This window comes from Anomaloglossus baeobatrachus, chromosome 2 (assembly GCF_048569485.1).
Source record: "Anomaloglossus baeobatrachus isolate aAnoBae1 chromosome 2, aAnoBae1.hap1, whole genome shotgun sequence".
Taxonomy (NCBI): Eukaryota; Metazoa; Chordata; class Amphibia; order Anura; family Aromobatidae; genus Anomaloglossus; species Anomaloglossus baeobatrachus.
Genome location: NC_134354.1, coordinates 133,987,902 through 134,109,797, shown reverse-complemented (window position 1 = coordinate 134,109,797; position 121,896 = coordinate 133,987,902). Strand labels below are relative to the sequence as shown.

The following is a 121,896-nucleotide window of genomic DNA, read 5'->3' as shown; positions in this document are numbered from 1 at the left end:
AAATGCTTCAAGGGGTCTTCCCCATGCTGTTGCCATGTCATTTGAGCACTCTTCTGAGACTTTTGTGACATTTTTAGGGTTTCTCCATGCTGCCGGGGGGTCATTTTACAAAAATACTCGGGTCTCCCATAGGATAACATTGGGCTCGTTGCTCGGGCCGAGTACACGAGTATCTTGGGAGGCTCGGCCCGAGCTTCGAGCACCCGAGCTTTTTAGTACTCGCTCATCACTATTAATAATGGAATCTGTTATTTACAGTCAGTCGCAGTTTTTCTTACACACGGTGGTTTTCCTAGGACAAGGAATGTCCGAGTCCATCAGCCAAACAATAATCAAAGAGAAGCAAAATGTTATCCAGCATCTTCAGATGGAAAAGATTACTAACGTTAATCCACCGATGCCCCCATCTATCCCCCATATAGGGAAATCCCCTATAGAGTCAGTGTGTGGAGGTGTGAAGCATTACCCTCCATACACGCTTCTATTTGGAGACTGGTGAATATTTGTCTTCTCTTTCCACCTTCACACATTACATCATTATCTGTAATGATCGGCCCCAGTGTCTGCACTGGATGTGGCCAGTCATTCTGTGGGGACAGAGGCCTAGAAAAGCCGCACTATGGTTTCCAAACTAGTCTTACATGTTGGATAAACCCTTCACTAGCCCTGTGTATTCTGACAACACTGCTCTATGGGCAGATCAGGCTTTTTGTTTTTTTTACATACACAGTATTTATATTGAGGCCCCTCCTGTACTATCATCACATATAGAGGCCCCCCTGAAGAGTAATTACATATATCCTAAGATAATAACACTGACACTGGGGGTGCAGGATAATGACACTGACACTGGGGGTACAGGATAATGACACTGACACTGGGGGTACAGGATAATGACACTGACACTGGGGGTACAGGATAATGACACTGACACTGGGGGTACAGGATAATGACACTGACACTGGGAGTACAGGATAATGACACTGGGGGTACAGGATAATGACACTGACACTGGGGGTACAGGATAATGACACTGACACTGGGGGTACAGGATAATGACACTGACACTGGGGTTACAGGATAATGACACGGACACTGGGGGTACAGGATAATGACACTGACACTGGAGGTACAGGATAATGACACTGACACTGGGAGTACAGGATAATGACACTGACACTGGGGGTACAGGATAATGACACTGACACTGGGGGTACAGGATAATGACACTGACACTGGGAGTACAGGATAATGACACTGACACTGGGGGTACAGGATAATGACACTGACACTGGGAGTACAGGATAATGACACTGGGGGTACAGGATAATGACACTGACACTGGGGGTACAGGATAATGACACTGACACTGGGGGTACAGGATAATGACACTGACACTGGGAGTACAGGATAATGACACTGACACTGGGGGTACAGGATAATGACACTGACACTGGGGGTACAGGATAATGACACTGACACTGGGGGTACAGGATAATGACACTGACACTGGGAGTACAGGATAATGACACTGACACTGGGGGTACAGGATAATGACACTGACACTGGGGGTACAGGATAATGACACTGACACTGGGGGTACAGGATAATGACACTGACACTGGGGGTACAGGATAATGACACTGACACTGGGAGTACAGGATAATGACACTGACACTGGGGGTACAGGATAATGACACTGACACTGGGGGTACAGGATAATGACACTGACACTGGGGGTACAGGATAATGACACTGACACTGGGAGTACAGGATAATGACACTGACACTGGGGGTACAGGATAATGACACTGACACTGGGAGTACAGGATAATGACACTGACACTGGGAGTACAGGATAATGACACTGACACTGGAGGTACAGGATAATGACACTGAGGTACAGAATAATGACACTGACACTGGGGTACAGAATAATGACACTGGGGGTGCAGGATAATGACACTGGGGGCACTGGGTACGGACACTGACACTGGGGGTACAGGATAATGACACTTGGGGTACAGGATAATGGCACTGACACTGAGGGGTACAGGATAATGACACTGGGGGTAAAGGATAATGACAGTGAAACTGGGGGTACAGGATAATGACACTGGGGTTACAGGATAATGACACTGACACTGGGGTACAGGATAATGACACTGGGGGTACAGGATAATGACACTGACACTGGGGGTACAGGATAATGACACTGACACTGAGGTATAGAAAAATGACACTGACACTGGGGTACAGAATAATGACACTGACACTGGGGTACAGAATAATGACACTGGGGGTGCTGGATAATGACAGTGTCAGGTTTCTGGCTGTGTACAAATGGAACAAAATGTCCATGATTTTACTGCAACCACAGATCTACCAAAGATTTATCTCTGTGTGTAAAGTGGCCTTAAGGTTTGAATATGCCCTGAGACACAAACCTCCAAAGGTTCACTCATCTCTACTTGTAACCAGAATACCCAAGTCCTTCTCCTGTTCTGTAGTCCCGAGTTTACTTCCATTTAATGTATACGCAGTTATAGGATTACTCCGTCCTAGGTGCATTACTTTACATTTATCAACATTAAATCTCATTTGCCAAGTATCTGCCCATTTTGACATCTTATCCAGATCTTTTTGTAATATTATACTATCAAGGTCAGTTTTTAATATCCTACATAGTTTGGTGTCGTCAGCAAAGACTGACACTTTACTATCAATCCCATCCACAAGGTCATTAATAAAGAGATTAAAAAGAATCGGTCCTAGCACAGATCCCTGCGGCACCCCACTGCTGACCATGGCCCATTTAGAGAATGTACCATTTATGACTACTCTTTGTTTCCTATCTTTTAGCCTATTCCTTAGGCCTCTTTCACACGCCCGTGAAAAACCACGCACGTGTTTCACGGACGTGTCAAAGATGCTTATTGCCCTTGGTGAGCTATGTGTATGGCACGCGTGTGTTCTCCGTGATAACACACGGAAAACAGGAACTTTCTACTCACCTGTCCCTGGTGTCGCTGTCCATGGTGCTGATCTTTGGTCCTGCGACTCCGTGCTGCTGTTGCTTCCGGCCGCAGTGAAGTGAATATTAAATGAGCATGATGAGCGGCGGTCGGCAGCAAGTGACAGCAGCGGCAGAGTCTGCAGGGCTGGAGAAGGTGAGTAAAGATTTGTTTTTTTTCTCTCTCAGACACGTCTTTTCTCCGGTGCGTGTCACATGGAACACATCCGTGTGGTCCGTTTGCATTACGTGTGACACGTTTGCGTTCCGTGTGAAACCCGTGATGCCGGAGAAAAACACGGAGAAACGTAAGTACGGAACGGACACACGTTCCGTTCAAAAATAATTACGTGTGTCCTAACCCATATTAAAACATATATCAACGTGTGTTCGTGTCTCCGGTACGTGAGAAAACTGCCAAACACGTACCGGAGGCACGTACGTGTGAAAGAGGCCTTACCCAGTTGCATATTGTGTCCCCTAGTCCTTGCTTCTGGAGCTTTAGTATAAGGCTATTATGTGGTACAGCATCAAATGCCTTTACAAAGTCCAGATAAATCCCATCAGCTGCATTACCAATATCCAGGTTTGCACTTACCCCCTCATAGAACCCCAACAGATTGGTTAGACACGATTTATCTTTCATGAATCCATGCTGTCTGTCAGTTATTATATTATTTTCCGCAACATATTTTTGCATGTCATCCCTTAAAATGCCCTCAAAAACTTTGCATACTACTGATGTCAGGCTTACTGGACGGTAGTTATTAAACACAAAAGAATACATTGGTCCATGATGTGTGCATCAATTAATATCCTTGACCAAAGTCACCATATCATACATTACTTTCCACAAATTGACTCTGTTCATAACCATATTTTATCATTCATTAGGGCTGAATAAACCAAAAGAAATTCATTATGAATATGTAGAAATGTTATTGTGTGCAACACGGACAGGATCACACAGATAATGATAATTAAAATCACATTGCACAGAAAACAGGGCAGTTGTTAAGGGCACTTTACACACTGCGATTTCGCTAGCGAGCGAACCCGCCCCCGTCGGTTTTGTGACACGGGCAAATCGCTGCCTGTGGCGCACAACCTCGCTTAACCTCGTCACACGCACTTACCTGCCCTGCGACGTCGCTCTGGCCCGCGAACCGCCTCCTTTCTAAGGGGGCGGTTCGTGCGGCGTCAGAGCGACATCACACGGCAGCCGTCCAATAGAAGCGGAGGGGAGGAGATGAGCGGGACATAACATCCTGCCCACCTCCTTCCTTCCGCATTGCCGGTGGAGGCAGGTAAGGAGATGTTTGTCGCTCCTGCGGTGTCACACACAGCGATGTGTGCTGCCGCAGGAACGACGAACAACATCGCTAATAAGAAGAGAACGATTTTTGGTTTCAGGACGACCTCTCCGCGGCAAACGATTTTGTCCGCTTTTGCGATCATTTAAGGTCGCTCGTGTCACACACTGCGATATCGTTAATGACGCCGGATATACGTCACAAACAACGTGACCCCGACGATAATTCACTAACGATATCGCAGTGTGTAAGTACCCTTTAGTGAGCCAGGGCCTAGTATGGTATTGTTGCTGTTGACAACATATGGGAGCTATACATTATACAGTTGTCGATAATTCAAAATGTAAACCAAAAATGGTATAAATAGACCAAATTGTGAACAAGAACAATGACTGAAAACCACTGTATGATAGTATAAAGGCAGCAAAACCCACATAGATACAGTAGCATATGGTTATATACTAAATATTAGCAAATACTGGACATTACATAGTAATAAAAATGCTACATCAGATCCGTGACAGGATCTTTTTTACATCTCATAGATCTCGAAGGGTATTATGATCAGTGATAAACAAGTGGGATGTGTCTGCAAGGTTCTTATGTGGCATATTGGTAGTCGCCAGCAAAATAAGTACAGTCATATGAAAAAGTTTGGGCACCCCTATTAATGTTAACCTTTTTTCTTTATAACAATTTGGGTTTTTGCAACAGCTATTTCAGTTTCATATATCTAATAACTGATGGACTCAGTAATATTTCTGGATTGAAATGAGGTTTATTGTACTAACAGAAAATGTGCAATCCGCATTTAAACAAAATTTGACCGGTGCAAAAGTATGGGCACCTCAACATAAAAGTGACATTAATATTTTGTAGATCCTCCTTTTGCAAAAATAACAGCCTCTAGTCGCTTCCTGTAGCTTTTAATGAGTTCCTGGATCCTGGATTAAGGTATATTTGACCATTCTTGTTTACAAAACAATTCCAGTTCAGTTAAGTGTGATGGTCGCCGAGCAAGGACAGCACGCTTCAAATCATCCCACAGATTTTCAATGATATTCAGGTCTGGGGACTGGGATGGCCATTCCAGAACATTGTAATTGTTCCTCTGCATGAATGCCTGAGTAGATTTGGAGCGGTGTTTTGGATCATTGTCTTGCTGAAATGCCCATCCCCTGCGTAACTTCAACTTCGTCACTGATTCTTGCACATTATGTTCAAGAATCTGCTGATACTGAGTTGAATCCATGAGACCCTCAACTATAACAAGATTCCCGGTGCCGGCATTGGCCACACAGCCCCAAAGCATGATGGAACCTCTACCAAATTTGACTGTGGGTAGCAATGCTTTTCTTGGAATTCCGTGTTTTTTTGCCTCCATGCAGAACGCCTTTTTGTATGACCAAACAACTCAATCTTTGTTTCATCAGTTCACAGGACCTTCTTCCCAAATGTAACTGGCTTGTCCAAATGTGCTTTTGCATACCTCAGGCAACTCTGTTTGTGGCGTGCTTGCAGAAACATCTTCTTTCGCATCACTCTCCCATACAGCTTCTCCTTGTGCAACGTGCGCTGTATTATTGACCGAAGCACATTGACACCATCTGCAGCAAGATGATGCTGCAGGTCTTTGGAGCTGGTCTGTGGATTGTTCTTGACTGTTCTCACCATTCTTCTTCTCTGCCTTTCTGATATTTTTCTTGGCCTGCCACTTCTGGGCTTAACAAGAACTGTACCTGTGTTCTTCCATTTCCTTACTATCTTCCTCACAGTGGAAATTGACAGTTTAAATCTCTGAGACAACTTTTTGTACCTTCCCCTGAACAACTATGTTGCATAATCTTTGTTTACAGATCATTTGAGAGTTGTTTTGAGGAGCCCATGATGCCACTCTTCATAGGAGATTCAAATAGGAGAACAACTTGCAAGTGGCCACCTTAACCCTTTCACGACCGGCCGATTTTTCGCTTTCCGTTTTTTTTTTCCGCCATTCTTTTTCTGAGAGACGTAACTTTTTTATTTTTCAGTCAATATAGTCATGTGAGGGCTCATTTTTTGCGGAACGAGCTGTACTTTTAAATGAAACCATCAGTTTTACCATATTATGTACTAGAAAATGGCAAAAAAATTCCAAATGCTGAAAAATTGCAAAAAAAGTGCGATAGCACTATGGTTTTTGAGATATTTTATTCACTGTGTTCACTATATGGTAAAACTGATGTGTGGGTGTGATGCCTCAGGTCAGTGCGAGTTCGTAGACACCAAACATGTATAGGTTTACTTTTATATAAGGGGTTAAAAAAAAATCGGAAGTTTGTCCGAAAAAAGTGGCGCACGTTTTACGCCATATTCCGTGACCCGTAGCGTTCTCATTTTTCGGGATCTTAGGCTCAATGACGGCTTATTTTTTCCGTCTCGAGCTGACGTTTTTAACGGTACCATTTTTGCGCAGATGCTACGTTTTGATCGCCTCTTATTGCATTTTGCGCAAAAGTTGTGGCGACAAAAAAACGTTGTTTTGGCGTTTGGAATTTTTTTGCCGCTACGCCGTTTACTGATCAGATTAATTGATTTTATATTTTGATAGATCGGGCGTTTCTGAACGCGGCGATACCAAATGTGTGTATATTTTTTATTTTTTTAACCCTTTAATTTTTAATGGGGCGAATGGGGGGTGATTTGAACTTTTAGGTTTTTTTGTTTTTTTTTAATTTTTTAAAACTTATTTTTTTACTTTTTTTTTTTATTTTACTAGTCCCCCTAGGGGGCTATTGCGATCAGCATTCCGATCGCTCTGCAGTATCTGCTGATCACAGCTGGAAGGCTGTAAACAGCAGATACGCTGTCTTTCTCTTTTGCTGTGCTCCGGGCACAGCGAAAGTGAAACCAATTCATGTGTAGTACAGGAGTCATCACATGACCCTGTACTACCATGGCAACTATCGGGAGTCACGTGATCGCGTCACGTGACTTCCGGTTTCGGCGGTAAGTAAAACTTTACCGCGATTGCGCTTATAATGGCGCTGTCATGTATTGACAGCGCCATTATAAGGGGTTAATCGGCACGAGCAGATAACGATTCTGCTCGTGCCTAGCAGGCACACATCTCAGCTGTGAAAATCAGCTGAGATGTGTGCCGATCGCGGCATGCTGCCGCCGGAGGACCGCGGGCAGTAAGATTATGTCATTTAGGACGTAATTTTACGGCCCGCGGTCGTTAAGGGGTTAAATACCTTTTCTCATGATTGGATACACCTGGCTATGCAGTTCAAAGCTCAATGAGGTTACAAAACCAATTTAGTGCTTTAGTAAGTCAGTAAAAAGTAGTTAGGAGTGTTCAAATCAAGAAATTGATAAGGGCGCCCATACTTTTGCACTGGTCAAATTTTGTTTAAATGCGGATTGCACATTTTCTGTTAGTACAATAAACCTCATTTCAATCCAGAAATATTACTCAGTCCATCAGTTATTAGATATATGAAACGGAAATAGCTGTTGCAAAAACCCAAATTGTTATAAAGAAAAAAGGTTAACATTAATAGGGGTGCCCAAACTTTTTCATATGACTGTATATTTTCACTAGGTATTAACCTAGTGCTGGGGGCACTGTATTCAATATTGGTGATGCAGTACATAACTTTCTGATGTAGCATTCTTATTACTATGTAATGTCCAGTATTTGCTAATATTTAGTATATAACCATATGCTACTGTATCTATGTGGGTTTTGCTACCTTTATACTATCATACAGTGGTTTTCAGTCATTGTTCTTGTTCACAATTTGATCTATTTCTACCATTTTTGGTTTAGATTTTGAATTATCGACAAATGTATTGTGTATAGCTCCCATATGTTGTCAACAGTAACAATACCATACTAGGCCCTGGTTCACTAACACTGCCCTGTTTTCTGTGCAATGTGATTTTAATTATCATTGTCCGTGTGATCCTGTCCGTGTTGCGCACAATAACATTTCTATATATTCATAATGAATTTCTTTGGTTTATTCAGCTCTTATGAATGATAAAATATGGATAAGAACAGGGTCAATTACTGGACGGTAGTTGCCTGGATCCACCCTCTTACCTTTCTTAGATATCGGTAGCACATCAGCAATCCTCCAATCCTGAGGCACCAACCCTGTTACAAGCGAGTCTAAGTAGATGAGATACAGCGATCTGTCGATTACGGAGCTCAATTCCCTCAATATCCGTGGATGAATGCCATCTAAGTATAGCAATAAAGTTTTGTCAAAACCAAAGACCAGGAAGTATCAAAAACAAAGCAGCTTTATTTAAAACATGACATAATGACAAGAGACAAAAACCGCAGCATAACAAAAAGGGATAAAAATGCATAAAACAGGGTCAGAAATTGTGCAAGATCAAAAGCTCATGGTGTGAACGTAGCCAAATATAAACTGCAATAGTGGACCCCAAACAATTCCTCCAATGTGAAACAGACTGGTAGTCTCCCCCTCCCCCACAGATGCTCCAATCTCGGTGTTCTGGGTGCAGCTTGCAGCACCGCTGCAGCCAATCACTGAGCTCCATGGCTCTGCCAGTGTTGGTGGTACATGCGGGTATTTCAGCTGTGGAGGTGACTTATGGCATTCACATTTTTTATAAGTGGAAAACCCCTTTTTACTCCTCACTTCAGGGGTTGAGCTGTGGCTGCCGGTTGCTCCTGCTCTTCGGGTATCGCATCTATGGCAGCGCCATTGTCACTTTATCACTTGGCGCTGTGGAATATGTTGTTGCTATAGAAATGCAGATAATACGTCACTGGCAAAGGACTAGGTGGAAGCCGTGGCGAGCCAGGCTACTGTGATAGCCACAGGCGAGGTGTAGGGTGGCACGTCGGCCATAGAGATGGGCACAAGGCGGCACCAGGCCAGTAGACTGGAGGCGCGCTGCTCTAATGGCGGATCCTGAGCAGATGGCCACATTCCCCATGGGGCAGTGCTAAAACTCCCTTTAATTTCCTGTTTACCCTTTAAGAAACAGCTGATCACAACATGTAACTCTCTGACAGCAGGGGACAACCCAAGGACTTGCATAGAACGCTTAGGACTGGCTGGGTCCATGCTGCCCGAGTCCCAGAGCTCTGCATTCTGTAGATTGCAGATGTGTCCACCATTGTGTAAGGTGAGCAGGGCCGGTGACCAGCATCAGCCGATCAGGCCAGGTATGAGGTGAGCAGCATCAGCCGATCAGGCCAGGTATGAGGTGAGCAGCATCAGCCGATCAGGCCAGGTATGAGGTGACCAGCATCAGCCGATCAGGCCAGGTATGAGGTGAGCAGGCACAGGAGGGGATCCACCATCAGTCACACCGCCCCTTTCATCTTCTCGTCTCGCCTTATCTCACACCAGCCAATCAGGAAATCGCCATAGTACTCGTCCAGCCAATCAGGTTACATAGCCCGCCCCTTTCCTCTCAGACTGCAATCTATTACGTATACGACACACAGCGTTCACACAGGAACCAATCGGCGCGCTCCACCTAATGTTTTAGTAATAAGCCTCGTGTGTACAAGCAGCTAAGGGGCGTGGCTACATTTAGTTGTGTCCTACTTAATATTAATAAGCGCCTGTTAGTGGGCGTGACTCTCGGTAAAGAACCACTGTTCGGAGGCGGAGGCATGAATAGAATATTAATGAGGGGGTGTGGCTGCGCGCAGGGTCTTCACTCTCCGGTGGGCTCTCTGTGCTGTTATTCTGTCGCCGCTGTCTGTAGGCTGCCATGTCTTCCATCCTGCAGCCGTTCACCGTCACTGAGGGGCCCTGCGAGCTATCGCGGACAGCGGGGAGTGGACGCAGGAGGGGGGTCCCCGGGACTCTGGCTGCGGCTGCTCCAGGAGGAGGGCGAGGGAAAATCACACACCCTGGGAAAGCCATCCTGGCTGGTGAGTACCCTGCAGACGCGCGGTGCCCAGGTGTCTGCGCGATCCCACCCCGATCTCCTCATCGTGTTCCTCACATTGCACTGCCCCAGCTCTCCCAGGCTCCTGACAGGCAATACAGCTGGGAATGGAGCTGAGCCCCCCAGTCTGACCTGCTGCCGCATCCCTTATGTAGGGTCGTGTGATGGGCATCCTGTCACCCGCCTGCTCAGGAAGCCATAGAAAAGGATTGAGTCTGCAGGAATTTAGCGGAAAGTCTGCATTGTGTGCACAGTGCCATACAGATCCCAGCAATACTGTGTGCTCCATGTCTGCATTGTGTGCACAGTGCCATACAGACCCCAGCAATACTGCGCGCTCCATGTCTGCATTGTGTGCACAGTGCCATACAGATCCCAGCAATACTGCACGCTCCATGTCTGCATTGTGTGCACAGTGCCATACAGATCCCAGCAATACTGCACGCTCCATGTCTGCATTGTGTGCACAGTGCCATACAGATCCCAGCAATACTGCGCGCTCCATGTCTGCATTGTGTGCACAGTGCCATACAGATCCCAGCAATACTGCGTGCTCCATGTCTGCATTGTGTGCACAGTGCCATACAGACCCCAGCAATACTGCACGCTCCATGTCTGCATTGTGTGCACAGTGCCATACAGATCCCAGCAATACTGCATGCGCCATGTCTGCATTGTGTGCACAGTGCCATACAGATCCCAGCAATACTGCACGCTCCATGTCTGCATTGTGTGCACAGTGCCATACAGATCCCAGCAATACTGCACGCTCCATGTCTGCATTGTGTGCACAGTGCCATACAGATCCCAGCAATACTGCACGCTCCATGTCTGCATTGTGTGCACAGTGCCATACAGATCCCAGCAATACTGCGTGCTCCATGTCTGCATTGTGTGCACAGTGCCATACAGATCCCAGCAATACTGCGTGCTCCATGTCTGTATTGTGTGCACAGTGCCATACAGATCCCAGCAATACTGCACGCTCCATGTCTGCATTGTGTGCACAGTGCCATACAGATCCCAGCAATACTGCACGCTCCATGTCTGCATTGTGTGCACAGTGCCATACAGATCCCAGCAATACTGCACGCTCCATGTCTGCATTGTGTGCACAGTGCCATACAGATCCCAGCAATACTGATCGATCCTCATTCATTGCTGTAACCTAAAGGGGACCCTCGAAATCTAGGACTTCTCATGTGTCCTCTTGAGGCTGAGGAGTTGGCGGTTTCCTGTCCACCATGCGAGTTCCCTGGGCCATGATGTCCGTGGCACAAAGACTAAAACGTTCGTGTGGCCCTAGGATGGGGGCTGATATTTATGTTCTGGTGAAGGTAATAGGAATTGTTGCCCCTGAAATGTTGGGGTCCCACCCCCTCCTGCTCCAGTGTTCTGTATTGGGGGATACAGTCTGATTCCGCCTGCGCTGAGGCTTGGATCTGGGCTTGTATCATGCGGGTCACCCCTTATTTCTCACTAGTAGGGCTACGAAGAGCAGTACCACGAGCCAGGTGCTAAACTGCCCCCCCTGTATGGGAGGGGGACGTTATTGATGATTTTGTTTATAGTATTCAGTGTTTCCAGCATATATGGGAATCCTAAAGCCCCCATTCCTTCTAGCCATGGTCAAGATTAAATAGATCAACATGGATACATGCACGACCGCTTCATTCATTGTCTATTGGACTGATGGGGGTAGCCAAGTACTGGTGATGGTGTATCTTTATACACCTTTGTGTCTATGGGTGCATTCAGACAGCTTAATTGTGGCCAGTAAGTGACCACTGATCGGCTACATGTCAGCTATACTTCGGTCATATAACAGTTTGTTGACGATCACACTTATGTGCACACAGAACGATCATTAATCCGATCGTTCTGTGTATGTAAAACATCATTCTTCTCGGCAGCACATGTATTGTTTATGCGGAAAAGATGTGCTGCTGAGTGCGATGCTTTTTAAACAAACTTAAAATTTATTTCACAAATGATCATTTTTAGTGATCGTTGGGTGTTAGGTAATGAGCGTCTAAAACCGGTTTAAAAGGGCCCCTAGGTTTAAGGGATATTCCCATCTTTATAGATGGCTGTGGTGAGATAGTGCTTGTAAAAACAACCATTTTTGCAGTTTACTGCTTATTAAAACTTTCAACTGTTCTTGAGATAGTAACACTTTTGTTTACAGCTTGTTTCCTAGGAAACCGACCACTGCTGTCTAGCCTGTGCACTGAAGCATGCTGGGATTAGGAGATCTTGCTCCGACAATTCTGGCCATCTAAAAAAAAAGGGCTCATATAATCAATAGAAAAGCACTGTCCATGTTCTGCTGTCCACCAGTAGTGGTCAGTCTCCAAGGCAACGTACTGTAAACAAAAGGCAAAAAAAATGTTAATATCTCAAGAACAGATGAACATTCTAATATGCAGTAAATTGAAAAATTGCTTGTATTTAGAAGCACAATCTGGCAATACCCATTTATGAAGAAGGGGAGAAACCTGTAAAGGGGTTGTCCATTCAACAGACAAGCTATGTTCAATTAGTGTGACAGTAAATTAATACCCCAACCTCTGGAGCAGGCTCGTTCTAGTGATGTTTGCGTTGTCTCTCCCGGGGCGCACGTGACATTGTCACATGATCCTTGCGGCCATTTACTGCTTTCTTCACTCTCCTCTCCTTCAGTCATATCCGACATCCAGAGGGAGTGAAAGAGCAGCCGCAGCTCTCGCTTCCTCCAGATGTCAATTATGTATTAGGGGGCAGTGAAAACAGCTCTGATTGGCTGTAGGGATCACATGACATACTTGATTGGTTGCAGCAGTCAGGTGACTGATGGCGGCATGTCGGCCACAACTGCACGACCAACAGGAACTCCTAGATTAGCTGTGCTGAATCTGTGTGAATTCAGGTGATGAGACTTTTTCCCTCTTTATAAAATGTCCCATCTTAGTAGGAAGTGAGCCCCATAGGGAGGTTTATGGGGAATAGTGCAGAGAAAAGGTCACCTCTTGCCCATAACAAACATTGTGATTTCAGTTCTGATTTTTGAGGTTCTTTATACAACAAAAGTGATAAGTCTGATGTCTGCGTTTTCAGAGATTGTCGCTTAAATTAGTTTGATTTGTTGTTTTTTATGTCCTGTCAGCCAATCTCTTTAAATGGCCATTCCTCCTCTCCTTTCATTGTGTATAATACACTTATCACTTTCAGCCCACAGTGTACAATGCAGGAGATTGCGAGAGATCATTCTATATATTAGAGGTGGTCTAAAGGTGGCTTTACACACTGCAGCATCGCAAACGACATCGCTGTAACGTCACCGGTTTTGTGACGTAATAGCGACCTCCCCAGCGACATTGCAGTGTGTGAAACACATCAGTGACTTGGCCCCTGCTGTGAAGTTGTGATCGCTACAAATCGTTCAGGACCATTCTTTGGTCCTTTGTTTCCCGCTGTGCAGCAAAGTTTTAGTGTGTAAAGGGGACTTTATAGCGACTTTGTTAGCGACTTCCCTTTCAAAAAGCTGCTTTACAACGTCCCCAATGACCAGCTAGGTCGTTCTGCAGGTCCGGATCGCTGTTGCGTCGTTGGCCAGGTTTGCCTGTTTGACAGCTCACCAGAGACTTTGTAGCGATCCCGGCCAGGTTGGGATCGCTGGTGGGATCGCTAGAAAGTTTCAGTGTGTAAAGGGGCCTTAAGACCCCCATGGTCCTCTCCAAGAGCCCGAACGGAAAGACTGAAATTCAGTTTATTAAAAAACTATGTAATCTTAGGGGTGCTTCACACACAGCGAGCTCGCTGCCGAGATCGCTGCTGAGTCACGCTTTTTGTGACGCAGCAGTGACCTCATAAACGATCTCGCTGTGTGTGACACTGAGCAGCGATCTGGCCCCTGCTGCGAGATCGCTGCTCGTTACACACAGCCCTGGTTCGTTTTCTTCAAAGCCGCTCTCCTGCTGTGACACACAGATCGCTGTGTGTGACAGCAAGAGAGCGACAAATGAAGCGAGCAGGGAGCAGGAGCCGGCGTCTGGCAGCTGAGGTAAGCTGTATCCAAGATAAACATCGGGTAACCAAGGTGGTTACCCGATATTTACCTTAGTTACCAGCCTCTGCAGCTCTCACGCTGCCTGTGCTGCCGGCTCCGGCTCTCTGCACATGTAGCTGCTGTACACATCGGGTTAATTAACCCGATGTGTACAGCAGCTAGGAGAGCAAGGAGCCAGCGCTAAGCAGTGTGCGCGGCTCCCTGCTCTCTGCACATGTAGCTGCATTACACATCGGGTTAATTAACCCGATGTGTACTGTAGCTAGGAGAGCAAGGAGCCAGCGCTCAGTGTGCGCGGCTCCCTGCTCACACTGGTAACTAATGTAAACATCGGGTAACCATACCCGATGTTTACCTTAGTTACCAGTCTCCGCAGCTTCCAGACGGCGGCTCCGTGCAAGCGCAGCGTCGCTTGCACGTCGCTGCTGGCTGGGGGCTGTTCACTGGTCGCTGGTGAGATCTGCCTGTTTGACAGCTCACCAGTGACCATGTAGCGATGCAGCAGCGATCCTGACCAGGTCAGATCGCTGGTCGGATTGCTGCTGCATCGCTAAGTGTGAAGGTACCCTTACAAACAAAAACTCCAAACCTCCAATGTGCTGTCCACTCAGTGTTTCCTTTCAGCCTAATTTGCTGTCCACTGCCTGTTGTCAAGAACAATCTGTCTCCAGAGACTCAGACGGATTTTCAGGAAGGGTGTGTGCCTCTGATAATGCCCTCATGTTTGTCAATCTGGCTGCAGGCATAACTGAGTGGCTGGCTTTTAGTATACGCCATGCAAGTTATTAGGCAGTAGCTGTAGCATTGACTGGTGCGAAGTGCAGGTAAAGGACGTTCAAGCAGAATGTTGCTAGAGGTATCCCCTACCTATCTAGGAAGAATGGATGACAAGTTAAAGGGTTATTCCCATCTCAAAGATCCTATCCTATTATGTAATAGGTGTAATAATTATAGCAAATACCTCCAATTACAAATGTAATATAGTTCTCCTGATACACTATGTCGCTTACCTCATGTTCAGGGAATTGCAGGAACTTAGGTATTCATGGTTACAATCACGCATATAGTTCAAGTTAGTCAGTTAGTTGCTAGTGGTCATAACCATGGATACCGAAGGTCCTGCAATTCCCTGAACATGAGCTAAGTGACATTGTGAATCAGGCAAACTATACTACATTTCTAATTGGAGGTATTAGCTATTATTATTAATAATAATAATATTATTATTATTATTATTATTATTATTATTATTATTATTATTATTATTATTACACCTACTACATATTGGGATAGGATCTTGGAGATGGGAATACCCCTTTAAGGCTCCAATATACATTAGGCCCCTTTCACACGTCAGTGATTCTGGTACGTTTGCTTTTTTTTTTTTTAAACTTACCAGAATCACTGACATACGCAGACCCATTATAATCAATGGGTCTGCTCACACGTCAGTGATTTTTCACTGAACGTGTCTCCGTGCAGCGTACACCCGTGGCCGTGATTCTGTACGGAGACAAGTCAGTTTTTTTTCTGGCATCACTGATGACCCACGGAACACACTATGATGTGATCCGTGTGTGATAAGTTAAACACATACCGGAAAATCACGGACATATTAAATATTAAATATTTTCAGCTTACCTTGCCTGCGATTCGCTCTGGAGCCTCTGCTCTCTTTGGCAGCTCCTGCCTGGCTCATGAATATTCATGAGAGCAGGAACAGCCGACCAGGAAGTAGGTGCTGAGAGCGGTGGACGGACGCTGCAGAGCTGGAGACTTCAGCACCATGGACAGCAGGAACGAAGGCAGGTGAGTAATGTCCACATGCAATCACGGATTGCACATGGACAACCCACGTGTGCCGTGAATCACGGAACACGGAGGGACATGTGCGTGTTTTTACACGTCAGTGAAGAACGTTAGTGAAGAACGTCAGTGTTTTTCACTGACGTGTGAAACGGGCCTAGTACTAACATTGGCTGAACCTGTCGATTTTTGGCTGGTTAGGCCAGCAGTATTGTGTATTGTGGCCCCAACAGAAGATGTTTGGGGACAGAAGGCTCCAGCATGTCTGATTTTAGACTGTCTGCTAAGAGATAAGCTGGAGATGTCTATCAGCATCTCTATGGATGTATGAGTCTGGACAGACAGCGGGGACCTTACACAGCATGAAAATCGGGACAGCTCCAGCTCATATTATACTGATATATGCACCAAGGCCGTTTTAACTTATGGGGTGACACTATGCTCTTCTTCAGGCTTTGTATGAAAGGAAGGTACACTTAAGGCGGGTTTCAGATGTATTTAATCAGGTGCCAGTCACACGCATGGTTATGGTCATACGTGTGTGTCACGTGTGACATCCGTGCTTGCATATGTGTGACAGGTACCGGAGAAAACACAGGTCTGTGAAATAAAAAGATTTTCCATATTTACCGGTTTTCTCCGGCTCTGCTGTCTCCCGCTCCTGACCGCCGCTTATTATATTCATCAGTTATTTACCGCACTCAGGACCTGGAAGGAGGAGCATCGCCGAGGACAGCACAACGGGGAGAGGTGAGTATTCTGCAAGCACAGTGACATCCAGGAGGTCATTGGGGTTCCCAATGAACTCTGATCACCTCCTGATGACACTCGCGCTACAGCTTCACTGGTTCATCAGAGCTAATTGGGAGCTGTGAGTCCCCGATGCTGTCCCCGCGATGCTCCGTCTTCCAGGTGGTTCTCACTACACATACACACATTATATTTTATATATGTATATAATATATATATATACATATATATAATTAATTATACACACGTATACAATGAGAGAATATGCACACATATGTATATGCACAAAGGGATATATACACACACACTCTGCTGTATACTCACCCATCATGCGGTCCCCGGCACTGAAGTCCCTGCGATGCTCCTGCTTCCAGCACCACAGCACAGTATATTCAGTGAGTATAATGAGTGGGGTCAGGAGCGGGAGGCAGCAGAGCCGAAGACCGCATTGCTGGATACAGGTAAATATAGAAAATATTTTTATTAAAAAGACCCGTGTTTTCTCCGGTATGTGTCACACGGATCACATCAGTGTGCGATCCGTGTGAAACCTGTGCTGCCAGAGAAAAAACAGACATGCCTACGTGTGTGCATGCTGGGTCATGAGAAGTCACATGGTCTGTGTGTGAGTAACAGAAAATAATAACATGGGTACGTTTGGCATCAGTGTTAAAAACTTATGTCACACGTTCCTGAAACATGGACGTCTGAAACCAGTCTAAAATAAAATGCTTTGCTGATTATTTAGGGCATTGTCCCTCGTTGTTGACAGTGGGCCAATGTCTTTAAGTGGACAGTACTTTCATTTATCACCTCTCCACAGCTGGGTCAGAACTTATGATCTCTGCTGTGAAAGCCTCCATACTCATTGGAAAGCAGTCAGGCAAGCGATTATTTGGTGTTCACCTCGCCTGTCCCCCCCCCCCCCCCTCCCCATACTCTGGAGTGCTCACTTAGCCGAGTGCCCATGTGTTCTCTGAAGGGACCCGAACAAAAGGATCTTCAATTGAAAATCTGCAGGTCGGGTCCATGTTCGTCAGGGGAGAGTCGGGAGGTCCCCATACACATAAGACCCTCATACCAACAGACCGCTATTGGCAGGTTTGGCCAGCTTTAGATTAATGTGTATGAGGCTTGAAACACACATCCGTGAAACACGTGCGTGTTTGGTCCGTTTCCGTGTATACTGGAGACACGGCCAAACGTGCACCAATGTTACTATATCTCTGCGGTTACAATTGCGTTTTTGGTTATGTCCGTGAGTCCGTCTCCGTGATGCGTTTTTTGGTCCGTGTCTCACGCCAGCATGTCCGTTTTATTCACGCAACACGCAGCACGGACCCAATGAAAGTCAATGGGTCTGTGCGCACGTCCGAGTGACACGGACGCATCTCTGTTTGTTCCCTGTATGTTTTGTGATTTTTCATGTGATGTCAGTCTTTTTTCTTTTTATGTTTCGTTCTCTCCCTCAGTCCGTCGGTCGGTCTCTATGTCTGTCTGTCCCTCTAGCTGTCTGTCGGTCAGTTCCCCCCTCTCTCATACTTACCATTCCCCGATCTCCGGCGCGGCGCTGCACGGCTGTTATTAAAACTCCGGCGGCTTTTCCTCTTTTGAAAAAGCCGGCCGCCCATTAATCAATCTCGTATTCCCTGCTTTACCCGCCCACCGGCGGCTGTGATTGGTTGCAGTGAGACACGCCCACCACGCTGAGTGACAGGTGTCACACTGCACCCAATCACAGCAGCCGGTGGGCGTGTCTATACTGTGCAGTAAAATAAATAAATAAATAATTAAAAAAACCGGCGTGCGGTCCCCCCCCATTTTAATACCAGCCAGATAAAGCCATACGGCTGAAGGCTGGTATTCTCAGGATGGGGAGCTCCACGTTATGGGGGGCCCCCCACCCTAACAATATCAGTCAGCAGCCGCCCAGAATTGCCGCATACATTATATGCGACAGTTCTGGGACTGTACCCGGCTCTTCCCGATTTACCCTGGTGCGTTGGCAAATCGGGGTAATAAGGAGTTATTGGCAGCCCATAGCTGCCAATAAGTCCTAGATTAATCATGTCAGGCGTCTAGGAGACACCTTCCATGATTAATCTGTAAGTTACAGTAAAAAAACACACACACCTGAAAAAATCCTTTATTAGAAATAAAAAACACAAACAAATTCCCTCATTACCAATTTATTAACCCCGACAAACCCTCCATGTCCGGCGTACTCCACGGACCTCCAGCGTCGCGTCCAGCTCTGCTGCATGGAGGTGACAGGAGCAGCAGAATACACCGCCGCTCCGGTCACTTCCACGCAGCTAATGAGATGAGTAGCGCGATCAGCTGCTGTCAGTCAGGTAACTCGCGGCCACCGCTGGATCCAGCGGTGGCCGCGGGTAACCTCAGTGACAGCAGCTGATCGCGCTACTCATCTCATTAGCTGCGTGGAGGTGACCGGAGCGGCGGTGTATTCTGCTGCTCCTGTCACCTCCATGCAGCAGAGCTGGACGCGACGCTGGAGGTCCGTGGAGTACGCCGGACATGGAGGGTTTGTCGGGGTTAATAAATTGGTAATGAGGGAATTTGTTTGTGTTTTTTATTTCTAATAAAGGATTTTTTCAGGTGTGTGTGTTTTTTTACTGTAACTTACAGATTAATCATGGAAGGTGTCTCCTAGACGCCTGACATGATTAATCTAGGACTTATTGGCAGCTATGGGCTGCCAATAACTCCTTATTACCCCGATTTGCCAACGCACCAGGGTAAATCGGGAAGAGCCGGGTACAGCCCCAGAACTGTCGCATATAATGTATGCGGCAATTCTGGGCGGCTGCTGACTGATATTGTTAGGGTGGGGGGCCCCCCATAACGTGGAGCTCCCCATCCTGAGAATACCAGCCTTCAGCCGTATGGCTTTATCTGGCTGGTATTAAAATGGGGGGGGACCGCACGCCGTTTTTTTTTAATTATTTATTTATTTATTTATTTATTTTACTGCACAGTATAGACACGCCCACCGGCTGCTGTGATTGGGTGCAGTATGACACCTGTCACTCAGCGTGGTGGGCGTGTCTCACTGCAACCAATCATAGGCGCCGGTGGGCGGGTAAAGCAGGGAATACGAGATTGATTAATGGGCGGCCGGCTTTTTCAAATTAGAAAAAGCCGCCGGAACAGTGTGAACGCCGTGCAGCGCCGGTGATCGGGGAACGGTGAGTATGAGAGGGGGGGACACTTCAGTCACTCGGGGGATTAGTGGTCACCGGTGAATCCTTCACAGGTGACCGCTAATCAGTACACGGCACAAAGACAGAGCCGCGGCATGACAATGAAGTCGGGTGAAGTTCACCCGAGTTCATTCTCATCCCGCTACTCTGTCTTCCGACATGTAGTAACGACATTTTGCATCACACACGTACATTTCACACGGACAACACATACACATGTCAGTTATTTCACTCACGCACACACGGACATTCCACACGCACATACGGCTAGCATACGGGATACACACGCAGACCACACATACCATAAAAACGGACCTAAAAAACGGAAAACGGACCCGAAAAACGGCCCGTTTTACACGGACGTGGTTTTCACGGATGTGTGGCGGAGGCCTAAGAAGGAGGGTCTTTGAAGAATCATCTAATGTAAAAATAGGACATCCCATAATATATTTACCTCACCTCTAGTTTGTCCACTATTACAATCAATAAGGAGTTGTGAGGGTTATTGTATGTGTCCTAGAAGTCATTTGCACTTCTCCTCCCACAGATGAGACCTGTGTGGACCAATCTCATCCCTCAGCAGGGACCTTCCCCGCTGCTCTCCGCTAACATACCCTTTCTCTAGTTGGTCCTTGTCCAAAATGGAGGGGATTAGTAGGAACTTGACACCGGCTTTCTCTGCCAGGTTTCTCAAAGTCTTGTTTGTTTCTGGAGCCTGCGGAAGGTCTTCCAGTGACAAATACCTGAGATCCGGTTGCCAGATTATTTTTGTTTTGATTCTGGACCTCGTATCTGAAAATCAAGGACAGACGTTTTTAGAAGCTAATTTCTAAAAGGGGAAAAAAAAATGAGTGATAAAAAAATAAATAAATAATTGTCTATAGACGTAGAAAACTAATGTGAACAATGGCAGCAGGAATCAGACTGATGATGGCAGCCAGGTATAGTTTTCTCTGGAAAAATTACAAAGAAAATCCACTTTAAAGCTTTGATTGATAAGTCTCTCCCGTATACATAGGAAGAAACCGATCAATCATCTGGGAACTAGGCGGACAGCGCAGATTGTTAAAGTATGTTTTCTCTGAAATGCTGGCACAAAATGGAGCTAAATATCCCTGGCTGCCATTGTGCCTGCAGCCTGGGCAGCAAGAATCAGGTGTGAGGGTCCCATTAGATGAGGGGGGGGGGGAGGGGTGTTGTCTGGGCATCTAATATTGATGATTTATCCTTTTGAATACATCTTTAATATCAGATCAATGGGGACCTGGAACCGGATGCCCCCGTGATCGGATGATGTTTGCTTTGGTGGCGGCTGGGTGACAACACTGAATATACCAGGACAGGACATCTGAGAACTGCAGATCAGCTCCTATTTTGCACATTGACCGGAGCTGTGCTGTACATCTCTATTCAATCAGTGCTTTCAGCCACCTGGAATTTAAAAACAGTTGATCACTGGGGTTTCGGGTGTCTGACCCATTTCTGAGTTTCGTTATCAGTACTCCATCCCCGGAAAACTCATTTAAACCATAAAATGAAAATCTCGGACCAATGTTAGTCAATGATGCACAGCAGATATGTCAGTTTTTCGTCCACTCTGATCGGACTGTGGGGAATAAAATGACAGCATGTCTCACGTGCACTCATACAAGTCTATGGGTGCATGTGAAACCTCAGACTGCAGTCGGATGTCATCTGAGTGCAGTCTAATATACACACAGGCAATGGAGAACATTGAGACATTAATCCTGTGCTTCAATTCTAGCATGTGAGAGAATCTGACCACAGTGAATGAGACTCTGCTCACGCTTGGAGCAGAGTTTGGGCCCAGTGCCCTTGGCATATATTATCCAGTTCCTTCCATCGGATGCTCTATGCTCGTGTGACCCCCGTCCTTACTTGCACAATCTCCTCCAGCTTCTTGCATATGCATCTGTTTACAGAAGTTTTAGAGTGTCCCTAATTAAAGAAAAGGTACCAACTTTTCCACATTTTTTAACTTACCATACAGGGCAGTTATAGGGATCTGCACATCTTTGTCATGGAGTCATGTTTCTTACTGATGCAGCTGGAGTGGTCCAGGCAGCAGTGTATTGGCTGATTTGGCTTCTTTCTCGGACGTCTGCTGGTGGAGCTACCAGTTCAGAGCGCAGTTGGTGTTCCCTAAAATCTCCTCTTCATCATGCCCTTCCTGTAGCCATGTTTCCCCCTCCCACACCCTCACTCAACTTGACATTGGCCTTGTCATGTATGAGACAATATATAGTTGTCCTTTCTTTGCTCAGTAGGAGGGAAAGTAATTAATGTGCGGCCAGATGTCCATTTACATCAAACCAAGATGGATAGGACCTGCATCCATTGGATACTTGACATTTTTTTGGATATACCATAAGTATCTAAGAAAGGAGTACTTTGAGTCCTAATATAATGGTGGTGATTTAATGAGACCAAGTTACAATGAATGTCACGTTAAGGCTTAAAGGGTTACAACAGTTGACGGACAAGAACACAAGATGGTTCTTCTTAAACAACCACTTATTCATTGTGAGGTCAAATAATCCAGGGGTGGTTAGGTAATAACCATGTTACATAAAAATCTGTTGGGTGCCAGAGAAAACAAATTTTAATTCGCCATGATCTGAAGTGTCTGCTGTGCGGATTCTTCATGAGCAGTGTCCTGAGCGCTCTACACTAGACAGAACTCATTCCCTCGGACAGATTTAGTGGGCACCTGTATGGACACCAGAGCAGAGGGCAGAGTTTGAAAGTGTCCAGTTCAGAGAGCCCAGGACACTTCACATCGAGGACACGCCCACTGGACTCCTATAATCACTGCATGATATTCAGTCTATTATTAAAATGCATTAACCATCATCTGTCCAGCTCAATCTGCCAATTTACAGGGATCAAAATTGCAGACAGACTTCCTTCTAAAGGGATCCAACCATCTGAATTTTAATCTAATATATAAAGCTCAGTGTATGTATGTATGTATGTGTGTATGTCTGTCTGTCTGTCCGCTAAAGGAATTTGCACCGTCGCATTTACAATCACAGACTCCCCATGTGACTCAGGGAACGTCATAGACTATGTTTGGGCGGGAAAATTTCACCCCGTGCTTTCCAGTTACTCTACAAAAATCCTGCAGCCATTAAACGGAATGGAGCTGGGAGCTGCAGGCTATAAATAGCAACTGTCAGTGGTTGCTATAGGAAAAAAATAAACTGGTAGTATAAGAAGCTTATGTGTGAGGTAAAAAGATGTTGGTGGTGAGACTGATAGAGACAGAGACACAGACAGAGACAGCGCGGGAAAGAGACAGCCTGGGCAAAGAGACGAGAGAGACAGACAGATACAGAGATTGAGACAGACTGATGCAAATACAGACAGAGAGATAGAAAGACAGACAAGGAAAGAGACAGACAGCGACACACAGACAGAGACTGGGAGAGAGACAGTTATTATCCCGGGCAACGCCCGGGTACTACAGCTAGTATATGATAAAAGCCAATGCTATACTGGTGCTAGGATTCTGAATGTAACCATACCTGTTGTTCTGAATTTCAATGTTTAAAGTTCCAGCAATGCACTGCTATTTGATTGACAGGTGGGGCAGGAATATGTGGGTCGTGTCTTGCTCTATATTTCCGCCCCTAGCTACCTGCCTGGCCTCCTCCCCCTGTTGCCGTCACACATGGTAATTCCGGCGCCTGCACACTATCATTTGGAAGTACTGTATTGCATTAAAGTCTTCACTAAGATGCCATCGGAGTCAGCACTTGTGCATAGCTCTATCTTTGTGAACAGTATCATCTTTCAGCGGATTGCTGTATGCGCTATGCGATGGCGGCGCATGCGTCCTCACATCCTCTTCTCTCGTGACCGCGGAAGCATGCACGGTCACAACAGAACTCCAGGCCACCCCCAAAATCTGTTCACCGGTCTCCTGTGATGCATGTGTCTTGTGTTCTTTTTGGTGCGGTCTGTGTCCAGATAATGTTGTGGGCGGTCTGCAGTTCTGTTGTGACCGCATGCGCTCCTGCAGTCACAACAAGAGCAGAGGATGCGAGGGCGCATGTGCCACCCTCGCATAGCGCATTTGGCAGTCTGCTGCAAGAAGACAGTGTTCACAAAGATGGCGCCGGAGAGAGTACGTATTCCCTTTCTGTTGCACCTGTCAATCAAATAGCAGTGCATTGCTGGAACTTTACTTGCATATATTTCTGAAATAAAACCTCAAAATTCAGAATAAAAGCTATGCTTATATTCACCACCCTAGTGACTGTATAGCACCGGTTTACTAATACATATATGTGTATATATGTATATATATATGTGTGTGTGTGTGTGTGTGTGTGTGTGTGTGTGTGTGTGTGTGTGTATGTATGTGTGTATGTATGTATATATATATATATATATATATATATATATATATATATATATATATATATATATATTTACATACATACATACATACATACATACATACATACATACATACATACATACATACATACTATAAAAAAAATCCCGTCGGTTGCTTCCCTTTAAATAAAAGGAGAGCGATAGAGAGAAGTTGGTCACAGGTGTCTCAGTAGCCGGAGTTTAATAAGATGCCAAGTAATGAAGGATGGAAAAGTTGCACGCCAATCCGTCATACCACAACGTGTCCAGCTGAACGGTTTTATTGACGTCAGGTGAATTAAAATTATTATTATTTTTTTTTTTTTTTTGCTATGTATCTGACAGTTGTCGTATTTCATGGCTAACAAGTACGCGGCGTGATCCATCCATAATTCATTCCCCAGCCCTGGCGTACAGCCATGACAAGTGTTATTTTACTTCCTGCTGTAAATAACGGATGCCATGTCTATACAGAGTCTGTCATTTTACTGCGATATGTAAAGTGATTGCTCTTTTTCTAGTCTGGGACAAGATTTCATTCATTAGAGGTAGGACACTTAGACAATATAGATTATGTTGCAGTCTCTTTGCTTCTGTGTCACAAGCGATTGATTGCCGAGCTTTTAAGCTGCTCCTTTGATGTAATATACGAGCATGAAATTACATTTAGTTCATTATGTATACCATTAGGAGATTGGATATGGATCATTCAACTTATTATCCACTATTTTTAGAAAGATCTGACCTTTTCCATAATACGGGTCTCTCCTCTTCTCCTGTGCCGAGCTGTTTCAGCCATATACAGTATATTACAAAAGTGAGTACACCTCTTATATAATTTGTAACTATTTTATACACTTTGATACAATGTAAAATAGTCAGTGTACAGCTTGTATAATAGTGTAAGTTTGGTGTCCTCTAAGTAACACAACACAGCCATTAATGTCTAATTCGCTGGCAACAAAAGTGAGTACACCCCTAAGTGAAAATGGCCAAATTGTTCCCAATTAGACATTTTTCTTTCCCTGTGTCATGCCTCATTTAGTTTTACAAGGTCTCAGGTGTGAATGGGAAGCAGGTGTGTTAAATTGGCGTTATTGCTCATACTCTTTTACTGGTCACCCATAAGTGAAAATGGTCACATTTTGCCCAGAGTCAATATTTTGTGTGGCCACCATTACTTTCAAGCACTGCCTTAACTCTCTTGGGCATGGAGCTCAATAGAGCTTCACAGGAGCCTCTGGATCCTCTTCCATCCTCCATGATGACATCATGGAGCTGGTGGCGGTTGGAAACCTTGCTCTCCTCCACCTTCTTTTTGAGGCTGCCCCACAGATGCTCAATAGGGTTTAGGTCTGGAGACATGCGTGGCCAGTCCAGCACCTTTACCCTCAGTTTCTTTAGCAAAGCAGTGGTCATCTTGGAGGTGTTTGGGGTTATGTTGGAATATGAAGGGATTGGAATCATGCTCTGCTTCAGTACATGTTGGCATTCATGGTTCCCTCAATAAACCGTAGTTCCTCACAGCCGGGAGAACTCATACAGTTCCAAACCATGACACTCCAACCACCATGCTTGACTATAGGCAAGACACATTTGTCTTTGTTCTCCTCACTTGATTGCCGTCACACACGCTTGGCACCATCTCAACCAAATAAATTCATCTTGGTCTGCTTGTCTTCTGCAAACTGCTGGTTTTCTTGTACATCATCTTTAGAAGAGGCTTGCTTGTGGAATAACTGCAATCCAGACCAATTTGATGCAGTGTGTGGCGTATGGTCTGAGCACTGACAGGCTGACCCCCTCACCCTTTAACCTCTGCAGCAATGCTGGCAGAACTCATACATCTGTTTTTAAAAATACAACCACTGGATGTGAGGCTGAGCACGTGCACTCAACTTCTTTGGTTGACCATGGTGAGGCCTGTTCTGAGTGGAACCTGTCTTGTTAAACCACTGTATGGTCTTGGCTGCCGTGCTGCAGCTCAGTGTCAGGGTGTTGGCAATCTTATAACCTCGGCCATCTTTATATAGAGCAACAATTCTTTTTCTTTTTCAGATCCTCAGAGAATTATTTCCCATGAGGCGCCATGCAGTGACCAGTATGAGAGTATGTGAGCGATATCACCAAACGTAAAGGCCCCGTCACACTAAGAAACATCGCTAGCAACATCGCTGCTAACGAACAGCTTTTGTGACGTTGCTAGCGATGTTGCTGTGTGTGACATCCAGCAACAACCTGGCCCCTGCTGTGAGGTCGTTGGTTGTTGCTGAATGTCCTGGGCCATTTTTTAGTTGTTGCTGTCCCGCTGTGAAGCGCAGATCGCTGTGTGTGACAGCGAGACAGCAACAACTAAATGTGCAGGCAGCAGGAGCCGGCTTCTGCGGAGGCTGGTAACCAATGTAAACATCGGGTAACCAAGAAGCCCTGTCCTTGGTTCCCGGATATTTACCTTTGTTACCAGCCTCCGCCGCTCTCACTGTCAGTGCCGGCTCCTGCTCTGTGCACATGTAGCTGCAGGACACATCGGGTTAATTAACCCGATGTGTGCTGTAGCTAGGAGAGCAGGGAGCCAGCGCTAAGCATTGTGCGCTGCTCCCTGCTCTGTGCACATTTAGCTGCAGCACACATCGGGTAATTAACCCGATGTGTGCTGTAGCTAGGAGAGCAGGGAGCCAGCGCTCAGTGTGCGCTGCTCCTTGCTATCTGCACGTGTAGCTCCGTGCACTGGTAACCAAGGTAAATATCGGGTTGGTTACCCGATATTTACCTTAGTTACCAAGCGCAGCATCTTCCACGCGGCGCTGGAGGCTGGTCACTGGTTGCTGGTGAGCTCACCAGCAACTCGTGTAGCGACGCTCCAGCGATCCCTGCCAGGTCAGGTTGCTGGTGGGATCGCTGGAGCGTCGCAGTGTGACATCTCACCAGCAACCTCCTAGCAACTTACCAGCGATCCCTATCGTTGTTGGGATCGCTGGTAAGTTGCTTAGTGTGACTGGACCTTTATACACCTGCTCCATATTCACACCTAAGACCTTGTAATGCTAATGAGACACTGGGGAGGGAAAATGGCTGATTGTACCCAATTAGCCATTTTCACTTAAGGCTATGTGCCCACGCTGCGGAAAATGCGCGGAATTTGCCGCGGATTTTTCGCGGAAATTCCACGGATTTTTCAACAACCTGCAGCACAGCTATTCCCCAGCTAATTACTATGGCATTTGGGAACTGCTGTCCCCACGCTGCACTTTTTTCCACAGCGGAATTCATGTGGATTTCCCTGCAGAAAAATCAGCAGCACGGGAATTATTCCTGCGGACTTCTCCGCAGGGTCCCATATACTTACCTGCCTTGATAGAAGACAACGATGTCACTTTCTCCGTCCGGTGCACAGGAGCACGGTCAATCCAGGTACAGGAAGGAAGAGGTGGGCGGGACCTGCTTGAGCTCCGGTCATGTGACAGCCGGAGCTAGTGCAGGCCCGCCCACCTTCTCCAGCACAGTGCACCAGACGCTGACAGAGTGACCCGGCCGCTGGAAAGCGAGGTGCTGCATGATGGAGGTAAGTAATATGAACGCCCCGATCACTGCAGCACGTGTTCTGCATTGAGGATGCAGGGCCGACGCCATGGTACTGTATCCTCAATGCAGAATGCCCGCACCATATCCGCAGGATATTCCGCTGTACATCCGCAGCATGGAAACAGACAGAAGTTGTGCTGCGGATTTCTGGGAGCACCTGCGGAATGTCCTGCGGATATAACCGCAGGACACTGTCCCCGTGGGCACATAGCCTAAGGGTGCACTCCCTTTTGTTATCAGTAGTTTGGGGTTTTGACATTAATGGCTGTGTTGAGTTATTTAGAGGGCACACCAAATTCACACTGTTAAACAAGCTGTACACTGACTACTTTATGTTGTATCATATCTTTTTTTTTTTTTTTTTTGTTAAATTCTTTATTTTGAAGTCAAACTCTTAACAAGACAAAGTATCTCCTGCCCCACACGGAGCGGCAGATATCTATTACAGATATAACAATAATGGTGTTCAAACAGTCACCCCACATGAACAGACCCCAGCCCCACTACTACTCGAGTCTGGCCCATTTTACACCTTTTATAAGCCGACCCAACTTAATGAGAGTAAAGAGAAGAGCAGAGAAAGAAAGCAAGGCATGGAGAAGAGTAAAGGGGAAAAAGAGTAAGAGGGGGGGGGGGGCAGAGGAGTGGGGATAAGAGAGGAGGGAAGGGGGAAAGAGGAGAGAGAGGGAAAAGAGAGAGGAAAAAAAAAAAAGGGGAGGGGGGGTGGGGGTTTCTCCCAGAAGGTTACTACTCCTGTGGAGCAGAGAACAGGCCAGCGTACTCCGCCGACTAGGTGAACTCCAACCATGGAAACCAAGTCCTATAAAAGTCTTCCTGACTGTCATTAAGAGAGGATGTCAGGTCCTCCATATGCATCAGGTCGTTAATCCTTAAAACCCACTGTGCCAGCGTGGGGATGGTAGTAGACTTCCAGCCAAGCGGTACGCAAGACCTGGCGGCCATGACCAAAAATCTTAGCAATGATCGCCTGTATTTAGAGACCGGGAGTTCGGATAGCTGTAAAATAAACGGCTCCGGACCCAGTGTCTCAGTTGTGCCGGTCACCCGTCTGATTACCTCCCCTACCTCCGACCAAAACCGCTGCAGAGAAGGACAGGACCAGAAAATGTGCACAAAATCACCCTCCCCCGAGCCGCATCTCCAACAGGCAGGGTCAACTGAGGGAAACATTCTATGGAGTCTGGTCGGGACCCTGTACCACCTAGCCAGCAGTTTGTAATTAGCTTCCAACAGTCTGGAACTGATCGATGTTTTATGTGCCAGCAGAAGAATGTTGTTTCTTTGTGAGCCAGATAAAACAAATCCCAGGTCCCTCTTCCACTGCAGTAGGTAGGCCGAGGGGGGCAAATCTCCCGGATCTGATAGCATATTGTATGTCAGGGAGAGTGAATGTCGTAGGACACGCTCTCCCAGGCACAACTTTTCGAATCCCGTAGGGGGTCCAGCATACTGAGTGAAGCGGGGGAGGGAGTATATGAAGTGCCTCAACTGCATAGCCCTCCATCCCCCCAAGGGACTCGGCGGCAAGAGGTCCTGGATATCCGCTAGAGATGGCCAGTCCCCCTCTCTTCCCAGGTGACAAGCTCTAAATCTGCCCCCCTGAACCCAGTCCCTAAAGACGGGGTCCGAGAGACCAGGATGGAAATCCGGATCACCTAGTATGGGTGACATGGGGGAAGGCACTGGCAAGAGGAGACGTCTGACCTCACCTCTCGAACAGCATTCCAGAGTGGCGCCAATAGTGGGATGAGATCTCAAAGTAGTCGGGGAAAGGTTCAAAAGCCAGGGGGTGGCCGGGAGATGTATCTCCCAAAAGCTCTGTTCTAGGGCCACCCACGACTTTGTTCTAGAGTGGCGGCATCAGTCCAGCACCCTAACCATATGTGTGGCCAAGTAGTATTTTTTTAAGGTCTGGAATACCCAGGCCTCCCCTGCTCTTAGGTCTGCACAAGAGAGAACGAGAAAGTCTCGCAGGTTTGTTAGCCCAGATAAATTTGGTATGTAGTGAGGCCAATTCCTTGAAGAAAGAGCTAGGGATCCTAATCGGCAGGGACTGAAAGAGATATAAGAGTCGTGGTAAGATATTCATTTTCAATATTGCACATCTCCCAAACCAGGTGAAGAAGCCCTTCCCCCAGTTAGCGCAATATTTTCTAATGGACTGCAGAAGAGGGAGAAAATTCAGCTTGTATATTTGGCTGGTGTCCGCAGCCAGCTGAACGCCCAAATACTTCAAAGACTTACTAGCCCACCTAAACTCAAACGCTGATTGTAGCGATGTTACTTGATCCGGGGGGAGAGATACATTTAGGGCCTCCGATTTTGACATGTTGATTCTAAAGTTAGATGGAGAGGAATATGTTTTCAACTCACTTAGTAGATTAGGGAGGGAAACCCGAGGGTTGGTAATAAAGAAAAGTGAGTCGTCCGCATATGCCGCAATCTTGTAAGTGGAGCTGGAGACTTTAGGGCCCGATATGTTAATGTTTCCTCTAATTCGACTGAGCAGAGGTTCCAGAGTCAAAATAAAAATCAGGGGCGAGAGAGGACAGCCCTGTCTTGTTCCATTGCGAATGGGGAATCTCTCTGAGAGGAGACCGTTCACCCGGACTGCTGCCGAAGGGCTACTGTACAAGGAGCAAATCCAACTAAGCATCATTCTCCCCAACCCCACTGCCTGCAGGACCTCCTCCATGAATATCCAGTTAACTCTGTTGAACGCTTTTTCTGCGTCGGTTGACAGAAGCATCAAGGGCAGCCCTTCAGATTTTGCCTTATGGATTAAGTTCAGAGCCTTGGTCGTGTTGTCCCTTGCTTCCCTACCCGTCATAAACCCAGCCTGGTCCAGGTGAACGATCCCCCCCCCGACAGCGGAGAGAGTCTATCCGATAATATCCTAGTGAAGAGCTTCAAGTCTGTGTTGAGGAGGGAGATGGGTCGGTAGCTAGAACAAGAAGAAGGGGCTTTGCCCTCTTTAGTAATGACTACTATATTAGCGGCTAGGGCGTCCCTCGGCAGAGGGGTTGTTACGGAATGTGGGATGTGGTTGAATGCTGAGAGGAATGGGGAGGACAGAATGGTACCCAGCTTTTTGTAATAGAGCAGAGGGAAACCATCCGGGCCAGGGGCCTTACGAGTGGGAGATTTTTTAATTGCGGCCTGATGCTCCTCCTCAGAGATGGGGCTTTCAAGGTCGGCCGCAGCCTCAGGTTTGAGGTGCCTCAGGCCGGAGTCCAAGATGTACTTCTGGATACGGTTACGCAGTTCCGTCCTGGCCCTCTCAGACCGTCCCTCATCTATTGAATAGAGAGCGGAATAGAAGTCTTTAAAAGTGGAGGTAATTTCTTTCGGCAGAGTAGCCCACCTGTCTCCCGAAATGTGTACTTTAGAGACGTAGCCTCTCGCTCTCTGAGTCCTCAGGGCTCTAGCCAGGGCCCTGCCACTCTTGTTGCCAAATTCGTAGAAGTGCCGTCTACACTTAGCCAGCACTCCCTTAGCTTTATGGTATAACAGGGACCGGAGCTCCTCCCTCTTCCTGACCAAGTTGGCCCCCACGTCCCCTCCCAAGGACCCCTTATGTATTACCTCCAGCTCGCTTATATCTGCCAGAAGAGATGTGACCCTAGCTTCCCGTTCCCTCTTCAGACGAGCCCCGTGTTTGATGAACAGTCCCCTCACCACGCATTTGTGCGCCTCCCAGACAATGTTGGGGGACCCCCCCCCCATCCCGCTACAGTTGAAATATTCCTTTATTCCTTCAAGGGATAGAGTTATGGTGATCAGGGCGTGATCGGAGAAAGATATGCACTTGATTGAAGAAGCCACCAGAGAGTGTAGGTCCCCATGTTTAAGGAAAAAAAGGTTCAACCTGGGGTAGCAGTCATGCACTGCAGAGTAAAATGAGAAGTCTTTGTCTGATGGGTGCATCAATCGCCAAGTGTCTATCAGTTGATGGTCGTGTAATCCCCGTCTCAAGCGACGCAGTGCCATATGTGGCAAGCTGGACACCCCTTTTAGAGCTATCCCTCAGCGGCTCCAACACAACATTAAAGTCACCCCCGAGAACCAAAGTGCCCTCAGAAAATTCTTCTAACTGCTCAAGGTAACGCAACAATGTGGGACATTGACTGGAGTTTGGCAAGTAGACCGCCACAAAGGTGAAAGTCTGAGATGCAATGCGTCCCTTGAGCATCAGAAGCCTTCCCTGGTTATCCGACCGAGAGTCCAACAATTCCCATGGGAGCGTACTGGACATCAGGATGCTCGTGCCCCTAGATCTAGAATCAGGGGAGGGTGAGTGATGCACTACAGGGTACCTTCTGTCGGCCAGTCTGTACGGTTTAGCTTCACAGTAGTGTGTTTCTTGGAGGAAGGCGACCTGGATTTGGTTTTTCCATAGTAAGTTCAGACGAATAGACCGTTTCTCTGGACTGTGCAGTCCCTTAACATTCAGTGAGCCCACCCGTAGCTCGGCCTGCCTCTGCTTCGTCATACTCTGTCACGGAACCCTGAAGGGACGAACAACAAACATGGAGAAAAAGTGGGGGGAAGAAGGTGAGTGGAAAGGGAAGGTGGAGAGAGTGTTGCCAAGTAGGGGTGGAGCAAAGACCCTTTAGCAGGATGGGGAAAAAGAGGGAAAGAGGTGTAGAAGAGAGAGCAGAAAAGTGGAAAAGCAGCTGATCTGCCGCTCGCAGTACCAGGGACCAGCCCAGAAACTGCTTTGGGAGAGGTAGGGACAAGGACTGACACGAGGCCAGAGCGCTGACCCGCGCCCCACTTATTCATACTAAGTGACCCGGACCCCAAACAGGGGAGGGTCTGTCAATTAACCTCCCGCGAACCCCCCCCCCCCCAACCCAGGACGAGCATATAAGCCCATCCCCGCCCCCCAAACGACCCAACGCTGAATGAATAAAGTTTTTATGAACTTAAGTCAGTGCGCAGTGTCCAATTGGGCTAGCCTTACGGCCCGGACTCCTGCCTCAGGGACGAGGAGGCTTGAGAGCACCTCCAGGCAACCCTCGTCTTGACTCCTCTTCCGACCGCCTAGCCTCCTCTTTGGACGCACCTCCGTCCTATCAGCGCCCGATGTATGCCATGCCCCTCAAACATCACCACTTTGGGAAGAATGGATGCCCTCCTTCCTCCTTCGTTGCCCCGTTGGGGTCTGCGGTTCCCACTCCATCCAGTCCGGGATAGAGCAGTCTGATATTCCCAGAAAAGCATAAAGATTCGAAGGTTCCGAGTGCCTCATCAATGGGAACACTGAATCCCCCTTGCGGACAATCAAGTGAAAGGGATGGCCCCATCTATACGAGGCATTCGCTTCTTTGATTTTGAGAAGAGGATGAAGCAGTCGTCTCATGTATAGTGTGCGGCTAGAGACATCCGGGAATAGCTTCACCACAGCCCCATCCACCTCTACAGAGCCATGTGACCAGGCTCCCTGGAGGATCCTCTCTCTGTCCCCATAATAATGCAAACGACACAGTACGTCTCTGGGGAAGGGAGCAGATCTGGGGCCAGGCCTTGCGACCCTATGAATTCTGTCAAAGAGATAGGTGGCCTCGGGGGGGGGCGATCAGTGACTTGATTGAATATGGATAAAACTTTAGTGCGCAGGAGATCCTGAGGCCATTAAGACCAATTAAGGGTGAGTTCATCACGCATCTGGTAACAAAGTACCGGGCAATGGAAGGGAGTTGGCTTTTAATATTCTTGCTGTGGATTTTACTTATTTTGAAACAAGTCTTGAAATCCATGGCCACAAAATCCACCTATAACACATCCGAATATTGTTTTGGATCTTGGTGTGGAAATATAGGATGGATCAACGGTTTCATTTTTAGATTGTGTGTGAATGGATCATTCCCATAATTTATGACTTATTTGGAGGATGTGCTCCTATCCTAGAGATATAATACCAGTATCTGTCAGAAGAATATGGGGGTCCCATGACCCTTGAATATATTTTCCCAACCTCACCCTTGTATCTGTCGTCTTCATGCTCATTGTTTGACATTGTCACTCATACAAAGTGTGATTTTCTGTCTTGTCAGGCGGAATCGCAGGAGGGATTGAAATCTGCATCACCTTCCCTACAGAATATGTCAAGACTCAGCTTCAACTGGATGAGCGAGCCAATCCTCCTCGGTTTCGGGGCGTAGGTAAGGATTTATTAGCATGATTACAATGTAATCTCTGGGCTGTGAGTATATTTGTAGATGTGTTAAATGTCAGAAAATGAATGCCATAGGGTTAATGGGCTTAGATGTGTTCTTAAAGGGGTGGTTTACCCATTTTTTTTTTTTATTATTTTTTATATGAGTGTAACTTGCTATTTTAGGTGTTTTCTTCATTGGCTTCTATTTGCAGTTCTGACACTGAGCGGCGCTATCCTGCACGCTCAGTGCAGGTCACATGACCCCCTGGTGCTGTGGCCACTAGTATCCTCTGACGTCACGTCAAGTTCCGGGCTCTCAGACTTGACGTTACGTCGGGGGATGCTGGCGCCACTCTGACCTGACGGCGGTGACTATCACACGTCACAGACCAGCATTGAGGGGAGGATCCGGAGGGTGCCAATGTAGAGCGGTGAACACACACACACACACACACACACACACACACACACACACACACACACACACACTCTATGAACTATATGAGAACAAGCAGAAGATAGACGCTTTCTTCCCCTGGTTGTACAGAGCTGGGAGCTTATGCTGTCTATTATGTTTTCTCTCAGTGCTTCCACAGGGAAGAGGCAGAGAGGTGTCTTTGGGTGGAGAGCAAAGTGGGTGTGTAAGATCCAGTCCTAAGAATTATGGGAGTTGTAGGAACTGAACCCAGGAAGTCAGGAGAGAGATTAACCCCATCAGAGGTGGAGCCAGAAATGAGGATGTGCTGCTAGAGCATGATAAAAGGTAATATTGCTGAAATAACATAATAGATGTGTGGAGGGGCACATATTAGCAAGATTTATGAGAAAAAAAAAATCAGTTTTGGTAACTGGACAACTTCTTTAATGTTGAGATATATACAATTTACTAATATACGTTTGTTATCCGACCTTTACCGATGTCCCACTATTAGCTCCATCTTCATGTTGGGTTCTCTCTTGGTGCATTGTTAATGCTTTATGTGAAGGGGGCTGGATGACGGCGGATTACAATAGCTAAGCCAGCCCCCTTCTCGGTCATGGCTGGTTTACAGACCAAAAAAGGTGGTTATTCATTGAAAAGAGCAGTCACCCATCCCATCCCATCCCATCCTATACACCGCACTTGTCCCATTCTCCATTGTATCAAACTCAAAGTAGAGGTGCAGCTGATGGGACCAGAGCTGATGGCGGGATATTTGGGGAATTTGATATGGATGTAAACTGGTAAGTTGTATGTATATTTTATATACTTTGTTTCTTTTTAAGCTGGACAACGGCATCTAGGTTCAGATATACTGACCTCACACATAGTCTAATATATATTTTCATACATAGATGTAGCTCTTTATATATTTTTGAGATCCAAATTTTAACAAAGAAGTTATTACAGTATTAGTATATTACACAGGGTCTTTTTTTAGGCTGTAGTTTATATAAATCTATAAAATATGAATATTTCCCAAAGTCCATCTGTCCTGGATGCACAAACCTGCGATAATACATCATCGGAGCGGTGTTCTGGTATGGCCGCCTCGCTGATGGATGTGCAAGGGCAGCGCGGCCATGCATCATTGCACAAACAAGTAAACCCGTCCAGCTTTGCTGTCAGTCTGTCGCCTGGTTTCTTAGAACTGCTGATGTGTAACCTCCTGTCTCCTTGATGGAGCGCGGCAGGAGTCCTGCTGAGACAGGTGATCCGAAGAAGAAAGCAGCAAAAATCAACATTTCAAAGAAAATCCCCTCTTCTCTACAGAAGAACTGTTCAGATCAGGAAAACTTTCTATGTGTTTGGGGTGAGGGATATGTTAATGGTGTCTCATTCTGCCAACCAAGCCCTGCTTTACCCTGATGAAGGGCACGTCCCCCGAAACAGCTGCCTGTAGATGGGGCACTGACTTGCCTAATATACAGTAACCACCTCCAACAGCGGTATCATTGTTTTGGGAGGGGAGAGATTAATGGTGACAGATAAGGCTACTTTCACACATCAGGTTTTTTCCATCAGGCACAATCCGGAAAAAAACGGGTAAAACGGATCTGGTACCGCATCCGTTTTATCCCCATAGATTTGCATTGTTACCGGATTGTGCCTGATGGCTTTGCGTTGCATTCGTTTTTTTCCGGATGCGGCAAAATTAATTAAAGCGGCGGTCGGAGGCAACGTATCTTGTAACGTTTTTTTGTCCGGCAAAAAAAAAAAAGCATCGCGCCGGATCCGGGGCGATACAGCATGTTTTACAATGGAAGCCTATGGATGCCGAATCCGGCGTAATGCGGCAAAAACCGGATGCGGCTGCCAGATCTGTTTTTGTAAACTGAGCATGCTCCAATGTTTTGAAAAAACGGATCCAGCGAAAAAAAAACAAAAAATAAACGGACAAAACGGATGGAAAACGGATCAGTTTTTTTACGCTTCTGGCATAACGGATCCGTTAAACGGATATGGTGGATACGGTTTTTACATTTTTTTGCCGGATCAGGAATCAAAAGGATTGTGCCTGAATGCAAAAAACTGATGTGTGAAAGTAGCCTAACCCTGACCAAAACAGTGACCCATCAGCCAGGATTTTAGCCATCCCTTATCCAGCGGCCAAAAAGGCTTCTATGTTGGTGGGAGGCTGACCACTATATGGATTGGTGACTTCATCTCATGTCTATGGGCATTTTTTATTCATTATGAAAATTGCAGGAACAGAGCCAGGTATAAACCAAATTAATCTAGGCTAGAAATTACCAGCCGTACAGGACCAGAGATGATGGAGAGAACTAATCACATCAATATCTCATCATTGCACATGCTGCAACTAAAACCTTCTATAGATACTTCTGGGGCAAACATAGAAACCCAATGAAAATCATCAGTTTTAATAGATATGCATTATAATATAGGACAAAATTGCAAAACATTGATAGATAAATAAAATTAAAGGGAGTCTGTCACCAGATTTTTTTTTTTCTCCCCCCATCTGAGAGCAGCATAATGTAGAGACAGAGATTCCAGCGATGTGTCACTTACTGAGCTGTTTGCTGTCATTTTGATAAAATCACTGTTTTCTCTGCTGCAGATCTGGCAGTTAGGCCGGCTTCACACTTGCGATTTACTCGCACGAGTGCAATGCGAGAAATTCTCGCATTGCACTCGGACCAATGTTAATGAGGCGGCTCCCATCTGCCAAATCGGACTGAGAAAAAAAAATCACAGCATGCTGCGTTTTGGTGAGTTTCTCGCACGAGTCTCTTCAATGCAAGTCTATGGGTGCGTGAAAAAAAAAAGGATGTTACACGGACGGCACACACACCATCCTAGTGACATCCGATTTTCTCAATACATTTCATGCATGTAGTAGAGAACAATGTAAATGCTCCTGTACATAACAGTACATGAGTAGCAGCTGCTGAGGGTAGAAACTGATTGCACACTGATGAATAGTGAACTAAAATCGTCCGACTTTCTAGCATGAGAATTGGACCGATTTTACACTTGCAAGTGTGATTCCAGCCTTATACAGAGCTCATGAATATGCTGGACTACCTGAGAGCACGTCAAGTAGTCCTCTAATGATAGTGTAGTTTTGATAAAATCCCTTATTATCCCAGCCAAGTAAGTAACACATCACTGGAATTAGGATCTCTGTCTCTACATTATGCCGCTCTCAGATTAGGCGGCAAAAACCTGATGACTGATTCCCTTTAATACTAAAATGCACAAGAAAAAGAAGAAATGGAAGGGCCTGTTCCTATCGCTCATCATCCATCCTGTGCCCTACCTGACTGCAGAGGTTGGAACCCTAATTAACTATGTTGTTGCCCCCACTCCTTGTTTGTCCTTTAGTTGACCTATATCACCCAGTTGGAGCATAGAGAGAATAAAGTGCAATAAGGACCTAAAGCAAATAGTGATACCGTGTTTTTCCAAAAATAAGACACTGTCTTATATTTTTTTTTTGTCCCCCAAAAAAGCACTAGGGCTTATTTTTGGAGGAGGTCTTATTCTTGGAGAAACACGGTTGAAGGTAAGTTTACCCCCCCAATAAAGCAGACCCCCCCCCCCCCCCTTCTCATGAGACATACTCACCAGACCAGGACGCCTGCGTGGCTCCCAGGTCCTCCCTGTGATCTCCGGTCAGTGCTGCACGCCGTCCTACCCTGCTGCTAGCTGACACTCTCACACACAGCCGATCACAGGCACACACAGCAGATCAGACACACAGCAGATCAGACACACACACACACACACACACACACACACACACACACACACACACACACCAGATCGCAGATATACACAGCCGATCGCATATATACACAGCCGATCGCAGGCGCACATGTCACAGGCGGAGGAGGGGACGCTGCGCTCTCCCACCGCTCGGGTCCAGCTGCCGCTGCTGCTGCGGCTGCTGCTTGGTGGTGGCTCGAGCGGTGGGCCGGATCCAGGGGACTCGAGCGGCGCTCCTCGCCCGCGAGTGAAAAGGGGATTCGATTGTGGGGATTTATTGTCCGTGACGCCACCCACGGTTGTGGCGATAATGGTGACACCACCGCCGCTCTGGACGGGGATCCCGGGAGCGGTGACAGGGAGCAGCTTTGTTGTTAGTTCTCCCCTCCGTGGGTAGGGGGGTTGGTTGTCCCGGGGCCCGGTGATGGGGTAGAGATGGATGACAGGCGGGTTGCGGGGCCTGATGAGGTGCAGGGTCGCAGGGGCAGCGCTGTGCCGCACGGCACGGTGGTTCTCACTCAGCCAATGATGAGGACACAGTTCTCGGTAAAACAAACGTCTGGACGGACGGGTCCCACAGGCAGCTGCGGTGTTGTTTCTCCCGGCAGGTTGGTGATGACTGCCTTTCCCTGCACCCATGTACGGTAGATGGTTCCACTGGGTTCCCACCGGTAACCCGCTCCCCGGCTTGGACGTGGGCCGGAGGAGCCCCTTTTGCCCGCAGAAACGGCCCTGAGAAACGGTTGCCTCGGCGGCGGCGGTGTCTCCCTCTCTTGGTTGGACTGCTGCCTTCCGTCGGGACCCAGTCGCTGGGAAACCCAGGAGGCTCCCCTCACCAACGAATTCGGCAAATTCACGGCGACTCCCAGCCCTGCCGGGGTCCGCAAGCCCATGCCAGATGGTGCTGGCCTCTCTTTGTGTACCGGTCCGGTACCGCTGGGCCACCGCCCGTCCACGGTCCTTGCAGTAGACTCCAATCGGCCACTCCTGCAGACGGTCACCACCGTCTGCCAACCCTGCTGATCTGTACGGGTCACACACCCGGACCAACTTCAGGCTGCTCTTTTACTACTTTCCTCCTTCCACTTTCACTCTCCAAACTCCTATCTGCCCGGTTTTCCCGCTTCCAGGACTGTGAACTCCTCGGTGGGCGGGGCCAACTGCCTGGCCCACCCACTGGTGTGAACATCAGACCCTGGAGGAAGGCAACAAGGGTTTTGTGTTCTGACTTCGGTGTGCCTGCTGGGAGTGTGGGGTGTGTGGGTGTTGTGCTCTGTGGCCCCTGGCTTGTCCAGGGCGCCACACACATACACACATACACACATACACACATACACACACACACACACACACACACACACACAGCCGATCGCAGGCGCACACACACACACACACACAGCCGATCGCAGGCGCACACACACACACACACAGCCGATCGCAGGCGCGCACACACACACACAGCCGATCGCAGGCGCGCACACACACACACACAGCCGATCGCAGGCGCGCACACACACACACACAGCCGATCGCAGGCGCACACACACACACACAGCCGATCGCAGGCGCACACACACACAGCCGATCGCAGGCGCACACACACACACACACAGCCGATCGCAGGCGCACACACACACAGCTGATCGCAGGCGCACACACACACACAGCTGATCGCATACATCCGATCGCAGATATACACAGCAGATCACACACAGCAGATAGCAGGCACACACAGCCGATCGCAGGCACACACATCACATCACATCAGCAAGTAACGTGTCCGGCTGTAGGTCCTGTTCGTCGCGCTCCACCGCACTGCCTCTCAGGATTCTCCCGGCGAGAAGAGATCGGTGTCGCTGGATGAGGTGAGTGTGTATGCGATCCGATGTGTGTGCGATCCGATGTGTGTGTGATTTGATATTTGCGTGTGATCCGATGTTTGTGTGTGCGATCTGACTGTGGGTGTGAGAGAGCTGATGTGTGTGACCACTGCAGGTCCTGCCGCTCAGTGTCGCGTGAGTGTAATTGCCGGGTGCTGCTGTCTATAATGAAGTGTCCTGCAGTATCTGTATCTTTTTTTTATGTTCAATCTATTTTTATTGGAAATTAGCATAATTACAAAATAACAAAATAGTGTCATATATAACAAGTTATGTAAAGAAAGCAGCCTGCAGAGAGCAGCCTGCAGGAGTTACGTATACATAGCATATCAATTCTTAGGCATTTTCAAGACCATTGAAACATGTGTAATGAACAATAAACAACAAGTTCGTGAATTTGCAGTTCCTCAGTATGCCGATATAAGATCAGCAGAAAATACCATAGGCATAAAAAGTTTGAAAGTATAAGAAAGGAAAAAGATATGGAGGAGAAAGCAAGAGGAGAGTAGGGGAGAGTGGGGAAGGGATGGGGAGAAAGAGAGGAGATGGAAAGGGGGGGGAAGGGGGTGGGAGGGGGTTCCTCTGAGGTCTACCTTTTTAAAACAATTTATGGAAGTCAGGTGAATCCCTAAACATTATCCAATCGTTCCAGGTCCTGTAAAATTTATCTCTGGTGTCTGCACCCTCAGCAGCAAGCTCCTCCATCCTACAAATATTTGCCATCTCCGTGTACCACTCGGAAATAGGAGGGATTGTGGAAGTTTTCCAGTATCTAGGAATGGCGGAGCGTGCCGCCGCAAGGCAGAACCGCAGAATATCTCGCTTATGATATGTGATAGAGTGAGGTAAGACGGAGAGGAGTGTTATCTTGGGACAGTTCTCAACTGTTTTCCCAGTTATGAGATGGTAGTTCGTGAGCACTTTCTGCCAGAACTGCTGTATTCCTTCACATTCCCACCAGATGTGCGTCATCGTGCCAACCTCCCGTCCACATCTCCAACACATCGCCGATACTGTAGGGAATATTGAATGAAGCTTAGCTGGAAATTGGTACCATCTCGTTAAGATTTTAAAAATTTTTTTCCTGGGTGGCGCACGTAGCTGATAATTTGTGTGAAATAAAAAGCATTTTTCCCATTCAGCTGGTGAGATATGTTGTTTCGGCTCACTTTCCCAAGCCAACTGGTAGCCTCGTTTGCCTGAAGTCCCAATTTCATTGAGAATGTTGTACAGCTGAGAAACCGGGCGTTCAGGCTGTTCTTTTTTCGTAAACAGTTCTTCAATGGCGTTACATGTGTCTCGAACTCGGCCACTGGACCCCAGCGCGGATACAAAGGCCTGCAGCTGGAAAAATTCCAACCACTTCTTCCCCCCGCCCAGATGAAAAAATTGGAGGGTCGGTAACTTGCAATCGATCAGAATGCTCCCCAACCGGGTGTCCTCCTCTGCCCTCCAGCCGAGAAAGCTTCTTTGTTGATATCCTGGACGGAACGATGGAGTCGAGAATAAAGGTGTGAGAGGACCGATGTGTTGTGTAGGGGATCTCTTATTGGATATTGTATGCCAAACCCTAAGAGTATCTTTGGTGAAGTCTGAGTACGAACCCACTTCAGAGAGGTCAGTGATGGGCAGCCATGGAAGGTGTCTAAGTGGTATCTCCAGTCCCTCCTGCTCCACCTGTATCCACTGCTTGGAGACCTCGTTAAAATGCCAGTCCACTAAGCGGGACATGGCCGCAGCATGCATGTAGCCCCTAAAATTGGGAAGACCAGCTCCCCCAAGCGCCCTAGGGAGGGTCAGGGTGCGGAGATTAATTCTAGGCTTCAGCCTACCCCACACAAAACGAATGATGGCTGATTGAAGGCTACGAAAGAAGCTGGAGGGGGAGGAAATGGGGATAGTCTGAAAATAATATAAAAAAACGTGGCAGGATGTCCATTTTCACCACATTCATTCTACCCATCCATGATAGTTTTAGACCCCCATAAGATTTAAAGTTTTTGATTGTACTCTCCAGCAGTGGTAGGTAATTGAGCGTGTAGAGCTTCGAGATATCTGTCGGTATGTGGATGCCCAAGTATTTGATGGTGGAAGGTCGCCATTTAAATGGGAAGTTGTTCCTTGCTCTTGTAACGTCCTCCTGTGACAGCGAGATATTTAAGGCTTCAGATTTTGTGAGGTTAACTTTAAAGTTACTAAGGAGGCTAAATCTTTCGAATTCTTTCATTTTGGCTGGGCACGAAGTATGGGGTTGGGAGACATATACTAGCAGGTCATCTGCGTACAAAGCAATTTTATGGTGTTTATCGCCAACCTGAAGCCCCTTAATGTTTGTGTTTCCCCTAAGTGCGTTAGCTAAGTGTTCCATGACCACCACGTATAAGAGAGGGGACAAGGGGCAACCCTGTCTAGTCCCATTTCTCACCGCAATGGAAGAAGACAATGTCCCGTTAATTCTCACCCTGGCAGATGGATTATCATACAGAGCATTAATTTTCTGTAAGAACCGGGGTCCCAAACCCAATTGCTCCAGAGCTACCTTCAGAAAGCTCCAATGGACCCTATCGAAGGCCTTTTCTGCATCAATACTCAAAAGACCCAACGGGATTGATTTTTTTTTCTTGGCCCTAGCGATAAGGGATAGGGTTTTGATCGTATTATCTCTTGCCTCCCGACCCTTAATGAATCCTACTTGGTCCAAATTAATAACGGAGGGCAAGAGTGGGGCCAGCTTGTCGGCTAATAACTTGGAATAAAGTTTAAGGTCTATATTCAAGATAGATATGGGTCTATAGTTTGAAGCTAGAGATGGATCCTTTCCTGGTTTGGGGATCACGCTAATGTGGGCCTCCAAGGATTGTGGTGTTAGCCGTGACTCTCTGTTGATTTGAGTTGAACGTTTTGGTCATAATCGGTGCTAATTGGTCTTTGAGTATTTTATAAAAGGCCGGGGTAAATCCGTCTGGGCCTGGAGACTTTCCCGAGGGTGTGTTTTGAATTGCATTACAGATGTCAGATTCCAAGAAATCTCCCTCTAGTGCCTCTACAGTGAGGTTATCTAAGGGGGGTAGGGCCGTCTCCCGCACATATCTCTTAATTTTTTCTATCAGGTCCGCTGGCTGTAGTTCCGAGTACTGCCCTTTGATATTATAAAGGTCTTCGTAATAAGACCAGAAGGTTTCCAGTATTACTGTCGGGTCATGAGATTTTTTATTGCCTCTAGTGGTAATATAAGGAATATAAGAGGTGTTAGCCCGGGGGTGTAAGAGACGCGCTAGGGGGCGGCCACATTTATCGGAGGATGTATAATAATAACCTCGGAGTCTCTCTCTGTGTCGGGAATATTTCTGATCCAGTAGGTCTCTAAGCGTAACCCTCTTAAGGACCAGTTCGGCCAGGACTGTTGAAGTGCGTGTTAATTTATGCAAATTTTCTAGCTCGTGGATTTGTGTGAGCAACTCCTCTACCTCCTTTGTCTTTTCCCTTTTAATCCTGGAGCCATGTTTGATTAGTACTCCACGAAGGACACACTTCAATGCTTCCCATTGGGTAGGCAAAGAAGTCGGGTCAGAGCTGTGTATTTGTGTAAAGGAGTCAACTGAGGTTTTCAATTCTTCTAGGCAAAGAGTGTCCTTAAGTAGATTGTTGTTCAGTCGCCATGTCTACGAGCGTTGGGGAAAGGATGGGACTTGAAGGGATATGTAAATTGGGGCGTGATCGGACCAGAGAATTTCCCCAATGTCTGCATTTGGGTTCCAGGCCAGGGCCCCATGGCTCACCAAGAAGAGATCTATTATACTGTATGTATTGTGTGGTGGGGAATAATATGTATAGTCTCTACCTTGAGGGTTTAGAGTTCTCCACACGTCGATCAGCCGGAGGGCATGAAGGGTCCGATTCAAGGCACGAAATTCTCTGACACGAGTGGTGTTCCGTCCAGATGAGGAGTCCAAGGCCGAGTTCATTGTGAAGTTGAAATCACCTCCGATTATTGTTGTCCCTTCTGCAAAATCAGCGAGTACTGCTAAAAGGGTTCTGCAATGAGAGATCTGATTAGTGTTGGGAAGGTACCAGTTTGCCAGTGTGAACAGAGAGTTTGCTATTTTCAATTTAAGGAAAATATATCGACCCTGTTCGTCAATGTTTGAGTCTACTATAGTGTGTACCAGTTGTTTATGAAGTGCAATCGAGACCCCTTTTGATCTAGAGTCGGGGTTGGTGCTGTGAAACCACACAGGGAAAAATCTGTCTCTAAATGTGGGTACATGATATTTTTTAAAATGTGTCTCCTGTAACATAAGGACATGAACTTGTTTCTTATGCATGGAGTACAGGACCTGTGAACGCTTTTGAGGGGTGTTGAAGCCTCGTATGTTGATTGAACAACAGTTAAGTGTAGTCATGTTGCTCTGGGGACCTAAGAGGTCTAAAGAGGGGAGAGAAGTGTTGGCAAAGGTATGTGTAAGACGCTAGGAAATGGAAAGGGGGAGAAGTCGAGAGGGTTGGGTTCAGGTATGTAAGTAGGAAAGTAGGACTGGTAGTATGGGGAAGCAAGAAAAGAAGAGAAGAGGAGAGGATAAGAAGAAAAAAAAAAAAAAGGGATTAAGGGGGGGAAGAGAAGAGGAAAAGAAAGGAGAGGGAGTGAAGAGGAAGAGGAGAATGTGTGAAGATATATAAGTATATATCTAAGTATAGTACTCAACGGATGGGTCGGTATGGGTGAAAAGAAAAAATGTAGGGAATTTGAGAATGAGATATATTATAGATGTTTGACTGTAAGTCAAGAAGGGGGGGGTCACTAGTTTCTACTCCATCTGTATCTTTTTTAACTGCAGGGACACTTCATTATTGATCCGGGACAATGGCCTATTTTCGGGGGAGGGCTTATATTTAAGCCATTCTCTGAAAATGCTGAAAATCCCTGCTAGGGCTTATTTTTGGGGGAGGTCTTATTTTTTGGAAAAACACGGTAGTAAAGTGCAAAATGTACAACAGGAACTCCTAACAGATAGACAAGGTTACACTTCAGTATTAAGTTTATTTATGTAATAATGTTTTGCAATATCGTCCTATGTTTTAATGCAAATCTATTAAAAATGATGATTTAATAGGGTTTCTATGTTATTCCTTGTATATACCCTATACACTTATGGAATATTTTCATTAGATACTTCTGGCACGATATTTTCTTTGGTATAAGCACAATGTGTTATACAACCTCTGGCAAAAATTATGGAATCACCTGGCTCTGAGGATGTTCATTCAGTTTTTTACTTTTTGTTTAAAAAAAAAAAAAAAGTAGGTCACTTGACATGGCACAAAACTAAAGTCATTTTAAATGGCAACTTTCTGGCTTTAAGACACACTAAAACAAATCATGAAAGCATAATGTGTTAGCCAGTAACGGTTACTTTTCAAGACCAAACAGGGTGAAAAACTATGGAATCTCTCAATTATGAGGAAAAAATTATGGAATCACCCTGTAAATTTTCATTCCCAAAACTACCACCTGCATCAAATAAGATCTGCTTGTTAGTCTGCATCTAAACAGGAGTGATCACACCTTGGAGAGCTGTTGCACCAAGTGGACTGACATGAATCATGGTTCCAACACGAGAGATGTCAATTGAAACAAAGAGGATTATCAAACTCTTAAAAGAGGGTAAATCATCACGTAATGTTGCAAAAGATGTTGGTTGTTCAGTCACCTCTGTCTAAAATCTGGACCAAATACAAACCACATGGGAAGGTTGTAAAAGGCAAACATACTGGTAGACCAAGGAAGACCTCAAAGCGTCAAGACAGGAAATTTAAAGCAATAGGTCTCCAAAACAGGAAATGCACAACAAAACAAATGAGGAACGAATGGGAGGAAATTGGAGTCAATGTCTGTGACCGAACTGTAAGAAACCGCCTAAAGGAAATGGGATTTATATACAGAAAAGCTAAACAATAAAAAGATGACTGCCTGAAGAGAACATATAAATTTCCAGTTATTGATGATATGGGGCTGCATGTCAGGTAAAGGCACTGGGGAGATGGCTGTCATTACATCTTCAATAAATGCCAAAGTTTACATTGAAAATATTGGACCTTTTTTGTTATCCCGTCAATTGAAAAGATGTTTGGGGATGATGAAATCATATATCAAGATGATAATGCATCCTGCCTTGGAGCAAAAACTGTGAAAACATTTCTTGAAAGAAGACACATAAGGTCAATGACATGGCCTGCAAATAGTCCGGATCTCAATCCAATTGAAAATCTTTGGTGGAAGTTGAAGAAAATGGACCATGACAAGGCTCCAACCGGCTGATCTGGCAACAGCAATCAGAGAAAGTTGGAGCCAGAGTGATGAAGAGTACTGTTTGTCACTCAGAGTCCATGCCTCAGAGACTGCAAGCTGTTATAAAAGCCAGAGGTGGTGCAACAAAATACTAGTGCTGTATTGGAGGGTTCTTTTGTTTGTTTGTTTTTCATGATTCCATAATTTTTTTTTCTTCATATTTGAGTGATTCCATAATTTTATATTTTTTTTCCCCGTTTGGGCTTGAAAAGTAAAAATAAAAGCAGATCACAGACATGGCACAAAACTAAACAACTGAATGAACATCCTCAGAGCCAGATGAGTCCATAATTTTTGCCAGGGGCTGTATAAGGGTTGTCCTGGGCATCGCATTCATGCATTGTGTGTTGTTGTTTTTGTTTGTTTTCCATGCCTTTTTAGATATCACTGCCATAACTAGAGAGGTTCAGAAATATCTAATTCTGTCGGAAAGGTGACACATGGTCACTTTACCGTTAAGGGGGTTATGTTGCTGACAATGCTTTCCTATTCTGTTTGGGAATTCAGAGGTGAGTGAGGTCTTGTAGTCAGGATCTCTGGCTCTAGTAGAAACTGGTTGTATGGAGCATCTTTTCTTCTGCAGAACCTATCCTGTCCTACATTAGACAGACACTCCAATGATTGACATAGAAAATGTGTAATACCTCACTTCCCCTGTGGAGGCGCTGCTGTGAATCTGAACTCGTTCCAAAGATTATAATTGGCGGTCACAGCAGGGGGTCACTTTGCAATAACCTTAGTCAAGGAGCCCTTTTCACACGTATGAAGTATATGAGAGAAAAAGAAGCTGACATTTTCTACATAATCAATATGTATCCACTATAAACGTGAGAAAACCATTTCACATGTCTGACCTGGAAGATGTATACAGCGTCTGTGACCTCCTCTCTCTCCACAGGTCACTGCGTCACCCTCACTGTACAGGACCATGGCGTCAGAGGGTTATATCGTGGTCTCAGCTCATTGCTTTATGGATCCATTCCGAAGTCTGCAGTGAGGTAAGAGGAGGGAATGAGAGGGATACAACTTGCGTCCATATAGTCTGTTGGGTGGGTACCTGACCCACTATGACCGTACATACGCTAGAATTTAATAGATTTGCCTAGGTCGGGTTTTACCCAATCAGGTGTCTTTCTTTTCCATTATTGGAAGGTCATTTTATGGCCTCTGTCCTTATGTAAAAATGTGGCTAATTTCGATGAGATCGGCCAACCATCTTATGTGGATCAGGGACTCCTGTATCTCCTACGTTTCATGTTCAGAGGATGAAGGATCCGGCTTGTCAAAAATCAGCTTAGAATCCCATTTTTTTTTTTTTTTTTTAAACAAATCCAATTGTGGAACTTATTATTCCAAATCTATTTATTTAAAATGAATTTTGTTTTGTTACAATCCCTTTTTTAACCTAGTGTCAATGTGAGATAAATAAGTTTATAGCCAACAGCCATGTAAGGCATCCATGATTTTTCTTGTACATACAAACAGACTGTTTTGGATCCAAGTTTCATCAGTGTTTGGTCAGTTTTTACCATCAGGGTTTCATTGGTGATTTTCTCATATGGGAAAAAAACAAACAAAACTTTAGGGGCACAGCTAAAAGAAAACCCAGGTTATAATTTAGTGCTTTCTCTGTGATCGTTCCTTTCAGATTCGGCACATTTGAGTTCCTCAGTAACTTTGCAAGGAGTTCCACAGGGAAATTGGATGGAAAGTCAAGTTTGCTCTGTGGTTTAGGGGCTGGTGTGTCTGAGGCGGTTCTGATCGTATGTCCGATGGAAACTATTAAGGTACGTGGTTTTGCCATGTCCATCGTAACACTCTCCATTCTCCTGTGACTATTCTTTTAGTGGTTGGGTTATTCCTACTCAGTGGCGTAACTAGAGTTTGATGGGCCCGGTGCAAAGTTCGGACCTGGGCCCCCCTCCACGTACACCGACACTTAGGGTATGGGATAACGATGCTGACACTTGGCTCTTACCCTCAGCATACAGATTTCCCATAATCTGCAATCCCTCTATGAGCACCCAGATTTCCTATGTTCTGATATCCATCTTGTCCTCGGCACCCAGCTTCCCCATGCTCTGCTATACATCATTGCCTCAGCACCCAGCTTTCCCATATCTGAGCATGGGAAAGCTGGGTGCTGAGAGAAGATGTATAGCACAGCATGGGAGAGCTGGGTGCTGAGGGAAAGAGCCCTTTTTCCTCAGCACAAAACATTCTCATCCCATGCTTGTATCTTTTGTCCCCCTTGTATGTAGTTCTCCAAATACAATAATGGCCCCTGTATAGCCTTCCATATAGTATAAAAGGTCCCACATAACCCTACATATATTAGAATGCAGCTACATAGTCCTCCATGTATTATAATGCATTTCCCATAGTTCTCCATGTATTATAATTCACCCCATAGTCCTCCATGTATAAGTAGCCCTCATAGCCCTCCTATTATTATAATGAATTTACCAAAGTTCTCCATATATTAGAATGCACCCCATAGTTCTTCATATATTCTACTGCACCACATAGTCCTCCATGTTTTATAATGCACCCCCATAGTCCATGTATAAAGTAGCCTTCATAGTCCTCCATATATTATAATGTAACCCCCATAGTCATGTGTTATAATGCAGCCCCATAATACTTTCATATTGTGTTATGCAGCCCCATACTCCTCCATGTATAATGCATCCATATAGTCCATGTACAAGGTGTCCGTCATGTTGTATAATGCAGCCCCATAGACCTCCATGTATAATGCAGGCAGCCCCATAGACCTCCATGTATAATGCAGTCAGCCCCCCATGCTCCATGTATAATGCAAGCTTCCCCCCCATGCTCCATGTATAATTCAGCCAGCCTTCCATGTATAATGCAGGCATCCCCCCCATGCTCTATGTATATAGTGCAAGCTGCCTCCATGCTCTATGTATAATGCAAGCTGCCCCCATGCTCTATGTATAATGCAAGCTGCCCCCATGCTCTATGTATAATGCAAGCTGCCCCCATGCTCTATGTATAACGCAAGCTGCCCCCATGCTCTATGTATAATGCAAGCTGCCCCCATGCTCTATGTATAACGCAAGCTGCCCCCATGCTCTATGTATAATGCAAGCTGCCCCCATGCTCTATGTATAACGCAAGCTGCCCCCATGCTCTATGTATAATGCAAGCTGCCCCCATGCTCTATGTATAACGCAAGCTGCCCCCATGCTCTATGTATAATGCAAGCTGCCCCCATGCTCTATGTATAATGCAAGCTGCCCCATGCTCCGTTTATAATGCAAGCTTCCCCCATGCTCCGTGTATAATGCAAGCTGTCCCCATGCTCCGTGTATAATGCAAGCTTCCCCCATGCTCCGTGTATAATGCAAGCTGCCCCCATGCTCCGTGTATAATGCAAGCTGCCCCCATGCTCTATGTATAACGCAAGCTGCCCCCATGCTCTATGTATAACGCAAGCTGCCCCCATGCTCTATGTATAATGCAAGCTGCCCCCATGCTCTATGTATAATGCAAGCTGCCCCCATGCTCTATGTATAATGCAAGCTGCCCCCATGCTCTATGTATAATGCAAGCTGCCCCCATGCTCTATGTATAATGCAAGCTGCCCCCATGCTCCGTTTATAATGCAAGCTGCCCCCATGCTCCGTGTATAATGCAAGCTGCCCCCATGCTCCGTGTATAATGCAAGCTGCCCCCATGCTCCGTTTATAATGCAAGCTGCCCCCATGCTCTATGTATAATGCAAGCTGCCCCCATGCTCCGTTTATAATCCAAGCTGCCCCCATGCTCCGTTTATAATGCAAGCTGCCCCCATGCTCTATGTATAACGCAAGCTGCCCCCATGCTCTATGTATAACGCAAGCTGCCCCCATGCTCTATGTATAATGCAAGCTGCCCCCATGCTCTATGTATAATGCAAGCTGCCCCCATGCTCCGTTTATAATGCAAGCTTCCCCCATGCTCAGTGTATAATGCAAGCTTCCCCCATGCTCCGTGTATAATGCAAGCTTCCCCCATGCTCCGTGTATAATGCAAGCTTCCCCCATGCTCCGTGTATAATGCAAGCTGCCCCCATGCTCCGTGTATAATGCAAGCTGCCCCCATGCTCCGTGTATAATGCAAGCTGCCCCCATGCTCTATGTATAACGCAAGCTGCCCCCATGCTCTATGTATAACGCAAGCTGCCCCCATGCTCTATGTATAATGCAAGCTGCCCCCATGCTCTATGTATAATGCAAGCTGCCCCCATGCTCTATGTATAATGCAAGCTGCCCCCATGCTCCGTGTATAATGCAAGCTGCCCCCATGCTCCGTGTATAATGCAAGCTTCCCCCATGCTCCGTGTATAATGCAAGCTGCCCCCATGCTCCGTTTATAATGCAAGCTGCCCCCATGCTCCGCTTATAATGCAAGCTGCCCCCATGCTCCGCTTATAATGCAAGCTGCCCCCATGCTCTATGTATAATGCAAGCTTCCCCCATGCTCCGTGTATAATGCAAGCTTCCCCCATGCTCCGTGTATAATGCAAGCTTCCCCCATGCTCCGTGTATAATGCAAGCTTCCCCCATGCTCCGTGTATAATGCAAGCTGCCCCCATGCTCCGTGTATAATGCAAGCTGCCCCCATGCTCCGTGTATAATGCAAGCTGCCCCCATGCTCTATGTATAACGCAAGCTGCCCCCATGCTCTATGTATAACGCAAGCTGCCCCCATGCTCTATGTATAACGCAAGCTGCCCCCATGCTCTATGTATAATGCAAGCTGCCCCCATGCTCTATGTATAATGCAAGCTGCCCCCATGCTCTATGTATAATGCAAGCTGCCCCCATGCTCTATGTATAATGCAAGCTGCCCCCATGCTCTATGTATAATGCAAGCTGCCCCCATGCTCTATGTATAATGCAAGCTGCCCCCATGCTCCGTGTATAATGCAAGCTTCCCCCATGCTCCGTGTATAATGCAAGCTGCCCCCATGCTCCGTTTATAATGCAAGCTGCCCCCATGCTCCGCTTATAATGCAAGCTGCCCCCATGCTCCGCTTATAATGCAAGCTACCCCCATGCTCTATGTATAATGCAAGCTGCCCCCATGCTCCGTGAATAATGCAAGCTGCCCCCATGCTCTATGTATAATGCAAGCTGCCCCCATGCTCCGTGTATAATGCAAGCTGCCCCCATGCTCCGTGTATAATGCAAGCTGCCCCCATGCTCCGTGTATAATGCAAGCTGCCCCCATGCTCCGTTTATAATGCAAGCTGCCCCCATGCTCCGTTTATAATGCAAGCTGCCCCCATGCTCTATGTATAATGCAAGCTGCCCCCATGCTCTATGTATAATGCAAGCTGCCCCCATGCTCCGTTTATAATGCAAGCTGCCCCCATGCTCCGCTTATAATGCAAGCTGCCCCCATGCTCCGCTTATAATGCAAGCTGCCCCCATGCTCCGTGTATAATGCAAGCTGCCCCCATGCTCCGTGTATAATGCAAGCTGCCCCCATGCTCCGTTTATAATGCAAGCTGCCCCCATGCTCTATGTATAACGCAAGCTGCCCCCATGCTCCATGTATAATGCAAGCTTCCCCCATGCTCCGTGTATAATGCAAGCTGCCCCCATGCTCCGTTTATAATGCAAGCTGCCCCCATGCTCCGCTTATAATGCAAGCTGCCCCCATGCTCCGCTTATAATGCAAGCTGCCCCCATGCTCCGCTTATAATGCAAGCTGCCCCCATGCTCTATGTATAATGCAAGCTGCCCCCATGCTCTATGTATAATGCAAGCTGCCCCCATGCTCCGTGAATAATGCAAGCTGCCCCCATGCTCTATGTATAATGCAAGCTGCCCCCATGCTCCGTTTATAATGCAAGCTGCCCCCATGCTCCGTGTATAATGCAAGCTGCCCCCATGCTCCGTGTATAATACAAGCTGCCCCCATGCTCTATGTATAACGCAAGCTGCCCCCATGCTCTATGTATAATGCAAGCTGCCCCCATGCTCTATGTATAATGCAAGCTGCCCCCATGCTCTATGTATAATGCAAGCTGCCCCCATGCTCCGTTTATAATGCAAGCTGCCCCCATGCTCCGCTTATAATGCAAGCTGCCCCCATGCTCCGCTTATAATGCAAGCTGCCCCCATGCTCCGCTTATAATGCAAGCTGCCCCCATGCTCCGTGTATAATGCAAGCTGCCCCCATGCTCCGTGTATAATGCAAGCTGCCCCCATGCTCCGTTTATAATGCAAGCTGCCCCCATGCTCTATGTATAACGCAAGCTGCCCCCATGCTCCGTGTATAATGCAAGCTGCCCCCATGCTCCGTGTATAATGCAAGCTGCCCCCATGCTCCGTTTATAATGCAAGCTTCCCCATGCTCCGTGTATAATGCAAGCTTCCCCCATGCTCCGTGTATAATGCAAGCTTCCCCCATGCTCCGTGTATAATGCAAGCTTCCCCCATGCTCCGTGTATAATGCAAGCTGCCCCCATGCTCCGTGTATAATGCAAGCTGCCCCCATGCTCCGTGTATAATGCAAGCTGCCCCCATGCTCCGTGTATAATGCAAGCTGCCCCCATGCTCCGTGTATAATGCAAGCTTCCCCCATGCTCCGTGTATAATGCAAGCTTCCCCCATGCTCCGTTTATAATGCACGTTTCCCCCATGCTCCGTGTATAATGCAAGCTGCCCCCATGCTCCGTTTATAATGCACGTTTCCCCCATGCTCCGTGTATAATGCAAGCTGCCCCCATGCTATGTTTATAATGCAAGCTGCCTCCATGCTCTATGTATAATGCAAGCTGCCTCCATGCTCCGTGTATAATGCAAGCTTCCCCCATGCTCCGTGTATAATGCAAGCTGCCCCCATGCTCCGTGTATAATGCAAGCTGCCCCCATGCTCCGTTTATAATGCAAGCTGCCCCCATGCTCCGTGTATAATGCAAGCTGCCTCCATGCTCCGTGTATAATGCAAGCTGCCCCCATGCTCCGTTTATAATGCAAGCTGCCCCCATGCTCCGTGTATAATGCAAGCTGCCCCCATGCTCCGTTTATAATGCAAGCTGCCCCCATGCTCCGTTTATAATGCAAGCTGCCCCCATGCTCCGTTTATAATGCAAGCTGCCCCCATGCTCCGTTTATAATGCAAGCTGCCCCCATGCTCCGTTTATAATGCAAGCTGCCCCCATGCTCCGTTTATAATGCAAGCTGCCCCCATGCTCCGTTTATAATGCAAGCTGCCCCCATGCTCCGTTTATAATGCAAGCTGCCCCCATGCTCCGTGTATAATGCAAGCTGCCCCCATGCTCCGTGTATAATGCAAGCTGCCCCCATGCTCCGTTTATAATGCACGTTTCCGCCATGCTCCGTGTATAATGCAAGCTGCCCCCATGCTCCGTGTATAATGCAAGCTTCCCCCATGCTCCGTGTATAATGCAAGCTTCCCCCATGCTCTGTTTATAATGCACGTTTCCCCCCATGCTCCATGTATAATGCAAGCTGCCCCATGCTCCGTTTATAATGCACGTTTCCCCCATGCTCCATGTATAATGCAAGCTGCCCCCATGCTATGTTTATAATGCAAGCTGCCTCCATGCTCTATGTATAATGCAAGCTGCCTCCATGCTCCGTGTATAATGCAAGCTGCCCCCATGCTCCGTTTATAATGCAAGCTTCCCCCATGCTCCGTTTATAATGCACGTTTCCCCCATGCTCCGTGTATAATGCAAGCTGCCCCCATGCTCCGTTTATAATGCACGTTTCCCCCATGCTCCGTGTATAATGCAAGCTGCCCCCATGCTATGTTTATAATGCAAGCTGCCTCAATGCTCTATGTATAATGTAAGCTGCCTCCATGCTCCGTGTATAATGCAAGCTGCCCCCATGCTCCGTTTATAATGCAAGCTGCCCCCATGCTCCGTGTATAATGCAAGCTGCCTCCATGCTCCGTGTATAATGCAAGCTGCCCCCATGCTCCGTTTATAATGCAAGCTGCCCCCATGCTCCGTTTATAATGCAAGCTGCCTCCATGCTCCGTGTATAATGCAGTCCCCCATGGTCTCTGGCCACCGTATACACACTGATTTAATAAAAAAAAAAAATTCTTCTAACCTCTCTCCTCCGTTCTCAGCTCTCCTCCGTTCCCCTGTTGCTGCCGTCAGCGTACTGCCGTCCTGCGCTCTGTGCTCTGAGGCACAGAGGGAGAATGATGGAGCGTGGAACTGCACTGGCGCTCCACGCTTCATTGTTCCTGTGCGCGATGACTGGGGAGGGGGGCCTGGTGCCTCTGCTAACACCGGACAGGGGGGCCCGATGTCAGTGGTGGAGGCGGCGGCACCGGGTCATATAGCGGCCGCGTGGTCTGTCCTAGATCAGCACAGCTCCTCTCACAGAAAGGAGCTGGCTGCTGATCTGCCGGGCGGCTGCGGGCCCCTAAGCTACCGGGCCCGGTCGCAGTCGCGACCTCTGCGACCGCGGTAGTTACGCCCCTGTTCCTACTGTAATTACATATGGAAATTCAACCATATTAACTATAATCATCCTTTGGGCTCTAGATAATTGTCCACCATGAAGTGTACACACACTTATCTCGTCAACGTGGATTAAATTTCTCAGGTGTTTGGTAAAATTGTAGTTTATTGATTGTCTCTAAAAATCTACAGCTCACTCCATATTTGTTTTCTTGGAGTGCTAGGATGAATATTGAATATATTCAACCAGTTGTTTCCTTGACAGGTGAAGTTCATCCATGACCAGGCCTCCTCTGCCCCCCGGTATCGGGGCTTCGTCCATGGAGTACGTGAAATTATCAGAGAGCAAGGTGGGTTCAAGTTATTAACAAGAAATGTCTGAAACTACATTCTGTCCCTTTTTATATGCAGGTATATGTTGTAGTTACACTGTGCGAATATTCTTATATTAATCTATAGTACAATTTACACTGAGACATTCATTGGAAATGTTGATCATAAATGTTAAAGTCCACGTGTCTTATTACCATACAGGGCTACGTGGGACATATCAAGGACTAACCCCCACGATATTAAAGCAAGGATCCAACCAAGCAATACGGTTCTACGTCATGACCTCCCTACGTAACTGGTACCTAGGTGAGTAATATCCCGGTAACACGTCTGATTTATCCTTAAGGGGGCTTTACACGCTAAGATATCGTTAATGTTTTGTCGTCGGGGTCAAGTTGTTAGTGACGCACATCCGGCGTCATTAACGATATTGCAGCGTGTGACACTGACCAGCGACCTTAAGCGACCTCAAAAATGATGAAAATCGTTCACCATGGAGAGGTCGTCCCAAACTCAAAAATCGGTAAGGGTTGTTTATCCAGGTGGTTCATCGCTCATGCGGCAGCACACATCGCTATGTGTGACACCGCAGGAGCGAGGAACGTCTCCTTACCTGCCGCCGGTCACAATGCGGAAGGAAGGAGGTGGGCGGGATGTTACGTCCTGCTCATCTCCACCCCTCCGCTTTGATTGGCCGGCCGCTTAGTGACGTCGCTGTGATGCCGAACGTCCCTCCCCCTTGAAGGAGGGATTGTTCGGCAGTCACAGCGACGCCGCCGACCAGGTTTGACGCTGCTGTGCCATGTGACGCTGCCGTAGCGATAATGTTCGCTACGGCAGCGATCACAAACAATCGCATGCGCGACGGAGTCGGGTACTTACAGGCTCGCTATCGCTACAAATTGCTAGCGATATCGCTACCGTGTAAAGCCCCCTTTAGTGTTGTCATCTATGTAACACATTTAACTAATCTTCACGTTGTACTGATAAAGCTCATAGCGTGATACAAGCAATGAATAAAATAAAATGATTCATAGGAAATAGACTAAAACAGAAAACTCCAAGGATGGGGGGGGGATATTTGGTGAACATTACAGGAACACCTAACAGGAGAGTGCTGAAAATGGGGGACAGTGGAGATTTTTTGTTTTCCTCAGCTACATAATGAACCTGATGGGGTTGAAGTCCAGAAACAGATGACTGATTGTGACGCTACAAATGGATGGAAAATCTTTAAAGTTTGCAAAAAAGTATTATGATTTATAATGTAATGGTATGAAGCATGGACGCATTCCGGTTATGTGACTACTGAACGTTCTCACTGAATTATGGCACGTTAGCTGTGTGTTCAACGACCTCCTGACGCCTTTGAAAATAGAGGAAATCTTGTAGAATATGAAGACTATTATGATTTTATTGTCTTCAGGGGAGACCAGACCATCTGCCACCAGACGTGTCCTCCAACATTTCACTTTCCTCCCCAATCTATCGCACATGTATGCTCAGTAGAGCCTGGCATACATGTGTACGGGGGTGCAAGGAGATGTCGGCCAGCTATTGAATATGTATGAGAACCTGTGAAGGGAATTATTTTTCTTTAAATGTCTGACTGGCTGAAAAAAAATTAGTTTTCTTAGCCAATGATTGGCTGAGGAGCATTTTTAGCCAATTTCTGGGTTGAGAATGGGACCAGAAAGCAGCAAGGATCAGGTATGTGCCGTAATGGGATCTACAGGGAATGAGGGGAGCACGATTTCTGTCTGTGAATTCATGCTGCTACCTAAATCATGGGTAGCAGGAATCGCAGCCTGGCTGCACAATTGTGGCCAGATATAATATTCTGAGATTCTGGTGTTTCAGGAGAAAATATACTTTGAAGATCTAGCCAGGGACCACGGCCGGAGAGCACTCCTCCAGTTCCGCCCTTGGCCGTCTCTTTTCGGTGCCACTGCTGGTGATTGACTGGTCCCTCCGTCACATTTATATAAGGAGAGACCAATCATTCACCCCAGGTCAGGGCTGGGAACAGCTGTCCAGGGGCGGAGCCAGACTAGTCTGTTCTTTCTCTATAGTCCCCAGCTATCTCTTCAAAGTATATCTTCTCTGAAAAACTGCAGCATCTCAGAAAATTATATATCGGCCTACAGTTGTGCTGTCAGGTTGCGTGTCAAGTTGCCCTATATGACATTTTCTTCTCCGATTTTAAAATCGGAATGATTTATTCATTTCATCCAATTTAGCGAAGAATAAGTTGATTAGGAGATGACCTCCTTATTGCGCAGTGCTGGATGTCCTGAGACTCTGCTGGGAAAGTTGGCTCCATTGCGTCACCAGTCAGTGCCCGAGGTTACTGACACCAGTTATTTTGCTTTCTTGCTATAAGATTGTCCATCCTTTGCCATTTTATTATGTGTATCTGTTCTTCTAATTTCAGGCGATGATCCCCAAAGGCCAATTAATCCTATTATCACTGGAACATTCGGTGCCATCGCTGGGGCTGCGAGCGTCTTCGGTAATACACCTCTAGATGTTATCAAGACCAGGATGCAGGTAATGCCTTTACCATCAGTGCAGATTATATTATGTTGAAATTAATTAGTTTGCAAGCACAATTTTTTTTTTTTTTTTTTTTAATTTTTTTTTTTTCATTAGAAGACCTAATCCCATGTCTTGTCGTGTTGATATTTATATATTAGTAAGGTGTTTACAGGGATGTCTGCTGGCCCACAAGATTTTGATGATTGATGGAGTTTTTATTCCCAGAAAACTAAAATCTTACCGTGCCTTTGGATGGTTCTGTAGTTTTCAGATGTGTGTTTTACATCAATTCCTTGTGGTTTGTAGTTATTGAATGGGAATTTGATTCCATACGTTGGATGGCTATGGAGTCTACCACTGGTGCATGGCTGGGAACGCGATGTTTGTGATTAGGAGTTGATGAGGATTTAGACATGGATGCTAAGCCTAAATACTCATCAAATCCGCTGACATTCTGTGCAAATGAATGGGATAAAAATAGCTGAAATATTTAAATCTACAAGAATCTCGTTATTTGCATGGATTCTGCACAAAATTTACCCCGTACAGTTATGATCTGGTTGGTTATTCCACGTGCAGATCTGCCGGATCATCTGGGCAGCAGTTACATTTCTGACTCTATCATTCATCCGCTGCAATCAGACGAGGAAGATTTCCATTCAGTGACTACAGACCGAGATCTTGAAAGTCAAAAAGAATCCGTGCACAAAGTATTAAGGGGGCTTTACACGCTGCGACATCGCTAACGATATATCGTCGGGGACACGGTGTTTGTGATGCACATCCTGCGTTGTTAGCGACATCGCAGTGTGTGACAGCTAGGAGCGACTATCAACGATCGCAAAAACGTCAAAAATCATTGACACGTTGCTCCTTTTCATAATATCATTGGTGGTGCATGCCGCTGGTTGTTCCTCGTTCCTGCGTCACACATCGCTATGTATGACACCGCAGGAACGACTAACATCTCCTTACCTGCGTCCACCGGCAATGAGGAAGGAAGGAGGTGGGCGGCGTGTTCCGGTCGCTCATCTCTGCCCCCTCCTCTGCTATTGGACGGCCACTTAGTGACTCCGCAGTGACGCTGCACGAACCTCCCCCTTAAAGGAGAGATTGTTCGGTGTCTCCAGCGACGTCGCTAAGCAGGTATGTGCGTGTTTGTTCGCTACGGCAGCGATCACCCCCATGTCGAAACAGCGACGTGGGCGGGTGCTATTGCGCACGACATCGCTAGCGATGTCGCAGCGTGTAAAGCACCCTTTAGAAAATTGCAAAATGGCGAAAATTTGCTGAGTCCAGAATGCGAGTAGCACTGATCATGGGAACGTCCCCTTAGATATACGATGAGCAAGCTTTACTTCAAATGAACATCACCTTTTGTAGTTTGTTACATTTCGGGACACTTTATATTGTCTAGCCATAGCAGCCTTTCACATGAATCCTAATTAGTACAATTTACTTGCCGTATGGTTTTCTTTGGTGTTTGGGTATTTTTAAATCAAGAATAAGAACTCCTGAAACCTAAAACCATGAATATGGAGCAAAGCCTCAATCCTGTCTGATGTAGACAATATATTTGGTTATTATTCCATTCCTATATAATGTGTTTTGTGGTCACTGTGTTGTGATTTCCAGGGATTGGAGGCTCATAAATATAAGAACACTTTAGACTGTGCAAGCCAGATACTTCGCAAAGAGGGCCCCTTGGCGTAAGTAACCGATAATTATCATTTCTTCCAAGTGTGTAATAAAATGTGGTAGCATGTCAGAAGGAAGAACATAAGTTGTCTGTTACTCATTACCCTGATGTAATTTTACCAGTACTGTACAGTACAATTAATCAATGAGTTGTGTGCATTAGATCAGATATAACTAAGCCCAATTATTATTAGTTAATTTGATTACAAGATGAGGCAGGATTAAAAACTTGCATTAAAACAACTTCTGTGCGTCTGTATAATATCCAGTCCTAGCTGCAAACTTGACAATTCCTATCGAAATTTTTATTTCAATGGCTTGCTCCATGTATTGCGCTTCTACCATTATGGCAGTGGGGGACCACAGCTCATTAGTCAGTCAATGATTTAAAGGGCCAATCTACTAAATGACTAAAAAGGTTGGAGTATCACCTCTGACTGTTAATACTTCTTTTTTTTTTTTTTTTTTTTTTTTTTTCTTTTTTCGTATTCTGCCCCTATAGATTAGTTTTCATTCTGCAATCTTCATTCCCTCATTCATTTTCAGACCCTTTTGTTATTCAGTTTGCAGACTGATCCAAGTTTCAGCTCATTCTCTTGTAGGAGCGTCGCTCTCGGTAATATAGGCTGGTTGTGAGCACTGTGTGTATGTAGGATGCGGCTGTCTTCATTACTTCAACTACTTTCTTGTATCTGGTTGTCTGTGCTGTCCTGTCTCCTCTCTTGATATCTTTTACACAGCCTCCTTCCTGCTGCTCTCTTTAACACTGAGTAAGGCCCTGTACGCATGCTGCGGATTTACCGCGGATTTGCTGCAGAAAATCTGTTTAACGTTGCTGCAGTCATTCCCAAGCAAATCCTATGGGTTTTAAAAAAAGCTGTACGCACACTGCGTTTTTTTTTTTTTTAAACAATTTTTATTTTTGTTTTACATATCATAACATAAACATGAGAGACATTAATCACAATTGGGTCATAATAACATTGTGTTCTTTTGTGTTATCTCTCTTTTAAACTATAAATCAAGACCCTTGAACTTCCCTAGCCCTCCCCCCAACCCACGCAGATAGCTTCTTTTCTGACTTTATAGAGGTGGTCCACTCCACCCCGGAAATACCAACTCCCATTCTTTATGTCTAACAGCATAGGTTCTTCTTCTTTCTAATTATCTATGGGTACTTTCAACTTTCCCAACGAGCCATTTATGTCCTCCAGTAAATACCATGTCGTTGATCTAAATGGTGTCATGTAGTTAATTATTTCTGTTTCAGTGTAATAGCGCAGCAAAAATGTTTTCCATTTTGTTTATAAATGTTTTAATTCCTTGCTCCTTACTTCGTTCTGCCTCCCGCCAGTCTAGATTGAGTAAGGCTTTAAGCTGCCCGATAATCTCGCCAAATTCAGGTAGCCGGTCATCTAACCAGTGCTTTAGGATTAGTCGTTTAACCATTAGGCATATAGAGTGAAACAAAATCGGACTAGCCCCCCCTCCCTCCATAGATTTCTCACCCTCGCCTGACTCACAGTGGAATAGGTATCTCAGTGGACTCGGAGGTATGTTTTTCTTCCACAACCTCTCCGCCATATTTCTTATGTTTTCCCATAAAGCTCTTACTGTTGGGCAGTCCCAAAGACCATGGAAAAGATCTGCATCTCTGAGCTTACATTTTGGGTAGTGTATTTTGCGTTCCCTCATTGCAGCTGACGCCGGGATGTTGAATGCTATGATTGCCCTGTGCATAATTCGGAACTGCGTATCCCTCCACACCTCGCTCAGTACACTTTTCCCTCAAGATTCTCCTTCCATCTAAAATTTGTTGTCCTATCTCCATACCTGTCCCTCCCAATTGCTGCACCCAACTTTTAAAAATTTGATCTGGCTCTTTTTGGATAAAAATCCCTTTGAACCGTCTATATAATGCTGTTATGTTTGGCTTTTCTCCCTTGGGAAGAAGAAACTCGTCCATGACATTATTACGCGTTTCTTCCTTGACCCGCACCAGTAGGGACATTACCAAACCCTTTATTTGCCCGTATTGTAGCGCCTGGTGTGCCCTCAGCCCAACATTGCGGGGTTTTTTTATACCCGCGGATTTTCCGCTGCGGAATTAATGAGTATGTCACTTTTCCACAGGTACCTACCGTTTTTGCCATAGATAATGGTAAAAACTGCGGGGACCAACTTGCAGAAAATCCGCGGTAAAAACGCGGGTGCAGGATTCTTTTAGATGGTCCATTTTTTTTCTTAAGAAAATGGCACTTTCTAGTGCGCACATAGCCTAAAGGTGGAGAGAGACGTGACTGCTTTGTAAGCCTTGAAAAGCACAGAGTTAGGTGAAAGACCTAATAAACTCTGTAGCAGCAACATTTTTCATGAAGACTATGTGGAAACTTTACATTTAGCATGCAAAAGAACAATAAAAAAAATTAAAGGGGGGAGTCCAAAGGCTAAAGAATTTTTTTTTTTTTTTTTAATATAAATCCTTCTTTTTTGCTGCAATGTAAACTAATTTCAAATATGGCTGTATTAAAAAATTCCCTTCCGCCGACTATATCTAACTACTATTTTGATTTTTATTTCTTGACCATTTCCTGTCCGATGACTTTTTTTTGTTTTAGAATCCCAATGCATGCTGGGATACTCAAACAAAGCATCATCAGGGAGCAGTGGCTGCATTCACCTACAGACTCTGCCACTTCCGTGAAATGAAGCATCATCAGTGACACTAGTTTCTGCACCTGGTCTGGTCCTTGTGCACTGTCAGTGTGATCTACATAGTGACAGCGCGCTCTGTGGTGCTGGCTCAGATCAGTAGAGCTGACAACAGATCAGTGCACATGGTCAGGATGTGATGTCAGAGTACAATGTAAAATTCAGAGACCAGCGCTGTTCTCTGCATGTCGACTGTTATTCTGACAGTGTGCTGCTCTGTTGCTGTCTTTACTTATCTGTGTTTGCCTCAGAGTGAGCTGTCACTGTGCAAATTGCGCAAAGACCAGGCCAGCTGCTGAAAAAAAGCGTCACTGATGACTCTTCATTTCAGGGAGGGGCAGAGGTTATGTCAGTGGCCAAAGCCTCTGCCCCGATGACACTTCGATTGAGAATCCCAATGCATCCCAGGATACTCAAACAGAGTGTCATCAGACAGTAAAGGGTGCTTTACACGCTGCGACATCGCTAACGATATATCGTCGGGGTCACGGTGTTTGTGATGCACATCCGGCGCCGTTAGCGACATCGCAGCGTGTGACACCTATGAGCGACCTTAAACGATCGCAAAAGAGGCAAAAATCGTTGGTCTGTGATACGTCGTTCACTTACCAAAAATCGTTGTCTGGTCAGTTGCGATGTTTGTCGTTCCTGCGGTAGCACACCAGCTTAGTGACGACGAAGGCACCTCCCCCTTGAAGGAGGGATTGTTCGGCGGTCACAGTGACGTCGCTAGAAAGGTATGTGCGTGTGACGCTGCCATAGCGATAATGTTCGCTACAGCAGCGAGAACCAAATGTCGCACGAACGACGGGGGCGGGTGCTATCGCTAGCGATGTCGCAGCGTGTAAAGCACCCTTAAGTAGGAGGGGGAAAAAAAATCAATAGTAGTTGTCATCAGGGAAGCATAGGGAATTTTTAATGCAACTGTATTATAAATTGTTAGATTGAAATGCCTTCAGACCACCCCTTTTTGTGTCTTTTAAATATGTCACACAACAAATGAGGGCCTACACTCTGTCGATCACATGACTATTGGGTCTGGAGGAAGAAGCCGCATTAGCTCCTCCTATTACTGTATAAACAGTGCTTGTTTAGTGCTGTGTAAACAATACAACGATAGGGAAGGCAGAGACGATAATGAATGGTCTCTGCCTTCTCTATGGGGAATCCTTCTGTGTCTGAAAGCCAACTCCTGCAGCTACATGATTATGTCCATCTTACACTGCTGCTCTACATTTTAGAATGTCACTGCCGAGTAGAATGTGGGTCCACCTCCGATGCTTATTATTATCTTTCTAAAATTTAATGTGCTTGATCTACTGTGGTCATGGAGCAGAGCTGCATATGCTTTACCTGTATTTGACAGGTGTCTGCAGAGCCCCGTTCTTATGATTGGACTGGGTAGGTGATAACATTCAAACCTGCGTAAACTGCTTTTATAAGAATTTATAAATTAGTATTACCTATAATACAGTGGAACCTTGGTTAACGAGAACAATCCGTTCTGGGACTGTGCTTGTTAACCAAATTACTCGTTCAGCAGAGCAAGATTTCCCATAGGAAATTATTGCAATGCAGACAATTCGTTCCACAACTAGTTAAATGTCCCATCCTGGTCCCCTATTGTGCCATTCCACAGACACACACAGACACACACAGACACGCGCATATTATATGCTCACCTTACCTTCCGTTCCATCGCCGGTCTTCTGGGACTTGCTGTTCTCCGGTGCGGGCCGTGTATCGGGTTACCATAACGACGAGGGAGGAACTTCCTGCCAGAGCGCTGACGTCAAAGGCAGACCTGCTTGCCTCTGATTGGCCACTGCGCTGGAGTGGAGTGGAGTGGAGTGGAGTGGAGTGGAGTGGAGTGGAGTGGAGTGGAGTGGAGTGGAGTGGAGTGGAGTGGAGTGGAGTGGAGTGGAGTGGAGTGGAGTGGAGTGGAGTGGAGTGGAGTGGAGTGGAGTGGAGTGGAGTGGAGTGGAGTGGAGTACTACAGGACCCAGGAGACCGGCGATGAAACTGAAGGTACACGTATTATATGCTCACCTTACCTTCCGTTCCACCGCCGGCCTCATGGTACTTGTAGTTCGCCGCGAGCACGTCGCGATGTACCCGGGAACTACAAGAACCATGAGACCGGTGGTGGAACGGAAGGTAAGGTGAGCATAATACTGTGTGTGTTTGTGTGGACTGCAAGTGCGGGTCAGAGCGCGGTGGATGGACGAAACCGGAAGTGTCTGAGGTGAGGATTTTGCTCATACAGCAAAGCTTTCTCGTAAAGCGGGTTACAAATTTACAGAAAGCTTTGCTTGTTAAGCGAAATTCTTGTTAAGTGGGTTACTCGCTAAGCAAGGTACCACTGTATAAACTATTAGAATAGATGGATCCATCTCACAACATAGATCATACCTCCTGATGGGGCAGCGTGAGCCATGTGTAAAGTGATGATCATTTCCTGCCTTTGCTTTTACCTTGAATGACCTGAACAAGATGTCTCCATATTATTGGAGCCTCCAGCTTAGTAAATCTGTATGTTTTGGTACTTATCGCAGTTGTATTTCTTGTTTAATATGAATCAAACTCCAATCTCTCTCCTCTGTAGGTTCTACAAGGGGACGGTGCCACGCTTGGGCAGAGTGTGCCTGGATGTTGCCATCGTCTTTGTCATCTATGAAGAAGTAGTTAAAGTTCTTAACAGAGTTTGGAAGACCTCCTAACATCACCCGTCACTGGGGCACCGCTCTCGGCCTTCTGGAGGGACATGTTTTCTATCTACATTTTAACCTGTTACTGTTTTTCTGGTAAATGTGCATTTAATGTCTGGATTTGCCTTAAAGCTGCCAAATACCTTGCAGTCAGTGATTGTCACACACCTTCTTGTGAATTATTTCGGCTGTATTTGCCTGGATTCTCTGCAAAACTACAATACTGTTTGTGGATCCGATGCAGTAATACAATAGAGACAGACGTCCTGGGGGGGTTTCAGGGGCCAACAGTGCAGGGAAAATACATTGCCCAGCTGTGCCTTCCCATAGATATAAAGCTGCCCATAGATATTAGATTGGAAGTGGATGGTGTAAGCTGGCATAAACTGGGTTAGAACAGCAGATATAGGGGTGGTTCTAAAAGATAAATGTCTGACAGTAGCTTTTCTTGTTCTTTCCATTGGAAATGAGCACAAAGGAAAGGTCCATTGTAGATAGTGCTCAGACAAACACTTAGGCTGGCCAAACAGAAAAAGGCATAATCTGCTTGTGAGAACTATGATTTCTTTAACATTTGATTTATCCACCCTGCAAGTGCACACTTATGCATAGGATGGGCGATAATATGCTGGCAGCTGGGGGTCCGATCAATGGGAACACTACTGATCCTGAGACCTGGGTTCTGAAAATGCCTGTACTTTGCTATCTAGGCCCATAGATAATAAGTATAGGGTTGATGCACATGCATGACTACAATCCAATCTAATGGACATGTTTTCAGGATTGGTAGGGGCCCAGCAGTCAGATCCCCAAGTTCTGTAATTAAGTGCTCACTTGGCAAATTGGGAATAACCCTTTAAGATCCATAGATACAATACCCATGACCTGATGAATGTACTTCTCTACTTTACACTGAATCGTGATCTATAAAAAAACAAATAGATGAACTCCGATGTGCAAACAGTTAAGGCCACTTTACACGCAGGGACAGTCACGAAATTCGTGACGCACATCCGGCTGCTTTAGCGATGTCGTTGCGTGTGACACCTACGTGCGATCAAAAATCGTCGTAAAAATGTGCAAAATCGTTTATCGTTGACATGCTCCCCTATTCCCAATTATCGTTGCTGCTGCAGGTACGATGTTGTTCCTCGTTCCTGCGGCAGCACACATTGCTACGTGTGACATTGCAGGAACGAGGAACCTCTCCTTACCTGCGTCCGCCCGCAATGAGGAATGAAGGAGGTGGGCGGGATGTTTGTCCCGCTCATCTCCGCCCCTCCACTTCGATTGGGCGGCCGCTTAGTGATGTCGCTGTGACGCCGAACGAACCACCCCCTTAGAAAGGCGGTGGTTCGCCGGTCACAGTGACGTCGCTAGGCAGTTAAGTAGTGTGACGGGTCAGAGCGATTTTGTGCGCAACGGGCAGCGATTTGCCCGTGACGCACAAACTATGGGTGCGGGTACGCACACTAGCATTCTCGCTAGCGAGATCGCAGCGTGTAAAGCGGCCTTAAGACCTTGGCCATTACTCCCAGTGTTCTGTGTAATACTCAACCACAGCAAATATTCAGCTTTGAAGTAATTCTCAATAGGTTCATATCAATGTGTCTTTTTGATTCTTTTGAATTTTTTTTACTTTGTTATATATTTTTTTTTTTAATCATGTAAATATATATCCTTTATATGTGACCAATACATAACGCAAACCAAACAATACGCCCCGATCTCCTAACGTTAGAAAACGTTAGAAAACTCACTAAATGTACAACCTAAAATAACCCAGCGGGTGGGGCCTGTCCCTGGCATTGCACCTCCTCGATATTCAAGTGAATGAGATGAGCCGCAGTTTTATGAACTGTCAGATCAATATGGTTGGGTATGGAGAAAAAGCAAAAAAAAAATTCTAATCCTGCATTAAAAAAAAAACCCCTAAACCATTTAAGAATGATCTCCTTTTTCATCGTGAATGCTTTGTTGTAGCGATCCTCTTGGTCTGTGGATGGAGGTTGTACAAACCTCACAAGACTCGTTCTTCCTCCATATTTGATAACATTCCTATATAACGTCAAAGAACACTGAATGTATATATGGAAACTGAGAATGGTTGTACAGACTGCAGCCAAGTGGTATCGTTGACACCGGATGATACTGGTAAAGAAGGGTCTGCAGTGCGTTCCTCCCACAGCGGTGCATGATTTACTTAGCTCTACTGGGATCTGCAGTGGATCCTCATTTACTTGAATGGAGCTACATTGCATTTCGTTACCCAGCGGTCGGCAGGGGTATTCCTGTAAATGGCACCAGTTCTGTTGCCCCTTTATTCTCTGGAGTGGTGGGAGTCCCAGAAATCAATGATAAAGTGATGCCATATCCTACCGAGAAGCAATGCTGTAAAATTGGAAGTCGCCAGTAACCATTTACAACAGAAATGCGTTAATTGAGACTAATCACCCGCTCTGTACAGTGATTTTGTAGCACACCACAATTTTATATATGTAATTTGTATGTTAAAAGGATTATTTGGTGAAAATAAGTTATTGCTATCTACAGATTAACTTACTGATCGGTGGGAATCTGACTGCTGCGCCCATCACTGATTGGCAAAACATGGTACACTTATTGTCGACTGGGCACTGTTATCCATATTAAAATGGAGCGGCTTGCATGCATGTCCGATTGCTTCTCTCTTCATTCTCTATGGGGTTGCTAGATAAAGGCACGGTGCTCAGCCGCCCCAAAGGGAATGAATTGAGTGGCGGTCAGCCATATGTATAAGCAGCTCCATTCTAATGGGGATGAAATTGCCCTATCCTGCCGCTTTGGTGCGGGTCCCAGCTGTTGGACATCCACTGATCAATAAGTTATCGCTAGTAAAGAGCGAGCTCTATCATGCTCGCAATGAGAAATTTCACGTTTGTGCGGGTTCAACTCGTGTACCAAGTCTAACGGAAGTCAATGGGGAACTTTAAGGATTTTTCCAGAAAGTCTTCCCATGAAAGTTCCCCATAGACTTCCATTAGACTTGGTACACGAGTCGAGCCCGCCCGAGTGTGTCTGCCTATTACGAGTACCAAGCGTGGTAGTGTTCGCTCATCACTAGTTATCACCTATTCTATGGATTAGTGAGAACTTTTTTTTTTTTCTCTACACCAGACAACCCCTCTAAATGTGCCGTGCTGTATTTGCATTTTGGAGGCAGCCATGTTATCGGATCTGCATTTCATTACATACCAATATCTCCTATATGGGTAATGGTTTATCCTGCAGATTTGGTTTCTGAAGGGAGGATTTTATGTTGTTGTTGTTTTTTTTTTTTTTGTTTTTTTTTATAATGATTATACCTGCAGCACCTTACTTACTCATGTTGATCTTTTCTAACTTTGTGCCATTCATGCATATTAACTATGTAACGGTGTGGCTATTATTTGCCAAATACAAAAACTCCTAAACTGATGAACACTGACTGTCTGTGCTGATTCATTTAACCATTTGTCTGTGCAAATAAACCGACCACGTGATACATGGAGGGTGATCCATAGAGAGGCGGTGTTATATTGGTACCAAAGTGAGCCATCTCCATTATTCAGCGCTCTTATTGCCGTCCCCACACCTTAGGATCACTCAGTAAACTCCATGGCCACTTGCTCTTTCATTGATAGAGGTGGGTAATGGTAATGTTCAGTCCGGGAGACCTAGTCATAGACTTCTATGAGGAGTAGGTGTATCATGTAGTATATGCTGAACATGTGGAGTACCTGATACTATGGGCTCAGCTAACAATAGCACAAAAATAAGGTAACCCTGAAGAAAATGTAAGGCCGTGTTCACATTTATGTCCATTCTGAGTGGCTGCTGCAGATTCCATTGTATGTAAGGGAGAAAATGACACTGCATGTAAAATGAAGAGTCCACATTGTAGATCAATGTGTGATGGACGTGCTTTCTAACTACGCCTCATGCAATTGTGAACAGAGGAGCCTCCCAAAAAAGACTAAAGTTGTTTTCATAGTCACTCTATGACATTGACATGTGGTTCAAGGATAAATCACAAGCCGCAGGTCATTGTAAAGGCCACTAGGTGGCAGTCTCTTCACAAATGAAATACAGTATATTACACATACCTTTCACTGTAAAAATAATATGGCAGGTCCCTATATAAACAAGGTTCTGTTACGTGATTCAGGTTTGCTCTAGAAGTCCGTAGTCCTGTATTTAAGCGGGCTTTACACACTACGAGATCGCTACAGCGATCTCGTTGGGGTCACGGATTTTGTGACGCACATCTGGCCGCTGTATTGATCTCGTTGTGTGTGACTCCTAGGAGCGATTTTTGGATCGTTGCAAAAACGTCCAAAATCGCTCCTCGTTGACATGGGGGTCCTCTCCCAATTATCACTGCTGTCGCTTGGGCGAAGTTGATCCTCGTCCCTGCGGCAGCACACATCGCTACGTGTGACGCCGCAGGAACGAGGAACCTCTCCTTACCTGCCACACGCCAGCTATGAGGAAGGAAAAAGGTGGGCGGGATGTTCGTCCCGCTCATCTCCGCCCCTCCGCTTTGATTGGGCGGCCGCTTAGTGACGTCGCTGTGACGCCAAGCGAACCGGCCCCTTAGGAAAAAAGGCGGTTCGCCGGTCACAGCGACGTCGCCGAGCAGGTAAGTATGTGTGACGCTGCCGTACCGATAATGTTCGCTACGGCAGCGATCTTCACATATCGGTATAACGATAGGGGCGGGTGCTATCACGCTCGCCATCGCTAGCATCGGCTAGTGATCGCGTAGTGTGTAAAGCCACCCTTAGTCAACCAGCCACAATATACACCATGCAATGAAGCCAGAGCTGTGCTCATTTAACACCTTATTAACAAGCAATACCCCAGTAAAATGCAGCACATCTATATTCAGGGTCCTCTCCTGCATAAGGTTTGTCTACAATAATGATCGTCATCCTACTACACCATGAGACCTTCACTTGCAACCCTTGAATCTTTTAAAGGATGGTTTGTAAGTGGGTCAGTGACATATAGGTTGAAATAGGAAGATCCCTTTAAAAATGTTATATCACAGCAGAAATGCATTGGCTGAGACTAATTGCCCATTTGATGCTACTCTGTAAAATTGTAATTTTATCAATGTAATCTGTATGTTGAAGGGGATCTCTGGCACAAACAGGTTATTGCCTATCCACAGTAACCAGCACCATGCCAGGGAGCCGCAACGATTGGCGGAACAGCGTGTGCCTTTGAGTCCACACACTGCTCCCCACCAAGGAAGTGAACGACCCAGACACTAAACGCAAACTGGTTTACTGAAAATCAGACAAGAAAGCTAACTATTGTTCACATGTAGTGCAGAGTTACAGGTGCCATTAACATACCACATCTACTACGCAGCGGAGGAAACAAAAGAGAGTATACAAACAGGACAGCATGGGAACACAGCAGATTCTTTCTGTGAGGTAAAACCTTTCCCTGCTTGTATTTATAGGGGGGATTTTTATACCTCTTGGAGCATTTTTATTCCCTTTTTCCAAAATGAAGGTAGATGATCAACCACACCTTTGTTCTTTATAAGGCTGCTAGAAATAGTCAGTGCTAGTAATTGGCAACCCAATAGGAAATTAAAGAAGTTGGTTCAAGCCTGTGCTCTGTTACTCCATTCTAATGGCGATAGATGTGACCTGTTCTACGGCTCGTGGGGGTCCCAGCGGTTGAACGCTCATCAATCAGCACCAATCTTCACCTGATAATACTTTTAATGTTAGCCTATCATAGATGGATTCTGAGTGCAGACTACTGTGACATATAGCATTTCAGTTGCCATTGCAAGAGGGAGCATCATGAAAGCCTAGAACTGGAAAGCATCGCAAAGGTATCCACAGCCATAACCCTTTCTCAGTTTCCGAAGTCATCTCACAGGAGACTGGGATAAGAAGCCTGTTTACACGGACCGACTGGGGGAACGATGAGACTCACGATCAGTAAACTTACCGGTCGGCCATTTGAATGCCTATTTACACAAGCGAACCAGAGTAAATGATGATTGGCGCGGTTTTGGAGTTTATTCCTGCTGTTTTGTACTTCCTTACTGTTCTTGTTTTTTTCCTTCTGAATCTCTTATTGTCTTTTACCTTATGTGTGTGTGTGCTGTGTGATTAAAGTTTTGGTTTTTCACTTCTCTGTCATTTTCTGTGATTTCAACACACTCCTGTCCTGTCCCTCCATGGGGAGGAGGAATCCGATCAGGACTGGTCGGGGCCAGGGAGGAGACTCGTATCTCTCCACCATCAGGAGTATTCCTGGGATTAAGGATAGCGTAGGGTCTAGTGATGGGCAGACCTGAACTGCAAAAGTCTGAATCCGCGCAGTTTCAGACTTTACTGAGTGCCGAGCCCGGGTGTTAATCCAGATCCGACAACTGGGAAATAAAAAAAAATAAAATTTAAGAAAAGTAAAGAAAATAAAAATGAAGTACGGTAATCGCTTCATACTTACCGGGGCTCCGGAGCGGCGGTAGCTGCTTCCATGGCTGCTCATTCACTTCCAGGGCTACTAATTACCTTCATTACATATGCACTGCTTTCCCCATCCTATCCTGCACCCTATCAACACCTCCTGGGGAAAAACTGCATCACTACCACATCTTACTACGTGCGGTTTTGATGTGTTTTTTGCCAGCAGGTGTGGATTGGGTGCATGAATATGGTGTAAAAAGTTCATCACCAAAGTTACATTTTTTTGACCCAAAAATGCAAAAAAAATCCAAGAGATTGAAATTTTTATACCATATTCATGGTGTCATAATATTGGGGGACACTACGCCAATTGTATTTATTTTTCCTGTACTATAGACTCGCAGACTGGGTCTGTGATTGGAAGCATCAGACATTCTGTCACTCAGGGTGGGGACGCGTCTGCCTGCAACCAATCATAGACACCGATGGGTGAGGAAAGCAGTGCATATGCAATATAGGTTAAAATGCGGCCGCGGAAGTGAATAGGCAGCCTGGAAACAGCGTACAGCCATGCCGGATCCTTGGTAATTACAGCGCATTTGCTCCTATTCCCCCTATCCCTTTTACCAGCATGTTTAATAGCCGGATTCTGATCACCAAAGACTTATATGGGGACCTGACATCCGGCCTGGTTATCTGCAAGTCCGCTCATCACTAGTAGGGTTCCCTACCTTGAAGGACAGCTTAGGAGCCCCGGTTCCTGTGTTTCCCAGAGTCATTGTGACAATCGGGTATAGTTAGGTTAGTAAAGGAGGAAAGACAAGAAGTTTCGTTTTGGAGAAATTTAGTTTCAGATAGAGGGAGAACATAAAGAGACAGAAGACAGACAAGCCCCTTTATTTTGTATTAAGTTGAGGGTGATGTCAGGAGAAGAGGTGTATAATTCGGTATCAGCACCATAGAAATAGTACTGGAAACCAAATCTGCTGATGGTTTGTCTATCAGGAGCATTGTATTGAGAGAAGAAGAGGAGGCCTAAAACTGAACCTTAGGAACCCCAACAATAAGGGTGAGAGGAAAAGGAAGAAGAGCTGTCAAATGAAACCGTGATGAAGCAGTATGAATAGTAGGAGAACCAAGAGACCAGTTTATTTAAGGCTGAGAGCGGAGCATAGTGAGGAGTGGCTGGTGATTCATACTGTCAAATGCAGCAAAGAGATTCGAGAGCGTCATAGCTAGAGACTTTAGTGAGGGAAGATTAAGTATAGTGTAAAAAGCGGAAACTGGATTGTAAAGGGTCAAGAAGAGAATTATCTGATAGTGGATTAGATGAGTGTGGACCATGAGTTTAGAAATGAAGGGGAGACTGGTCCGTGGTTTGCAGTGCAGTTCTGGTCGAGAAAATGTTTTTTAGTAAAGCGGTTATGATGGCATGTTTGAACAAGGAGGAAAGTTGAATGGAAAGTTGAGTGGAAGAAAAAAGTGTGGTAGAAAAAGGTACAAGCAACCAGGATAACCGCAGCCTTGATAGGATTGTTTAGAAAAGGTCATTAAAAAATTTGTGGGCGATTCACAAGGAGTGGACTGCTGCTGGAGTCAGTGCTTCAAGATCCACCACACACAGACGTATCCAGGACATGGGATACATCTGTCACATTCCTTGTGTCAAGCCACTCATGACCAATAGACAACGCCAGAAGCGTCTTACCTGGGCCAAGAAGAAAAAGAACTGGACTGTTGCTCAGTGGTCCAAGGTGTTGTTTTCAGAAGAAAGTAAATTTTCCATTTAATTTGGAAATCAAGGTCCCAAAGTCTGGAGGAAGAGTGGAGAGGCCAGAATCCAAGCTGCTTGAGGTCTAGTGTGAAGTTTCCACAATCAGTACTAGTTTGGGCAGCCATGTTATCTCCTGATTTAGGTCTACTGTGTTTTATCAAGACCAAAGTCAACGCAGTCGTCTACCAGGAAATTTTAGAGTTCTTCATGCTTCCATCTGCCAACAAGCTTTTTGGAGATGGAAATTTCATTTTCCTGCAGGACTTGGCACCTATCCACACTGCCAAAAGTACCAATACCTGTGTTGCGGTTGGGAACGATTGGGATGAAACTAATGGTAACCCAATCGTCACCCGAGATCCTCCGGGTAGATGTCAAAGCAGCGAGGAGAAAGGTGGACGGACGCAACAACTACAGAGATATATAAATGAGGAGTCGGTGGTGTTATCTTCCCGGACACGAGATGAGGCCTGTTACAGCACAGGTAGCCCCACTGTACCCGTTGGTGTACCAGCAGCCCTATGCTAAGTCTTGCTGGGCGGTCCACTAGTAGCACCAGCCTAATTCTGGCACTAGTCCTCTAGTCCTGGCCTCAATCGATTAATTAACCAGGCCGCTGGTTTTCGGTCCTGGTTTCAGGGTCCGAATACCCCCTTTGTGCTCTGGTTTCCGGGTAGGTTCTCCGTGTCGGTACCAGCGGGCTACAACTCTGTCCCGGTCCACCTCGGTTACGCCGAGCCGTCTTCCCATCTCCTGCTGACGGAGACCACCGTCTGCCACCTAGCCAAAGGCACCAGGGCTCCAACACTGGTACCGTTCAACTTGAACCTCCTCTGCTGGAGCTACACCTAGCTCCAGCCCACACTCCTCTCAACTTGAACTCCAAGCTTATTTACTTGTTTTCCCGCCCCGGGCTGTCTAGACCCCTGGGTGGGCGTGTCCAACCGCCTGGTCACGCCCACTGGTATGTCTGTCTTTCCCTAAGGCCCCCTTCACACGTCCGTGAAACACGTGCGTGTTTGGTCCGTTTCCGTATATGCCGGAGACACGGCCAAACGTGCACCAATGTTAATCTATGATTGTGGTCACACGTCCGTTATTTCATTATGTCCGTGTGTGCGTGTCTGTGATCCGTATGTGTGTGCGTTTTGCACGGATGCATGTCCGTTATCTGCACGGAGCACGCACACGTGGACACAATGAAAGTCTATGGGTATGTGCACACACGTTAGTAAACACGTATGCATCTACCTATAGTCCGTGTCCGTTTGGTGTTTTTATTTCTAGTGATGTCGGCTATTCTTTCTATTTCTGTGTATGTCGGTCAATCTCCCTGAGTCCGTCGGTCGGTCTCTCTGTCGGTCTCTCTGTCTGTCTGTCCCTCTCTCACAGTCTGTCGGTCAGTTTCCCCCCCTCTCTCATACTTACCGTTCCCCGATCTCCGGCGCAGCGCTGCACGGCATTCACACTGCTGCGGCGGCTTTTACTATTTTGAAAAAGCCGGCCGCTCATTAATCAATCTCCTATTCCCTGCTTTCCCCGCCCACCGGCGCCTATGATTGGTTGCAGTGAGACACGCCCCCACGCTGAGTGACAGGTGTCACACTGCACCCAATCACAGCAGCCGGTGGGCGTGTCTATACTGTGCAGTAAAATAAATAAATAAATAATTAAAAAAAAACGGCGTGCGGTCCCCCCCAATTTTAATGCCAGCCAGATAAAGCCATACGGCTGAAGGCTGGTATTCTCAGGATGGGGAGCTCCACGTTATGGGGAGCCCCCCAGCCTAACAATATCAGTCAGCAGCCGCCCAGAATTGCCGCATACATTATATGCGACAGTTCTGGGGCTGTACCCGGCTCTTCCCGATTTGCCCTGGTGCGTTGGCAAATCGGGGTAATAAGGAGTTATTGGCAGCCCATAGCTGCCAATAAGTCCTAGATTAATCATGTCAGGCGTCTGAGACACCCTCCATGATTAATCTGTAAATTACAGTAAATAAACACACACACCAGAAAAAAATCCTTTATTAGAAATAAAAACACAAACATATACCCTGGTTCACCACTTTAATCAGCCCGAAAAAGCCCTCCATGTCCGGCGTAATCCAGGATGCTCCAGCGTCGCTTCCAGCGCTGCTGCATGGAGGTGACAGGAGCTGCAGAAGACACCGCCGCTCCGGTCACCTCCACGCAGCTAATGAAGACAGCCGGCGATCAGCTGAGCTGTCACTGAGATTACCCGCTGTCACTGCTGGATCCAGCGGTGGATCCAGCGGTGGCCGCGGGTAACCTCAGTGACAGCTCAGCTGATCGCGCTACTCACCTCAGTTGCTGCGTGGAGGTGAGAGGAGCGGCGGTGAGTAGCGCGATCAGCTGAGCTGTCACTGAGGTTACCCGCGGCCACCGCTGGATCCAGTGACAGCGGGTAACCTCAGTGACAGCTCAGCTGATCGCCGGCTGTCTTCATTACCTGCGTGGAGGTGACAGGAGCGGCGGTGTCTTCTGCTGCTCCTGTCACCTCCATGCAGCAGCGCTGGATGCGACGCTGGAGGACTGTGGAGTACGCCGGACATGGAGGGCTTTTTCGGGCTGATTAAACTGGTGAACCAGGGTATATGTGTGTGTTTTTATTTCTAATAAAGGATTTTTTCTGGTGTGTGTGTTTTATTTACTGTAATTTACAGATTAATCATGGAAGGTGTCTCATAGACGCCTGACATGATTAATCTAGGACTTATTGGCAGCTATGGGCTGCCAATAACTCCTTATTACCCCGATTTGCCAACGCACCAGGGCAAATCGGGAAGAGCCGGGTACAGTCCCAGAACTGTCGCATATAATGTATGCGGCAATTCTGGGCGGCTGCTGACTGATATTGTTAGGGTGGGGGGCTCCCCATAACGTGGGGCTCCCCATCCTGAGAATACCAGCCTTCAGCTGTATGGCTTTATCTGGCTGGTTTTAAAATTGGGGGGAACCGCACGCCGTTTTTTTTTAATTATTTATTTATTTATTTTACTGCACAGTATAGACACGCCCACCGGCTGCTGTGATTGGGTGCAGTGTGACACCTGTCACTCAGCGTGGGGGCGTGTCTCACTGCAACCAATCATAGGCGCCGGTGGGCGGGGAAAGCAGGGAATAGGAGATTGTTTAATGAGCGGCCGGCTTTTACAAAATAGTAAAAGCCGCCGCAGCAGTGTGAATGCCGTGCAGCGCCGGGGATCGAGGAACGGTGAGTATGAGAGAGGGGGGGAAACTTCAGTCACTCGGGGGATTAGCGGTCACCGGTGAATCCTTCACAGGTGACCGCTAATCAGTACTCGACACAGACAGAGCCGCGGTATGAGGATGAAGTCGGGTGAAGTTCACCCGAGTTCATTCTCATCGCGCAACTCTGTCTGCTGTCAGCCGACATTTATAAACGACATTGTGCATCACACACACGGACATTCCACACGGACATTCCACGTACACATACACGTTAATTCCACACGCACACACGGACGTTCTGCACACAAACACGGCTAGCATACGCAATTCACACAGGTGCCACACGGACCATAAAAACGGACACAAAAACGGGACACGGACCCGAATAACGGCCCGTAACGCACGTGCGTGTTTTTCACGGACGTGTGAAGGGGGCCTAAGGTGGGGTGACTAGGGTTTCAGGTCGGCTGTGTGTTTCCTGAATGAGGGAAGGTGTTGTGCGGGGGCCTATCTGTGACTACCTGGTTTTGCCAGAGCGTCACACTATCATCTGTTTCAAAACACCTCAAGGGTACCACATTTCACTCCATTTCTGATGCCATGGCTGCTACAAATGCCTTGTTTAAGGCACAACCGAATCCTTCTTTTTGCTAGGCTTACAGAACTTGGAATATCGATGTAAGAAGTGTGTTCACATCAGTGGAGAGTATGTGGAGTAAATATAAAGTTTCATCATCGTATCTTATTTCTTTCTGGGTAAAGCCAAAGACTTATCAGCAGCCCCTTCTAGTGAATGCAGCTGATAATTTCTGATCAGAATTATGAGCTGCAAACATGATTCAATTATCATCATAATGACTTATTATTTTCCAATGTGTCTGTAAAAATTATTGTATGTCTGGGATTTTTTGATAATCTGTCCCCCCCCAAAAAAATATAAATAAATAAGCCAATTTGGCAACCTAGCATGGCTCTGGTCTGGTAACCACAGACTACTGACATGGTGGCTGCCCCAGGGTCCTGTAAATCTATTTTAAAACTCTAATTTGTACATATTATGCACTTGGCTGGTAGTTGTTACACCTATAATTTTTCGCGTGATTGTCATTCTGGCAGGAGTTTTCATGTTCCACCTTTCTCATTCACCATTCATAAATGCACAGATTTCATGATTTCCCATTGACATTACATATCATTACAATTATCGGTCCCTATAAGTGTTTGCAGACCTTCCTTTCAGTCGACCCATTCACGCACCTTATGGATTTTATTTCTTGACTCACTTAAAACTCTGTTGATAGTTTTCAGATTTAATGACGAATCTTAGTTTCCTGAAGCAATAGGTGTGTATACGTTTTCTAGACAGCAGATGGCAGTATACACATAGTTATTAGAAAAATAGACACTGGGCAAGGTACTAATGCTAGAATATGAGAACTTCTTCATGACCATAAGATGACACAGGTGTAAGGATATAATAATAATTTTATTCATTTATATAGCGCTATTAATTCCACAGCGCTTTACATACATTGGTAATACTGTCCCCATTGGGGCTCACAATCTAGAGTCCCTATCTGTATGTCTTTGGAGTGTGGGAGGAAACCGGAGTACCCAGAGGAAACCCACGCAAACACGGGGAGAACATATAAACTCCTTGCAGATGGTGTCCTTGGTGGGACTTGAACCCAGGACCCCAGCGCTGCAAGACTGCAGTGCTAACCACTAAGCCACCGTGCCGCGATTGTGATGTTCCATGTTTAAGGCCATAATTCTGTGCTGATTAATAAATGAAGTTGTCAGAGCTTATTTTTATATACAGATATTCACATTTCCTGCATAGAGCCAACAGTAAATATCAAATTCTAGTTACCTTCAGTTATTACTAGAGAAGGTTGTTTAGTGTAGGGCATTTGCACAGGCCAATGCAGTAGAAGAGTGCTATGGAGCATTTATGTCCAGATCCTACTATTTAGAAAACATAAATGGCCAGCGTAGACACTTGAGAAGTATAAAGGCTGCTTTACACGGTACGACCGATTGTGCAATTTCACAATCGATCGTACCCGCCCCCATCCTTTTTCCGTCACGGGCAAATCGCTGCCCGTGTCGCACAAAGTCAGTAACCCCCGTCACACATACTTACCTCTCGTGCGACCTCGCTGTGGGCGGCGAACGTCCACTTCCTGGAGTGGGAGGGACGTTCGGCGTCACAGCGACGTCACACGGCCGCCGGTCAATGGAAGTGGAGGGGCGGAGATGAGCGGGACGTAAATATCCCGCCCACCTCCTTCCTTCACATAGCCGGCTGCGGCCGCGTGACGCAGGTGAGCTGCTGTTCATCGTTCCCGGAGTGTCACACGGAGCGGCGTGTGCTACCCCGGAAACGATGAACTACTAAATTAAACGATATTATGGAACCTAGCGAGCAGTACACGACTCACGATTTGTGAGCGATACTGCGTCGCTAGGAGGTGTCACACAGGCCGGCATCGCCAGCGATGCCGGATGTGCGTCACAAAAACCGTGACCCCGACGATCTATCGCACGATAGATTGTCTGGTGTAAAGCAGCCTTTAGACCAAACAGGCAAGAGATATGTTGCTGGTAGGATAGCAAGAGGCCATATGTAGCACCCACGGGGCAGGGGTTAAATGTACTTGTCGCCGGGCCAGTGATGTCGGGTCCGGGATGTCACAGGTGGCCCTACCCGGCTTCGTGGCCCAGAGGTGTACATTAAAAGGGAGGAGGATGGAGGATGAGATGATGGTGGGATGATGGAGGTTGAGGAGGTTGTGAGTTGTGTTTGTCTGGTGACGCCACCTGTGGTACGCAGCCAGGGATTAGCCACCGCTGCGGTCGCTGTCCTCCGGTGCTGATGGTGTCGTAGCAAGGATCTTTCTGCTCCCCACAGATGGAGCTGGCCCCAGGCAGGATGATGAGGGACTGTAATGGCCGTTGGAGCCGAAGCGTGGGGAGCCGGAGCCGGCGCCGGCAATAAGAGGCTGAGTCAGCTGCTGCGGTTCCAGGTCTTTTTACTCACAGTTCAAGTGCTGCCCTCAGAGTACAGGTCTCTGCCGTCATGGGCCCCAGCCGATCGCGGACAATTCGTAGGTCACTGCTGGTGTTCTCACTGTATATCCTTTCTAACAGGGTCCCTTCAATCCTGTGGATGGAATGTGGAACGGGCTGCGGGTGTTTCCTGTACTCTCCGCAGACCCTGGAATCCCTGGTAGCTGTAGAGAACCCGGTCTGAGCTGCCTGCTCTGATCCATGCGTCTTGTAGTGCTCCCAGAAGTGTGACGGTAGAGAGAATATGCCTGGACCGAAGTCCCAACTGTGCTCCTTACCCCAAGCTGTGCCCGGGGCTAACTAACTATGTGTGAAGATGCTCCTTCCTTTTCCCAAGTGGTGCCTGGCCACCAGGTGGTTGTCCTAGTGACCGGGAAAGTCCCATCCTTGTGATGGCCACCCCCTATCTACCCTAGGCCAACCCCTGGTGGGAAAGCACCTGACTGTGTGGTTTGTGAATGTGGAAAAACACCAGCAATTAACCTCTTCCTTACCCGGGATGAGTCCGCACCTTAAGTGAGGTGAAGTACGGTACCCTATGGCGACTGAAGCCTCAGGGGCGCCACACATACACACTGAACACACATGGTAGAATGAACATGGCACTTCTGGTAGATGATGGTACACAGGAAGGATCCAATCCCATACAAAGTAAAAAGTGAACTTGGCACTGAGTGCCATGTTCAGTTCTTGCACTGAACACACATGAACTGGCTGTACTGCAGGTCTGAAACATTAAAGCTGAAGTGATCAGCAAAGGCGGTTAGTAGCCTCCTGATGTCACTACACGGACTGGGGATGGTCCGGTGTGAGCCAAAACACACAACAGGGCTTATACCACAACAAACAAGGGGTACACCGTGGAAACTTTAACAACGGAGGGCACTAAGACTAATGAGAGGGAAGATGGACACCTCCTCCACTTACTTGCTGTTGTATGCTACACTCCTAGTCTCACCTGTCACTGAGCAGGAACCTGAAGCCCTGAAAAGACCCTACAATAGCCTGGCTGGGGAGTGGGCAGGTAAGGGACACAAGCCCCACCGCTGTACTAGAACAACACACCAGGGAAGGTAGACAGACGGGGGAAACACTACACATAACATAAGAGGAAAGAAAACGACCAAAGAGCCCAATTGCAACAGTGAATCTTTATTAAGTTATTGGTGAGCGGCATACGTAGCAAGAAGGACGCTGACACAGGGTTTCCCAGGGAAAAAGTGACAATACACTGTGGTATAAACATAAACAAGGGTATATCATATACACAGTATAGAAGATGGTGGTTCACTATTCCTATAAGGATGGATACAAGGATATACACAGTATAAAAGCGGTGCAACTGTAACTAATGAAGACTAAATAGTCATGACCATCCATTATAAGAAAAATTAGCCAAGAGGATCACACATATAATTCCAAATAGTGGATCAAATGGAATACTATATCATGGGGACCAATGGTGGCTAGTGGCTAGTGTAAGAGATACCCCTTATGCAGTGAGTCAGGTAAAGTCCAAGGGACGGATGCCCATCATGAGGCATACATACCACAAAATCCGGGAGACCGAGTAGCAGCGTCCACCCGACGGCCGTTTCGGCGGAAGAGCCTTCGTCAGGGGGAGTGGCTAAGTGAGGGACGTGTGGGAATAAAAGGAGGCATCATCCAATCATCCTCAATGGGCAGGTAAGTGACGCATGCGTTGTCTCAGCAACACAGGACGCCAATCGCCCACCGCGTCATACGTCACCCGACGTCCGAGTCACGCGACGGCCATGTGACAAATCACATGGCGATCACGTGAGTGGACACCATGTGAGGCACATAGACACAGTGGAACGATGACGCGCCGGGGCCGAAACTGCGCATGCGTACATGCCCGAGGGAGATCAATGAAAGGGACGTAACCAAGGCAGAAAGCCATATTATGTCCATGCGGAAAGAAGTGCAAATGGATATAGGGAGAATGTCAACACTGTGATGATAATAATAAGTTGGGTCTACATGATATTCATCAGAAACCAATCATGCATATTTGCTCGTAAAGTTAGTACTTAGTAATTGATCCATGACCGAGGTTAGATAATAATGTGGGACATATATAACAGTTATAGATATTACAATACCACTGTTTCCTGGAAACTATATATTAATAAATGCTTTTTTCTGTATATAAAGATATATATTTTTTCATACAGCGGTATCATAAAAAATGTAAGGTAAATGAATAACAATATAACAACATCCCAGAAGGGGAAAGTTGTAGAATAGTTTGTTACTACCACTAACCCACAACCTCATCATCATGCATCAAAAAGCAGACATATATATGCATATATATATAATCCTCAACACACTATTAAGATAATGATAGAATTATGTCCCATACTAATTAGAGGGACATCATAATAAGAAAATGCAAAGAGATTGATTAATAATACAGTCCATGGTAGTAATTATGTCCGGCACTGGTGTAGACCTGGGTATAATCATCAGGTAGCCAATCCGGACGTTATCCAAAGGAACAATGCTGTTTCCCGATAGCCATATCACTTATGCGCATGGACAGTCCCACATGATGATCAGATGAAACTGAATAAAATAGCAAAAAGCCAAAAATTAAAATCATAAAAAAAACAAAACCCTCCTGAACCACATGAATCACAGAAAGGAGGAGTATGAAATATAATCATTAAGACCAAGAGGGGAGAGGGTTTTTAGGGTCCATATCCATCTCGTCTCCATATTAGCCAATCTCTGGCTAATTTTCCCACCCCGTATATTAATATCAAGTCGGTCAATGCCTCTAACTCAAGGAGAGATGGATCAGACTGGTGGTGCAAAAAGAAATGACGAGGGATGGTTTTTAATAGGGAAGTGTCCGGGCATTCGGCAGCTGCTGCTATCCCATTGACATGTTCTCTGATTCTGACCTTAAGTTGTCTTGTCGTGAGGCCGACATAAATCTTCGGACACGGGCAGGTCGCGTAATAAATTACTGCGGTGGTAGTGCAGGTAATAAATTTAGTGATTTTAAATGTGCGAATTCCTGCAGAGTCCGAAAAAGAGTCAGCCCTATCCACATTTTTGCAGGCAACACATTGCCCACATGGAACACAACCAGTCCGAGGCGAAATAGGACCAAAAGGAGGTGGTTGGGTAACACCTTCATAATGGTTTGTGACCAAGAGATCACGCAAGTTAAGCAGCAGTCAGCATCAAGACTGCAACCACCACAACAACAACAACAACTTCAAGAGAGGGTTTCAGCAGCTCCTTCCACCTCCTGGCCCAGCATCCAAATGGCAAAGACAGTAACCAGCACCCTCTGCCGGTAGCAGAGGGAATAAAAAGGGACTGGGAGTGGTCCCAAACCAGAAACACCTGAGCTGGTAATTAGCCTAAATGCTGGCAATGAATACTGACATTAACCCTATGACTGCCAAAGGAAAAGAAAACACGTTTAATATTGAGAATCAAGAATGGAAATGAGTCTCAAATCCTAAATCAGTTCCTAGTCTCATAATGCAGAGAGACAGTCGTGACACCTGGACTTGTACCAAGTCACTACCAGTGGAGAAAAGAATACTGCCCTAGTTTATAGCCAAGCTTCATGAGGACGTGTCAGCAACACAGGAATTGTATGGTCATGGCATAACCAGTGGATGCAGAGTATTTCCAGAAGATGTCTCTTTTATCGGAGTGAAGATAGAAGACTGCAGTGGTTCCGATCATGTGAGCAGCAGTGGGGGGTGCAAGTTTATGTCCCTTCATACTGTTGACGGCCAGAGAAGGTCTATCGACAACTTGAACTGCCTGTGGCCTGCTGCAAGGAAGTGAGCCAAGGTTTGCGGCCTAGTGGCGTACTTAGCTAGTGACTCCTGCTGGGGATGGAGCAGGTTGACGGAAAGTCTGCAGGTTCATAGTGAAACGAGTCATCAATAAACAAGTCACCGTATCCTCATAACAAACATTAACAGCGTTAACCCAGATATTGACAGACTCCTATATAATGTAGTTAAAGGGAATCTGTCAGTACTATCAACCCTCCTAAGCCGTCAACATGGGTCTGTAGGTCATTGGAAGCTGAAGAAAATGATATCTGTGATTCAACGGCTTATTCCAGAGAAAGCCACATTTTTCTTATACGTAAATGAGTTGCTCCAGGCTATAGTCCAGCCACGAACCTGCATAAGATTTTGTCTCCAGAGATATAAGGGAGAAGTTACCTGTGTGAAACATGTAATGGCCACTCTCTGCTCTCCTGATCTCAGTGCAGATCTGTGTGTGATTACAACTGACACATTTGAAGGATCCTCTCAGCTTCAGCCTCCATCTCATAGGCAGATAGTATGAAATATTGTTGCAGTAGAGCAGAGCTGTGAGAGCTGCAGCAAATGTGTTAGTAAGAAGACAAAGTTCAGTTCTGCTCTTCTGTGTTAGTGACATGTCTTACACTGGTAAGACCCTCTTTTATTAAAAATAAGCTGTAGAGGCAGTTTCCCATGTAGATCACTGTTTGGCCCATACCTCATTTCAACATAAGTAAAACATGGATTTCTCTGAAACAAGATATTGGATCGCAGATATCAAGGTTTCATTTTATTTAGCTTCCAATTACCTACAGGTCCATATAGACAGCTTAGAAGGGTTCACCCTGCTGACGGATTCTCTTTAATACTGCTGTTTTAGAAGAGTATTGTATTGTGTGCAAATCCTATAGAAAGTTTGCCTGTGGATGGTGAGCCGAGCTAGTCGAGTGGTAAAAAGTTCAGTTTGTCAAAGAGTCAGTGGCTACGTGTTTAAGGGTCAGACAGGGACAGTTAGTCAGCGAATAGGATATTAGTGTCTTTTCAGTGCAGTAGCATGGAGTGGTCTTGTTTTCTAGGGTAGCACTTAGGGCACTAGAGGCAGGAGTTGGACCAGACTGATAGCCACCGAGCTAACAGAGTACAGTGATAACGCCATATAACTTGAACTGCTGTTATTGGAAAAATTGTCCTTTTCTGATGATAATTGTGTAAATAGTTGAATAAATAATAACCTCTTCTCTTATAACTCTATGTCGTCTGTTCCACAACATCCTTGGCACCTGACTACATTAGCAATGTCATATATGTATGTGACGCCCCTGGACTATCAAGTCGTCACAGGGTACTGCACAAGCTGCCCTTCCGTGCAGTATTCCGCCTCCCTCTTTGTTCTAGGTCCTTACTTAAGTGGTGTTGCCTAGAACAGCAAATCAAATCCTAGAGACACCCTGCACCACACCCACCTGACACACCAGTGGACGGCTTGAGTGGAATAGAGTCGCCCACCTGGTGGGTCAGGGAGGGGAGGTGAGGAGTGTCTATCTGTGAGGAGGAGGAGGAAGGAGTTGGAAGTAGCCCTCGAGCTGACAGGAGCTCAGAAGAAGTCGGGAGTGGTGACTCCTGAAGTAACTGCCTAGGTTGGAGACTGTGGTCTGGGCCTAGAGGAGTCGGACCCCCGGTTGCAAGGGATTGTGGCGAGGTGCTCGGACCTGTTGAGGAGGACAGCCGGCAGCCTAGCAGTATCACCGGTCCGGGGTCGAAGGCACGACGGGGTACACAGACCCTAGGTCGGGGAGTAGCTTCAGGCAACCAGACAATTCACCTGAGGAGAACGGAGCCTTTACGATCCGTTCCCACCCACTCCAGAATCGGGACATTAGCGCAACGAGGGGGATAGGACTTTCCAACCAAAACGGTCCAGAAAATCCCAAGCGTGAGCCCTGAGAGCAAGCTCCCATACTTAGCCATAGTAGGGAGCGGGGCCCGGCTAGTTCCATGCTACCGGGCCATCAAGTTGAAGTCAAACTAAGTGCCAGGAGGCAGGTCATGGATCACCAGGCAGCACTACTTGGGGATGGGACCCGGACGAGCTCCCCTCAGCGGCAGCGGTACCCAGAGACTTGGTTTACCCAGTTGTCAGTGTCTGCCTATGAACTGAGTGAGTACAAGAGCGACCCCTGCATTCCCACGGCACCCCCCTACACTGAGTCCCGGGGCATCCCCCTACCCGTAGAGGGTTACAACACCTTGCTGCCCCCGCTCCGTCATCCCCGGGTGCTCCCAACGGCAACAGTGGTACTCCCAATTACCACACATCACGGGAGGCATCACGAACTATAACTCCCCTGTAAATATCCCCCTTTTCACTCGAGTGGCCGCATGACCCACGGGTCCGGAGACCCACGAGCCACAGCGAACCCGGATCCAAGCAGCTAGGCTGGTTCCACGGGGGCGGTACATGTATAGTATTCAGACCCCTTTAAATTTTTCACTTTTTGTTTCATTGCAGCCATTTGGTAAATTCAAAAAAGTTCATTTTTTCTCATTAATGTATACTCTGCACCCCATCCCCCATCTTGACAGAAAAAAACAGAAATGTAGAAATTTTTGCTAATCTATTAAACAAGAAAAACTGAAATATCACATGGTCATAAGTATTCAGACCCTTGGCTCAGACACTCATAATTAAGTCACATGCTGTCCATTTCCTTGTGATCCTCCTTAGGCTGGTTTCAGACGTCCGTGTTTTTGGTACGTGTGACATCCATTTTTAACACGAATGTCACACGTACCCATGTTACCCTATTATGTAAGACTCATATATGTGATAACAGCTAGGGAATAACAATATACATGCCCTATAAAACTTAAATAGTTTATTAAATCACTTAAAACCACACCGTGATTACTAAAAGTGCACAGGATAGATTGCTAGCCCTCAATAGCTGCACCGATCTGTGCACTGCCTAACAGCGGGGGTTGGCACCCTAAAAATGCGATGTGGCGCCCCCACTCCGCGACGACTCTCCCTGCTGCCCCTGAAGTCCCTGCCGGAAAAAAAGGTACAGTGCCTAAGATAAGTGCAACAGACAAATTGGTGTGGCAGGTGGACAGTAGGGAGGAAAAATCAAAAACTTATCTCATTGATGTGAACAGAATGGTAATTTCAAGCCTCAACTCGTTTCTCCTAGAAGTGGGTTCCTCAGGAGACCAATAGTAAACTACAATGGTGGTTCAGGAAAACCCTCTGTAGCCAAATGGCTGATTCAAAGAGGGGATCCTACAGAAATAACAAGATACATATAATACATATCAGATATGGTCTAATTGACCAGCAATGGAATCAGAGCCAAACAAGCATAAAAAGTTGTAGAAGCATATACCTGATGATAAATAGCACACTGCAGACCCAAATAGTGCTGGTGTCCAAGGAAAACACCCTATTCAATGAGATCACTGTGTGCTAGTGAGACTGGAGACTTAAGGCCGCTTTACACGCTGCAATATCGTTACCGATATCGCTAGCGTGGGTACCCGCCCCCATCTGTTGTGCGACACGGGCAAATCGCTGCCCGTACCGCACAACATCGCCCAGACCTGTCACACATACTTACCTGCCCGGCGACGTCGCAGTGACCGGTGAACCGCCTCCTTTCTAAGGGGGCGGTTCGTTTAGCATCACAGCGACGTCACAGCTGCGTCATTGAACCGCCGCCCAATAGAAGCGGAGGGGCGGAGATGAGCGGGACGTAACATCCCGCCCACCTCCTTCCTTCCGCATAGCGGCCGGGAGGCAGGTAAGGTGAGCTTCCTTGTTCCTGCGGTGTCACACGGAGCGATGTGTGCTGCCACAGGAACGAGGAACAACATCGTTACTGCTGCAGTAACGATTTTTGAGAATGGACCCCCATGTCACCAATGAGCGATTTTGCACGTTTTTGCAACGATGCAAAATCGCTCATAGGTGTCACACGCAACGGCATCGCTAATTCCGTGACCCCAACGAGTTCGCATTAGCGATGTCGTAGCGTGTAAAGCCCCCTTAACCCTATTGTGTACTCACACGGCCGTGTTTTCACACGGACCGTGTGGCCCCGCTATTTCACATGTAGACGTGTCCGTTTTTTATCCGGCAGCAGGGGTGTCACACGGACCGCACACTGATGTGATCCCTGTGACATCAGTGTGACACGAACCGGAGAAAGCACGGGTCTTTTAAATAAAAAGATTTTCTATATTTACCTGTATCCAGCGATGCTGTCTCTTGCTCTGCTGCCCCCCGCTCATTATTTTCATTGATTATTCACTACAGTGAGCAGCTGGGAACAGGGGCATCGCGGTGACAGCGCAGGAGACCGCACCACCGAGGACAGCATCGCTGGAGACAGCACCGCTGAGGACAGCATCGCTGGGGACATCACTAGTGACAGGTAGTATCCTGCCAGCAGTGTGTGTGCAGGGATGTCCAGGAGGTCATCGGATTTCCCAATGAACTCTGATGACCTCCTGATGACACCCCTGCGACAACTGCGCTACAGCGAGTGTCACGATGGTGACTTCCAGGGGTTCATGAGAGTTCATTGGGAACTCAGATGACCCCCTGGATGTCCCTGCACAAACTGCTGTATACTCACCTGTCACCGGTGATGTCCCCGGCGGTGCTGTCCTCGGCGGTGCTGTACCCAAGCCTGTCCCCACGATGCTCTGGCTTCCAAATCCTTGGGCAGTGAATAATCAATGAAAATAATGAGCGGAGGTCAGGAGCGGGAGGCAGCAGAGCAGAAGACAGCATCGCTGGATACAGGTAAATATAGAACATCTTTTCATTTCAGAGACATGTGTTTTACCCGGTACATGTCACACGTGTGACCATAACCATGTGTGTGACTGGTACCTGATTAAACACGGACGTCTGAAACCAGCCTGAAGATGGTTCTACTCCTTCATTGGAGTCCAGCTGTGTTTACTTAAACTGATAGGACTTGATTTGGAAAGGCGCACACCTGTCTATATAAGACCTCACAGCTCACAGCGCATGTCAGCACTGAGCCTCCAGAGATGCTGGCTGTCTTTATTTAAATTAGCCCAGCTCAATACCGCTGCAGCCAATCAGTGCCATATTCCGGCATCATGGCCTCTATCACTGAGTGTAATGCCAGCAGTATGGCATGTGACTGCCACTGCTTGGCTGCAGGGGTCAAGTCCTGGCTGCATAAACAAGAACTTATGTTTTAATTTTTTTATTTGATTTTTTATTTTTTATGTTGCATAAGCCCTTTAAATATATCCATGTTTTTATTAGTGACCACATGGATTTAATTTTTTATTTATTAATAATATATTTTATGTTTATTGGTAAATAGACTTTCAAATTTAAAATACAAATTTCACATAAATAAGGATAGCCCAAATCATGGCACCGTAATATGTTCAGTGCCAGTGTCCGCACCATAATACACAACAATCTTTGCACTTTTACTGCATTTTTCATGTTGTCCCATTTATTTGATGCTTTTTTTGATGCACATCTGAAGATTTTTTTTTTTTTTTTTTTTACAAAAAAAAGCTTTGATTCTGCACTTAAAAAGGACATGCATTGTTTTACATGTGTTTTTTCTTCCTATAGAAGCCTATAGAGAAAAATAATGCACCCAAAACATTTAGGCTGTGTCCGCACTTTGCGGTTTTACCTGCGTTTCAGCTGCGTTTTGAACTCCAGCGTTTTCATGCCAAAATGCATGCGTTTTGATTTTCCAGCAAAGTCTATGGGAAATGGAGATTTCTTGTGCGCTCAAAACGCTGCGTTTAATTTGCATAATTTTGGGCAAAAACTCAGCGTTCAAAGAAGCAGCATGTCAATTATTTTTGCCATTTGGGCTGCGTTTTTCTAACATTGAAGTCAATGAGAAGAAGCAAAAAGCAAGAAACATCAAAATTCCAGCGTTTTACCTGCTTTTTAGCTGCAGAAAACATGCGTTTCTGACATCAAAATAATAGAATGATATGTCCCTTTACACACACACATAGTCCGACAATTAAATTAATGAAAAATATTAATTTATTGTTATTTTAACCATAAATAGTATAAAACCGCTATAATTATATTAAATATAACTATTTTCTTTATGATTTAAATAATTATATTTGTGTTCTTTTTTTTTTTCCCCTTTTTTCATAGTGTTTGACTGTTTAAACTTTATTTAGCAGTGTCTTTATGTTCAAAACGCATCTGTCTAAACGCAATGGAAAAGCAGGTAAAAAGCGCTAAAAACGCGGTAAAAAAGCAAGTGTATTTATCACGCTTCTGTGGTCAAAACAAACTTTGGCAAAAGCAATTTCTGCCAAAGGATGCGTTTAGACCTTCAACTAGGACGACGCAAAGTGCGGACACAGCCTTAGAGCGAGACATATATTTGGCATGAATTTTCATGAAATCACATCCACTTTACATGAACTGTTAAACACAGATGTTCTGCACAAAAAAAACTCAGGGGGTAAAAAACGCAAGATTTACGCTACAGGAGTACATGGCCTTAGGGTTCTAACAGACTGGCGTATAAAAAAAAAATCGGTCCACTTCTCATTCAGTAAAGTGCGGGTGCATGATTTTTATCTCACCTACCATCCGTATGACATGCGTTTTTTTCCTCAGTATTTATTATTCAACAGTCATTTACAGGATTATTTAGGCTTTGTGCACGATACGTTTTTTATGCAGTTTTCTGCCAGAAGGTGCAGATTTCATGCAGAAAATTTCTGCACCAAATCTGCAGCGTTCTATGGTACAGAATGGTAATGTCCGTAAAAAAATGGATGCCACTAAGACAGTCCATGTGGCATCCGATTTTTTTCTGAATATGTGCCATAATGTATATGGCACATGTGTGAAATGTCTGAATATGTGCCATAATATATAATGACATATGCCATAATACATGGTGCAGCTTGCCCTGCCCGCAGACAAAGTAGATTGCTGCCTTATCATTATTATCATTAGGATTTACTTCTAAAGGGAAACTGTCACCCAGTGGCATAACACTAGAGTCAGATGGGCCTCAGTGCAAAATTTGGGCCTGCTACATTGTTATTGTTTTGTTCCCAAATTGAAATTTTTATTTTTATTATTTTGTTAGTATTTTGTAAATCCACCTTTGGCTTTCAACACTGCCTGAATCCTTCTGGGCATACTCTCGGTCATACTCAAGCATATCTCAACCGAAATCTGATCCCAAGTCTGTTCTACACATTCCCAATGTTGGTGCACATTGGTCGACTCACTTGGGTATGTATACGGCTTTTTCTTCAACTCTATCCACAAGTGTTCAATTGGGTTGAGGTCTGGGGACTCTGGGGCCGATCCAGCACCGCTACTTCATTGTTATTGAACCATTTCTTTGCAAGTCTAGACGTATGCTTCTGGGTCATTGTCCTGCTGGAACACTGTGTCATCCTTTTCTTACCCATAGTACTCGAGTGTACACTTCCTTCAAATTCTCGATTCGTTAGCCCCTTTTCCCCTTTTTTCTTCCAGCCCCATTTGCACCCATCATATCCTAGTCTATTGACTTCCGTCTCATCGCTCCAAAGCACCCTTTTCCAATCTTCTACTTTTTTGCAAACCCAAGCCAATGCTTCTTATAAAGATATTGAAGACGAGGCTTCTTCACCTTTTTTTGGGCCACTATTCCAGACTTGTGTAACATGTGTCGCACATTGTTTGCACGGACTTCTGTGATCTCACTGTTACGGAGCATATGAACCACCTCCACTGCCGTATTTGTCATGCCAGAGTGATAGACCTTGTTATGTTGACTTGTTGACTCCGATATTTTGGCTTTTGAATGCATGGACGGCCTTCATTTTATATTCTTCCAACTGTCATGGTGCTCACATGATGCAGTTTGGCAATTTTCTTGGCCGAGAGATCGCTATTGATGAGATGGATGATGCAGTTTCCCTTTCCTTGGGAAATCTTCTTGATGGCTGCTCCTCAATTCAAACCAAGGACCTTTTGCTTGGGAACCTAATAACACACTGAGCTATTAGGGGATGTGAGAACAGGATGTAATACCTCCAATTAGAAATGTAGTATAGTTCTCCTGATTAACTATGCCTGTTACCTCATGTGCAGGGCATTATAGTAGCTTAGATATCATTGGTTAGAGCTCACAATTTGAGTGGTCATAACCATGGATACCTAAGCTGCAATGCCTTGCATATGAGGTAAAAGACATCAAATCAGAAAAACTATACTACATTTCTACTTGGAGGTATTTGCTAATATTATTAGTATTATTACACCTACTACATATTGGAATAGGATCTTGGCGATGGGAATAACCCTTTAAGGGAACTGAAATATTGCAACTATTCATTGTCTTTTGACTACTGCACTCCGCCTAAGTAATGGTATCTGAAGAAGGATAATTTTTAAAAAGGACTCATGCAGAAGGCACATGTTCCTATGTAGGCAAGTCTCTATTTACCTAAGACACACGTTCTGCTAAGTGGAAACATGGAGCAAAGTTCATTCTTTGTTCTTTTTGGAGTGATGTCATTATGTGGCTCTGACCTCTCTGCTGAATAAAGAACAGTGGATTCATTATTTACCTGTTTAGTTCCCCTGGAGTGTGATCTCCATTCATCCTGACATGGACCGATCTGTATCTGATCTTCTCTACATGATGTTACTCGGTTCATTCGCCCTGATATATTTCGGGTGTTGTATTCCTATAGGCTGACCTAGCTTACAAGAGTCTTACATACAGGAAAATTTTACTTATATATATATATATATATATATATATATATATATAAATATAATCTATATATATATATATATATATATATATATATATATATATATATATATAAAAAAAACAAAAAAGCAAAAAACATCTAAGCTTTATTGAAACCATCGATGGTTCCTGCTTTGATCAACCTGTGAGCTAGACTATTTCATGTCTTAATAGTGCTTATATTAGAAAAAAAAGCCTGACCTGTTATGGAGATTAAACTTTTTTTTTTCTTTTACTCCAGATGTAGGGAGTCTTTTGTAGAGGCTTTACGTGAAGTAGTTTTTGACCATAATATATGTATGGGAAAATTATGTACTTGAATAAATTAATCATGTCCCCACTTAGACGTCTCATCTCAATACTAAATAAATGTAATTCTTTTCATTTTTCCTAATAACTATGATACTCAATGCCCCTTATCGATTTGTTGCTTTTCTTTGTACCTTTTCTATGGAATGGTGCCCAGAACTGAACTGCATATGACTTAGGAAAGTCTGACTGACGGCTTCACTATAATGACCCATCCCAAAACCCACGCTTACCCCTTCTTAACCTAAAATAAGACACGACTGCGTGACGTTGGATGTAAAAGGCCACAGCAGCCCCGTTTATTAACACCAAAACAAGCAATAACATTTTATCCATAAACGTAGTAATATTCCATAAACAACCACCAGCAAAGGAAGGGGGGTAAATGAAGAGTCCATTGTACATGATTGCAACACCAGCTCCACCACGTGCTCTCAGCCGCACCACACCGGCTCGAGGACACCCAGCCGAGTGTTGCCCAATCAATGTCCTGCTGGGACCCACCCCAGCAGGGACCCCCGTTAACATGCCCTGCTGTGACCCAGCACAGCAGGGTTCCACGTTAACATGTCCCGCTGTGACCCAGCACAGCAGGGACCCACCTTAACCAAGTATACCATTGCACCACCAGGGGTAACCCGCTCCTGCACTGGGTTCACCCCCACCGCTCTTTGTGCAATCCATCGACTTCAAATACCGCCCTCCTTTCCGCCACCGCGAGCACGTATGACACCTTGTACGTGCGAGTCCCACCACCAAAAGCCAACCCGAGCCGACCCTGCGGCTCGAGTAACCAATACTTCTGTACCAATACCAATCAAGCAAAACTGACCCCCATAGACCTCACAATGCCAACCTACACCAAACCACTAGTACAACAAGGTCAGCCACACCCAAGACCTGCATCGTCCGATCCTATGCACCGCCTGCGCGACCAGTCCCCAAAGCCCCCTGAGCCGCCGCCTCTGCCTCGTTGAGCCCGCAAAATTGCCGGAGCCTCCAAAAATGGCACATCACCAGATAATTAAGCAAAACCGACCATTATTGCTGTAAACAAAAGAACCTACACTGGTTCCCCAACCTCCAACAGATTCTTGAAAACGTGCCCGGTAAAAACCCACTATGTAGTCATTCAAAACAGAAGCCCCTATGAACAACAACAACACAAGCATGACTCTCAGCCAGAAGAAATGGACCAAGGCATGCAGGCCCGATGTCCCAGATCAAGCCCCTTGATGCCCCAGCGACCAAGTCTCCTCCACCTACTTGCAGTATCAAAACGCTGTTGGTCCAGCCAACCCTGTGTGATAGCATTGATCTTGAAATATCCACCCAGCCCAATAACAAAACCAATCCGCCCCGGAATCACAACGACCCGGAACCGAAGACCGCCAAGCTGATCACCTGCCTGAAGAAAAGACCCCAGCTATGTACTTCATGAGCTACAACACCCCTGCCACCAATGCGGTCCCAACTCAAGTCCCCATACACCCTTCCGACCCCCACATACTGCTCAATGACCCCTAAAAAGGGGTAGGAAACGCACAAGCCACACAACCACAATTAATCGTGTGCATTACCCATGCACTTCGAACCCCAAATCACAACACTACTGCTGTCACCCTCTTACCAACATGAGATGTGCTCCGCACCCATTCCCCACTGAACTGCAGACTCGGCACTACTCACAAAATGAAAGAAAAGCGACCCCACGCTGCCCAAAGTCCAGGAAAACTCAGACACACACCACCTGTCTCCGAAACCCCAGACACCATAAACCCGGGCCAGCCATCAAAACATTGCACCCACCCATTGCCCACTGCTTGTCCACCACTCAGCCGTCAAGCACCGCAAAACACCCCTGGATGGGGCACATCCCCAGACGATTACCTGGTCCTTAGAATCATTAAAGGGTCAATGCACACTGCACCAACTTACCCTTCCATGGCATATCACCAGCCCGCCATTAAGGAAGGTGATGTTATAGTTGTAACCTGCTCGCACACTACTTAAAGTACGCCCCCCCCGCAGCTGTACCACACAACAATCGTGTCACCATAATACCGGCCAGTCCTGACAAGTGCCCCTAACCGAATGAATGACATAGCCATGTAGTGCCGAGTGGGGGGCTATACCACTGTGGGAGACCAGTCACACGGCATCGAAACAACATATCCTGCCTCATGCTCTATACAGAATCCCGACAAATGGATCAACACCCGCCATCAGCCATGGCCAGCTGGGTAAACAGACCATTCGCCAATCGGACCCCCGAGACCAGTAAATCACACGCTGGGTCACCCAACTCAAATGTGCACCATCCTTGCGCCACCACATCACTCTGGCCCCCACCGTCCAAGGGCACCAGAAAGAAAAACACTCCAAGGAGAGCTGTATGCCCATAAGGCAAAGCAGGGCCAGCTGCACCAAAATAAACCTCCCGCCCATCGTAAACGAGAACTGCCCACTCTTTATAATACATTCTAACGTAGCATCTGTCAACGGCTGCAACAAAAACCACCCAATACGGTCTGCCAACAGCCCAATCGGCAACCCTAAAAGAAATGTAACTGCGATCATCAAAAACCCCCAAGTGGCACGTGAACCCACGTGTTCAATAAACAAATTTAACCCCCAAAACAGTAGTGCGTCATACCCGGGAACCTAATAACAACCTGCGACATGGCACAATATACTCGGTAACCTAATAATGACCAGCAACCTGCTTAGACGTAGGGCCCCAGGCGAATCAAACACGTTGACTTATCAAACACATGATCACCACAACTACACCCTGAGCAAGAAGAAACCCCTATTAGTCCCAGAGTGGACCAAGAGCAGAAAATAGGAACTCCACAGCCTTAATACCAGATAATCCCTGACTGCCACACAAAAGAAACCAGGAGCCTCAACAACCAGACATTGAGCAACCAGAAAACCCCAGCTCCTCACAATATATATGTACCCCAAGAAATTGTAAACAAACACTGAAACCAAAGTACAGGAAAAGGCAACAAATGCCTGCTCAAACCAGGGTTATCATGCCACACTTTTTTTTTTCTTTCTTTATTACATGACGCCAACTACTGTCTATTAATACACAGCTGACCTGGAAACCACATCCGGTAAAAGGTCACCTCCAAACCCCCCGAGAAGATGTCCTCCACCGCTGCCAGAAAGGCCGGTTCCCAAAAGATCTGCCATTCCAAGCATCTCGACCTCTCCTGAACGTCTGACCGCTACAACATACCAGCCCCCAATGAACATGAAACCCTTAGTACATACACAGACCCTATTGGAGAACCGAACCCGGACCGAGGCGTATAAAATTATAATGTCGCGGGCGGAGGAGGGGACGCTGCGCTCTCCCACTGCTCGGGTCCGGCTGCTGCTGCTCGGTGGTGGCTCAAGCGGTGGGCCGAATCCCGGGGACTCGGGCGGTGTTCCTCGCCCGTGAGTGAAAAGGGGGGTTTGATTGTGGGGATTTGATATTGTCCGTGACGCCAACCACGGTTGTGGTGAGGTTGGTGACACCACCGCTGCTCTGGACGGGGATCCCGGGAGCGATGGCAGGGAGCAGCCTGGATGTTAGTTCTCCCCTCCGTGGGTAGGGGGGTTGGTTTTCCCGGGGCCCGGTGATGGGGTAGGGAGGATGGCAAGCGGGTTACGGGGCCTGGTGAGGGGCAGGGTCGCAGGGGCAGCGCTGTGCCGCACAGCACTGTGGTACTCACTCAGCCAATGATGAACACAGAGTCTCTGGTAAAACAAACGGCTGGACCCCTGACCCCAGGTTGGTAATGTAAGTCCTTTCCTGCACCTTCCGTACGCTCCTCCTGCGCTCCGGTTTCCAGCTGGCTCCCCGGTTCAGTACCGGTGGGCCACCGCCCAGCCCCGGCTACCTATGGTTCCACCAGACTGTCTTTCCGGCTCTCGCAGACGGCCACTACCGTCTGCCTGACTGCTACACGAGGGCCCTAGGCTCCAACCCAGGCCCCAGTCTGCGTCTGCCTCTCTGCAGACCTCCTCTCTCTTCCTCTGCCTGGACTTGTCTGGGCTTGTTTCCTGCCTCAGGCCAGCTAAACTCCTCGGTGGGCGTGCCCATCTGCCTGACTCCACCCACCTGGTGTGTCTGTCTGAACCGGAGGAAGAAATCAGGTCTCACTGGGGATGTCTGCTGTGAACTGCTGAGGGTGGGGGTGTGTGTGTGTGTGTTGTTACCTGTGGCCCCTGGCTTGTCCAGGGCGCCACAATAAAGCACACCATAGTGAAAACTCCATCACCTTCCCCCTCACCTTGGACCAGCGATAGCACACACCCCACTGTAACGTTAAGGATTAAGCCGCCAGGTGCATCCCCCCAAAAGGCTCACCACGTCAGCAGACTACCATCAAACCCTTATCAAATACTAGGGCGCCGCGATAATCCTCCACCCAAAAGACCTCATGACTATCACAATAAAACATGAAACTGCCATGAACATGGCTATCCACCACCGCTTTGCCACTCCGTATCACCACCTGAATCACTCGCAAACTGCCGTAAAATCACCATGAATACAAAATCACCCAAAGAATGCAAACACAATCACCAACCAAAATAAAATGATGTCTTCCCCATAGATAGATCCACTATCATGAAAGCAAATTGGCATGAAAATAAAACCTCCCCACACTCATGACGTGTACGAAAAGGTCTCCCAGACCACAAAGCAATCCCTCCCTCACAACTTGAACGCTGCCACAGGGACCAGCCGTGCACCGTTCCGAAACCCACTGACAAACACATTACCCCCTTAGTGCACCCAAAACCATATATAGCAAAACCCTTACCAACCAAGATAATCTAAACATTAATAAAAGGTTGAAGTGAGCCTTACTTACTAGGCTGACTCCGAGGAATCCCACGGAACAGCCGTCACAATCTTCTCCCTGGATCTCCTCCTGGGCCGCAGCGCAAGCGCCCGGACTGACTATCCATCCGGGAACGCTTGCCAAAAGGTCCCCGGCTCGGAGCCTCACCCAAGGGGGGGAGGTGGGGGGCACTCCAGCCGCAGGCAACGCAACTGTCCATCCAAGGACGCTTGGCAAAATTCACCGACTCGGAGCCACGACTGGGGGAGGTGCGCTCCAGCCGCTCAGCTGCCTGCGGCAATCCGTAGCCAGAGTCGGATCCGCTACAATAGCCGCAGCACCTTCATCTTGCACCGGATGCCAGGGGCCCATGACGGCAACGCTTGACCCCATGACCACGCCGCGGGTCATGGGCCCGCGCCACCCCAGTCACTACGGTGACCCCCACGCTGCAATTGGAATGGCGGGTGGGAGCAAGGCTGTCACTCACCATCACCCGCACTGCTGGACGACTTCCGCTGTGTACTGCAATGATGCTGGCCAGGCCTCGCCCAGATGGGACGGCCGCACTTCCCTGATGCTGCCAGTCACATGACCACCTAACCGGGCCGTGTGACCATCATCCGAGCCGTCTCCTTCCAGTCCTCGCCGCCACCACTGGAGCCCTATGCTCCTGCATAGGCCCCGCTGCACTGTTGGAGGCTGCCGTAATGCTCCTCGGCTGCTGCAACGTCCAGCGCTGACACATCTGGGTCAGGTGACACCGGCGCCAGACCACGCAACCGCGACCCGGGTCATGCGGCCACGCTGCCCACGCCACCCCTGCTGGACCCCCACGCCGCAGCCGGACGTGTTGAGGAGGCCAGAGCCTCGACTCACCATCCGGACGCCGAACCGACCTCAGAGTCCCTTCCACTTCTGCGACGCCGTCCTGGATCCCTCCACCAACGCCGAAGGGGGTCTGCTGGGCTCCAACTCCCGGATGCCATCTGAACTCCACCACCTCAGCCGCCCGGTCAACCTTCATCCAGCGCTGCAGCATCTCCTGGAGCCGGCGCTCTCCAAGCCTCTCCGCCGGTCTCCCCGGGACAAGGGCCTTCTCCTCGGATCCTCCTGCGTTCCCCGACGATTCCGGACGTCTGCCAGGTAAGGAATGACCATCCCCCACCGATCTGCCCTATATATCCATCCCACAACTGACCACTCCCTACCCACTCACATGGCCCCATATCCCCCAAAGCTCCACCCCACACCTTCCCACACAAAAGCACAACACCTTAACCCTTCACTACTCTTGGGCCTAGCATCCCTCCTCAGTCATGTGCGCCCTCCCTGTAGCCCCTTGGGGGCAGGCGTCCGGGCTTGTCTTTACCCGGAAGTGCCTCTCAGCGCATGGGTATTAGGTACTTAAGGCATTCTCCCCTTAGAAGAGGTACCTGAGCAATGTGGTTAGTTCGTTTAGTACTTGTCTACTTTCTAGCTAGTTGTCAGATCTCGTGTAACCTGTGCACATAGCCCATACCGGTCAGTATCTGCCTTACCTGCCTGCACCAGCCATCTAGGCGGCATTAGCTGCCCTGGCTGCACTAGAATTGTCACGGGCGGAGGAGGGGACGCTGCGCTCACCCACTGCTCGGGTCCGGCTGCTGCTGCTCGGTGGTGGCTCGAGCGGTGGGCCGGATCCCGGGGACTCGAGCGGCGTTCCTCACCCGTGAGTGAAAAGGGGGGATTGATTGTGGGAATTTGATATTGTCCGTGACGCCACCCACGGTTGAGGGAGCAGCCTGGATGTTAGTTCTCCCCTCCGTGGGTAGGGGGGTTGGTTTTCCCGGGGCCCGGTGATGGGGTAAGGATCGATGGCAAGCGGGTTACGGGGCCTGGCGAGGGGCAGGGTCGCAGGGGCAGCGCTGTGCCGCACAGCACTGTGGTACTCACTCAGCCAATGATGTACACAAAGTCTCTGGTAAAACAAACGGCTGGATGGATGGGTCCCACAGACGGCTGCGGTGTTTCTCCTCCCGGCAGGTTGATGGTGACTGCCTTTCCCTGCACCTGTGTAGTGTAAACGGTTCCAATGGGTTCCCACCGGTAACCCGCTCCCCAGCTTGAAGGTTGCTGTAGGAGCCCTTTTTGCCCGCAGGCTCGGTCCCTGGGAACTTTAGCCTTGGCGGTGACTGTGTTTCCCTCTCTCGGTTGGACTGTTGCCTTCTGTCGGGACTTGGCTGCTGGGAAACCCAGGAGGTTCCCTTCGCTAACGGATTTGACAAATTCACGGCGACTCCTAGCCTTGCCGGGGTCCGTAAGCCCCTGCCGGATGGTGCTGACTTCTCTTTGCGTACCGGTCCGGTACCGCCGGGCCACCGCCCGTCCACGGTCCTTACGGCTAGCTCCAATAGGCCTCTCCTGCAGACGGTCACCACCGTCTGCCAACCTTGCTGTTCCGTCCGGGCCACACACCCGGACCACTTTCTGTCTGCTCATTTACCACTTTCCTTCCTCTCACTTTCACTTCCCAACTAAAACTGACTCTTTTCCCGCCTCCAGGACTGTGAACTCCTCGGTGGGCGGGACCAACCGCCTGGCCCACCCCCTGGTGTGAACATCAGCCCCTGGAGGGAGGCAACAAGGGTTTTTGTCTGACTTAGGTGTGCCTGACCGGGAGTGTGGGGTGTGTTAGTGTAGTGCTTGTGATGTCCTGGCTTGTCCAGGGCGCCACAGAATCTGTACCTTTCTGCACCTGACCCAGTCCCAGTGTGACGCCCTAACAAAATCAGGGTGTCACAGATGACTGCACCCCTCTTCCAGGTGCAGAATTCCCTCCTCCTTGACCCTACATCACAACCCCCACACCTAGGTACACAACACCAGGCAGCAAAGCCTAGTCACCCCCCATGACAATAGGAACACACCAGTGGGTGGGGCCAAGTGGATGGTGACGCCCACCTAGGGGTTCTGAGGGGTTTTGGGAGGGGCGAGTTCAGTTGGACAGTGAGACAGGAGTGAAGAGAGGAGTGTGAAGTGACAGGGCAGTCAGGGGTTGGAGCTCCTGGACTACTGGAGTACTAACAAACTGACTAGGTGGCAGTCGGCAGAAAGGGCCACAGGCGACAGAGATCCGGTCGCAGGAGACCTTAAGTGGACCAGGGCAGGGTTGGAGCCCACCGGTACTGACAGTGGGAATCCAGTCTGGAGCCATGCACGACAGGGTACCTGATCCCTAAAGCAAGGACAGCTTCACGCACCTTACTAATTGACCAGTCGGGGACAAGATTTCAGGTCTTGTCCCACAGGAGGCTCAGATAGAGCGAGACGGAAGCCCAACGAGGGGGATAGGTCTCCGCAATTGCCTGCTAAGATCCCATGGGTCAGTTCTCGCGGGCCACAGCTCCCAACACACAGTATCACCGGGAGTGGACTTCCCCATTTCATGCGGAGTAGTTGACAAAAAGGACGCAAACACTAAGTGCAGGTGGAAGGGACCCCTGCCTGCTGTACGAGGGTGTGGTATCCGAACACACCCGCCGGAAGTTACCGGTCACTGGCAATTTGGTTTACCATCTGGACACTGTGTGAATTTATTCAGGAACTCAGAGTACACCAAAACCATCCGGTCCAACCCTGCAGATTGCGCTCTGCAGCGCTATCCCACCTGTATCGGGGCTCCGGGACAACACCTCCCCTACCCGTGGAGGGGATAATGTCCGGCTGACCCACTCCATCGGTGCCGGGCATCACCTCCAGTGGCAGTGTCACCAACAATCACCGCACACCACGGGTGGTGTCACTGACAAAACCTTCCCTATATAATAACCCCCCCCTTTTCACTTGCAGGCGACAGACAGGTGCTCAGGCCCGGGTCCGGCTTCCCCTCGAGCCACCAACACGACCCCGGATCCGAGCGTTTCGAGCAGCCCCCCTGCCGTGGTCTGTCCCCCTGCCCACAACACCTGCATCCGTTACCCTTGCGGTCAGCTGCCTCATCCTCAGACACTGCCCTGGGAGTGGCACCTGGCGTCTGCTAGCAGCCAAGCCTACCCTCGCCTTCAGAGGCTCTGGTGAATACCAATAGGCGCTTAGTTAAGCCCCTCCTACATCAGGGTAAGCTTCAGTTCCCACTGTGGTCCAGTGGGTTCACTCCTGCTCGCCGCAACCTTGGACAGTACAATACATTGGCGCACACACGAATGGTCAAAATGGAACATGCCACTTTTTTTTTTTAAACTGATGTGTGAAGGGGGCCTAGCTATGACCGAAAATCTTCATATTGGAATTTAACCGAGGAAAGTAAAAAAAAAAAAAAGGTCTCTCTCAAATGGTGTAAGACTTCTATGAAGTGCATTTTCTGTTAGGTCACACTAATAATGTGTCCCAAATTCCCATATGACAAGTCTTTAGCATCCTCTATTATCATTCGCATGGTCCCAGTTTCCTGTGTAGTTTCCTGTAATTGTGATCCGTACTTCCTTCAGTAGCTTTATACTCTAGAGAGCGCACGAGGTCTGTCTGTGAAAGCCGATTTTCTGCGTCCACCCTGATATACGCATGTGCGCTCATCATCGATTGTCTGCAGCATTAGTATTACATCTGACGGAAGTGTACAGACAATTCCAGTGCATCCTCCACCAGACAGAAGAGCTTGCCTTCTAATATACAGCTACTCTATCATATTTTAGATTAATATTGTTTTGAAGGGTCATCATTCAATCAGGGCACTTTTAATTGGAGCTTTTGTCTGTTTTAAAAAATACATTTTTACAGGATCAGGTTTTTTTTGTTGTTTTTTTTAACATGGAGTGTATGGAAAATGGACGAGTTAAAGGGATCCTGTCATGGCCCCAGTGTACGAGCAGCTCTGGGGGCATATCTAGAATCCCTGCCTAACTGTCCCAGCATTTACTAGCATACATAAAGAGATCTTTAGAAAAAGACTGTTTATCAGATGCTAATTAGGCCTGTGACTAGTCCCAGGAGCGTTAAGCCCCCGTCACACATAGCGAGAGCGCTAGCGAAGTCGCTGAAACATGTCAAGTTTTGTGAGGTGCCAGCGATATCGCTGTGTGTGACAAGCAGCAGGGAGCGGGCCCCTGCTGCGAACTTGCTGATCATGACACAACGATCAGGACCATTTTTTTTGCTCGCTGGTCTTCTGTTGTGCAGCAAGCATCGGTGTGTTTGATGGCAGACCAATGAGCGCCAGTTCTGAGTGTGCAGAGAGCCGTCGTGGCTGGTCGCTGGGGAGATTGCCTGCTTGACAGCTCAACAGCGACCATGTAGCGACGTTCCAGTGATCCTTGCCATGTGGGATCGCTGGTCCGTCGCTATGTGTAATGGGACCTTTAGTTCTCTGGCTGGTCAACCACTTAGCATATTTTCACGCCCTTGTAGCCTTGATAAGTTTTTCAACACCCAGCGTAATTGGCGGTGTGATACAAAGCCACGCGTGCGCATGGATTTTAACCCCTCAGAATTGAGCTTTTCTAACGCTGGGTGTATGGCTCTCAGCTTGAGAGGCTGACTGCGCATGATTTCGGTCATGCGCATTACTCTGAATCTGGGTATATGCGTCCCAGCTTCAGAGAGGAGTAGTGCGCATGGCCGAAAGTGAGGACGACTTCTGATCATGCGCAGTCAGCCCCTCTGAAGCCAGATCTCACGCAGAGCAGCCTGTAAGCAAAGTCTATGGAATGTCAGATTGATGCTCCATAGACTTTGTTCGTCAGCATCCTCCCTAGACTACGTCGGAGCAGCTGTGAATTTTTTTTTCTTTTGAACAAAGTATCTGTTTTTTCAAATATCTTTTTTGGACTATGACCGATTCAGTGGACTATGGAGGCGCTGCATGTTAGTTATATTTTTAAATAAATTATTTTTCGTGTTTTTTTTTGTAGCTTACTGGGTTAATAATAAGGGGTGTCGGATAGACACCTCTCCTTTACTAACACTAGGGCTTGATGTCAGCTGACGCTATACAGCTTACATCAACACCATAAACCATTACCCTGATTACCAACACACCAGGGCAAAAGGGAAGAGCCGGCAAATCTCCAAAATTGGCATATCTAATGTGATGCACCACTTCAGGGGCGGCTGCGGGCTGGTATTTTTAGGCTGACAAGGGCCAAATAACAATGGACCTCCCAGCTTGATATCAACTCACAGCTGTCTGCTTTACCTTTGCTGGTTACCAAAAATTGGGGAGACCCCACATTGTTCAAATAATTATTTGGCTATTAGCTGTAAAATCTATCCATCTATCTCTGTACTATGGTTTACAAGGACACATGGTCCCTGTAAAAACAAGGAGGTGTGAAAATCAACAGATATTAATGAGTGTGCGTGTAAATGTGGCACCAATACATGTGAAAATGGACACTACATGTACTGGAGACAGGAACGTGTGAAGGGCCTCAGTGTTATATTACAATATATTGCATAGTAGGATGTTTTCTAGCCTTTTAGCCTTCTATGTTCCTGTACAGTTTTCTTGAGGGACTCAAAAATGCCAGTTTTCTAGTGGAAACTTTTTTTTAAAAATGCTTTATTTTCCATTTTCTAGCACAATGAAAATATTAACAAAGTCACCCATTAGAAACAGTCCTTCTTTGAGGAGTTTTTGGAGAAGATTTTAAAGCACCACTCTACTGGGTTTTTTTTGTACCTGTGGAGTAGGACATTAAATCCAAGTCCCCGTCCTTTAGTCTTATACTCATCTTCCGGTGGCTTTATGTGTTTCCAGTGTCCTGTTGGACTCCAGCGATTTGTGACCTGCCGGCGGCTCCAGTTTTTCATGTAGTGTGCCGGATCTTACAACTCAATACATCTCTATGAGAGCCTCGTTCTGGCTCTCACAGACTTGTATTGGGAGCTTGTTACATAACTTCTGACTCCCAGCCAGTCAAGCTTAAAATATTGAACATAAGAACATCAAAGTAGTTTCACAATAGAAATAGGAAAAATCATTAAGTTTTTTTTTTTTTTTTTGAGTAGACCCCCCTCCAAAAAAAATATTCAAAAAAGGGTGTGAATACCTTTACTTTCCTGCTGTGTCATTTTAATTTTCTGAACATTTTGCTTCTTAATGCAAACATTTCTACAACAAACCTGAACATTTTTTATACCCTATGTATTTGACTCTTCTGTATGATCAATCATTGGATGTTGGGCGCACACAGGGGGGTGCACACAGGCACACGCACACGGGGAGGCAGACAGGCACACACAAACAAACAGGTAGGCACGCGTGCACACACACACAGGGAGGCACACAGGCGCGCGCGCGCACACACACAGGGAGGCACACACACAGGGAGGCACAAAGGCAGGCAGGCGCACGCACGCACGCACACACACACCCCCCCCCCCCCCCCCCCGATATAGACACCCCGATGCACAGACTATTGTCAACAAAACCAGATGATTTCAGCTGGACCGGCCAATGATATTTGTCTGGGTTTCTGATAAAACAATGTCACGTAAACAATAGAACACGTTGAATTCCAACCGTGGACTCAACAATGAGTAAGGAGCACAAGTTGCACTCAGTTTCCCTTACTGTACTCAGTGCTTCTTTTGGGACTCTGTCTGAATCTTTTTTTTTACTTTTTTCTTTAAAGGGAATCAGTCACCAGGTTTTTGCCACCTAATCTGAGAGCAACATAATGTATAGACAGAGATCCTTATTCCAGCGATGTGTCACTTACTGGGCTGCTTAGTGTAGTTTTGATAAAATCGCTGATTAATTAGCAGTAGATTATCATTACAGGACTACTTTGCGTGCTGCCAGGTAGTCCAGCATATTCATGAACTCTGTATAACTGCAGCAGAGAAAGCATTGATTTTATCAAAATGACAGCAAACAGCTCAGTAAGTGACACATCGCTGGAATCAGGGTCTCCGATGAGGGAGCAAAAACCTGGTGACATATTCCCTTTAATGCTGGACTCACACGAGCGTATGACATATGATGCGAGAGCATCGAATGCGAAATGCTAATGACCCCTGGCTCAGGCTCTGCTGCGAGCGTGAGCCCAGTGTCATGCGACTGTGACGCGATCCTGCAATCAGGTAACAGCTGCAAAGCTGAGGACGGGCGCTGCGGAGGAGAGGAAGGGGTTAATCCCTCCATCTCCTCCGTAGTCAGCCTGTGCGTATATCGCACTGCATTGGGATAACATCCGAGTGCAGTCCGATGTATCTCTCGCGCCTATTCACTTGAATGGGTGCGAGGGATACGGCTGTAGCAGAAAATTGCAGCATGCTGCTACTTTCCTCGCATCCAGAATGTGGATGCGAGAAAAGATGACTAACTGCTCTCCCTCATTGGCTAGCATTGGTCAGAGTGCAATGCGAGATTTTCTCGCATTGCACTCGTCCGATTTCAATGCTCGTGTGAGCGTGCCCTAATAGTAAAGAAACAAGGCAATTTCATACACATGGAGCATCAGTGTGGTATGCAGCATCTATACGGCGGGTAACTCAGATAGCAAGTGACATTGCTGGAATCAGGGTCTCTGCATTATTACATTATGCTGCTCTCAGATGGGGGAGCAAAAACCTATAATATATATATATATAAATATATATATATATATATCTACTCCACTGTCACTCTCCTCTGCCCCCCACCCCCTCCCCCAACTCATGTGCTCACCTCTGGCATCCGCTCCTCAGTTCAGCGGAGCATGGTATACTGAGGAGCGGTGTACACGGCCGTGCATGCGGCAGAGCATTTGGGGGGGGCGTGCGTGCAGCAGAGCATTTGGGGGCATGCGTGCGGCAGAGCATTACTGGTACGGGGCGTGCAGAGCGCTATGTGGGGAGCACTATGCAGCTGTCCTTGGTGACACTTTAGACATTAGGATCACTTTGCGGGCACCAACAAAATGGCTCCGCACTGTGATCCTAAACTTCATTCTCTCTTATATTTTTGGAAACACCCAGATTGGGAAGGGGGAGGTGACATCACACACAGGAGAGCAGATTCCACCCACTTTTACTGCAGTTGTAATGTGAGCTAGTTCTACAGTAGGATTTCAGCAGCTGCTCCCCCTAGTGTTTAAGAGTGGAAAATATCAAACTTTACATTTTTTCAGTTATTGAAACATTTTTGTTTGGACAACACCTTCCCTTAAAGCTTCAGTTACAAATCCCTGATTGAGACAGCAAGAGAGTCTGAAAGTGTGAAACCTCATGTACTGCCCCTAGAAAACAGTATGCCTCTAGTTTGCCCTATGAAAGAGCCGCATTCTCTAATAGCTATATAGAAAGGGACTGTTCAAATATTTGAAATGTAGTGTATGGTCACAGGTTAAATAACACAACCCTTTGAATACTTTATTTTAATTTTATTGTTCAAAACTAATGGTTTTTAATATATAATATATTCACTACATACTGTAAAATTAAGCATGTATGTAATTTTAAATATAGCCTGTAGGTGGCAGTGTTACTGAAGTCAATGAGTTGGGAGGTCACCTTCAGTGGATAAGCAGAAAGATTGGTGAGAAAGGGGCTTTTTTAACGTTGGTTTCAAACTTTTTGTATATAATCCAGTTTCCATTTAAAATGATATCGCAAGAAAGCCAAGCAGCATAAAAGGGGACTATATAGGGTCGGTATGAGAACTTACAGACCACTGAATAGTTTAGGTTGCTTTCACACATCAGTTTTTTGGCATCAGGCACAATCCGGTGTAAAAACTGATGCAACGGATCAGGCGAAAAAACGGATCAGTTGCATCAGTTTTTTCCATCAGTACTTGATCAGGTCCATCAGTTTTTGGATGGATCCGTTGTGCTACTGAGCATGCTCAATAGAAAAAAACCCCAATCAGTCGCTGTAATGCGTTGTATGCTGCATTACGACGGATCCGGCGCCCATAGGCTTTCATTGTACATGACGCTGGAACCGGCGCGGTCCGTTTTTTTGCCGCTGCCAAAAAACATTGCATGCTGCGTCCTTTCCGGCAGTTGGACACAAATTTCGCCGGATTCGTACATGATGGATGCAACGCAAGGGTATCAGGCACAATCCAGCGCTAATACAATTCAATCAGGAACAAATCTGATCCAGCTTTATCCGTTTTTCGCCGGATTGTGCCAGATGGCAAAAAACTGATGCATGAAAGCAGCCTTAAAACGAGTATTCCCATCTTCAAGATCCTATCCCAATATGTAGTAAGTGTATACTAATAATATAAGCAAATATCTCCAATTAGAAGTGTAGTATCGCGATATATCCACGTCTCTTACCTCATGTGCAGGGCATTACAGCTTCCATGGTTACGACCACTCTCATAGTGACAGTTGCTTGTGGTCATAACCACGGATACCTAAGATGCAATGCCCTGCACATGAGGTAATTGACGGCTTCAGGAGAACTATACTACATTTCTAATTGGAGATATTTGCTAATATTATTACTATTACATACTGGGATAGGATCTTGGACATGGGAATACCCCTTTAATAAGTATCCAAAGTTATATATTTTTTTTCCAAATTCAAGTTCTAATCCTAAAAGTAAAAAACATATTTTGCAACATTTGTGGGCACAACAAGGCCTTTTTGTGTTATGTACATACTCCGAGTGATCCAGACCTGCTTCATGCCCAGAATATAATCCCATTTGTTGTTTGGACCAGGAGATAAAAGCTGAGCCTCCTCACTCTGTGGCAGATGGAAACGTGGATATTCTCCCCAAATATAAGATCCAAGAAAGGTTGTTACTAAGGCCAAGTCCACATTTCTGTTGTTTATGATCAGTCACAATCCGCCTCTCTGATAAACAACGCAATCCGCTTGGCGGATTCCGTTGTTCGCATAGACTTGTATGAGCGGCGGATTGTGACTCATGACGCTTCGTTGTAACGTTTTTTTGAGCAGCGGAATCTTTTTGATTTCGCTGCGCATGCTCTTTCTCGGCAGCTGAATGATCAGCTGATCGCCCGGCAGCCGCCTTCTGTGAGCGATCAGCTGATCCCCCGGCGGCCAGCTAATGAGAGCGATCAGCTGATTACCCAGCGGCCAGCTAATGAGAGCGATCAGCTGATCACCCGGCGGCCAGCTAATGAGAGCGATCAGCTGATCACCCAGCGGCCAGCTAATGAGAGCGATCAGCTGATCACCCAGCTAATGAGAGCGATCAGCTGATCACCCGGCGGCCAGCTAATGAGAGCGATCAGCTGATCACCCGGCGGCCAGCTAATGAGAGCGATCAGCTGATCACCCGGCGGCCAGCTAATGAGAGTGATCAGCCGATCGCTCTCATTACCCGGCCGCCGGGAGATCATCTGTTTGCTCTCAAAAGCCGGCGGCCGGCTATTGTGAACGATCAGCTGATCGTTCTCTCTCATGTTTTACAACGGAATCCGCTTTATGATGACAATGAATTGTCACCCGTTGTACAACGCATCAGTCACAAGCGTCAAGCAACGCATGTGACTGATGCAAAACAATGGAAATGTGAACCTAGCCTAAGGTTGCTTTCACACATCCGGTTTCTGCTGAGCGGCACAATCCGGTTAAAAAACCTATGCAACGGATGCGGCAAAAAAACGGATCCGTTGCATAAGTTTTTCCATGCGGCCCGTCCGGTTTTTGACGGATGCGGCTTGATACTGAGCATGCGCAGTACAAAAAAACGCATCTGGCGGCCGGATGCGTTTTTTGCCGCAGGATGCCGCATCCGGCATCCATAGGCTTGCATTTTGAATCACGCCGCATCGCGCCGGATTCGTCGCGATGCGTTTTTTTCGCCGCACAAAAAAAAAGTGTCAGGCAACGTTCCATCCGGCCGCCGCATGGGCTAAATATGCCGCATCTGGCAAAAAACTGACGCAATGCAAGGCCATGCGACACCAATACGGCGCTAATGCGAGTCTATGCGGGAAAAACGCAACCGCAGAAAAAAAAAAAAAAAACGGTTGCGTTTTTTCTGCTGAATGCCATATTGTGCCGCACGGCAAAAACCGGATGTGTGAAAGCAGCCTAAGCCATTTTTGCATTCATGACTTATGTCTTCGTAGATAATTTTACACAATCTGGATTATTATTTCCTTCTGCATATATGAGCACTCATGTATAAGCGCCAGACATAAACCGTTCCTTCCACTTGAAATGACAAGAAATCTGAGCAGAGCAACAGGACTTGTAAGACACAAACAGGAGGCTGCATCCAGTCACTTGACTCTCTGCAATCACAGCTGCTGACAGATACATATCCAAGTCTCCAAAAATATCCCAGCATCCTGGTGTCCAGTTGTCAAAGTGCTATGCTCGCTGCCAGAACTATAGGGGGGCAAACTAAGCGCCCTACACAGAGGAGGTCTCCAACTATTAGAGGCGGCGCATGGCCACATCTCCGAAAGTGACCTTAGTGCAATGTTAATTACATAGCCGAGGTGACAAGAGTTGTCAGTGACCAGACAAACCTTCCGGGCAGAAATAGGTTCTCTCCTTACAGAGATCATTTCTTATGAAATCCATCCTTAAAACAAAGAATAACATATACTGTATGTAAACTCTAGTACATCCATCAAGTTCCACCAACAAATGGATGAGGACGCAGAAAAAAGGGGTAGAAAACAAGCTTAATGTCGTTTCTCCTTTTTAATCCAGAAAAAGTAACAAAACAAAAAAAATAACCTCGTAAGAAAACAACCCCTCCTGATCTGAAGTGGGGAAAAAATAATTACTTACAATTGCATAAATGCTGGGAAAGAAATCATCTAAGCCAAGAGCCTACATGTTTGTCAATGTTGTGTATATTGATTCCATCACAATTGAGGGGCTTTGCAATATATTTCATGGAAACTGGTAAAAGCTGGCATAAATAGGTCTCTTTGACCTGATGAGACTGGTATACTTACTCTTAAAATCCATGTTAAAATGGCTGTATAATCCTGATATTAATGAGACTTTTGGAGTCGAGCTAAAAAGTGAAAGGGTCCAACTGTATTCTGTGCCCACCCTGCCTGACGGCTGCCACTTGTACTAATCAGTGTGAGGTGAGATTTGAGCAGAAATTGGGAGGATGTACACTGAGGAATTGTCAATCAGGCTAGATGGGAGGAGATTGAGTGGAAAAGTTCAAAAACGTTTTATAGGGTCATTCTAATGTAGATTTTCAGTATCCGTCCTACCTGTTGAAATCTTACACTGCTCAGTACAAGCTGCAACTGTCAGCTAGCTAAATACACGTGGCTTCCTTCAATTTCAGTACAGCAGTCTTATCTACGTGATCAATTTAATAACGTACGCAGTTTGTATTGTGAAAATTGGAACAGATCTAATTTAAAGGGAATCCATCAGCACAGGATTTCACCCCTTCAAATAAATATATTATATATAAAAAAATGTTTTTATATTATATATATACATACACACACACACACACACACACACACACAGTCCAAAAGTTTAGGGTCACTTAGATATTTCCTTATTTTTGAAAGAAAAGCACATTTTTTTCAATGAAGCTAACATTAAATAAAATAGAAATACACTGTATACATTGTTAATGTGGTAAATGACTATTCTAGCTGCAAACTTCTGGTGTTGAATGCAATATCTACATAGGTGTGTAAAGGCCAACAACCACCACTCCAGTGTTCTAATCAGGGCTGTGGAGTCGGTAAGCCAAACCTTCGACTCAGACTCCTCAATTTCTCTTGCACCGACTCCTACATATATTGCTTATAGTTAGGTGAAAAATTTATTGTAGTACATGAACATGTGTATGTGAACATCAGACATTTAATAATGATATGATACAATAATCAATATATTTGGATAGAACATAAAATATATTTATTGGATACAACTTTAGAACAGAAAAAACTGTAATAAATTGTAAATATGTAATACACTATGTAATATACAGTAGATTACATATATATCGTGTGTGTGTATTTATCTTGTGTGTGTTTATATATATATATATATATTTGTATTACATATTTACAATTTATTAGTTTTTTGTGTTCTAGAGTTGTATTCTAATAAGTATATTTTATGTTCTATCCAAATATATTGATTATTGTATCATAAAAATAATTAAATGTCTGATGTTCACATTGTACTACAATAAATTTTTCACTTAAATATAAGCATTATACTAAATATTATTTAGTAAAATATTCAGCACATTCTGCATTGCACTACTGTCCCCAATTTATTATATATTTTAGGAGTCTGAGTCGGTGCATTTTATACCGACTCCGACTCCACCAAAATGAGCTCCGACTCCACAGCCCTGGTTCTAATGGTATATTGTGTTTGCTAACTGTGTTAGAAAGCTAATGGATGTTTAGAAATCCCTTGAAAAGCCTTGTGCAAGTATGTTAGCACAGCTGAAAACTGTTTTGCTGATTAGAGAAGCTATAAAACTGACCTTCCTTTGAGCTAGTTGAGAATCTGCAGCATTACATTTGTTGGTTCCATTAAACTCTTAAAATGGCCAGAAAAAGAGAACTTTCACGTGAAACTCGACAGTCTATTCTTGTTCTTAGAAATAAAGGATATTCCATGTGAGAAATTGCCAAGAAACTGAAGATTTCAATGACACAATGACCCAAAGCACACCTCCAAATTATGCATGAACTATTTAGGGAAGAAGCAGGCAGCTGGTATTCTATCTGTAATGGAGTGGCCAGGCCAGTCACCAGATCTCAACCCTATTGAGCTGTTGTGGGAGCAGCTTGACCGTATGGTGCCCAAAAATTGCCCATCAAGCCAATCCAACTTGTGGGAGGGGCTTCTGGAAGCATGGGGGGAAATATCTCCAGATTACCTCCGCAAATTAACAGCTAGAATGCCAAAGGTCTGCAAAGCTGGAATTACTGCAAAGGAGCATTCTGTGACTAAAGCAAAGCTTGAAGGAGAAAATTATTATTTTATGTAAAAATCATATCAAAATCATATAAAATTTTTTATGTAAAAATCATATATATATATGTATATATATATATATACATATATATATATATACACATATACACACATATATATATACACACATATTATATTATATATGTGTGTATATATATATATATATATATATATGTGTATATGTATATATATATATATATATATATATATATATATATATATATATATATATATATATATATATATATATATATATATATATATTATATATGCAGTTAAGCTCAGAGACTAGTCCAGCAATACCTTTCCACATCCAGTCCATTCCTCAGTTATTGAGATATCAGCGTTTGCCTGGAGTCATACAGTATAGGGGCTGTCAAGTCAAGCAGGAGGCGGCAGTGCTGGGAGGGGAATAGAGCTGGAGTGGCATAAGCTTCAGATCTACAAATAGCTAATTTAGAAATCAATTTAAATAATAGAGGAACAGACTGGCCATTAAAAGGCATTGATGGACTCATCTTTAAAAAAAGTTAAATATAAATATATTACCATTTCCTTTAAGCTAGTGCAGAACCATTAACACTAGTATATGCTTGTCCCTTGACTTTCTCAAGGCTAGGGCCATGTTTTGTAGCATATTAGCATACAGTTGTTACAAGACTGTTGCGACTGATGGAAGTATAGTGAGTTGTACGTACAGTAAATTACTAAGGTAATTAGGATGTGCGGTTCCATGCAAACCATAAATGAAGTGGTCACATACAAAATATCTAAAATCTGTAATTCAATGCCTCGAAGTAATGGAAGATACAAGAAAGCTTGTTGCCTAAAAATGAGCAAGTGTAAACATTTGAAAAATGAGGAAAATAAAAGGATGTTTAATGTCGCTTAAAAATCATCATTTTTGGCAGCAGATCATCTTAATATCCTCAGAAAATCGCATTTTTTTTTTATAACATTGTCATTTACCATTGCACCACATGGTTGTGGCAAAACCCTTCTTTGTGCAGGCCAAGCTGTGAGATATAACACGTGTACGAATGTTCCATGTGAAAGGTGTGTGCTACATGTTAAAGGCAATCTGTCAGCAGGTTTTTGCTACCTCATCTGAGAGCAGCATAATGTAGGCAAGGAGATCCCGAATCCAATGATGTATCACTTAGATTACTGGGTGCAGCTGCCCTGCCCACACTAGGCTCTATATAGAGATTGAGAATTGACAGTGAGATTTCAGTCAGAGGAGGGGGGGTGCTGGACTGCCATGCTTTTGACATTGTAGTCCTGCTGGTTAAACAAGCATAGCAAATAAACAACAGATTGGACTGTGACAAGACAGGCATCCCTGAATTTTGTTTCAACCCTTGCAACAGGCTGTCTTCAGCTTACATACAAAAAACCTGCTGACAGATTCCTTTTAAATGTGAGATTCTGATCCAGTTAACAGAAAGCTTTGGGATCTGGTTGTTTTAGACAAACAAACCAAGGAGTACAGACAGAGAGAAGCAACATTATATTTCATTTACATTTTACTTCACAGTCTCCAAAGCAAAAGATAATTATAACAAATGGATGGTAGAAATGAGTACGTCTAACAAAGAAGAATGAAGTCAGAATTTAATATCAGCCGATGAGCAGTCTCCAGTCTCCTTTGCAGACACAGACTCTTTTATAACATGATGCTTAATGCACACAATTACGAATAAAATAAAATCTACATTGCATAAAAAGTCAGTGCATACACAAAAGCACTACCAATAGGATGTGTAGAAGAAATGCTTAAAATGGTGGCGTGACTGTGACCTTATTTTACATATATCTGTGCATAAATAGGACAAAAAAATCTTATCAAATTGTGGCATCTACCATAAGGGCACAAACCACCAATTCAATGACAGTAAAAAGATCAATGCTCAGCACTCAACGCATATGTCAGGGGAGCTGACATGTCCTCTAAGAAATACTTCTCTGCAGGAGTATCTTAGACCTTTCTTGTGCCGTCCCTCTGTTGTTCTTCCTGGAAAAACGTTATCTGTGTCAATACACACTCCAATCACTGGTAATCATGTTAGACTGCGTAGGAACACATCCTATTGACAAGGGGAATGCCTTCCCAGGAGGAATAAACAGAGGGACACACCATAATACCAAGATCTACAAAAAAGATGCTCCAGCATTGTAAAGGCCGCTTTACACGCTGCAACATCGCTCAAGCGAACTCGCTGGGGTCACGGAATTTGTGACGCACATCCGGTCACTTTAGCGATGCCTTTGCATGTGACACCTATGAGCAATTTTGCATCGTTGCAAAAATGTGCAAAATCGCTCATCGGTGACATGGGGGTCCATTCTCTAATATCGTTGCTGCAGCAGTAGCGAAGTTGTTCCTCGTTCCAGCAGCAGCACACATCGGTACGTGTGACACCGCAGGAACGAGGAACCTCTCCTTACCTGCCTTCCGCCCGCAATGCGGAAGGAAGGAGGTGGGCGGGATGTTCGTCCCGCTCATCTCCGCCCCTCCGGTTTTATTGGGCGGCGGATCAGTGACGCAGCTGTGACGCTGAACGAACCGCCCCCTTAGAAAAGCGGCGGTTCGCCGGTCACAGCGACGTCGCAGGGCAGGTAAGTAGTGTGACGGGTCTGGGCGATGTTGTGCGCCACGGGCAGCGATATGCCCATATCGCACAACCGATGGGGGCGGGTACCCACGCTAGCGATATCGGTCACGATATCGCAAAGTGTAAAGAGGCATTTATTTTCGGATAAGAAAATAAATGCCAGGAAAATGGATGCGTTTTAAAATTAGTATTTTTTTTAGAATATAAATATAATGCAAAGTATATATACTCACGGTGATTGACTATAACACGTCAGCTATATCACTGTTCTACAATAATATATTTATATTGGTGATGACGGAATAAAAACTTGACTTTAAAGCTTCCTTATGTCAAGTGCCCTAAAATTGGCTGAATTCTTAATTATTATCTATTATCAAGGGAGTAAAAACTCAATTTTGTATAAAAATAGTACACATAGCCCTTTCATCAGAGGTCTATACATCTGAATTCAGATTGGCAGTAGTGAGGGCACCCCTGGAAGTATGGCCTCCAATAACCTGAGGACACATTAGCACAGAATTTCCATTCTATTCTTTGCCCTGTGCCGGAGATCACTTTTAGTCTATTGCACTGATGAGAACATTGGGTTATTTTCAGAAAATATTTGATAATCGTCGTCTTGCTTGGAAGACACTTCTACAGTTTATGCTCCATGTGGTGAATGCAGAATAAAACAGACCTAAGACCGCTTATTAAAAGAAAAAACAACTAAAAATGAAAAAGAAGAAAGCTGCAGTGCGATCTTTTTCATAAGAATGAAGTGTCCCAGTCCATTAGCACCAGACTGACCATCACAGCATTGGCTTCTGTCTGTGACACAGAGTCTCGCTCTACACTTCTCATTTCCTTGCCGGCGCCTTCCTTGCAGCACGGACTTGGTTGGTTTCGGATGGCCAGACAATGAGCCACCAGGGTGTCATTCCGAAAAGCTGCAAAAGCTGATCACAGCACATCCAGAGGTGACAAAACCAACACACTATTTTTTTTACAAGAATGAACTGTGAATTGTTTTGTAAAAATAGTGTCCTGAGCACCTTATGGACATTCCTGTGTTATCGGTCTCTCAGAAAGCAGGCCGCGGTGTCAACCGCAGGAAAGATGGAAAGACATGTTGTCAAGTGGCTGCTGTGATAAGATGAGGCTGAATGGAGGAAACATTAAGCAGTCACTGTTTTGCTGAATGGAAACCCTGACCAGGAGAATCACTCAAAACGTCGTAGGTGGTTGTAGAGCGACTGCACATAGGTGAACACGCACATCGGGTCCGGCTTCCTGCCCATCATCAGCATGTCTTCTACTTCAATAAGTCGGTCACAATTAGCCATTTTTCTGAAGAAAAAGTAAATAAATAAAAATCAATTATTAACTTAAGCATTGACATATGGAAAAAAACAGGCAAAACACTAGGATCATCAACCCATTCTAACCTACAGTGAAGTCAGCCAGACTGGCCAAAAGGCACATGGATGCTCTTTATTAAAGGGGTGGTTCATTACTTAGCTTTACTAGCCACATCGATATAACGTTCAGAAACAAGGCTTGTCTCACTGTTGGCAATAGTGCCTGTAAGCTATTGTAGTCCGCTCATCTCCATTGCATGACCCCCAGGCTCTGTGACCTCTGAGATCCGGTGACGTCATGTCAACTTACAGTTGGCCCAACATCACTGAGGCGGCCCCAGCAAAGAAGATCTTGGGTCAGGAATCAGAATTCGCAGTAAAGAGCACTGAAATTACTTCAAAGTTATTAACTCTAACCATTAGAGTGCGTGTACGTATTTGACCACTGGTGGACACAGACAGAGAAGGGCCCCTCTGCAAAAACAATATATGTGCCTTTTGCAGCCCAAGAACTCATAAAAATGCAAAATTGGACCTACTTTGGAGGTAGAAATGGGCCTCTGTGCAGTCGCACAGGTTGCACTAATGATAGGTCCACCCTGTGTGTGACTTTGGTAAATGTACGGTTCTGCATCTGTACTTTGCAGCCTGAACCATGGTAGGTACTAGTGAGTAGCGACCACTACCATGCTCAGGTGATCGGTACTGGGAATGAACAGTTGGATGCGCGAATGGGCGCGACTCGAGTACCCGAGAAAAATGGAAATCAATAGGATACGTGAGCATTTTTCTGGAAATAAACTCTGGTACTTGAGTTGCGCCCATCCGAGCATCCAACTGCTGGTTTCGAGTACTGAGCACCCGATCATGGTAGCGGTTGCTCATCACGAGTAGGTACAAGATCAAATACAATCTACTGTCTCTTTCCCCATTACTGGAGACACCAGGTTCCTCTCCCCCTCAAGTACCAGTCCATCAGTTGAATTTGTTTTCTGCATGTAATATGTATGTAACCCCTCCTAAATGCAAAGAACAGAATTAATGGCGCTTTAAAAGAAACAAACAAAAAAACCCCATAATACAAAATCACCAAAATACCATTGTGTGAAAGTGATATTAGGGTGTATTCTATAGGTGAGCAAATCAAATTTGTCTCCAAATAGTTTGCGAAAATAGAAAGTGTCCAGAAAGATTTTGTCTCTGGACATTCTGTACCTTTTAGTGAGTTTGCCTTGGCTGCTGGATAGGGCGATAAGGTGGCACCTCCCTGGCACTCAGCATTACACATACAGCACATAGATTATGGTTCACCACACTTGAGAAAGAACTGGATGAGAATTCAACCTTAGCTGCCGGAGTCTCCTCCTGATCACTGGCATTCTACCAATCTCTGACCCTTTGAGGATCTGTCTAACAAAAAGGCAGTGTCCAAAGTAGAGAATTCATCTAACAAATCTGTATTAGGTTTTAGTTTGTCGTATGTAATAGGATTGCCTTTTATTTTAAGAGGGGATTAACTTGCCTGTTCTAATCTAAAAAGACAAAAATCTAAAAATGTTTTTGCAGACTTGAGCGCTGTCAGCACTGGCTAAATCCAAGCACATGAAGAGCAGGTGGATGCGAGCGGCATTGTTACCAACGCCTCATCAAACCTCATCATAATCCCCTCCATGTAATCAGAGATTTAGGAGCGCTCGGTGTCAGAAATCCGGCCGTTCTGAGTACTAATCTGCAGCTTGGGTCAGAAGTGAACTGATGTCACTGAGCTTTAAATGAGCAATGTGGCACAGGATAAAACGATCTACACAAGTACCTTGGCGCTGGTACACCAGGTCTTCTGCTAATGAGGGGCTGCATATCAAAGCGGCCATTACGTTTATTCACCTTCCAGGGAAAAAGATAAATGCTGAGATCTCATTAACCAAGGACTAAATTGCCATCCCTAAGCTGGTATAAAAGGGATAGCTGAAATATTGGTTTGATGTGATTAATAGAGGTTAAAATGAAGAGCTGTAAACCTGTCACCTCCTGTATGCCTCATAACAGAAGTAGATGTTTTATAGGAGCCTTATAATGGACTGTTAATTATATTCAGTCTAGAGCCAAGACAAGGAGGAACTGAGCATGGGGCAATCCTTCATAGGGGTTAGCTGAACGTGTATTCCCCCAGTAATTCACATGTGATTAAAAGGGGCCGTCGACTACTAGGACAACTCCCTCTGATACCACTTGTTTACCTCAGTTAAATTAAAAGATCCTGTACTCGCCTCCTATTCTGGTGCCATTCCAGCCCTGTCTGTCACCACGGTTCGGGGCTCACATGACATTTTGACATCACGGGAGCCCCATGTCTAATCACCGCCAACTTTACTCTGCCCACCTTCGGATCAAAGGAGTTAATAGCTAGTGACGCTGCTTCTGACACCCACTTTCTGTTGATTGCTCATTTAGTCAGAAGGTGTGGTGAGATAAGTTGCCGATGACTGGACGCGGGACTCATGTGACATCACAAGGTCATGTGAGCCCTGAGTCGCAGTTGCTGACAGTGCTGGAATGGCACTAGAATGGGAGGAGAGTACAGGGTCTTTTAACTGGAGGAAACAAGTGGAATCAAAAGGGCTTCTCCTAGAAGTGGACAACTTTTTAAAGCTACAGCTGCAGAACCACAAACTATTTCTTCACGGTGTGCTTCAGTTTTACGATGTGGTAACTTTCTGTGTTCCCCATGTTTTTTCAAGCTGGAAAACATTGTTAAGCTAAGCACCTTTAACAAGTGCACAGCCGATTGCATTGCAGCTAACGCGATGTGCCCACTGAGTTTTTGGAGAGTTTTTAGAGCTGTGTACTTTTGCAGAGTCAAAAATGCAGAGTTTCACAGTTCCAGCAAAGTGGATGGGATTTATAGAAATCTCATCCCCACTGACTCAGCGTAAACTGATCTGCGGAGCGTGTTTCAAATCCGCAACAAGTCAATTTCACTTGCGGGTACACTGACTTTTCTGTGCAGATATTCATATCCATAGACTTGTTTTAAGCAATGCAGCGTTTTTCTGCATTTAATGCATGACATAGCAACAAAATACAAAAAAAGTTGCATAAAAAACACAATAAAAATGCAAATGACTAAGTTTACATAATAGGTGCAAAAATGCTGCAACACCAAAAACTGACCAAAAGTTTGTAGCCCAAGCACGGTAAAACCTTGTATTGTGTTTTTTTCTCGTGGTATGCACTTTAACCACTCTGAGCCCCTAGTGATGAACCAATCTGATGAAATTAGAATTTGACGGTTAACTTGAATTTGGCCAGGAAATTAGATTTGATGCAAATCAAATGTATTATTCTGCTCTCAGGTCTTTGCAGATCCCATAATAAACAGTAAGGGCTCATGCGCACGTACCTGCTGAATATTCTGCATCGATTTGACAGCACATGCGCGTGTCAAATCGCTGCAGAAACACTGCATAATGGATGCAGTTTTTCGGTTGAAAAAAAAGCAGATTTCATGCGCTATGGCTGCTGCCCCCACCATAGACCGAGTGTGGGAGCTGCATCCATAGCGCACGGAATAATTGACATGCTCATTTTATGAACGCACGGATTCTGGTCAAAATTTTGGCACCCAAATCGCTGCATTCATAAAAGCATTGTGCACACGTATCATGCACAATCTTCATAGATTGTGCAGGGGACGCAGGACGCATGCATTTACACTGCAGTGCAATACGCAGCGTAAATGCATGTAATTACGCAACGTGCGCACGCAGCCTTACAGGTCCTTGAAAAAGTATTCATCACCTGTGAAATTTTCTACATTTTTCACATTTCACCCACAAATATATTTATTGGCATTTTACTTGATATAAAAACACAATGTAGCAAGTATTTGTGAAGTGTAAAGGAAATGATACAATTGTTTCTGAAATATTTTAAAAAAATAAATCTGAAAATTATGACGTGCATTTGTATTCAGCCCCTTTGTAGGACCACCTTTCACTGCAATTACTGCTGCAGTGTTTCGGGGTATGTTTCCTACCATGTTTGCACATCTAGAGGCTGAAAGTTTTGCCCATTTATCTTTGCAAAATATCTCTCACTCAGTGAGACAGTGAGATTGGATGGAGGAGTCTGAACATCAACTTTCAGGTCTGGTCACAGATTCTTAATGTGATTTAGGTCTGGACAGTGACTGGGCCACTCACACATATAAATATACTTTGATCTAAACCATTCCAGTGTAGCTGTGGCAGTATGTTTAGGGTCATTGTCCTGCTGGAAGGTGAACCTACGCGGATGTCTCAGCCCTCTTGCTGCCTCTAACTGGTTTTCCTTTTGATCAACTCTGACCTATTTACCTGTCCCTGGTGAAGTAAAGCCTCCCCACACCATGATGCTGCCACCACCATCTTTAACGGTGGGGATGGTGTTTTCAAGCTGATGAGCAGTAATCATTTTCCACCACACACAGCGCTTTGCATTTAACCCAAAATTCTACTTTGGTCTCATCTGACTAGAGCACCTTCTACTTGGACACAGATTGATATCGTGGCCACTTGTTATTCTAATGTATAATCTGGTTACTCAGAAGGAAGAGTTAAGCTGGTGTCACACTAAGCGACAGCGACAACGACGTCGCTGTTACGTCACCATTTTCGGTGACGTAACAGCGACCTTGTAAGTCGCTGTTATGATCGCTGCTTAGCTGTCAAACACAGCAGAAGCAGCGATCATAACGTCGCTGTGCTACATGTGCAGAGAGCAGGGAGCCGCGCTTAGCGCTGGCTCCTTGCTCTCCTAGGTACAGTACACATCGGGTTAATTAACCCGATGTGTGCTGCAGCTACATGTCACAGTGCAGAGAGCAAGGAGCCGCGCGCACTGCTTAGCGCTGGCTCCTTGCTCTCCTTGCTACAGTATACATCGGGTTAATTACCCGATGCATACTGCAGCCACATGTCACAGTGCAGGAGCCGGCACTGGCAGCAAGAGCGGAGGCTGGTAACCAGCGTAAACATCGGGTAACCAGGGAAAGGTCTTCCCTTGGTTACCCGATGTTTACGCTGGTTACAGCTTACCGCAGCTGCCAGTGCCGGCTCCTGATCGCTTCATTTCGTCGCTCTCTCGCTGTCACACACAGCGATGTGTGTGTCACAGCGGGAGAGTGACGACCAAAAAATGAAGCTGGACATTCAGCAACGACCGGCGACCTCACAGCAGGGGCCAGGTCGTTGCTGGATGTCACACACAGCGACCGCGACGGGACGTCGCTGCAACGTCACAGAAAATGGTGACGTAGCAGCGACGTCGTTGTCGTCGTCGTTATGTGTGACACCAGCTTTATTTGCTGGAGGCACATTGACACCACCACTTCATTACATAGCAGTCCCTAAGTAATCAATACAAAGAATTACCATGTCAATGCTACTATTTAGCACATAAATCTAAAGCCCTTCAGGTAACTAGCACTTGAGAGAGCAGTAATGTTGGATCCATGGTGATGAATAATACATGCATACATACAAGAGATCTTATCTCGTAAAATCTCTGTTAACACACTCAATGCCACCAAACTACAGTATGCTTGTTAACATCTTGCGGGAGATCTTCACTTAAAG

General features: G+C 46.2%; 2 protein-coding genes across 2 annotated transcripts in view; one reads left to right on the top strand and one right to left on the bottom strand.

The window, feature by feature from the left end:
* Positions 1–10,018: 10,018 nt before the first annotated feature.
* Positions 10,019–68,609, top strand: LOC142291097 (tricarboxylate transport protein, mitochondrial-like). Its single transcript, XM_075335354.1, has 9 exons — positions 10,019–10,237; positions 34,149–34,256; positions 47,593–47,692; positions 48,343–48,481; positions 55,424–55,508; positions 55,693–55,797; positions 57,926–58,041; positions 59,665–59,738; positions 65,045–68,609. Exons 1-9 carry the CDS (start codon positions 10,075–10,077, stop codon positions 65,157–65,159), a joined length of 1,005 nt encoding a protein of 334 aa, XP_075191469.1. The 5' UTR covers positions 10,019–10,074; the 3' UTR covers positions 65,160–68,609.
* A 44,645-nt stretch (positions 68,610–113,254) lies between these two features.
* SMTNL2 (smoothelin like 2) overlaps positions 113,255–121,896 on the bottom strand; it is a 176,473-nt gene continuing 167,831 nt past the window's right edge. Inside the window, exon 9 of the mRNA XM_075335353.1 lies at positions 113,255–116,270. Within this exon, the coding sequence (XP_075191468.1) occupies positions 116,144–116,270 (127 nt within the window). The 3' untranslated portion in view covers positions 113,255–116,143. The remainder of the gene's footprint in view (positions 116,271–121,896) is intronic.

What these genes read in the sequence shown, in the direction of transcription:
- LOC142291097 (XM_075335354.1), top strand. Translation starts at nt 10,075, where the DNA reads ATGTCTTCCATCCTGCAGCCGTTCACCGTCACTGAGGGGCCCTGCGAG. An exon ending in TCCTCGGTTTCGGGGCGTAG is followed by an intron (nt 34,257 to 47,592) that starts GTAAGGATTTAT and finishes CTCTCTCCACAG; the next exon opens with GTCACTGCGTCACCCTCACT. An exon ending in CCTACGTAACTGGTACCTAG is followed by an intron (nt 55,798 to 57,925) that starts GTGAGTAATATC and finishes TTCTAATTTCAG; the next exon opens with GCGATGATCCCCAAAGGCCA.